Consider the following 144,179-nt stretch of genomic DNA (forward strand, 5'->3'; position numbering starts at 1 on the left):
AATGACTTTCCTCGCCTACACGAGAAGCCGGTTGAATGGTACAGGCAGGTAGACAGGTTTGTAAAATTATAAAAAGTACTATGGATTTATTTGAACAGTTTATTTGACATAATTGTGCCAGCAGACCTATGGACAGAATGTAAAATTACAATAGGTTGGACTACTCAAGAATACCCTAGAGATCCAAAAACAGGTGCTCCTGATCCAGAAGTAATGAGAAAATATGAACAGGTAGTTACCTTCCTGAAACACAAAGTGCCTCCTAAAGAAACTGATTGGGTAAAAATTGATAGAACTCATCAAGAAGTAAAAGAATCTGTACACGCTTACTATGAGAGATTGTTATTAGCGTTTAAACAATACAGTGGTGACGAAAATTTGAGTGAGAAAGATTTGAGTCATTTTGTATATCGATTTGTGTATGGGTTGCGTCCTGAAGTAAATGAAATGATTAAACAGCATACAGTGGATTGGCAAAATAAAAAGATAGATGAAGTACTGAGACATGCAAAATATTTTAGTGATGAGATTGAAGCAAAGCAGCGTAAATTAAAAGAAAAGGCCATGTGGGCTCAAGTAAAAGTGGCAGAGAGACAGGACGCTCAATTGATTGAACAAGCAAATGGTACGAGCATGAGACAAAAACCCAACATTGGGAAAGGGAAAGGACAGATTAGTCTAGAAGAAGCCAAAAAGAAGTGGCCATGTCATAATTGCGGAAGAATAGGGCATTGGAGAACCGAGTGTAAATTTCCCCCAAGTGCTAATGACGATAATGCATCATTGAATCCACAGGTGCAGAATGAGGTGAGTTGTCAACCGCAGCGACAGCAGCAGGTTGTTGCCCAACAGAGTCAGGTGCCAAAACCGCCTTTTCCACAGAGCGTAAATCCTCAGAAATTCAGTAATGAGACAGGATTCTACAACGAAGAACAGGTAATTAAGCTGCCGTGCGCTAGTGCTATTTCGCAGTATTGGCTACAACGCGATGAGAGTGAGTCAGAAGAAAGTTATTGACGGTGCCGAGGGGAGGAAGAAGAGTGCGTACTTGGGGCAACTCTAGAAGTAGACTAGACAGGCCCTTTTGTGGATGGAAAGGTAAATGATGAAAACATTACTTTCCTAGTAGATATTGGTGCTACTCGTTCAACTGTTAGGTCAGCTGATGTCAAAAATCTTCCTCTCTCGGATGAAACGATCCAAGTAGTTGGAGTATCCAACAGACAGATAAAAACGTATCTCACTGAACCAGTTAAAGTTAACATAGGGAACATTTCTGAAATGCACCGTATTGTAGTGTGCGATTCGAGCCCTGTAAATTTGTTAGGGAGAGACTTGCTGTGCAAAATGAACTGCACAATATTCTGTACTCCTCATGGTATAGCTTTTGAGACTCCTGATGAGGATGTGCTGTACAAGATGACTATAGCTAATATGGAGCCTTTAATGACTGAGGCATTTGCTGTATTTGACCCAGAGGAATTGCCTCAAGAATTGAAGAAAACAGTAAAAACGGAGGTATGGGAAGATGTGGGATTAATGAAAAATTTAGATCCCGTAAAAATTTCTGTAAAGGAAGGAGTAAGTTACCCAAATATTCCACAGTACAAATTGACACCCAAAATAATTGCAGGAGTTACTCCTACAATAGACAAAATGATCGAACAAGGTATTTTGAGGGAAATAATGAGTAGTCCATGTAATTCACCAATTATGGGTCTGAAAAAGCCTAATGGAACTTTCAGAATAGTGCAAGACCTGAGAAAAATAAATAAAATCGTTCTATCATGTTGTCCCATTGAACCAAATCCATCTGTGATTTTATATCAGATTCCTCATGATGCAGAATGGTATACAGTGATTGATTTGTGTCATGCTTTCTTTTCCATTCCATTGCACCCTGACAGCCAACAGATTTTTGCGTTCCGTTTTGGCGAACGTACTGTGCCATGGTGCCGAATCCCACAGGGGTACAGAGAGTCGCTCCATATTTAATCAGATCCTGAAAAAGTCCCTAGAAGATTTTAAAATGCCCGAAAGTTCGGTATTGGTCCAGTATATCGATGACCTACTTGTGGCATCGAGAACTCGAGAAGCTTGTGTAGTGGATATCGTTGCATTGTTGAATCATTTGGCAGATGGAGGACTTCAAGTATCCCCATCGAAATTGCAATTCTGTCAGAAAGAAATACAATATTTGGGCCATAAAATTACAAAAGGAATAAGAAAAGTAACAGCAGATAGAATCAGAATAATAAAAGGAATGAGACCCCCAATGACTCAGAGAGAAGTGAGAATGTTTCTTGGAATGGTTGGATATTGCCGTCAGTGGATTAGTAATTTTTCGTTGATTGCAAAACCCCTGGTACGCTTGACAAGAAGTGATGTAAAAGATCCCATTGAATTAAATAAAGAAGAGTTGAAGGCTTTTAAACATTTAAGAGATGGTTTGTGTGAAGCCCCAGCACTTGGTATGCCTGACTATGAGAAGGAATTTGAACTCTATTGCAGCGAAAGAAATGGATGTGCACTTTCTGTGTTAATACAGAAACACGGAAAATTGAGGAGACCAATTGCTTATTTTTCAGCTATGTTAGACCCTGTAGCTATAGCATTGCCTGGTTGTTTGAAAGCTGTAGCAGCTACTTGTAAGAGTCTGGAACAGAGTGAAGGAATTGTGATGGGATATCCTGTGAGAGTGTTTGTACCTCATGATGTGGCAATCCTTTTAACAAGAAGCCGCACTCAGTTCATGACGCATAGTCGTCTGACTAAATATGAGAAAGTCATCTTAGGTGCAACGAATGTGAGCCTTGTGAGATGTCTGAATGTGAACCCTTCAACATTGTTACCTGATACTGAAAATGTGGAAGTCAGAGATGATGTGGATCATGACTGTTTGGAAGTGCTTGATTTTTGTACCAAACCACGTCCTGATATAAAAGATGTACCTTTGACAGTAAGTGACTATGTGATGTTCGTGGATGGATCATGTCTGAGAATGGATGAGGGAATTTTGAGTGCAGCGTATGCAGTATGTACGGTAGCAGCTGTATTGGAAGTAAAATCAGCCCAGGTTGCTGAACTTTTTGCCTTAACAAGAGCATGCAAGTTGGGAAATAATGTGAGAGTGACTGTGATAACAGATAGTCAGTACGGCTTTGGTGTGGTGCATGACTTTGGCCAAATTTGGTCCCAGTGAGGGTTTTTGATATTGAGTGGAACTCCTATAAGGAATGCTGAAGTGGTCGGAAAATTGCTTGAGGCTATACAGCTGCCTAAGCAGTTAACAGTGGTGAAGTGTGTTGCGCATTCGAAGTCTGCTGATTACATTTCAGCTGGCAACCAGTTTGCAAACGACATGGCTCAGTATTGTGCACGTAATCAGAACTCTGTAAATCGGGGTCGAGAAAAAGAAATGAATTCATGTCCCTTGCTGTTTACTAACACTGTGAATACATGGGAAGAAGTGAGGCAGTTGCAGGAAGAAGCAGGAGATGAGGAAATGAGACAGTGGGTAAAAGGAGGATGTGCACCACGGGAAACAGATCATGTGTTTGTTTATCGGGATGGAAGACCAGTCATGCCTGATAGCATGGTTTCTACCATGGCACGGATGTATCATGGACAAGCACATGTAGGAAGAGATGCTATGATCAGACTTTTCAAACAGACAAGGTATAACGCAAAATTCTGACTTGTAGCTGAAAGCCTTTGTCACAGATGCCTTATATGTCAGCAATACAATCCTGGAAGAAAAACAGTGGTAAGTCTGGGAACAATAGGACGAGAAGGAGGGCCTTTCACAAGAATGCAGATTGACTTCATTGAAATGCCCCCCTGCAACAGGTTGAGGTATGTTCTAGTGATGGTTTGTCTGTTCTCTCGATGGGTGGAAGCATACCCAACTAGAAGGAGTGATGAAATCACAGTAGCAAAGCTACTATTGAGAGAGTTCATTCCTAGATTTGGTTTTCCAGTCACGATCGAGTCAGATAGAGGAAAACACTTCCATAATGAAATCATGAAATTAATTTGTGAAGCATTGAATGTACAACAGAAACTACATTGTGCCTATCGCCCAGAGGCTTCTGGTGTGGTGGAACAAGTAAATGGCACCATTAAAAACAGATTAGGAAAAATGTGTTTAGCCACAGGTTTGAAATGGCCTGATGTCTTGCCTCTGGTACTCATGACTATAAGATCTATTCCAGATAGGAATACTGGCTTGAGTCCTCATGAGATAGTGATGGGGAGGGCAATGAGACATGTTTAATACCCGTCAACAAGCTATTGCCTATATCTGATGACTTGGTGTTGGATTATTGCAAGGGGTTGGCTGATTCCGTTCATTGTGTGTTTCATCAGGTTGGATCGGATGCCACCACTCTTGAAAAGAAGCCAGCTTATGATCTGAGCCCAGGTGACTGGGTGAGAATAAAAGTACATAGAAGAAGAAATTGTTTGGTCCCAAGGTGGGTAAACCACGTCAGGTGATCCTGACCACGACGACAGCTGTAAAATGTGCAGGAGTGAAGAACTGGATTCATGCTAGTCATACCTTGCGAATTCCAAATCCAGTGGATAACAGAGAAGGAGAATACTTTGAAGAATCTGATACAAGTTCCGAATCAGATACAGAAGAAATAAGAGCAAGACCAGATTATTCTAGTATTAATTTCGAGATTAGGATGTTTATGTAGCAAAAGAAGGAAAATACGAAATAACATGAAAAGAGAAACTGTAAAGAAAAGAGAGAAAGAAAGAAAAGAAAGAGAATTTGAAGAGGTAGAATTAGAAGAATGGAAAGAGAATATGTATAAAAGGACAAGAGAAGAAGAAACCGGGGAAACAATCATGTAATCTAACAAAATTTAAGAGAACTGAATTCATTTCTATTTACAAATTTTATCAAAATTTTGGGGGATTTTTAGTGATATTAAAAATCACCAAAGGGGGAATTGATGGAGCAGGTAAAGTAAAATTTTGTATTCCGCCTCTATTTTGCATGAAAATACTAACTATATAACCTACTTATTATAATTTGACTAACGGTTTGCTGTGTTAAACTAAATTAACCATTTGCATACACCAATTACACGTGGGACTTATTGCTATTTGCATGGCAAAATAACTCTAATAACTAAATTATGTACGCATATTAATAGTAGTACATGTGGTTATAGGATATCGCATGATATTGTCACGGCTGCTGTCACCACTGACCCAAGATGGCGGATCGGCTCGAGACTGCGAATGTGCGAGTAAGTCAGGCAGGCACAAAAGCCTGACTTCCACCGGATATCGCGCTTTGCGTACGAGATTTCCTGAACTTCTGTTTCACGCCAATTCCCTGGCGTCTAGCGGCATTTCCTGTACTCGGCAAGCCTCACGACTTGGATTCCTACGGACTCGCTCCCTGTGAGGTCTCTCGGTGTTGAGACCTCGACCGCCGCTATCTGTGCTGCAGCCTTCCGATTTGCACTGCTAATATTTGTTGTGCCCGCCCGCACAATCCGCTTGCCGGTTTCCAGAGAGGGTGGGTTCCGCGGGTAGGCGGAGCGAGGGCTTTGGGTTCCGCCCGTCAGCCGAACTCTGCTGTTCCGCCGGCCGGCCGGACTACGGCTGACCGCTCTACCTGTCTGCCGGATTGCCCCTACTCTGTGGACCCGCTATTCTGCCCCCAATATCCCATATAGCCAACTGCTCTTTACTGTTGGTAGAAACTTGGATTACTTTTGGTTGGTTGCTTTTCGAGTGGACTACGTCTTGCTACAGTCCCACTATTCTACCTTAAAGACTCCCCCTCCAAACCTGTTGTATGGTACTACGAGCGGAGGCACAAACTACCAAGTGGACTTTTGAGTTACGGTAACAGCGTGTATTCGCTGCCTTTATATTTTTCCTTTATTTATGGGACTTCTTTTCATGACGACAGAAGATAGTATTCTCAAATGTTAAGAAGTGCAGATATAAGCCTATTGTTTTTCCTGAAGATGGTTAGGACCAATGAGTTCCTTCACCAAGCAGTAATGTAGCCAGAATGGTGAGCATGGTTATTGTTACTAAGTTTCTACTAGTATAACACCTAAGGAGTATAGTGATTGTACTACTTCCTTTACTTCTTTCCATAGCCCAGTGTTCTGGATTATTCTACCGCTTCCTCAGCTCTATTCAGAAGAAGGGAGGATTAAGGTATTAGTAAAGAGGATAATAGTGGTAGCATACAGTCAGAAAAATAAGCGGTTGCAGACATTGTCACTTAACCCACCCCTTCTTTTCTTTTAGTGTCTTTAGAAGAAGGTCTTCTGGAAGGTGAATTACGCTGAGGGATTTCTCCCCTTTTTTCCTTGTTTTGTCTCCCTTCTTCCCCTAATCACCATTGTGGCTTAGAGTTTGATAGGCGCAATAGGTGGTTGGGGGAGGTAGCGGATTTTGTCTTCAGTTCTTGGGCGCTTCTGCAGAAAATACAGGTGAGCTCCTGACAGCCTTGACAGATATATGTTGCTTCTGTGATGTTTGCGTTCCCGTTTTGGATCGTAAGGGTGAGTATTATTGTTTTAAATGTCGCTATAAGGTAGGAAAATACTAATACATAAAGGGATTAGTGAGGGTTTAACATTAGAATTTTCATTTCTTTGTATTAATTATTCTTTTGTGTTTGTTTCGCTTAAGTTGGCATTTGGGCCTACCATAATATGGCGTCCAAAATGGAGTTCGGAAGTGGTCACCGTCTTGTGAGCGCGATGTCTACTGCGCAGACTCGTATGGCTCCGTGAACTTCCAGGCCACCCCAAGTCACAGTGTTCCTGGTCAAGGATAGGAACATGGATGACTGCCAAACTTCCGTCAGTAAACTCTGGTCTAAATGAACAACTGAGACATACAAGCAAACCTTCTACATTTATGCATAAGGGCAACATGGACAGAGGAAATGAACCAGCAAAATCCATGAGAACATCCACTGATGTAAAATCAGACGTTTTCAATCAGCCAATCATTGGCCTTCTTTGCCTAAAAATGTTTCATGTTATCCCGAATTTTATTATAAAAAGGGTAGTAGAATAGGGAGAGGCATTCTCATTTATCCCATTTCCCATTTTTTCCGACATCTATGCTGCCTTCTTACTCGATGACCGCAAACCCCTATCAACCCCACAGACGATGACAGATGCTTGCACGATTTCTGGTCCTTTGGAGATCTTTGGGACTGCAACGTGCTGAGCAAAGAACTTTCGGACTTTGAGCTTTTGCCCGCTTTATTTGGACAATTTAACTGCTAAATTCGGTTATGCAGAGCCAAAAGAATTAGGAAAAATCCAGATAGCAAGAATAGGTAAATATAAATGTCATGCGATTTATGCTGATTGAACAAAACTTCTACATTTGATCGACCAAAAATGCTAATATTAATTGCAAACAATATTTAGATAAACAAATATTTGATTAACAGAAATTACGAGTTTGTAGTTTTTCAATGAAGAGAGTAGAGAATTCCGAGTCTTAAATGTATTTTAGCTGGTTCTAAATCACCATCAACCAGTCCAACTAATTGGTCCGTCAACCAGTCCAGCGCTTGATCATTATCATCCCTCCTGTGTGCAGACTCGTGAGTAGGAGACGTGTGAGTGTTGGTGTTATGGGCCCCACCAATGAATGCAAGTGTGAATGAGCTAGTGTGATGTTGAGTCTGCGACGCAGGAAGGGATAGTTGAAAATTTGCCTCCTTCTCTTTTTTTTTTCCCGGTCTCGTGCTGGATCACTTGTTATAACACAGTCATAAAAATATGCCATACAATGTGGCAGATATATTTAAATTGAAAAAAATCTAATACATCCAATTGTTTAAAAATATTTACGGACTAAAAACATGTTAAAATATTTATGACTAATCTCTTACAGCAGTATTTCTTAACCTGTAGTCCAGGGACCCCTGGAGGTGTGCGACACCTACTCAGTGGGTCTGCAACTGTTTAGAAAATAAAATAATATCAACTGCTTAATATAGTGTACATAAAAAAGTACAACTTAAAATTGAAATTTTCAACCATTCTGTGAATATGATTGGAGAATAAAAACTAAATTGATATGCTCAGATTAATTTGTTGGAGCAGTGCAAGTGCCTCAACTGCTCACTCTCCCTGTCCAACTCAGTTAATTCTCTTGGTATCTCCATCGACAATAGCCTGAATCTCAATGTCCACATCAAAAACTCGGCGAAAGGAGCCCTCTTCACTCTCCGTCATCTCAAGAAAATAAAACCCTTTATTCCAATTGATGACTTTAAATTAGTAGTCCAGTCACTTGTCCTTTCACGAATTGACTATGGTAACGCCTTCCTCACCGGAATCCCCAAGATCCACCTAGCTCCACTCAAATCTGTACTCAACCTTGCAGCAAGACTCATCACCGACTGCAAACGTTTCGACCACGTCTCCCCTGCCCTCAGAACTCTCAAATGGCTCCCCATCGAAGGCAGATCCGCATACAAAACAGTGTGCATTGCACACAAAGTCCTCTATCAAAACACACCACCATACCTCGCCAATAAACTCTGCAAAGCGGGCTGCTCACGACCTCTGAGAAGCACCAACGCTCTCCTCCTAGTCCCACCCCTGCTAAACAAGAAATCCACACAATCCCGCTCCTTCTCCGGAAATGCCCCTCACATCTGGAATGCCCTCCCCAAAGACCTACGATGTAACCCTTCTTACGTCAGCTTCAAAAGAGACCTCAAAATGCACCTCCTGAATAAATACTGGGGGTCTTAATCCTACGCCCTGCACCTGATTTCCAATTTCCCAGTCATATATGTATATAGCTATTGTAATGCTTATCTGTTTATTATTTATGTATTTTCATGCAGTTTCTCCTCTGTCTTATGTTGATATTCTATGTTCTTGATATATTGTTTTTGCCTTGTTGCTGTAATATTGCGTTTTAACCGTTACTGTCTTCTCACTGATGTAAAGCGTTCTGATACCTCTGGGTCTAGCCAGCGCTATATAAAACCTATAAAATAAAATAAATAAATATGAATATATTCATGTTCTACGTTCCAGAGTTTATTAATGTTCTAATTATAGTGTTTGTTGCTGCTGTGTTTGAGGACCAAGAAAGGTATACAGCATAATATAAGCTTCAGTGCCTTTATTAAATCATGATTTTCTACCCATTAAAACAGTGGAAAATCTGTATTTGCAAAGACTGACTGGCAATCATTCTGTTGGTTGTTATATTTTAGAGTTAAATTAAAACTAATGAGGTGCAACCAATGTCCTGACAGTGTTAACAAGTATAAAATTGGGAAAATAATGATACTATTTTCTCATAAAATGTGCTACACTGCCTCCCATTATTTGCCTTTTCTATACGCTTAATTTACTTAAAATAAAAAGGTTAAGAACCACTGTTTTACAATACTCAATGTGTTTTGGCACAACTCCTATTTGAAGAGTCCTTTCTTTGCAACCTCAAATTGAGCCAGGTGGCTCCACGAACTGCCCGTAGTAAGCGCTTCAATGAATCGCCAGGGACAGTAAGCGCTTTATTAAGTCAACTACTATACAATATAAAATGAGTTGAACGTTTGTTTACCCAGTAGCACTTTGTGCTTTCACACACTCCGTGAAGGACGTTTATTATTAATCGTATGATGATACCGCCGCTTGTACTCCATTAAAATATGTCAGACTCTTCTATGTCTTTATTACCTACGGATGTGCGTATTGGGTAATTATTTTGTAACCAATTGGAAATCTGCCGTCTCTTAACAGTACGGCGGTTTCGGATTGGTTGAGCCTGAGACGCAGGCTAGGGGCAAGATGGCGGCGACCCTGGTGGAGCATGTTGTTGCAGATGCAGGAGCATTTTTAAGAGGTGCCACGCTTCAGGTATGTGGGTTTCACTGAGGGGACACATTCGTTGCAATACTTATGACAATTACTGTCTTTTGTAGACTTTCAAGAGTCCTTTACCTGCGAGGAAGCTCAGCAATAATCAGGATGTCCTGTGCGGGCAGCACGATCTCAAACCTTCCTGTGAATGGAGAGCCCGCACATGTCACTGTCTTTGAGCTCTAATGTACTCTTCTAGAGCCCCTGCAGTTTGTGTGGATCCCTCCACCCTGCGTTCCCGCACAGCTAATTGCCCCTGCAGTCTGAGAATGGCTTCTCAGCCTCTGAAGAGCAGAGCGTTGTAGCATCTGGGTATTGCTCCAGCAATCTCCAGGCTCCCCACGGTCTCTTATTAATCGACCACCACACTGCCATCAGTCCCATACTCTCTGTAGTCTGCCATCAGTCCCATGGGTAGTCTGTTAGTACCTATAAGGTTATCAAGTGACTTCTACCTTCCGATTCGTCCTGTTACGGTCCTGGTTATTACAGTCACGTGCATTCTGTAAGTTTTAGCCCTTGTTCACATCAATTGCACTTATATGATTACAGTTATGAGCTGCAGTTTTGAATATGGTGGACTTGATGACAATTGCGTCATCCGGCACATTTACTGTGAAGATCCCCATGGCATTCTGTGGAAGCCCCTTTACCTAAGGTCTTGTCGTCGCTCGTCTGTCTTTGCCGCCCACCCTTTAAGGAGCCTCCAGCGTTCTTTTGGTGTTGCCCCTGCGTTTTATGATGATGACCTGCATTTTGTTACGAGTCCCTCCATCCGAACAGCATTTAACGAGAACCTATCCTGCAACCTGCGGGAGGGACCCCATGCATATTGTCAGTAGTGCCCCAGCAGTTTGAGGAGCATTTGTTTCCGGGTTCGTGACTCCTAGTAATGGGAAGATGGAAAGGTTTGGGCTGGAAGACAAAGTCTTAATGTTGTTAAACGTTGGATTAAGAGAGCTTTTAAGCCCACAACACCTTTTGCTTATTAATTAATTTGGTAATCGTTTTATAAGCTGAATATATTTGATGAATGTGTATAATTCATTACAGTTCTCAGGACTCCCTGTTCAGATCCGTTAGTAACTAAAACCATACATTGAAACGGTCCCTGTCGGGCCCTAGATGAATGTCTTTAACAGTACAGGGAACATTACTTATCGATTTTTGAATAATGATTGTTAAAAACATTAAGGCAATCCATGTCAGCAATTTAATTCCCGTTTGTATTTCACGTTAGTTGCTTGCATTAGGTTGTGTTTATGCATTTTTTTGTAGCATATTACTCTTCTATAGTGCATACTTTGAACTGAGTTGCCTTTATGTGTTCATAACGGGCCACGACTGAGCACTCTGTATTGTATGAAGGCAGTTCGAGTTTCCCAGTCTCTGTCAGGTATTCGGAATACATGCATATCCACTCCTCGGCCGCTCTCCAGAGCGCACAGAGAAGTGATCACGTATTTCATTTGCAGTTATGATTCTGTGCAGGATTCGGTGTGTGAAGGAGGTACATTGTTATCAAACTATTGTCAAGGCAAAAGTAAAAGAAAATGCAATGTGTAAAACGTGAGGGCGGTGTGTGTGTGAGGCTGGTGAAGTGAAGGAGATGCTAAGAAGTACATTCAGCAGAGAGTGAAAAAAGTTGGATGAATTGGAAAGAGACGAGGTGTAAGATATGCAGATGGTGATGTAGAGAGCTAAAGGATGCTTGTCTAACATAGCCTGAACATATCAGGATTGACTGAGATACTTTGAAGACCACTACCCCTTCCACATCCTCAATAGGGTTAAATTCACACTCATTTCAGAAATACATTTTTTTCAGTACTAATTATTTATAACAATATCCTTGTTAATCATTTATCTTAAACAGCTAACAACCATTGACAAAGTCAGTGGTTTAAGGTGTATGTCAGTAGTTGTGTTGTATATCTGGATGTAATAGCAGAATGCTCAGAAAGGCACCAAAATACCAGCAGTGTGGCACACTATGGAAATCACAGAAATTGTGTTTTGTGTTTAAGCCACATCCTTAATTACATAGGTCACACCCCTTTTAAAAACCCTCAACTATCTCCATCCCACTTGTGGCCCGAACAGTGCTGCAGTAAGATGGGGACATGGAGTAGCACCTACAGGGTGATGAGACACTTGGTAGCTACAGATGTGCGTACGCAGACTATATGTGATAGTCAAGCGCAATAACAAGTACTCAATATGTCATCATGCCGGGCTTGAAAAATCATAAAAATGTTACTAGACCTCCAGGTCTAGTAACTTTAATAATCTACTCGACCTAACTGTAATGTACTTGACCTGTAAACTGGTCTCAAATTGTGTGAACCTAGGCAAATATTTTGTCTTATGGAGCTGCCTTTTTCTTTATTATCACATAAGAGAGCACCTTCAAATATGCAAGTTTGCTATTTCTGCTGCACAAAAAAACTATTTTTATTTACTAGACTAAATGTATGCTCCCTGTATAACAAGTATCAAGACCATATATAGGGTGCACGTGATTCCTGGCTTGCCTCTTAGTTCATTTATAGCATTGTCATTTGGGCAAGAGCAGTATTAATTCCCAGATAGCATATTTTCCATTGAAATGGCCACAAAACGTTCCCACTAAAATGTAGTTTTACTGATAATAGCGCATAAACAATTTTTGGAAATTGGGTTTCAGCAAAAATATTTATAATGTGCACATCACCAAGTAAGGTGTTATAATTTGGTTTGATCCTATAAAAATATTTTTCACCACAGAATTACAACAAGCATTGGCATAGCCAATAGGTCTCGCCTTTGGGACCTTATAAGTGTTTAGCCTTGCAACAGTTGATGTTGTTGCACCAAGGATATTGTGCTGCACAACTAAATACTTATAAGGTCCCAAAAGAGAGACCTATTGGCTATGCCAATGCTTGTTACTGTGTTGTCAGTACTGTGCCTGAGACAGCTAAAGGGTCCGAATCTTTCTGGCCAATATCCCTAACAGATACATTCACATCCAGAGCCCAGCACTGGTTAAAGGCCTGCTTGAGAGCTCCATGTTCTCACAGGTGAAGGATCTCTTCTGGCAAGCACACCCAGCTGATATTGTAGAGACGATGACATTTAGAAATTTTGTTCGACCTTGAGCATTTTTTATTGTTGGGAAGCGAGGCAGATGAAACAAAAAAAAAACCCCTTGTTTAGGATATTTAATAAGGCCTATTATACAACACTGAGTAAAGCATTTATCTCAAGAATTTCTTCAATATCCAACAGTACAATAAACCATTAAAAACAAACGAAACTTGTGGAAATCAAACTAGAACAGTTTCACAATTACTTTACAGTATCGGGTTGTTGTGTTTGAGTTTTTGGATAATATGGGCTCTGCCCAAAAAAAAACCCAATAATAATAACACCAAGTTAAGCTCTACAAATTACAAAAATTCTAATATAAAAACAAAATCCACTGGGCACAAAAAGACACAAGTTCAAAGACAAACTTTATCCAATTCCACACCCATAATTTGGAACACCCTCCCAATCTGTTTAAGTAGAAGTGCCTGATGGTTTTATCTACTTCAGAAAATACAAAAGAAAAAAACTCAAAGCCTACCTATTCACAAGATACCTCAGCTAAGAACGTTCCAGAGAAGTTACTCCACCTCAAGGAACCAAGACCTCCCAAGACATTATATATACACATTACAACTGCCAAATTGGTGGGTATCCAAGGTGTAGTATGTCACAGTAGCAGATGTTACATTAGTGTTATAAGACCCACCATGTCTACCTCCCTTTCACAGCAGCCATCTCTGCTGATCTGTACATTTGGTAGATTTTATGTTGGAGCTGTTGTGAACTGACCATGCATGTATACACAGTTAAAGATACATGTAAAACAGCCCAAACACCAACTGGTGAAAGGATGCTGTAGAAAACCAGTGTAAACAAATAATACACTAATGACCAGGAAAAGGCCGTAATTGTAACCAACTGGGATTTTGGTCTCAGAACGTTGCGTGTCCACAATTCCAGATTTCCCTCACTGGATCAGGCTGAAACCCTGAGCAGTGAGCCAACTGAAACGCCCACACAGTAAGCTGCAACATAAAGACAAAAGACACACATAAGCATTTGAACTTCTACGACATGTTTTCAGGAGTCAGCAGTCAATTGAAAACACATTTATGCAAATATGCAAAGAAAACTTCCAATCCCGCATCTGACCTTCAGTAGCACGAACAGGAAGGAGAAGCCAGCGCCGGACAGGCCTCGTAGTGTTTAAGAAAGAAAAGTCTGAAAGGAATGGGGGGCCTGGAGAAAGTGAAAGGCCTGATCACCCATCGGAAGAAACAAAGAATTTGACATCAGTATGTAAGCTAGGGGTTCCTTTACGCGAGGCTGGCACAAAAGTGTCTGTCCACAGAGCAAGCAAACAGCCCTTCCGAGGAAGCCAAACTCAACAAATAAAACAACAATTATTCTGGAGAATTTCAGAAGGAAATGTTAATAAGAGAAGCACAGGATTTAGAGTAGACCAGTTATTACATTGTTGATCAAGCTAGAATATACAGTACGCACGTGAGACTGCCAACCTTGAAGAATCGTGATGTACAGCACCTTCTTTAAAACACTCACCGTTCAATTAAGAGCGGTTTTGAGGGAGAGCACGAGGCTGTCACCAAAGGGTTCTGGAGCTTCTGACCCCAGAGACTTACCCGCTGAGAACTCTGAGTTGACTGACGGAGTTTCATACTTTACAGGATTTTACATCCTGAGAAACAAAGCGGTGCTGTATAGGGTTCAATGCTGCACTTACCCTATGTGAGGGTTGATCCCACTCTGCTGTCCGCTTTACGTGTTCACCACACTTCAGCCTAACTACAGGCTTTGTCAATGCTCGCTTCCCACGTCTGAGGGGAGTCGAGCAGAGCGGTGCTCCGGAACTGTTTTCCCTCGACACAAATGAAATGCTTTTATTGCACCGAGTACGGCAGCTAATGCTGCTTTCCAGAAGCCTTCTGATAGCATCTTGTTAGGAGGCAACGAGCTGAACAGGCTGCAATGTTACATAAAGAGGAGTCATTAACGTTTATGGCCATGAAAGGTGAATACGGTTGTGCCAAAGTTATTATGCCCTACATATTAATATTTTATATAAAAAAATAAGTGGAATCGTGAAAACTCAGCACAGTTTTGTCAATACCTGTCATAACTACCTGTTGCAAATCAGTACCACACTTTTTTTTACATCCTAAAACACAATTCTTTCCTGCTGAAAACCATAAAGCCAACTTGATTTATTAAAAATCACTTGGAAGTGGTTAGATGGAATTTCCACAGTCCTGGCTAGTCAGTTTCGTATGGGTGATGCAACAAGCCTAGCGTCTGCCACAAAAAGAGAAAAAAAGAATACAAAAAAAGCATTGGACTGAAATCTTCGCCTATTTAGCGACCACAAAACCTTTCCTGGTTTCATACAGAAATGTGTTTTAGCTGCAAATAGTGACCACAGAAACAAGTGGGAGGGGTGGGGAGATTGCGTTTGAGAGCTGGGACACGCAGCGTTTACCTTAGGGGAGCGAGCGCGATAAATACAAACAGATGTTGCTAAAGCTGGCTCCCGCAAGGGAAAGCCAAACGTGCACGTGTTGCAATTGAAAGCAATGCAAAGCGTGCACGTTTTTGGGGAAAAAAGCTGATCGATTCCAAGAGGTACCCTCATAAGCAGCGCATGCGCGCTGCGTAGGCGAGACCTAAAAAATGGGTCTTCATAACTAGTGAAATATATTGTTTGAACAGTTCACTTAGCTTTTTCAGTGTTAGAAAAAAGCCTGACATCTTACAGCGTTTCATTCAACATGCTTTGCAGAGTTCAATCCTCACACAGTTCACTTTACAAAATCCTCTAACTTAAGTTAAAGAAAAATAAATGTAATAAGATAAGCTGACTTTTGACCTCTCTCTCTGAATGCCAGCAAATGTGACAAAATAATAGGATTTAATGGCATTTTTATTGCTCTTTTACTTTGTGAGCAATAAAGATTCCTTTAAATCTTGGTATCTTGTTACATTTGCTCTGCTTTCAGAGACCGAGGTCAAAAGTCAATTTGTCTTCCCTTAAGTTAGAGGATTTTCAACTCCCCAGAAAGGGTGAGTAGTCCCTAAAAATAGCTCCTCCTGAATAAATCGTGGGTAAGTGGATTTTTCGAGCGCTGTCATGTTCTATGCATTTCAATTATAATATGTAAAGTGCATGTTTTCTTTACCCTAGTAATCGAGTTCTGTCAACCAGGCCTAATAGCAGCAAGTTAGAGACAGTGTAAAAGCAATAGTGATCATCATCAAAATCATGAACCCAACTACTCTGCATCAATTACTGATCCAGGAGCCATATGGGACATCTTTTTTAAAACATTGCAACTCACATTGGAAGCTTTGACTTGCCAATCAAATAAGATGGATGTCCAAGTAGACCATATTAACATTATGGCAAAAGCAGTTTCAGTGATCGATAAGAAGCTTGCTGAACTAAACAATCTAATAATGCGAACACAAGCTCCTACATCTACATTGTACACGGAGGGTACTTGTTGCCCAATGATTAATAAATTAGGTACAATTCCGGACGTTTTGACCATCTTAATTGAGGATTTAAAAACAAATGTTGCTGCCGCCGGCTGCAAGAAAGTTCCTACTACATCCCCGGAAAAAATTGAGAAAATGGTTTGCAATTATAACTATAGAAATAAAAACGCAGTCCTGGGAACCAATAGCCAAGTGATGGACCAAAGCGAGGAGAGAGACTAGGGTGGTATGGGAGAAGCCATAGCTCAGATGCCCCCACATGCTGACTTGCAGCTCTCCTTTTCACCCCATACAATGACAAAAATTAGAAGAAAAAACAACGTATAGCCAGAAATAAATTGAAATATAGTGCACTAGTGCAGTAAATTATCCCGGTATAAACAACGACTGAGAAAATAAATAGAGAAATTAGCGTGGCGGGGAATGCTGAGACCTTGACATATAAGGAGATATTGGAAAAGAAGAAACCGTATCTCTTAGAAGATAAAAAGCTAGTGAAGAGCTTACCAAATAAGTCTATCCTGAAAAGAGAGATTCATTAACATATGAAATGGTCACAACAACCCATAGTCCACCTGGGAGGTTTAGACTGCTAAATCAAAACTACAATCAAATGGGAAATAATTGTAACCCTCAAATTACGGGGGAGAACAAAGTAAATAGCCCTTTATCAGAGCCAGTAATGGCTCATCCTCAACAGAGTGTTAAGCCAAAGGTGTTTTAAAAAACCTAGGAAAAAAGGAATTGAAAGTTAGGATAAATGATCAATACAATTCAGCTGAGGACTATAATAGGCCAAAACCAATAAATCAACTTGGTAATGCAACCATCTCTTTCGCTTCTGTGGATGAAACTGACCAAACAATTTTTGTTTCAAAATATCAATCTAGAGGGAGCAACGATATCCTTAATTATGGAAATATCTTAAGACGTCTCACAGCAATTCCATCACTTGAAAAAAATCTCCACAGAAGTTATTGAATCTATAAAGTTTTTACCCCAGCTTGATGTTAATATACAAGAACCTACCTTGGTGACTTGGTGTACGAAACACCTAGCTGCGAAAACGCTACAAGAAAAGGAGTCCTTTTTAGGTCTCGGCTGCGAAAGGCTGCGCTTGCGCAGTCTCGCTCCGAGATTTAATGAGTTGGAGTGACTTTGAGAAGAGGGGCTTGCACCCGCCCCTCTTCTCTCCTGTTCTCCATTGGCTGGCCTCTTAAATGCTGGCCAGCCACTGGAGAAGAGGTCCAGTCACTCCGTTGAAGCCCCGTCCTTTTCGGATCGGGGGGCGTGTTTTTTGCGAGAAGTCTCAGGGAGGAGACAACAGCAAAACACGCCCCCAAATCCGAAAAGGACGTGGCGTTTCTCCGAGGCATTTTCTGCTGTGCCTCGGAGAAAGGCGGTGGTGTCCCGGCGTTGCTCCCTCACCTGATCTCCTTCGTCATCAACGATTGCCAGCCCGGAGGCTGCATCGTCTCGCACCTGGACCCCATCCACGACTCCCCACCCTCCAGCTAGCTCTGGACATGCAAGATCTTTGCCCCATCTCCATCAGTCGAGGAGGCTGCTGTGCCCATGCTCCCCAAAACTCCACACTTCATTTCTTCAGCCCCTTAAATTCCCAAGCACAAGTTTCTCTTCTCGCTTCAGTAGCACCTTCATTTCCGTGCCCTCTACCCCCCCCCCCACGTTGCTTTCATTCTACCTCCACCGTGCCCACTTTCCTCTCGCCCCCCCCCCCCATTCTTCATGCCCCTTCTTCCAAGTCTTCATTCTCTCTCCCTGTTCCCGCCACTCGCCTTCTTCAAATTCCCGCCTCTGTTCTCTATCGACACACTACACTCTCCCCTTCTGTGCCCTTCCCTCACAGTCACACTCGTCTCCCGCCTCTGTTGTTCTCTCTCCGCGCTCATCTCTTCTGTGCCCTTCCCTCACAGCCGTACTCCTCTCCCAGCTCGCCCCTCACTTCCACTCTGGTCGTCGCAGTCCTCCCACCCGCCCCTCCCCATTCTTTCACTCCCCCCCCCCCCCCCCCCCCCCCCCCCCCATACTGGCTAGACGGGTCTGGCGTGTTTTCGCCAAAGTAAATAAACCACTTACATGAAAAGTTCTCAAAACAATGTAGTAATTCCGCCGTCCCCTTCCCTGTTCTCCACGTGAACGACCCCTCTTATTATTTTACTGACCGCCCCCTGCACCTCCACGACGCAGGGGCCCCCTCCACTAACGCCCCCCCCCCCACGGGCTCGACACGCAGAGACCACACTACCTCTTCCAGTCCAACCCCTCCGACCCCCGGCAGATGAGCGCGGGTTTGTACCTGAAGCGCTTTGGGGATCGCAAGGGGTAACAAAGCGCTATACAAATACCAATATATTACCTGCAGCTGCTGTTTTCCTAGACCCCCGGGGCGTCTGTGGCTTAAAAACTAGGTTCGGGTGCAAGGACTGATCCGGTCCCCCAGATCCCAAACTCGCCTGTTCCTCGTCTCTGAAGTGCGAGCTGCCCCCTCCTACTGCCATTCCGTCACTGGTGGCGGCGGGGAATGAGCTTTGCATAGGGCGGGGTTTACAAGGTGAGATCGAGGATAATTGATATGCAGTGGTCTAAAAAAATATAGGTCAGTGGAGATTTTTTGGGTGTGTACATTTATATAGCGAGAACTCGACCCAAAAATATTGGAGCGCTTTATATGAATGAGCATCATTTACGCTACGCAAGGACTCATTCATTTTTGGTAGGCAAGGGGAGAATAAGTGATTTGCCCACAATCACAGGATGCTGAGTCGACGTCAGATGCTGGTACCCCAGCTCCAAGGTCGGCAGCTCTGGCTGTTAGGCCACATCCTCTTGCTAATTAGGAGAACCTGATGACGATTATAGTGTATTTCTGTAAGCACATGCAAAAACATAATGCGCAACTAAGGGGATGTGATGTTCACCACTGGGTTTCATTGGCAACATGTGGAATTCTCTCAAGTTCTCTGCATTTACAGTGCACAGTTATTGTTAGATTTCTTCTTTTGGTAAACGGAGTTACGTTTACCTTGCTGCCAAGGTTGCTGCCAAGGTTTCAGATAGGTTGTGTGTGACATTTTCATAGTTTCAGTGTAATTATGAGTGACGTTGAACTACTGAGCATACATGCCAACATTTTAGAACAGGAAGGTGGGAGATAAAAAAATAAAATAATCTGGAGACTATGTCTCACATTGATTTCGATTGAAGCAGAGGCATTTTCAGGCGAGAGGCAGCCAAAATAAAGCCATTTTTTGCTCCAGAATTTGGGAATCTCCCGCCAGATTAGAGTCTGTTCAATCAATCAGATGTCTTATAAAGCGCAACTACTCACCCGTAAGGGTCTCCGGGCGCTTGGGGGGAGGGGGGGTAGTGCTGCCTGTTGCATGTATGTATGAGAGACACTTGCTCTAGGGCAATATCAAGCAATGACGATGGGGGGAACTTATAAATATCAGAAATTGCATCCATTTGAGCAACGAGAAACTCTAAGATCTTAAAACTGCTGCAAAGCATTAGAAATGGAAGGGCACTGTTAAAAGTGACTAGGGATATAATACAGGTGGAGTGCTACTGCACTGCATTAAAGCCCAAAGAGAGTATTTTGTTATCCAGAATCTCACATATTACCACAGTACACTCATATTTGCTCTAGTTATCAGATTTTGTAATAACAATGGTCTGAATGAAATAGACTGTAATTAGTGTGGTGTTACTCAAGCCAGTTTTAACTACAGCTTTCATGATAACAGGGTCCTGCGATGAAATGTTACATATTTGTCTAAAACAAAAACATGTCACTTAAAATGCTATACATAGATTATGTAGATCAAAATCAAATTCTCCTTTTGGTTTTATTGAGCATTGTATGAAGCGCCATACAGAGGAGGACGGAATTGTTTTTTTCATGTGAACAGGGAAACTGAAAACATGAGGTAGCAGAAGAGAAGGAGACGGTTAACAGTCTCTCTTCTGGGGCTTGATTTGAAAAGAAGTGATTGTAAAGGGCTCCCTGTCTTTGCTTTCAGTGGCTCTCTGTCCTTTCACTGCCTCCCCTCCCCTCCCCGCTTGCTAGTCAGATCCAGCACTTGTTTCCTTCTCTACCCCCATTCGCACCCCCCACCCCCATTCCACACACCTCCCATGCCTAAGTAGGCGCCTCATACATCAGCCGCGAGCCCCGGAGCACACAGGAGTCGTGGGGCGCGCCGGGATTTGCCAGTGCCTCTTCTACCCGGCTGTCTTTTATTCCAACCTTCAGACTAAACGTATCTCTGCAGTGGGCGCATTTACCCACTGAGCTGCTTTTACCAACTTTTCAGAAAGGCGCATGCAGTGAAATCCTAAACCTTTGCTTCGTTTATTTTTTATGGGGGGGATACCTCAAAATCAAGGGCTTGGTTATTCATTGTGCAACAGGTCGGTGGCACCGGGAACCAGAGATGTGAGCGGGACATGCTCCTCAGTTACAGCAGTGTTTTAACTACCAATCGAAGAGATGAGTGGTCCAAACACCTTACTTAATATATCCCGACATCGAAAGTGCCTTATTTACGATGGGAGTACCTGGGAACATCACATTGCTGTTGTGCGGCCCTGTGTGTGATACCTGCAGTCCTCCTTGAGCTGTTGTGTTCTAATTGCAACAGCAGAGTACATCGTTTTCCTTTTCATTCACGAGTGTATTTTGACAATGATGCATGTCGGCTTTCGGTGACCTGACTCCTCGCAAAAACAACATTTGCACCCAGGTACTCTTGCTGCATGTCCGTGTACGCTTGCATAACGCTGTAACCTGAAACACACATGGCTTCCCCGCAGGGGGATGGGTGCCGTGCGCGCTCTTTGCATTTTTTAGTTTCCTGTTTCAGGGTGGAAGCCTTGCCACTGTTACCATGCTTGACACCCCCATCTCAAATTGGCTTCGATCTAATTGCTGTCGGATCTGATTGCTATCCCGGCTCATTATTTATTTTCTTTTGAACCTTCCTAGTCGTTAAATTGCTCTTTACGACCTCATAAAGGTCTTTTGCAGATGGATAGAAGGTGTAAAACGTCCCCAGTTGATCCAGCAAAAAGTAAATATGTGTTAAATTTTGAGGTTACTGTGTGGCTCTGTGTGTGTGTGGGGGTGGCTCTGTGTGGGGGTGGCTCTGTGTGTGTGGGGGTGGCTCTGTGTGTGGGGGGTGGCTATTTGTGTGTATGTGTGGGTGGCTCTGTGTGTGGGTGGCTCTGTGTGTGTGGGGGAGGGTCTCTGTGTGTGTGGGTGGCTCTGTGTGTGGCTCTGTGTGTGTGGGTGGCTTTTTTTGTAGGTGGCTCTATGCGTGGTGGGTCTGTCTGTGTGTGGGTAACTCTGTGTGTGTAGGTGGCTCTGTGGGTGGCTCTATTTGTGTGTGGGTTGCTCTATGTGAGTGGCTCTGTGTGGGTGGCTCTGGGTGTGTGGCTCTGTGTGTGGGTGCAAATGCAATAGGTCTTGCATTTGAGAGGGATTAAGCTATTAACATTGTAAATAACAATGCCGTTTCTTAAAATGTTTTAACAACAAAAACAAACAAAAAGAATGTCATGAGCAATGCCAATAGCTCTAACTTTTACAATGCCGAGACCATTGCATTGTAAATGCTTGTTTAAATTGGGGAATTAATATCAGTAAGCCCCCAACATTCTCTTACCCAAGTCCTTTTGTTCTTCCAAAAAAGCCTAGTAGTAATAGCAACAATTTACAAGTATATTCGGTATTAAAACACCTAACTGGAAAAATTTTAAATCCAGCTGTGAATGCACGGTTAGAAACCAAAAAGCGTACCTCAACTTCATTTAGGCTGGTTAACAACAGCCTTACATGACGGCTCCTGTCCCTGATAAACAAAAGTACAGAATACTCAGGAGAAATAAGTAAATTATTTACAGAAAACTATAAAATTGTGTTCTTGGAACATCAATGATATGAAAGATAAGAAATATGACACAAATATGAATGCATTATTTAGAATATTTCAAATTATACTGTTACAAAAAAACTGGAAAATCGAGCCATTTGTGATGGAAGGCTTTACCGGTTACTTTAACCCAGCTATTAAAATAAGAAGATATGGTCGCCCATGGGGGCACTTGGCGACATTTCTAGCTATTGTTTTAATTATTACAAGTAAACAGGTGATAATGGACGACAATTACATCCTAATAGTAAAATTAAGGAACTGGCATAAAAACACCAGGAATACACTTGTTCTGATGAATACTGATATACATCCTGAATCAAAAGGCAGAAATTTGATGCCCCTTAAATTAGCAAGTATATTATCAGAACAAATTCAAGAGGAATTTTCATTGGAAATTTTGATATCCGGCAACTTTAATATGAATTTGATTTGACCATTTACCCAAGAAGATAATATAATACATCAAGATTATGTCTGGTCTATCCCGAATCAATACAGCATCCTTGATTCTAATGGTTCAAAAGGGTTGGAACTAGTAAACAATCTTGAATCCCTCAGCTTAAGGGTTCTGATTGGAAGGCACCAAAACAATGCTCCACCTGCATGGACATACCAGGCTGCAGGTTTGCCATCAAGAATTGATTTTACAGTAGCAACTCTACCTTTATTTCAAATAATAATCTCATTTCAGATTTATAAAACAGACAAAAGGAACCACGGCCAACAAAGCATCGAGATCCAGGCCCAACAAAAGTATCATGAAAAAGTAGAATCCCTTCCGGGCGAGATAGAAACAACAAATAATAGGATATTATGCTTGTCGAAGGATTACTAGATGCTGTTAAGTCCGATGGCTTCGCTTCTGGTCAAAAACTGTTTTTCAGTTGAGTCAGGATCCCTGATGGTCCAGTGGACAGAATTTATAGACAAGTTATTAAGTGTCTACCCCTTGGAAACTAAGCTGACTAATCTGCAATTTAAAACTCAGATACAGGATCTAACTGGGATTAAAACATCAGGGTCATGTGACATCTTGAACAGAAAACACAATAGAAATTTGCCCCAAGCAAGGAAGTATCCTTCGGAATCAGGAGCTTAAAATTAAGGCCAAGAAAATAAATAAAGATTACCTGAGGAAAATCTAGGAAGAGAAGATAAAAACAAAACAAACCCTCTGGTCTAAGGCTCCGTTCTTGAGTAAAGAAAAGGGCTTTTTGGAGAATGATTAATAATTTGAACCGGGTCCCTGTGACGATTTAAACTTTAACAATAACAGAATAGGCTTGGGTTCTTAATAAAGCATTTTAATACTTCTACGGAAATTAAACAACACCCTATTTGTGAGATAGAAAATAATACTGCAATCGTACAAATAGAGATCCAGGAGAACACGCAATTGTAATTTCAGAAGTGCAAGTCTGCAACCTAATTAAAATCAGTAGACATGACTGGGCACCTGTCCCGAATGGTATCCCGCAAGCCCTGTATAAAATAGATGCACCTTTGTGGGCAGAGTACTTATCAAAAGATTTTAACAATGTTCTTCAATCAGAAACAATTCCTGAATCATGGAAAGGCTCCATAATAACACCTATATTTAACAAAGGAGAGTGATCACAACCAGAAAATATCGACGTATCGCGCTTAAAGAAACAGAAGCAAAACGTCTTGCAAGGATACTTATGATAGAACTATTATACTGGGCAGAGGAGAAGCTGAACATTCCCCCAAACCCCTCTGGGTTTGTTAAAGGACCAGGCACTTCAACTAATATTTTAGCACTCTCAGTAATGGTAGATCAATATAAATTAAGCAAACAACCAATCTACCTTTGTTTTGTAGATTTTAAATCTGCATTTGATTGCGTTCAGCGCCATCTTCGTTGCAAAAGTTGGTTAAACTAAACATCCCTCCTTGTCTCGTAAAAGCAATTCAAATGCTATATTATGAATGATGCAAGGATGGGGGTAAAATAGATGATGGTTCACTTTTATCAGGAAAAATCAAAACCTCCCAGGGACTGGAGCAAGGCTGTTTTATTGAGGCATATTTATTTAATCTGATTTTGGCTGATTTCTCTCAAGTGCTGGATGAAGTTAACGCATATCCTCCAAGGTTAGGAGACCAATGTATATCAAACCTCCTATTCACCTACAACGTGATTTTACGGAGTCAAACAAAGGTCGGACTGCAGCGACTAATTAATAAATTATCTAATGATTCGTTACTTAACGGTATGATAATAAATGAAAAAAAGTGATGGAAGTAAGTAATAAGATTAAAAATATAAATGGTTCCTACAAGCACGGCAACTGGAACGGGTTAAAACAAATAGATAGCTAGGAGTAATATTTGATTAGAAGGGTTCCTACCAGCAACATAAGATGGAAACTCAAAGGAAAGGAAACGCCTAACTCTTGGCATTCCGCTCATTACAGAGGTCACTGGGCGATGCAAGCCATCTACCACTACTAAAAATATCTGTAAAACTCCAACCAACTATCTCATATGGAAGTGAGCCAATGCTGGAAAGATTAAGATAATTAAAAAAAAAAAAGGCACTTTTGCGCTGTTGCTTCAGATTTTTTGTTGTTGAAATCTACAGATCTAGCTCTGATTGATAAATGGGAAAAAAAAATCACTCGCGTCATTTTGTAGTTGTTTGTAATAAAGAATGCACGCACACGTTATCACACTTGCATGTGTTTCCAAAGAGACGGCCATCGCGCCTTTTGCTCTTTTTCCTTTCTTTTGATAATGCTACACAGCATCATGACTATGCTGTACAGCATTGCCAAAAGGCATTGCCGCCAGTGGGTCCCATAGGTGAGACCTATTGGCTTTGCCAATGCTTGTTCGAACTACTGCAGAGTCGAGGCCTGTAGGATCCACCACCACTTAAAGCCCCGGAGTTACACCTCCTGTGGGATGGGCCCTACTATAGGATTATTCATACTTTTCAATGAAGAGCCCCACATGGCTATAGTGCCTCGGCCAGGCGTGACTGAAGCCACTCGGGCCTGCTATATTTTAGCCCTTAAGTAGTTTGTTGGGAAAAAAATTGTAGGGTTCCTATGTTGTTTTTCAGAATCTGCTTTCAAAAGGCTGTTGTTGCCGGATGCCAACTATGCCAACTGTAGGCTATACCTCATGTCTTATTCTTCTTCCACTCTATATTTCCTGGCTCTCACTCTTGCAGGTACCTTTTGTAGGTCTCGGCTGGCGCTAGCAGCGCGCATGCGCTGTTCTCGCAATGCCAGGGCCTTTTGGAATTAATACGATTCCAGAAGGGACTTGAAACCCCGCTCCTCTTTCCCATTGGCTCACGTCATCGTTTATGTTAAACGATGGCGCATGATTGGAAACCGGGCTTTTTGGTAACCGCACTGTCCAATTTTAGTACGTCCCATCTGGACAGGCCAACGCCATCTTTGTTCCTGTGACGCTCCGAGTGACACTTCAGCTCTGTGCCAATTATGCTTGTCTCTATTGCCTCCCCTCGCGTTCTCCATGTTCCTTGGCGTGACGCCATCTTTGTTTCCCGTGACCTCGGAGGCAAATTAAAGGAGTTTGTTTTGTAAGCCTCGTATGCTGCCATTGTACTCGTCCAGATCTGGCCCGCTGTGCTGTGAAGGCTCAGATTTGTGTGCCCTAAGCCCCCAGGACCTGCAGACCCCGCCAGCTCATGCAAGCTTCCACATCCGAACAACCGAAGGGACCAGGAGGGACGCGCTCTGTATTCCGGTATCACACAACCCGCAGGACCCGGACCCAAGGCTTGAATCGACCAGCTGAAAGGTATCTTTCGTTATAAGTCATTTTAGGGCTTGCCTGGCGTTAGCAGCACGCATGCGCTGCTCTCGCTATGCGAGTGTCTTTTGGAAGCAATACAGATTCCAGATGTGCACGCGGATGGACAGAAGATGTGCACACGGAGACTGGATGCTTTACTCGCGGCGTGAGATGGACACACTATATTTTTCACACGTTTTGGTATGCAGGTTCTGGGGTCGTCTTGTTAGCTGTGCCAGTGTTTTGTCTTGAGACAGTGGCTCAAGCAGTGTATATGTATCTGTTTTAATGATGTGTGTTGGGTGACATCTAGTGGTAAAGGGAGGTTTTAACACTTTTATTGTTGCTACATACGGGTAATGCATTGATGTTAGTTGATGGGTTTTGAGGAATTTCATCCAGAGTTATCTGGCTTTCTTCAAATAAAACCAATAGATTCTGGGAACTCCTTGCCTTTAAAATGAACACTTATTAAAATGTGTGACGCAGTTGAACAATGCTCCCCCTTGCCTCTTTTGCCAGAGTCAGGCTAAACATCTTCTAATATACAGGTAAAGTATATGTAATGGCAGCCTCCGTTTGTAGTGTGATACTGTTGATCATGAAAGATTAATGACCGCATTTATTTAGTAAAACTGACATTTCGATCACAGTTGAAGCACCCCTGTCCTGCTATCTACTGAGGTGACCTTTTGCCACGATGAAAGGCCTTATCGCCTTAGGTTTTAAATTAAGTTTGGCTATGGTCAAAGGTTTACTAAATTGATCAATATAAGGGTATGATCATTGACCTTGAGATTGGGGCTTATGCGGCAGCTGCATCTCCCTCATATTTATGGATTTACCTCACACCCCATATTCTACCATTTGCTGCATAATTTTAAGAGTTAAACAAACAAAAAATGTTTCAAGTTCAACTGTACAAACGTTAATTAATGAAAAGCACATCTTATAGTGCAACACAGTAGCAGACAGTTTGTAAAATCTAAAGGGTCACCTTTTGTGGAATCCATTTTGATTCAGGTTCTGTGTTTTGACACTCGATGGGAGCGAGGATGCAGAAGGTGCATAGGCCTGTTGGCGGCTAAGGGAGCTTGAACTGTCTGGACTTTTGCTGTAACCACAAAGATAATGTCACAAGTGCTATGCTTCATTTTCCGATTTTAAAAATCAATGTATATGTATAGCCAAAGGTTTTATTTTGATTTATATTTCAATAAATCGGAGGACATCCCCACTGTTTTGCTGTGCAACTGGCTCTCATTGTCTGTGCATCATTGGCGCAATATGCATTGCAATCGAAGAAAAAAAAAAACATTTTAACTTCTGTAAATTGAGCAAGTCAACCGTGGTACTTGGTTCTCGCATCTGTTGACTGCTAAAGCTACATTTTGAATATTACTTCTTTGTGTCTGTATATTTTTTGGGCTTCTACTTGTTGATTGCTGTGTCGAGGTGTTAAACTGTTAATAATAAGGTGAAACTGTTGCCCAGACAGTATTAATGTCCCCATGTGGGGGATCGGGAAAACCTTTTTCTGTATCATGAAGATAATCGTTAAATATTTAAATGTAATTTTTTTAGAATAACATTTTTGTGTTTTATCGCTAAGGAGCATAATTTCCAGATACAGCTGATTCAATTATCAATATGGCCATAAAGAAAACCCAGTTTTAATATAGGCAGGTTGCAACCAGATACCAGCCACCCCCTTCTTTAACACCCACTCAATCCATATCCATCCCACCTCCAGTCCAGGGGGGAGTGTTGCAATCAGCACATTGTATATTAGGTTCTCCCCCCTTAAATGACCTACTTAATGGCTGCTGAAGCATGTAGGCACTGATGAGCCCATCTGCACCTGCACCGTGACCACTGCCCAGGAACCCTGGTTCCTCCTCTACCCTGAACTACTTTGCCACATTCCTCCGTGCTCTCAACCCTGGCTGCAGCTCTCAGCACGGCTGCCCCATCCCACCACACAGATCAGAAGGAGCATTCGCATGCAACTCCTGCATATTTTCATGCACTCTCCCACACTCACCACTGCTGCACCAATGGCACCCCACTCACTCCTATTCCCACAAACCAGCCAACCACTCGCACAGACCAAATACTACCCACACAACACACTTGCATGCATGTTCCTCAAAACTGCTTGCTCACCAAACCCCACAGATGTGGGACCTACTGCATGACCACGTTTCAGACCTGCTCTACCTCATGGAAACCTGGCTGAAACCAACTTCTATGCATGACATCGCTATAGTTATCCCCACTGGCTACAGGATCGCCAGGCACGACCATCAGCAAAAGCTGGGAGGTGGAGTTTCCATCATATTCAAAGATGCCATCAACTGCACCACCTACCCAGAGAGCCTCCACCAGCTACATAAAAAACCTCATGTTTGAGATATGCACCTCAGGCAACTTCTCCACTGGCAGAACCGTAGTCCATTGGCCACCAGGACCTCACATTAGTTTCGCTACCACAGACTTTTCTGCACTCCTCATTGTCCATGCCAGCACCTTCATCCTCCTAAGGGACCTTAATTTTTACCTAGAAGACGGCTCTAACCCAAACTCTACAGCACTTATCGAAAACCTCAGAAACCTTGGACTCACCCAGCACATTACTGAACCCACCCCCACTGCTGGACACCCTTGGACCCGATTTTCTCCTCAAACAGCAATATCACATTTGACAGGCCAGCAACTGTAACCTGGATAGACCACAGCCTCGCCAGCTTCAGCATACCCATCCACATTACCTCAGACCTTTCAACACTGGAACCGCCCGTGACAACTGGAAATGCATCACAGAAGAAGGGGTTTCTGCCCTCTTTGTGCACCAACTCGAGCACACCAGCAACTTGTCAAAAGCCATCAAGAACCCCAATAACCGATTACCGCATACACCAACACTCTGGTGCCCCTCAACTGCAACCTAATAGCAAGAACCCAGCCACAGGCCATGTGGTACACAGAAGAACTCAGGTTGATGAAACGACACTACAAGTGGAGCGCAATAGAGAACAAGTCAAGACACCACAGATAAAGATTCTTCAGATAAGTGCTAAGACGTTGCCACCAGCAGATACAGAAAACCAAGCTCAAAGCTCTTGCAGATCGCATGAACAGCGGCACTAACAGTAGCAGGAAAATCTTCGCAATTAACAAAGATTTCACCGTGCCTCCTGCAGCCTCTAAAAATGTTACCCCCTCAAAAGACTTTTCAACAAGCTCCCGGAATTCTTCTGTAACAAAATCAGCAACTTTGACTCCCAACTGGACCACACCACTGTCGCAGCACAACTTCACACCATGGCCAAAGAATGAACCCTGACTTTGTAGCCCACCATCACCATTGTCGAAACTGCTGTTACCATGAAGGCGATCTACTCAGGGCCCCATCTTACCCTTGCCCTTTCATGCCTTCACTAAAGGACTCCTCCTGATCAGTGAAGATCTACATCCACCCTCAATGCTTTCATCAACTCTGCCACATTCCCAGACACCTAGAAACAACCACTGCTCAGGAAACCATATGTTGACCCTGCAAAACTTTCTAACTACAAGCCCCTCTTCCTCTACCATACCTGGCAAAGGTATTAGCGAAATTAATCAGCTGATGCCTCACCAATCACCTCAGCACACACCAGCTCCTCCACACCATGCAGTCCCGATTGAGGGCCAACCACTGTACAGAAACAGCTCTCATCATCGCCACAGAAAACTTCCACATGTTCCTTGACAGAAGAGGCACAGCAGCCCTTATTCTCCTGGACCTTTCTGCAGCATTTAACATGGTCTCACACCCCATCCACATATGGTTCCTGCACAAGATTTGCATACAAGGGCCTGCTGTCCACTGGATCTGCTCCTTCTTGATGGATAGAACAGAAACTGGCAGCCTGGCACCTTACTCTAGGAAGCCCGCAAAGTCATCTGCGGAGTACCTCAAGGTTTATCATTCGACCACACCCTCTTCAACGTATACATGATCTCTCTGGCCAATGTCATCTGAGAACATGACATCAACATCCTCCCTTACGCTGATGACATGCAATTCATATGCCTCCTCTTGGAGAAGACCCCGCGCACAAGAAACAAGACAGCTAAAAGTCAACCCTTGCCGCCACCCTTCTCCCTCCGTTGTCACATTTGTACGTGCCGCTATAAAGTAGCAAAGTGATGTGTAACTGCTCATTTGCGGCGTAATTTCTACTCTCTCGCTTCATGCACTTCACTGTAAATCAATAGGGACACTGTGTCGCCCCAGTTCCTTCCCTAGAAATCAAACCGAGGTGTTCCCAAATGTTGACGCGTACGATTGAGGAGGCTGCCGGTTGCCGTGTTGTGCATAACCCGAGCCACTTATGACAGTTTGGAACTACGGGTGTGCGTCACGCATAAATGGCCTCTCCTCCAGGGGCCCTGTTACTGAAATCTTATCTCTGGGACTTCGGACTTTGAATCCCTTCAATCTGCGCAAAGCATTGTAGTGCAATTGCTTATATAACGCACACTTTCTCTGATGAGGCATTGAAGCGTAAGTTCATCAACAAGGTTCGGTTTTACTGGGTGTGGTGGACTCGATATAACGTGCTGCTTGTAAAAATGGGCTGCATTACTGCCGCTTGTATATTTAAGAATTAAAGCCTCTCTCTGCGCATTACTATTCCTTCCTATGTCATCAATGGGCTATCGGGGAGTAGCCTGCTCATGAGTGTGTATTGGGAGAGTGAAGGGACGGGGGTTGTTCGAGTGGCGGGAGGATGACGTTTGAGGAAAGGAGGAGGGGGGGTTGATATCGGGCCAGGGACAGGTATAACTCGTGCTCTGGGAAGTGTTTTTTTCTGGGTTTTTTTTTGCAGCGCCGCAGATGTTTTCCTTTCTCGAAAAGCACACTTTAGCTCACATCTCAGCTTCTGAGAAGAGCAGTCCTATGGCGTGTGTTAATGTACAGCTGTGTTGATGTGAAAAATGTCAGCATGCCTTGCGTATGTGCCAGCCTTAAGTTTGCCGGAAGAAGTCTCTGGGAGGTCATCGCTGTGCGTCATCCTACCCAGGTAAAGACAATTGAGGCCATGTTTGCAGTGTGTCCTGTGCAGGTTATCAGGCTGATAAGTAATTACATGTGTCTTCAGTGGGGCCTTTATATTGCCCTGGTTATATACTTGGTCTAGTGACTATCCCTTGCAAGTATGTGCTAGTATGTCAATGAGCCCACCCACATTGTTGCCAATATGCCACTGTGACCCTTCCTTCCTTGTAGCTAACATCTCACAGGGATCCAAAGCCCTTCATATTCTTATCAATAAGAGTTATTATCACGTCCGTGTTGGTAATATTGGGCAGTGTCATTTTTGCCACATCAGTGACAGAAATGATTTTAAACCATATTTGTGTCGGTATAACTTTCTCAAAGCTGTCAGTCTAACCAGTAACTATATTAGAACCAATATGATACAGATACCCGTGCATTCTAGCCAACCCATACATGTGCAAAAAGGCATACAGATTTGTTGCAAGGAATATCCTACTTTCTAAACTGGCTTTGTGAATGGCAAATATAGTAATTGTATAGCTATTCAATCACTGGCGGCACACCATCCAGGATTATATGCTGCATAGCTAAGCACTTATAAGGTCACAAAGGCAAGACCTATTAGCTATGCCAATGCTTGTTTTTCTTTTTTATTTAATAAATCTACTTCAAGCCTGCTCTGGCTATGTTTGCTTATTTGGGACACACTGAGCCTGTAAGCCAGGACCCAGACCCAAGTCTTTTTTTCTTTAAAAACATACTTCAGTCCTGCTCTGCTCTGGCTACGTTTGCTTATTTGGGACGCTCTGAGTCTGTAAGCCGCTTCACCCAAAGTTTGCGTACCTCACACTTAAATCAAGCATCCGTCACTGCCTTGTAGCAACATAACCTGTTTCTAATCTAGTACGTTTTCATAGTCCCACCTAATTTATACGTTTATCTGCATTTCTTTGTATTTATGTACTTAACGTATACACGTATAGCAGCGCTCTTACAAGCATTTAACCAATTTGTTCGGCCAAGCAAATGTAAAAGTATACTGCCCTCTTACAGTGAGACGCCAAAAACATTAGTCTAAGACAGGAAGTGGTCATCGTATTGGGGATATGCACAACTGGGCGCAAGTCCAATTCCATTGTACCTTTTATATGAGCAACTTAAATGTCTGGGTTACAACCAGAATAGGTATGTAGGCACCCCATTGTTTTCTTATTTGTTATTAAGAAAAAACAACACACAAAAAAAGGCACATGCTTTAATTAGTGTTTACATATTTTTCTGTATGCTCTGCCCTCATTAATCCTAGTTCAAGTCTTCCTGTTCCATCTCCCAGCCCTTGCCACCATTCCTGGTTTTGTTTATAGTGAGTGTTTTCTTGGCTGTGGAGCAGGTGAACTGCTCATATGTAAAAACTGCAATAGGTCTCACATTTACCCAAGTTTCAGCCATTCACATTACAAATAATAATGCCTTTTATTTTTGTTTTTGTTTTCAAAACATAAATAAAATGCATCATAGTATTCTACTCCTCACTATACTTCATTCACCCTCATGCTATTCTTCTAATCATTCTCCTTCCCAAATCTTAAACACTGCTCCTCTCCTACTAAATTATGCTTTAAACTACAACACAGCTAGCAAATACAATTCTAAGAACATAAAATCACAACATATCACAAACCTACACTAATTAATACAAAGCTAAAAAGCAATACCACTCGCAAAACAAATTGCTTAAACTTAAAGGCGAGACCTATTGCATTTCCAATGCTTGTTATCTCAGCTTTCTCCCTATGTTATGTCGGTCCTTTCCTATCTTTCTCCCCCGCCCCCCTTTTCTTGTGGCTTTTTCTGCTTTTCTCTTGTCAAAGTGTAATGATGACGAGTAAGCCCTAATCCTCAAACGTATGACCGTGCAGGCCACCTGCAACCTCCAGTACAAATTAAGTTCCATTTGCTCATGAGAAAAAGAGTAGACGGAAGAGGGCGAGACACATATGGCTATAGCAGTGAATAGACCAAAGCGAAAGAGGGTGGCAAAGAGAAACAAGCATTTGCCAGTAGTCCTTGCCTTTGAGAACTATCGGCTTTGGCAGTGTTTTTGACAGTTCTGTAAAGCATTGGTAAAAAAAAACTAAAACGAAATGCTTTTTGATAATTTTTCGCAGCATCTGCAAAAAAAAGATTAAAAGGTGCAATGACAAGGCTGCTGTTGTTGGTCACATGTTTCAACTTCATAATGCATGAATGCACCTACTGAATGAGAAGGGTGCCATTTTCTTTTTTTTCTTATTAACCAGTTTATGATGGCAGTTGCCATGTAGATAGGTTTTAAAATAAAAGTGTGTGAAAGTGCATTTTGTTTTAGTGCAGTGCCCAGCAGCTGATGGGATCCTCCATAAAAAATGCAACTTTCCTTTTTAGGTCTAGCCTGCCGTTAGCAGCGCGCATGCGGTGCTCTCGCCATGAGAGGGCCTTTTGGAATCAGATCAGTTTAGGAAGGGACTTGAAGGCCCGCCCTTGTTTTCAATTGGCACGCGTCATCGTTTATGTTAAACGCTGGCGCGAGATTGAAAACCGGGCTTTTGGGTTACTGCCTTGTCCACTTTTAGGACGTCCCATCTGGACAGGCCAACACCATCTTGTTTTTTTTTTCATTGTTGTGAATGTCTGGTCCTCTGCTCTTTCCCTCATCTTCCATGCTGTCCTTGATTTTCCTCTCTCTGCGGCCTCACCCTGCACCCGGGACACGCAATTACTGCTTTTGCAATAACTTTTTTTTTTTTTTTTTTTTTACAGACTTTATTGGGATTTTCCATGTGGAGGTACATCGTAATACACGTTACATTGAACATTTTAATTATTCAGAGAGCATAGGATACAGTTCAGGCATTGTGTGCAATCTGTACAAAATGTAGCAATGTCCACGATACATTTCAATAATGTCCCAAGACAGCTAGGAAGGCCACCAGTCCAGCACAATGTTGTGCATTACATTCCCAGCCTACGATCTATTGTATTCAAGGGGAGCGGTATCCGCACAACTGTCCCACACACAACTCCCACCCGCAACCCACCCTCCGTACCCAACCATGCCACAAAGAAAGCGTTCTTAGTCTGGGGGACGCAGAGCATACCCCTGGGGAGGGCCGGAGACTGCTTTTGCTATAACTTAATGGGAATTACTTTATAATTATAATAGGCAACGTCTATTATTTTTTTAAAGAAAAAATATTAAATAACGTTTTATTTACTGTGCTTAAATCGGGTCCGCAGTTTAAAGGATGGCTAAATTGTGCTTTGTGACCGTTTTCCTTGCTGCGTTAAAAAAACCTCTAACATCGCATGGAAAAGATAGTATAACTTTCGAGGGCACAGTTTAACTGGTAAAGATTACTGCGCCTTCTTTCTGAATTCCAATTGTAGCCGGCTCTTCCGGCTGTGGTCCATTAGCGACGCTCGGGGTCGTTCATCTCCCAGCCCACGTGACACGGGTAAAGTAAGGGGCACAGTTATTTGGTGCGTTACCTTGCAGCTGGGCAGGTGTGCTGTGCTCCTTGACTTGTGTCTTATCAATCTGTGTATGGACCACCTTATAAAAATAGGACATGGAATTGATTAATGAATAATAAAGAAAGTGCATCAAAGATGAACTTTGGTGTAAAAAAAATTGCAACTTTGTGCAGGTAAACTTGCAATAATGATTCACCGAATTGGAAATTGGTATTTTTTTATTGTTTTTACGTGTGCAAAGTGCGCATGTGAAATTCTATCAGTATGTTGACTTCTGTCAGAATTATAGCAGTTGAAAATCATGTATTCACTTTGGTCTGTCGGTATATTTGGCTGAACTTACCTGCAAACATAGCTAGAAGCCCACAGACCTAAAATTGTGCGAGTATTTCCCTGCCACTTGCATGTACCTTTCACCCTGAAACACAGATGCGCACGCATCTCTCTCTGTCTGTCTGTCTGTCTGTCTCTGTCTCTCTTGATCTCTCTCTCGAGCAATGCCAAGGTGAAAACTGCATGGAAGATTCCCACATTCACTGGAAGTGTAAGAAATAAAAGACTGTCCATGTCCATTTGCACGACATTGACACTTGAAGCATTTTCCACGTAGATGAAGATCTGATGCTCTAAATTTTATTTCCATATGTTAGGGCATCGCTGGCTCTGAAGTCTGGCCTCCTTCTTCCCCCCCTCTTATTGATATGCTAATTAGTAGAGTGATTTGAACTATGTCAAGTGATAGATAGAATTTAAGAAAGACTAAATGTGATTTTGTATTTCTGCTACAAATGTGAATTATATTATATTTGTCAATCTGGTTACAAGATCATGACGCATAAATCATACCTATGAAAGAAGTTATTATCTATGCAGAGATTTTTAATCTACAGGCGAGAACTAGAGCATTTCTTTCAGTATAGTTACTTTTGATATATATACCACCAGCGGTAAGCTGATTGAGCTGTAGTTTATTACTACATGAGGCATTCTGACCAGCCTTTCTTCAGACTACCATTAGGATGCATAATCAAAATGCTCTTTGACTTCTTCTGTCTTTTCCCACATGCAGAAAAGCATGGAAGCTCTTCTCATTATGGAATTGGCTCAGTAACACAACGTTGTGATTTCAAAAGCCACCCAGTTCTCTTCACGCCAAACGTTGGAAGCCTGCCCCCTCACTAATCCTATCCATTTTTGTTCTGTGTTCTGCATCTCTTCCAGTGCGGGCCACGTTTGCAGCTCCTGGCCTGCCCAGGGCCCTGCAGCAAGTGAACCGACTCAGCAATTTTAATGTTAATGGAGCACAGAGCTTTAAAAAAAAAACACAAAACCCTTCATTATTCCTGACACCCTAGTGGCTGGGCTCATCCCTTTGACAGCACTCTGCATATATATGTGGATTTCTTAAACCTAAATATTCCTCCACCATGTTGTATGGGGTGAATGGAAACAAAGGCCTAGCACCCGGTCTATTCATTCCCCTCTGTGGTTGGTGCAGATGTTTCTCTTTCCATATTCAAACCATGTGGAAACACAGTTTACTGAATGTTACCCGTTGGATTACATAAAGATCCCATTGCTGAATGATTATTGCAAAGTCAATGAGCTGCAGAGCAAGCCTTCGTTTGCTTCCAAAACTCTGTTGCAGGTTATTGTATTCTGTTTTTATTGTCAATAACTGTTTTTACAAGTGGAACTGAAAATGAAATCAATTTGAAGTGCATATGGAATCAAATGTTTCTTTGAATGACATGGATTATTGTCACACTCATTGCATACTTCTGATTTGTTGGTATCGCTTCCTCTTTTTGTGGTTGTCCCTCCCATAGAGCATAGCTTCTTTACCATTCTTTTGGTCGGCTGACTTGTATCCCTCTGCTGCTGGCTTTTAGGGAACTTTTTGGATCAAGCACTCCATGACAATGTATGTGTTTTTCAGCTCTCTTGAGTGCTTTACCTCCCCGCCACACTCCGTGTTTCTCTCTCCCGCCTCTTCCCCCACTCTGTGTTGCTTTCTCCATCACGTGGTGCATTTTCGTCCCCTCACTCTGCTTTATTTTAATTTTATTCCCCCATACCTGCTCCCTTACTCTGCTTCTCCACTGTCACCCCCACCGCCGCAGTATTGTGTTTTTTTTGTATTTTTTATTTACCATTTAAATTTTTGGGGAGGGCAAGGCGGCAAATTGATGCCAGGCACTCCAACTTAAAGAAAAGCTCTTTCACGCTACTTCAACTTAATACATTTATTATTACTGATCTATCTCAGATCAGTGAATAAAACAAGCATTTGCAATGCAATAGGTCTCGCATTTACGAGAGTTTGAGCTATTGGCATTGTAAATGACAATTCCTTTTATTTATGTGCTGATTTTTAAAACCAAAATAAAATGCATTGTCATTTACAATGCCAATAGCTTAAAATCTCGCGAGACCTATTGCATTGCAAATGCTTGTAATGATAAGTGTGGGTGGGAGGATTGTTAACGCATCATTAATAAAAGCATCTAAAGATCGCATGCAACGACGTGGACTTACTCATTATTTCACTTGATGTGCATACTCTAGAGTTTTTACCTTACATATATTTTCTCTCATACCCCTGTGGAATAATTCTATTAATGACTTTATTCTTGTGTTGCTTACAAATTTGGTGTTGATCCAATCTGAATGGTAGTCCATTAATACAAAGATGAATTTGTGATTAATCCCTGGAATGTTGGACCCTCTAGATCAAATCCCAACTTGTCCTATGGTTTACACTAGATTTTCACTGGAGTAAGTCGCGCTCTGCGTGTCACCTTTGCTTTTATCACTGAACCGACATGCATACCAATCTCTTACTTTGTTTCCACCATCCTATCCATGTACGGAAACCAGTACTCTGCCCTGATCTTCTTTTTCGTTAGGTTCCTCCCCAAATGTCCTGCCTGCGTTCCTGAAACTTTCAGGAGGTATAATTCTGTTAGCTTTTAAAACATACACTTCTTGAATAGATAACTAATTTCTCACTTTCCAGTATGGTTGTAATTGTTCTGGTAGTGATTTGCATTTTTAAGACCACCCTTGAAGGATTCTTTCTTTCACAGATAGTAGGGTAGCATCCTTGCTGGTATAACCTCCCATTGTTTTTGTAGTGTAATAGATAGGATAGTCGCATCAGGGAGTACGCGGTCATTCATTCGATCGGTAACCTAGATAGACAATCTGCTGCAAGATTCTTTGCTCCTGGTATGTATTCTGCTCTGAAATTATAGCCCTGTAGTCCTAGAATCTACTTGGCTATATGTGGGGTGATGTTTTTAGTACGTTTTGTAAACAGTACTGGTATAAAAGGTTTTTGATTCGTTCTCAACCGGAACGGTAAACCCCATAAGTAGAAGTTGAAATGAATGATGCCCCAGAATCATGCTAACGCTTCCTTTTCTACATTGGAGTAATTAATTTCTAGACATTTGAGTTGTCTGGAAACAAAGGCTGTTACGATTTCTGAGTCTACTACCACTTGAGATAGGTTAGCCCCCCAGGCCATGGTTACTGGTGTCAGATGTTAAAATGGTCTCCCAGTTAACATTACGTTTACCAATATTGGGAGCACTCACTATAGCCTCCTTAACGTTTGTGAAAGCTATGGTATGAGTATACTTCCATTCATATGATTTACCTTTTTTAAGAAGCAAGCTTAAAGGTTGTACAGTGTCAGAGAAATTTCTTACAGATATGTACATCTATTCCACAAGTCCCAAGAAAGACTTTAGTCCTTCTTTGTCAGATGGAGTAGGAGCACTTTTTATGAAATCATATAAGCTGATTTTGGGCTTAAAACCTTCACTGAGGATGGTGTGTCCTAAGTAATCAACTGCTGTTATCCCAATGTTGCCACTTTCTCTTTTAATGGTAAAGCCAGCTAGTTGGAGTTCCTTGTGTTGTTCTCTCGAAGAACTGTAAATCAAAATGTAGTCTTGGAAGTATAGTGTGCCTTTCAGTCTTTTAATGTGTTGCATCACCCTTTGGAACACCGCAGCAGCAGATACTTGCCCAAAGGGCATTCTGCGTTTGCGATATGCTCCAAAGGGTGTAATTAAAGGGTTTAATAAAGGAAGTAAGTGATTTAAATTGTTTAGTTCCACCTGATGGTAGGCCGCCGAAAGGTCCACTACACTAAAAAATGTAGCATTTTTTATCAAACGTAACATTTAGTTTTTCTGTCCACCCAAATGTTAAAATTTTGGTCACGAAGGTCTACACCTAATCTGATCTCATTGGAATTGTTTTTGTTGGCAATAACTCAAGGCGAGACACTATTTATGTGTCCAGTTGCAGGTCATTTGTGCAGATAGATTAGAGGGCAGGGATATTATGCCACAGGACAGGAAGTGCAGAATAAACAGAAGGACGACGATCTCTACATCTGCCAATGTCCTGGTAGAGATGCAATGCTGCTGAATTTGCAAGGAGGAAATTGAAAACCAGGCTGAATAGCCTAAATTGCCACCAATCTTCCTGAGTCAATGGCTGGCTGTCAGCTGGACAATGAGGAAGTGTAGTAGCGTCCTGGACAGCAACCACTGTCGATACCGAGGGGAACCAGCGCGGCCTGGCACCCGGGGAACTTGAAACAGCAGCAGGTAACACCCACCTCAGCAAGAAGGCTTTAGCGGCACCAGGAAGCGATAGAAACACCCAAACACCTCCGGCAGCTGCAACCTCCACCTCTGAACAGAAGGCACAGCAGACTAGGAAGCGTCCTAGTAATCGACAACTCCTCAAGATCTTCCATAACTCTAACTTCAGCGCAAAGAACACAGCTCACTTCAGCACAGGGGACTATGACTCGGCGCCGAGGTTTACAGTGGCAACCGGGAGCATATAGTTGGGCTCCTCATTCTCCTCCACTGCTTACTTCAGGGCAGAGGGTTACAGCTTCAGTCGAGCTTCTCAGACTCCGCACAGCAAAGCAACAATGCACCTGGAGATGTAGATAACGATCCTCTGCACAGCTACCCCCAGCTCTGCCAAATATTTTATGGTGCGACAAATAAACTCCGCTGGCGAACGAAGACTGAAGTTCCTCAGGGCGGCATACCGCTATGTAGATCAGCTGATTCCTGCAGTCCGAAGCTCTCCTCGACTACCCAGTTATCCAAAAAGAGGAAACCGTCATCAGGGAGATAAGACTGACTGTCACTGGGCCTCAACAAGGACAGAATTATTCTCAGAAATGTCAACATCATTGCATCATGAGTGGCGAGATACTCACACTCACAGGGCTGAAGACAATATGCTGTCCCCTCCACAGCATCCCGTGATAGTTGCCAAATTGATAAGAAGAGTCAATGAAGAAGAGGTACGACTCTTTATTAACTTGTATACGAGATGTCCTCAAACAGTGCCTCCAGTCTCACCACACAGGGCAGATCTGACAGACCATGAGCATTCCAAATCCACTCCCAATGAATGCAAGTGGTAAAAGGGGGGAAAGGAAGATACCAAGGGAAAGAAAGAGGGAAGGATAATAAATATAAGATAAGGCAATTGGTAATGCTTAAGGTAAATCACATCATCCCTCTACTTTTATTTTAACTAATTGAATATGGTTACTCACTGTCATTTGTTCTGCTATTGTAAACTCTGATATAAATATGTTGGGACTCTGAATAAATGTGTGACTATGTAGCTGTCACTTAATTGCAAGGTCAGGGCTTCTCCAGGAATTTCTTATTTTATTTCATGGCATTTTAAACTGCTTATTTCTTTCTCTGAATAATGCTCTCTGATCATGTTTGCCTTTTAGGAAATTGGTAAAAATATTTACACCATCAAGGATGTGGTCAGCGAAATACGTGACAAAGAAACTAAAAGACGTCTTGCTGTCTTGCCATATGAACTTCATTTTAAAGAGCCGCTGCCGGAGAATGTAAAATTAGGTGGATTCTTTTACTCTGATTTCTATTTTTCTTTCACCTTTTTGCGAGTCCTATCTTATCTTTGCTTTCTTATTTGTGATTTATCTTGTTTCGCGGATAAAATCCAATAGCAAAATACATTTTGATATTAATCCTAATTCCCTTCTAAAACGTTTTTACTAATTGTCCAGCAGGTAAATATGAGCAGGTTGTTGTACAGCCAACTAAGGTCTCAAGCCTTAAACACACAGTGTTGAGAGACCAAAAGTTTTAGTTATGCAGAGAGGCAAGAGTTGATTGGGTTGATGGGTTGGATAAAGTGTGAAAAAAGATGTGGAGGGTAAAGGAACATACGAGATAATATAGCAAGGCAGTAAATGGGATTGGGAAGGACACTGAAGATAGATAAAGATGTAACAAAGCTAGAGAGTACAAGGGAATGAAGGTGTGTGTATAGAGGAAGAGGACAGCTGATACGAACAGAAAACAGTAGGTGGAAAGTAAACTCAGAGCTTTGATATGAGGTACGGAGTAAAGGAAAATGAATAAGAGGTTGCAAGGACTTTAAAAGAATCGGAGTAGGTAAGTATAGAGCAAAGGGAAATATTTGTTAAAGGCAGTTAAAGAATAAAAGTCAAATTGGAAAAGGAACGTTGATAGTAAGAGTTTGAGAAAGAGACGATGTAAAAGCTATAAGAAGAGTTAAATAAATGGGGCAAGGAAGGTAGAGGATAATATGAAAAAGACGGTAGAGCTGCGGAAAACTGTAGACCAGGGTAGGTAGTGAAAGAAAATTGGTTATGGTGCAAAGTCCAGGAAGGTAGGCAGGAAAGATAGGTTGAGGGTAAAGGAAAGTAGGCAGTATCTAGGGGGTAAGGACCAAAGAGGAGGAGGCAGATGAAAAATAAGATGGAAAAAGGAAAGATAAAGTAATGTAGAGTGTGAAGGGAAATGAGTGGGAAAAAGTAGTGGGCCATGGGAAAAAGAAATGTATAAAAGAAAGTAATAGGATGAAGTAGATAGAGTGAAGAACACTGTAAGGAATTACATCAATTACAGAAGGGCTGTTATGTCACTTTTCTTAGTAGTGACATTTAAACAAATTGTGATTTATTTTATTTGGGGTGCATGTCTTTATGAAATAACCTTACCAACCGTACATTTCTTTGTATGCATCAGTTGTTAGACTTTCCATATCAAACATGAATCTCTTTGTTTCCCCATAGTGACAGAGTTTGCAAAGAAGACCGGTGACTATCCCAGCCTTTCAGCCACTGATCTGAAAGTGCTGGCCTTGGCTTACCAACTGGTGGCTGAACATATTGGTGTGGATCATCTGAGACTAGAACCAGAACAGAAGGTGAGGCAGTGGAGTAAAAAGCATCTCAGCAGAACATTTTCCCCTATATTCAGTATTTGGAATAGGATCTGTACACTAATTGCAGTTTCCAGCACAGCATATTCAGTTGCCTTGTAACAACACACACATTTTTGTTTGCAGATTACAGTGACTTCAACAGCTCAACATCCAGAGGCCCCTGTGAACCTGGCTGGCTTTCACCTCCCTTCCAAGGTAGCAACATTTAGATGTTTTTTTTGACATTTTTGTGTTTACTCACCCTTTTTTCCTTAATTTTTAGTCTTGTGTGAGGAGGCCTCCGATCTTCCAGTTTTGTGCCTGTGACTTTATCGTGAAAACAAAACTCTGTTGTTGGGTCAAACTGTCGGTCATATTTAAGTTTTGTATTTAGAGTTTATCCTTAAAACTAGTTTAGTTGCTTTTGGAATGAAAGCTGCAGGAATGAACAAAAATGCCCTCCTTTTCTCTTAACTTAGGTAAATGGGCTTTTCAGTGAGTGCTTGATGTTTTGGAAACAAAAAATAAACGTGTGTGGAGATCATTTATGCTCAGTGGACGTGATTCATGGCCAGATGTGTATACTCCCTCCCCGTGTGATGTACACTCTTAGCTGTAACTGCCACTGGGTGATGTCTGATGCAGGTGATGCTGAAAAGGAGGAGACCTGCCCTAGTGTTGTTCCCTTTCGAGCAGTGTGGGGGCGTGTTCATTTAAACTGTTTTACAGACAGCTAGGTTCCTTCATTGATGATGGGTTAGAACAAGTATCCCTTTTTGTCTTGACACCCTTTTCAATAATGTAATATTAGATCCAAGTAACACCCACCAGAGCAGTGCTTCCCAAACCTTTTACAACCACGACTGAATTTTTAAGAACTACAAACTTTCACGACCCACCTATCCCTAATGGATGAGACAGGTGATTTTTTCCCTTCTTTTTAATGTAACTAAAGCATCGTGTGGTAGCACACATTTACAGACCACATATTTTCCATTGAAATGGCTTCTGAATTTGCACGGATGTAGTTTTACTGCTAAAACTATATTGCACGCAGATGATCATTTGTGGTAATTGGGGTTTAGTGAATGTTTATAATTTGTGCATCTCAAGTAAAGTGTTGTGATTTGCTTTGATCCTATTAAAATCTTTGTTTCTAGAACACACTTCATAATTACAAAAACAATTGCTTCGTTTTTGATTTCCTACTTGTTGAATGTGTTCTGTTCATTTACAGGTATTTCCAATTAGCTGTGTTATTAAAAAAAAAAAAACATTGCATCCTACAGAGACTCCTTTCACATGCCCTGTACACCAGCAAGATAGATCGTCACATAATTCACTGTATTTCTCTTTCTCGGACTGCAAAGTGATTGGAGTTGGTAAATACCAGTCTCAACGCTAAAACAAAAAAAAATATTGTGAAGACCAAGCTTGAAATGTGATCTGTCTTTGAAGCTCAGCAAGTATGACAAGATGAACACCGAATTTAAATGCATCTTTGTTTATTATTTGTACTTTTACGACCCACCCAAAATTGGATCAAGACCCACAGTATGGGAAATGCTGCACTAGAGGAATATAATACCTTGGTGGAAGTAAGATGCTAACCCCACAACCCTTGTCTCTCACTGGTTGGAGCTGGACCTCCTCTGAGAGACTCAATCATTTTTCTGGAATATGCTCTTCATCCCTCAGAAGCCTTCTGTTGTGGTGTTCTGTGTTATGCATTTTTGTTTTCCTAAGTGGTGTTTGAGCCAAACAAAAACCTGAAGTGCTCCTTTCATTTCCTAGCCGAAAGCAGAATCTCCCTCATTGCTGGGAAAGGACCAGAAGTTTGGTGGACCAGAAAATCCTGAATTTGGATCTTTCATATTCTGGAGAGACCCTCTCCCCAGCATCGAAGAGGATCTACAGGAGTTGCTGGTATGAGTTGGAACTGAAATATGTTTTTTTTTCTTGTTCCTGTTTCAGGTCTTCAACTTATTTGCTGCTTTATTTCCATTCATTAGTTGTCCTACTCCAGTAGGAATGTATTGCCCTGACTGCAGCACTGGGAGTAGTGATAGTTGAGAATTGAACAAAAACCTTCTGAAGGCATTTACTTAAACAATGTTGATATTTTGTTCATGGCTGTCAAACCATTTCATTGTTTTTATGTATCACATTTGGATCCACTCTCCAGGGACTGCGGAAAATGATACTTTAACTTCCAGTGCTTTACAAATGTCAGCTGTGATTAGAGCCTCTGCTACACACCTCCCTAGACGTCTATGCAGTTTGTCTTTTCCTTCAGGCACTTTGCTTTGCACCATTGAAGCCAGTGTGAATACGACCAGTTAGGTTTGAAATTAAGCACATTGTTGTCTGTAGCAGGTATGCACAACAAAAGTAGAATGGGGCTGGATCAATTCCAGATTTTACATGGCAGCCAGTTGCCATGTACATACTTTTCATGGAATTTTATTGTTTATAAATTAACTTTACATCGATGTTCCGAAAATCTAGCAATGAACCTAGACACCCTTGGTCTGTTGGGTGATTTGTGGCAGCCGGAAACTGCTAACTCAGAACAGGCTTCTAAAGTATTCTAATTTGCTCCACCATGCAAGGCCATCAAAGGTAAATGACACACCTCACATATGGAAAGGAAATTATTTTACAGATAGAAGAATAGACTCACTACATCTGTACAGTAACCTGCTGGGGACAACATGAAGGGTATGTACTGGATTCCTTTTAACATTGTGCCAACAGGAACACAGATGTGTGAAAGAGAACTCTTACAACAGAACATCACACACCCTCCAAACACAGCTTGGATAGGACTTAGTAGCTGTCGTGAGCACAACATCACCCAACACTAGCACAACCTCCTGCATTTAGCATACATCTGTGCAAACAATGCGGTGTAGACATGCCATATAGTTTGGTGTCAATGTGCTTCCCTAAGCTTTCCACTAAGTATCGGACATGAACATCCAACACATCATCCTAATCAGGATAGATCTCAAACATAGCCATGACCAGGTTTAACCAACTGTGTCATCAACTCGCCGGTTAGATCTGTAGACGGGTCTATACCGAATGTGTTTGGTTCACCCAACACAGTCCAAATAAGGCAGGTGAAGGCTATCCAGACCTCAGTACTTGCATTTAGTTTGCACACAAACAAACCTGCCAGGCAGTGTGCAAGCCAGATATTTCCAGGATGGAAACATCCTGCAAGACCTATTGCTGTTCCTAACTAATTATAATCCAACTAAGATATCTTTACAGTGCTAGCTTCTTAACACAGCTCAGAAGAAACATCAGGCTTTGGTCAGCCATGGAATCTGTATGTGGTGTGAGAAGGTACCAAACCCGGTCCACGCTATGAAGCCATCTCAACGGCAGAAGATTTGCAATACAAATACATAGACCATGTCCTTTTCAGATGATGATGAAGAATAAAAACTGATGGAAGGTGTAGATTGGAGAGGAAACATGATCAATGCCTCTCTATGCATGAGTGCCTCTGGCATTTACCCTCTTTTCCGTCCATAAACAGAGCTCTCCAAGTGCAGCTGTGAGTGTGGCGATCCGCAGGGAGCCACAGGAACCAACCGATGACCTTGGCACAGTGCTGGATACAACAGGCACTAACAGCGAGGATGAAGACAATGAGGAGGAGGAAGAGGATGATGGGGGAGGATGGATCACTCCCAGTAACATTAAGCAGGTCCAGCAAGATATGAGATCTGGGGAACCACCCATAAATGTCAAGGTCGGCTGCCTCACCACTGACTTTGCTATGCAGGTAAAGGGACCTTTATTATGAATGTAATCTGGGGAGAATGCTGTTGAATGTGTTACCCCTGTTGGAAAGCCTTTTGGGAGCATGGTTGTTATTTGAACAAAACTTGGATATATTTTTTTATTGTCCCTCCCTTTTGTTGCACGTGATAATTGTGGACATCTATATTTTGCAGCCTTGCTCAGTTGAACTCAAAATAATAATGTTCTGTTGCTACCCCTAGTTTTACGTGTGAACTAGAAAGAAATGCTGCTTCTGCACAGGAAAGTACATAAACATTTCACCATTATACTACCTTTGTTTGTTGAAACGTGCCCGCAGAGAAGCCCAGTTATTACACATTTGCAGAATATTCATTCAGAAAAAAAGACTGCTCCTATTCAAGATCTTACTGATGCTATGTACATCAAATGAGGTAATACCTCACAGTTCTAGGCGTGTCATTACATCTCATAAGCTGGGTAACCCTTTCACTGTAATGGTTTCTCTGTGTTCCCATAAATAGTATGACAAACATTTTATAAGGGCAGTGAAAGGGCTACAAAATGGTAGCAAAATATAATAAATATTACCTACCCCGGGAACTATAATTTTCTCACAGAAATATATCTACCAGCACGTTTCAGGATACAGTTCACGTTGGTTACACTTCTCATTGTGTACAAGTACATTGTCTTGATAAGGAGCTTTGAATGGGTTGAGTGTAGTGGTTATGTAAATTAAATCTCGATTGTGAACAACTATCTGATTGTCTCATCATCCAACAAGGGTATTGTATTCTATTAATGTAGGTTTTATTACCCCACGTGGGGCTGCTGAAGCTCGAAAGCTAACTCAGATATCACTTTATACCATGCAGACTGTGTGGTTTGTAGAGTGTTGTCTTTGTTATGATCCTCTCTAGGAAGTGTTTTCATGTTGTGCGATATAACCACTGAGGTGTGGTTATCATGTTATGGGATATTGACCATGTGATGGAAGAAGTGTCGGAGAGCGAGCAAGAGGTAACTTATTGTCCTGCAGTACACGGTATGCTGGCAGCTTTGATCAGCTTTATAGTTCCATACAGTGATGTTTTGATTTTCTTTATGTTTGTTTTTTTATTCCAGTTTGCTGGTTTGGTCGTCCACTTTGAGGTCTTATGAACCTAGACCGGTACTGTTGGAGGCATAGCATTGGAGATCTGTCTGGTTGGATTGCATTAGTCAAATCTAATAGCCTGGTGATAAAAGTGTAGTAGATATATAACTGAGATCTGCAGGGTGGACTGTGTTTGTCCTTCGGTGGTTAGTGTGTAAAAGACCGTACCAGTTATTACATGTCTTCTAGTAAGTGTGAAATGGACAGTTGCTGTAGGCGGACAGGAGTATAACACTGGATGAAAATTATGTTAATAGTGGTTCTGACTTTAGTCCGTACATCCAGGTCCATATAATATAAATGTTCGTTATGCAGCCTTGCTTGAAGTATGTTTTACTGTGGGGCACTGGAGTGCAGGATGATAGTGTGGTAAAAGAGCGAAGGAGATCAGCGTCGGGGGCTGGACAGTAGGAGAGCATAATGTAATGTGCAGCAAGGGAGTACTATTTATTTACTCTAAGTGTTTTGTCTGCTGTTGCATTCTGAGTGGTATTCAGTTAGGACATTTCACATTGTGACACTAGAACAGATGTAAGTGAGGGTGGTGTTACAAGTGTAACCTCACAAGTACAGAATCTGCATTGTTCAGTCAGTTTAACACTCGCTGCTAAAACTTAGAAATTTGAATCTCGCTGGTTTTCACCTTGACAAGGAAGAATCTGCCTTCCCTTGTTCTCAGGTTAGTAAATTGAATACCATTCAATTGTGTAATATTAGCACCTGGTTTTACAGCACTGTAATTAACGGTGGTGTATGAAGAACTATGTAAAAATAAGTTGTTACTATTATTGCTTGTCTAATTCTCTTGTCACCTAGTAACAATGACAAGCACAATGTCTTTCATGCCCTGTAAAGTTACGCCACTACCTGTGACAGTCCCACCTCAACATTTGCAGCACAAGCTGTGGCATCGCTGTTGCTCATAGGGGAGGGCTGTGCACTAGAGACAGGCTGCCACCCTGACCGCAGTGCATTCAGAGACCTTGGAATATCCATGTTCATGGTGTTGAAAAGCGGGGTCAGAAGGAATGTGTGGCCCATTGACAAAACCATATTGTCCAGAATCCGTCTATAAGAGAGTGCACAGATGCGGTTCAGCAGACAGTACAATCATTACGATAGATAATGCAGTAATATATAGTTCTACTACTTAACCAACAAGAGGACATGCATCCAGTCAGGCGGGCCATCAGTAACGTCACCTTCATGTTGTGTCTGCGCACTTCAAGCTGCAGTTTTAAATCACCCAGGGGCTGATATGCCAAGAGATCTACTTTGGGTGTCACCAGCCCTGCTAGTCTACCCCTATGTGGGGCCAACAGCTTCCATTGTGGAGAGTGAGGCTATAGCCAGTGAAAGTGGTATATCTGTGACAGACTTAACAGCCAGAGGATACCCAGCAGGGATAGGGACACCTAGTTAAGGTGCTAGCCCACATAGGGAACAATCTGTGATTACCAGGAGAAGGAAAAAGTAATTAAATTTTTGGCACTCCACATATGAGCTTATTATGTTCTGTTTATGTTCTTTCTTACCTTTTTTCTTCTTTTGAACATAGTTTCTTCTTTACATACAATGATGTAGTACTGGAGGCCCAATTTTGCGTTTTAATTTGTATTGAGTTCCTACTAAATGTAGATGTTGATATTGTGTATTCAGTGAAGGTGTTATACTTCTCATAGTGCTGTGAACCCACGCTTGCTTATTTAAAAAAAAAACATTGGTCACTTAGCTTTTCCTTTGGTTCTCTTCCTCCACCATGTAACAAGAGTCACTGTCATCATATTCTGGGCCACCCGATCTCACGAGTAGACCCATTGATGGTTGCTGTGTTGTGCAAAATGGCTCAGGGTGCAATAGGTTTGCAGCTTGTTGTAGAGTCCTGCAGGAATTCTGCTCTGAAGAATCATGAGTCGAAGATTTCAAAGATCCTATCTGACAATAAGCTTCATTAAACATTCAAAATCTAGCACTGATGTGGTTAAAAAATGGTGCCCTAATACTTGGGCACAATGAAATCGTACCTAAATGAAAAACTCATCTGGTTAGTTTTGGCACCTGTCATTTTTTGTGTTGTACACATCCTGAGCCTGTTTTTTTTCCCCAGCACCTGCACATAATTGTACTTTTGTACGTAATGCCATAAATGACCACAGTAGTAAATGGATGCAGCTTTGTAATGAGTTACAATAACTGGGCCATGAACAGTGACAGCACTTGCATGTACAAATGCCTAGATGTTCATGCATAAGGGAGCATACCATTGAGATGTCTTTTATGGCTGCTTCCTTGAAGGCCTCTGCTTCTGAATCCAGTTAAAGGTGGACAGGCCGTTTGTGGACTGCTGGGACTTATGGGACTGTGCACAGGAGAAATTCAAATGATGATGTGGTGGCTCATACCATCAATTTAAATTTTCTTGCACCGAAAACGCACCCTGAGGAGGGAACAGAGGATAGGTTTCTAAGATTGGTAACCATTTATTGGAGGAGTGGATAGACTTGTTCTGTCTGTGGACGTTAAGATACTCAGCTTCTACTGTTTGGTACCGGTACCTAAAAACCGAAGATGCTTTAATTGTGGGGTAAAAAACATTGCTTTTAAAACACTTTTTGTTGGCACTGCTTGCTTAGTAAAGATATTGCCGTTTGTTTTTTAAGTTGGCATTCCCTTTAAATTATTTATGTAAGGCCAATAAGATTCAAGAACTTGAGAATACACTTGCCGTCACAGACATCTGGACATTGTATCTTTGATTATGGTTTGTATTTCTTATCCTCTATCACCTAAATGGGACTTTTTCCCTTCAGTGCGGTAGAGCCATATGTAAGTGCTGTTATTGGGTCTCATTGGAGCATCTTCCAGACTTACCTGTGGTACTCCAAAATATGATTTGGTTCATCCATTTGGGACAGCAAGAAATGTGAAGGGCTGGCTTAAAAATAACGTTGGGATGGTGAGGTGTGACCTTGGGTCACTCATTGAGTAGTGGTAGCGGTTCTGTGTGTTTAGTTTCTGTAGTATTGCGTGCAGTTCTGGAATATTTTTCAAGCACTGTGTACACCTCCTAAGAAAGTGAGGAAAATTCAGATTCACATAAAGGATTCAAAGTAAGATTTTTATTGTTACGCATGGAAAATCCACAGATAAGACCATTAAATGCAGAAAACATGTGGGCTATCATCTCTGGAAACTTCTTCCTTACAATCAAACAAGGACAGTATGGATCTAATCAGACAAATGATGAAACTGATATTGCGTTCTCTTGTGATGTAACAAATGTGTGCTGTTCGATGCCCCATGTGGTGAAATTACACAACACTGCAGATATGCTTTCTTTATATCATGAGGCAAACATTCTGATGAATTTCGTCATGTAATTGCTCTATTTCACATTTACCTAAATTTCAATGGAGTTTGCTACCTAAAGATAGTTGCTAAGTTCATGGGCAATAATGCTCCATATCAAAATACAAATCTAAGATTAGCACTTCCTTGAGAATTATCATGTATTCCAACGTACATAGTGGTGTTAAATTAAGTGTATCATAGTAATTTGGATGGTACAGAATTGAGAACATTTTGAAAATACCATCAGACTATGATACATCTCAATGTTGCATGTGGCCATCCAGCCGTTACCTCCCTCGACGCTACAATTATTCCAAACCAAGGAACATAGATATATGTGTGAAGCCCACAGAGGAGATTAATTTGCTAAGACCAAAGAGTTTCAGTCCTAAAACATTACTTGCAACATTACCTTATAGGCAGTTGAAATGAATATGGAGAAATGTATGTCATCAATAGCTGTTTCAAGAAATGAGACGAGAAAGTGTTGTATTTGTTTGACCATAGAAGCTGTTTGTAAGCAACTTCATGAAAGCCCAAGAACAGAGTGCAAATCAAAATCTTCAGCTCATCACATTGAATAGCAACATCAATATGTTCAGGTACAATATCCGATCTTTGAACAAATAGAACCTTCATTACAAGGTGGAGATTTAATCAGAAAACCTTGGCAGTATTTACTTTTTTGGTTTGAGCAACTTTAAACTATGAAACTGGTAAAGTTGAGCGATGTTGAAAATGTGGCATAGTTTCTTTAAGTGTGAATGGCGGTTAGGCCCAATCTACAAGGTGAAGCATACATTTTAATGAATTTGTAGATTAAGGAACGGAAAACCTTCTCTATAAAGACTCTTTAAATATTCCTATAATTGTTCTTTGTCTATATTGGTGTAACGTTTGTTCCTATATGTTTCCTTATTAGAGGACAAATAAATATGAAAGGTTCGAGAATTAATATTGGTGCAAGACTACATTTACCTTGAAACCCAGAGACCCATACGAAATACATTGGATCAAAACACCGGAAAAGTGTAGTGGTTTCTCCCTTTGACAATGGCTATTTTTATTGCAGTTTGCGAAGATTGTGTGCTATCCAGATTAAGCATTGTTATCGTAAAACTTTACCTTTTGCCTGTATGCTTTGCTCAAAATGATGACAAACGTTTCTTCTACAGAATTGTATGGATACCTTTTTTCCTCTGTTGAAGGATACCCTCCAGAAAGTCATAATAATTATCCACTCTATAAAATGAAGCGTTTTGTGTAACAAAAGAAGTACAGATACTATTGGAACTATAAGAAGGTGTCCATTAAAGTTTTATTTGTTGAACTAAAAGTCCTGATTTTCAGTTCTTGGTTTAAAACCTTTTTCTAATCTGGTGGAGCTCTGTGCACTGCTCAGAAAACATCCCAGCTTTACCTATTATTTATTACAAGTTAATATGTGTCAGGAGAGGTATAACAGGGTGGCACCCATCTTATTTTATGAAACATTACCGAGTGCAGATTGAGTAGAAGAATCTGGTTGGCTGAATTGGGGCCTATGTTTTTTCTCATTCACTGTTTTTTGGTAAAGGCCTCACCATTCACAGAGGAGTGGAATCATTTTCTTCTACTAGAACCCAAAAGGCAACACCTCAATCTCTGTTCTGTATTCCACTACTCTTGCATGCACTCATAGGAGCCCAAATGTTTCTGCTCTTTATCCAGTTGCTCCTATTAATACTGCTCTTCCATAATGGGCCCTTTGCAAGCTCTTTTCCTCTTCCAAAGAAACCTTGTTCCACGCCTTTAAAAACATTTCTTTTGTATTGTGGATTTATTTTTCTCTGTAGATATTTGTGGGCTTCTCGTGTGTTGTAGAAACCAGATTTTCCTCCACTTCAGGCATAGCCAAAAAATGTGAATTGGTAACCCTTTGTTGACTACTTAGTCCCTCAAGGTGTTGATCTGCTTTCGTAATCAACATGTCTGTGGTTTTTCACAAATTCCCATCTGTCTTGAAAATTGAGTGTGTTTAATTCCTGTTTCAGTCTATTATTTTTCTTGGTGTACCATCCTACCTTCAAGCTTTACAACTGCCTTATGTAACTTGTTGTTATTTATTATGGGCCTTCATGTACCATTCTGTGTTGTACGCCTCTCCTCTGGCATCCCATCTTTCTCTATTCGCTTTGGCCCTCTCTTCCCCCCAGCTCTGCTCTGAACAACATACATGATTCCATCAGTATTCTGAAGTGTTCTTCTTACCACTACTTCTCCTGTCTAAGTCTTTTATTGCAGAGTTGAGTCCCATCTTCCAGAGATTACTGTCTTTCTCCATCGCTCTCAGCCCTACCTGTGGTTTTTGGGTGTTCTCTGCGTCGCCATCCTTCTTCTCTCCTTTACTTGGTGGTATATTTAGTAAAAAAGAACCCTACTCTGTTCACGTTTTGAGAGGACTCTTGATCTATGCAACCGTTTGGAATACTTCCAAATCGGTCCACTCGGATGGCTATTCTTGGAGATTTCTGTCAAGGTAATGCCTTTGAGATTTTATATCTGGTTTAGGTTCTTTGTCATTAAAAACCATACATGCCATTCTATCCATTTCGCAACACTTTACACAAAATGGGAATGGAAAAACGATATTCAAAGACATTAATAAAATATCTGGCATATTTTATCGATATTTCAGTTTGTAATGAAAGTTCTTTGACATTAAGATGCTAGTGCAATATGTTACGGGAGAGTCACACTAAAAAGGTAAATTTTATAGCAAGGGGAGTGTATAATGTTATTATGTGTATTTGTATAGTGGTTTTCTACCATTTGCCTAGTCCCTGTTCACTTATGAAATCCATTTGTCTTTTATAGTTCTGCTTGTTACTACTATTAAGTCAGGGAGACTTGGGACTTTCTGGAATTTGAGAAGTTGGTTTCTGGTGTAGTTTTAACCACCTGGCGCAGTATAGGTATTGAAACCTTCGGAGATATGTTTGAGGCTCTTAAGCTCTTGTCATATGATGAGGATTTACGAGTTGTGGGGAAGATCCTAGTTGATTAATTCTTAACATATGGTACTGTTATTTGTGCAATAAAAGCCCTATAGAAGTGCAAAACAACCATCACATATTACATTACATGCCTGAATGATGACCTGACTGATAGCCCAAAAGAGAAGCGTTTCTCCGGCCCGGGCTATTAGCACGTAGCCCAGTAGACTGACTGCTAAATGGTAGATAGCCTGAGGAAGAAGCCTGCCTAGCGCCCACCCGGTTAAACAGCCCAGCAGGGTTTCCTTGCACCAAGGACCTCTGCCTTGTAATGAGCCTTCATTGTCCCTGGGCTGCCTCACTTTGTCAGTTTCTGACCTATGGAGGGCTAATAGAATTTTCACCTTGAGCCAAGGGCCTTGTGAGACAAGAGGATAGCGATGGGTGTCTTTGGCTGAGGCAGGCCGTCCTCATTCCAAAACTTGTTGAACCATTGCTCATGACCCTTGAGTTCCAGATAGAGAGAATCATAGTTCTGGTTGTCACTTAACCAACATTTCCCCAATTGCTATTGAGTCCAGTGGATTCCCCATGCTCCTTGCATTCTCCACACCACCAGAAAACCTAGTCTTCCCAGCCAATTACAAGCTGTGCCCCTGAAGTTGAAGTATCCCCCGGTAATACTCTTTGCTTGCTGCATTTGGTTCTCTGAACCAATGCTTTCCTGAACATTGACTTTTGATTAGTTTATACAGAGATTGGTCCCCTTGAATTGCTTCCTAATCCGTCCCATAACTGACATTCAGATTTTACCAATGATCTTGTTCAAAGGACTCCCAAGAGCTAGAAATGCTCTCTATTTTTGTATGAACCAGAAGCAGCCTTGACTCTGCCGATCGGGATCCAGTACAAGTTGGGGTCGCAGTTTAGGTTTTGGGCACAATTGTTGGGCAACTGGCACCCCCTTTTTTTTTTCTCTCTCAAAAGTTAGCATTTTATCACCCATTACAAAGCAAACTGGCAAACGGTACATCTGGATAAACTAAGAAGACTTGACAGTTTAAACAGACCCAAAGGTGATGCACGGCACTAGTTGTGTACCCCCGCCGTATCTCAGGCAACCTAAAGGAGTAAGCACAGTGTCTCCAAGAGCAAGGGTGGGAGTAGGTCTGCATTGCGGTAAAACATACCATTCGTCTGTCTTTCTTTTGCGACGGTGTTAACCCAAAACCTTCCAACAGGGAAGGTGCCCTTCAGAGGAAGCAAGTCTAAACAAATGACTCCTAGGAATTAGGAAGAACAAAGAACCCCCCCCCCCACCCCACCAAATAGTGGTAGCAGCTACCCTGGTGCAGCTAAGTTTCAAATCATGGTATCGTCGAGTAGGTTACAATTGAAAATATCCATATCTCTGACTGATGCAGGGCAAAAGGCTGATGGTATCGCTTTGTAAGGAAGGCCACCAATGGCCCCCATCTATGGCCCATGCCCTTTTGAGCTATCTCACTTCACCCTACACACTGAGCAAGTTTGGGGAATGATCAGACTCCCAAGATTTCAGCATGCCAAATCTGGTGCCGACTGGCCAAAATAAGTGTTTTTGATCTTAACATGGTAATTTCCATAGAAGACCTTAGTCTAGCCACACAAAACTGAAATACAAAAGCCTATATTAAATTATACTAAACTTGGCTGTCACATAATGTCTGGCTCAGTTTCTTGCCTTTTGTTGGTTTGGCGTATTTTGGTTCTGTGAGCTGTAGGCAAAAAAATAAATGTCCATTGAGCATGTGCAGGGTAATATATGTTTGCGCTGATGTTTGAATGTTGTCACTTGCCTGTTTTTTAAACTGATACCAAAGGGGATGATGGACGGAGCGTTTGAGCAAATCAAACACTCACCCCCAGTCAACTGATCTGGGTTTTATCCATCATCATTCTTTAGCTCACTCCACCACCCCAGTTCAGACATGGCCATATGCAAATCAGTCTGGCCCTGTGCCTCATGGGAACAGTCCAGCCCGAACTGCCAAGCCATGTCTTCCCTGGACCAGAAACCAGCATCCTGGGACCGGTTTCGGGTTCATAACCCTCGTCAGCCAGGCTATCTTGAATCCAGTGGCAAAGTGAGCAAGGGACCCACGTCTGGGCATGCATTCATTCTGTCCATCAATAGTTCTTTTTGCTTTTGTCACCCCGAGTGGGACGGGTATGCTCAGACGTGAGTCCCGTGCTCTCCATGCCACTGGAATCACGCTATCATGGCTGAAGAGGGGTGAAACCCCGAAACCGGTCCTAGGATGCTTGTTTCCAGTCCAGGGAGGACCTGGTCTGGCAGTTCAGGCTGGACTGTGCCCATTGGGCACAGGGTCAAGACTGATTTGCATATGGCTGGGTCCAAACTGGAATGGCATGGTGAGCAAAAAAACGATGGATTTAGGCCCAGATCTCTGTACTGGGGTGAATGTATGACATTGTTCTGCATTCTGTCCATCAATAGTTCTTTTTGCATTTGTTTTTTAAACTGGGCATCCTCATGCCCGTTATCCACAAAGTACACAGGAAAAATTTCTTCAAGGAAAAAATATGGTGCAATTATGTAACAAATTATGCTTTTAATTTGCAACTACATTAAGATTTCATTCTGTTGACATGTTTATCATTAATTCAGTTAGTTGTACGAATGTATAAATGGCCTACAAGTGGAAATGTTGAAATACTTTACCATATCATGATTTAATTGTGCTTAAATTCAATCACCACATTCGTTGTATTTTGCTTTTTAAATACCTAAAAATGTTGTGAGTCCATAAATCCTTGAGAGAGTAACTACATTATCTGCTACACTTTTGAGCTCACAAGTCTGTCGAGGCAGAAGTCCTTTCAAATCCAAACAATACATGTTGTTTGTTTGCTTGAAAACCATAGAACTTGTCTTTATTCATTTGTATTACCTGTGAAAATGCTTCTTCAACTTGTTGATTTAAAGATTTTCCACACAAGGACTTTCGAGTAATCCAATATTTTGAATCATGAACTCAGTTTTTGTAAAAAGTGGAAGTTCATGACTTGTTGTACAGCTGATTTTTATACATTGACCTCAACAAAATCATACATGAATTTCAACTTGCATATTGTCCATAACATCGCTTGTAATACCTGTGCATTAAAATATATGCTGTTAATATTATTGGGCCTATGTAGTGCTCCGTGTCCACAGGATATTCTCTATGAGGTAGAAAGCCTTCGCAGGGATGGGGCACAGATGATACTCTATTTCGCTGTTTTTTCTTAATGGTGCCCATATTTTTAAAACAATAATTTCTTTGATCTAACTGCTAGGGGCACTTTCCAGCTTGGTGCAGCTAATTAATGCAGTACTCCGTGTCTCTGTCCCTATGTTATGGCAACATAGCTCAATCATTTGACACAAAACCTAACTATAGACGCACAACAAAACATTTCTCAAGACATTTGAGAATGACCTGCTCAACATCAATCTTATAACTCTAACCCACGTGTGCCAAATTTGTGTAGAATTTGACTATCCCTGTTAGAGTTACAAAGGAGGTGACTTTAGAAGTGCATCACAAAGGGGTAATCTAGAGCCTCATACCGTCAAGCTTAAACGTCTTTACTGTTAATGGCTCTAAATAATGGGCGACTTTTATACTGAGCAATTCCCCAGGCACGGCAATTAAAAAATGAAAACCTTAAACTAGGTTACGTTTATTTGCAATCAAGCTCATAGGTCTAGATGAGTAAGAAAGCACCATTATCTTGTGTGTAGTGTCTTATGCCCACACCTGGTTTTGTGTGTGTTTTACTGTTAATTACCTGGGGCACTCGGATTGTCTCTAGTTGATGTGGGTCCAGAACTACCAAACATCATAGAGGGTTACCACTCCCGAAAACAAAGGATAAAATCAGACACGGGTTGTTTGTAGTATTCGGAATACGGTGTAACTGGGGCCCTAAAATTGCTGTATTAACTTATGTGGTTTCATATCCTTGTAGATGGCAGCACATACAACTGCTTCTCTGGATAGTCTCTACAGAGCAGTGGGAGCTCCTGAGAGAGGAGAATTCAGTGTATGCCTTGGAACTCCATCGGTGCTGCAAAATGGTGAAAAGAGAATGCTGGGAAAAGACTGTGCCATGTTAGAAAGTGCTTTATGTACAGTTCTAAAAAGAACCAATGATGGACGGAATGCTGATCAAATCAAACATTCACCCCCCCAGTCACAGATCTGGGGCCATCCTCTGTTCTGTTTGCCTATGTACAATTCAAGGACGCCTTATTCAAGTGGGGGCAGAAAGCATCTGTGAGAAGTTGGCCTGGCATATGCTGTTCCTATTATAGGGACACCTTGCACCAGTCCAATTCGACTCTTATTGATGATCGGTTTAAGACAACCTTTAAAGAAAGCTATCCTAGTGGTAGCTGTGGAGAGCAGCCTTCAGGCTAAGTCTTGAAGGAGTGTTAAGCTTATTGTTTTACCATAATAACCTCTTGAATGACCAAATGAAAGAGTAGCCCACACAGGTGTATATATAAAATATATGTATTTATTGTAGACAGAATCCCACAGTCACTTTATGTGGCTAGTGGCAAAGTTACACTTCAAACAAGCATTTATAAACACAATAAATAGCACAGAAATCAATGGGCCCCAGGGGGGGACCAAACCATATACTAAAATAGTGGTATAAGAACCACGACAATTCTACAGGCAATGCCTAGGGCATTCAGGATCGCTTGCCCCTTCAGAATCCACCCACAGTTAAGAGGAAGGGGACCCACGGGAGACACGTGCAGTGCAAAGAGCTGCTATCGGGATCGCAATGTTAGCCTATGGAGAATGTCGCGGTTGAATATTTAAAGTTTAAAGACCCTTCTAGCAGTAGTACAAAGTTAAGGCTTGAGACTTAAGGCTTTGGAGAGCCCACCACCACGGGAGTACCGAAGTACCACTGTTACCTGCCCCAGGGAAGCCGGGTGCATAGGTCGATTCTGGTGTCGGGTCGCGGGCTGATTCTCAATGGAAAAGTAGTCCAAACTGCTGCTAGCTGAAAGCGCCGATGAAGTCGTGAAGATCTAAGATGTAGAAAATGTAGAGAAGAACCTGAAAGCAGAGGGGACAGAGTCTGGGTCACGGCACAGTGACCAGGGGGCTCACAGCAAGGAGCCCTTCGATGCCGGGTGCTTCAGGTGAGGTAGGTGCAGCTGGGCTCTGCAGTCACGGGCTCCGGGAGGCTTCAAGGAAGGCCAGCTTCTGGAGGGCGACTGTCCCACGTCGGATGAGGGTCGCTGCGGTGTTAGTGTCCCGATTGGATCCACTAAGCCTTGGCAACTGCAACCCACGCAAGACGGACAAAGCAGCTGCTGGTGCAGACCTACGAGGTCTGAGGGTGCTCTCCTTTGCAGGGAGCGCAGAGCAGGCCTGGAGCAACCAGGGGAACTCTTGGAAAGGTAGATTGTCCTCCGTCAGGGCCCACAGGTCGAGAGATAAGGGACCGCGGAAGGCAGCAAAATGGAGTGCGTAAAAGGGCTCCCACAGGCCACCGGAGCGGACTAGGGAGCTGAGCTTTGGCACGGATGCTGCTTGAAGGTTGGCTCAGAAATGGGCCAAAGCACAACTTCCCCACTGGTCGGGGTCGTGTGCTATGCAAGAGGTGGCCGGGGCCTCGGGGTATGCAGGGATCTCGGCACTCACGTGGTCCACGGTGCTCAGACTTGCTGGGCACGCTCACAGGACTCTGGGATGCACTGGAGACCCACCTCAAGGTTGATGGAAGGCGTCGAAGTTCGTGATAGCAGCGAAGTTCCAACCGGGTATCTTGCAGTCTTTTAGGTGCCTGCCAAGCAGGGGGATAACTCCTTTATCCCAAGGGAGATTTCTTCAGTCAGCTGGGCAGCAGCTCGTCGAAGGTCAGTTCTGTTAAGTTCTGGACGAATCTGAGGCTCTGGGGCCAAGTTATTCACATATATCCCCAAGATTAGGGGATGGTCCCAACTAGAGCCTACCAATCAGAGTAGAGGCGGGAAAGGGTGGCTACACCCACTCCCCTTTGTGTGTTTCCCGCCTGGGCGAGGGGCAGGATGCCCCTGAACCTGTTCCAGGCGGTGTATGCAGAATTGGGGCTCTGTAGCTGCCTACGTGCAACTCTGAAAGGACATTTGGTGCACCCACCCTGTTCCAATCCACATATCCTGTCTGGGGAGGTGCTGGCACCTCCCTGCCACAGGAGCCCTATTGTCCAGATGGCGAGGCTGGGGTTTTCCCCAGCAACAGCCAGCCAGAGTCGTGTAGGTGGCGGACAGTAGCCATTTTGTCGTACATGTGCACTTTTAAATTGGTGTCTAAATTCTACCGCTTTTCCCATATCGCCCTTCTAGCAAGGGGGAATCGTACCCTCATGCCCATGGCTGGACTGGGGGTATGATTCCTTCATGTTTGACACCAAACACGATATGGTTCTGTGTAGCCATTCTCAAGTTATTGCGATGACGCGATTCACTTATAATGCGGTTAAGAGTATATGGTATGGCTACACTACAAACAACCCAGTAACGATTTTACACAGGTTGCAGAGAGGTCCTACTCACGTAGGGGTCCCCCCCCCTCACACATACCTCAGCACCCAGCCCTGTAGGATTACCAGGGCCTGCCATAGGGGTGACCTATGAGAGTATATGTGTTGTAATGGTATGGGATATAGTGTACCTACATCCCTGTAAGGGGTGCTAGCACCACCTTACCCAGACTACAGTAGTGGTCTGGTGGTGTCAGTTTGTGTGGCTGTCCCAGGGTGGCACAATAAGTGCTGCAGCCCTGGTAGGCCTACTGGGGGACCCATGCCCTGGGTACCTAGGGTACCATCTACAAGGGACTGGTAGGGTATGCCCAGCGTCCAATTGGGTTTGTACCTAGAGTACTCACATCAGTTTTAGGGAGAAAGCAGATAGGCTGGGGTCCTGGATAGCAGGATCCCAGCCAGACTAGTCAAAAACCACTCAAATACCAGGCAAAAAGTTGGGGGCAACCATTAGTCAGATTCCACTCTCCTACAGCATCCTAATAAATGAAAGAAAATTGGCTTGTAAATTAGTACCTTGAGATATCACCCACATCCCAGCCTGATTAGGATGTAAAGCTCATGCTTTGGTGAACCTAATGATTCATTGTAAGAAATTTGATTTCTGGTTGGCTAGGGCTTGCGCCTAAGCCAGGCAGAAATCACCACTCTAGTCCAGGCAAGGGAGTTACACGCTGAAGATAACTCCTGCTCACCCCCTTGGTAGCTTGGCACGAGCAGTCACGCTTATCCCAGAGGCAATGTGTAAAGCGTTTGTGCAACACGCACACACAGCAGCAACACACTAGGCACACCACAAAAGGAACTCCACACAAGGTTATATATAAAATAGCCTTTGTATTATCATAAACACATTAGAATAGTAATCACACAATATACACTGTGTCAACTGGCACTAGACAATATTTACAGGGGATTATATACACCTGACAGGGCCAATTGGGCCACTGTCAGAACCATTACAAGTAAAAATAGTAAATATAGAACACAACCAGTAACTACTGGCAAAACACTGTACTCTGCATTATATCCTGCAACATAAATCATATTATGCAATCAGTATCACATCAGGTGTAAAATACATTAGGCGCCAACCTCATAACCCTAAACACATTAGGTAATAATATCCTCACCAGCATAAACACATTATGTAATAACCTCACAAGCATAATCACAGTATGCAATAACCTCACAAGCAGAAATCACATTGGGCAATAACCTCATAAGCCTGAACCACATTAGAGAATAACCTCCTAAACATAAACATCAGAGGCATAAATCAGGGTGCATAAATCACATTTCCTGGGCACCACATGGATCACATTAGGGCCTTGCACCCTACCCACCTGTAACTGACCCCCTCGCCAACTAGCCTTCTCGGAGGGCTCCAAATGCCCTATGACATAGGGCATTTGGAGCCCTCCGAGAAGGCTATGTCCAAAATGTCAGGGCTTTGGGCTGCCAATGCAGTAACATCAAAAGTGCACAATTGCGCTAGGGCAGGAGTGTACCTAACTCCTTTCTCATAAAAATGCCCCCGAAGAAATAATGGCGGTACTACTGTGCCTCCTGGATCCCCACTGTGACTTTGTCAACAAATGGCCTAAACGGTGCAGCTGCCGCTAATAGCTGTGCAGCTGTAAAGCACAAGATGTACTGGCATGGCTGTGCCCTCTGGACCTCGAAGAGAAATGCCCCCAAGTCCCACTCCACGACTTCTAAGCAGGATGCAGCCCAAAATGTTGCAGCTGCCGCTAGGGCGGTACAGCTGTGAAAACCAACAGCCTTTGGCACTACTGTGCCCTTGGAGTAGCCCCTCTCCGAGACTCCTACATATTGAAATGCCCCCAACAACGAATGTAGCACTGGCAATCTGCCAAACAGCAGGTCCCAGGCACCGACAAGGTGCCTTGGCGGGGCGGCGCTCACCCGGACCTCTCTGCTCCTCTCTGCAGTGGGCGGAGGGGGCGGAAATGGAGCACTCGAGGCTCCGGCTCCATTACGCAAGCAGGCCCCGCCCACAGTCGGGCATGAAGGTTGCCTGGCTTCCGTGTCGCACCTGAGGTGCTGCGCTCCTCCTCTCCTGGTGGTGCAATGCAGGGTGGCCACTCGCGAGCATTAACGGCATAGAGCGGGGTGGGCACCCGCTGTCATTATCACAAAAAACGCGGGGTGGGCACCCGCTGCTTTGAATATCCAGCACCATAACGCGAGGTGGGCTCCCGCTAGAACGCGGCAAATGCGGAGTAATCCCCACGTCGGGATTCCCTCTGACAAGGCTGCAGCTCCGTGCTGCGAAGCCCACTCGCTCCTCTTCTGGAAAAATTTAAATATAGCGCTCACGAGGCGCTAAGTCCTGGAAAACACAAGGCAAAGCTTCTAGGGGCATAGCTTGGCCCAGGGAAGCCAGCACACAGGGCCCTCCAGCAGGCAGGCAGGCAGGCAGGCAAGGGACTGCCAAGTAAATTAAATAGGCCAAACAGGTGTAGACCAAACTACCCAGGCTTTACTAATAGCTGGGAAGTTTGGTAGCAAACCTCTCAGCACATTAATCCCACACTCATGCCAGTGTGGAATTTAAGGCAAAATGCACTCATAGGGCGTCTTAGAGATGCCCCCTGAAAAACGACCAGCCCTGGTGTGATTCCGGAGTGGCTGCCTGTCATTTGCCACCACCAGACAGGTTTCTAGACACCTGGGTAGAGGGCCTCCGCTCTCTGGGTCCATAAACAAAGCCCATCCTGGGCAGAGGTGTCATGCCTCCTCCCCCAGGATGGAGTTGTGAAGTTCGTAAACACCAACTCTCAGATCATATAGTCTTTATGGCGTTACAACACTTACAATGTCTAAGAATGAGCTTAGACAATGTAGGGGTAAAGGGCTCATGCCATTGTACCCTCACTTGAGGGCTAGTGCACCCTTCTAGAGGGGTGGCTTACCTAGGCCTCAGGCAGTGGGTTGTCGGCATGGCACACAGGGATGTGTGTCCTGTCGACTCCTCACTTTTTTTCTGCACCAGAACATGCAGCCTGCAATGGCAGTGTGTGAGTGTTATGGTACAGGGCCTCTAAGGATGGCACAATAGGTGCTGCAGCCCTTAGAGACCTTCCCTGGTCACAGTGCCCTTGGTAGCCATGGTATCTTTTACAAGGGGCTTACCTGTAGCCAGAGATGTGCCAGTTGTGGGTACCAAGATACATTTTTGGGAAAGAACAGAGGCCCTGAGAGCCTGATTGGCAGGGACCCAGGGCACATCAAGTCCGGTTGCATCAGAGGTCAGGCAAAAATTGGGGAGTAACCATGCATAAAGGGGCACTTTCCTACAAATGACATTTGTTTTTTCAGATTGCAATAAAGTAATTTACAATAATGAATACAAGTAATGCAATACAAGGAAATTACAGACATGATTAATGCGAGATCAAATGGAACTGTTTCACCAAATCATGCACCTGTACTACAAGTTGCCATTCTTCTGAGGTGGGGCTGCTCTCGGCTGTACAGATCGGTGAGATTTGATCCGTTAACTACATATCAAATCAACTGTAACTGGTGCATAGCACGTTAGAAGGATTCTAGATAATGGTGAAGGAACGGAGATAGTACCATAATCCAAGTTTGTTCCAAGCTAGATGCTTTTCACATAGGTACCTTTACACCTTTACTAGGTATCAGTGAGTATATTATAACCAGGAACAAGAAAGGGGGACTTGATCATATATTCCAGCTTACATGCTGTTGTGAAGTGGGGGGCGAGAGCGTCTGTCCATGCCTTTAGTGCATTGTAGTTGCGGTATCCTGGTATCCCACTGTGTCTGGGAGGTGCTACCATCTTGTTTCCTCTGCTGGGATTTAATAGCTGCCCCTCTGCCCATTTATCTAATTTGATTTTCCATCGTTCATAGGTGAGGGGATTTCCAAATCTGGGCGTTAAAGGTGTTTTCCCAACAATAGCAGGTCTACTATCCTGTTCTGCTATTTACATGTATTTGAACCTGGCATCCAACCCAGAAGGAGTAAGGCAGGATTTAGGTCAATTTTGTTTCGTTGAACTGTATAACTTTGAAGCCTATGTTTCGAGACACTACCCCAGGGTAGGCCAAGATTTGAGCCCCTTGTTTGTCTATGAAGAGATGTTATAAGCCCCTTTCCCAGGCTTCTCTCAGGGTCCCAAACTCCGTGTTTGTCATTGGCATCAATGCCGCATAGAGGCTTGTCACTGCCTTTCTGGAATTTCCCATGGTAAGCAATGTGTTCATTACCCGGTGTGTAATAGTTGAGTAAGATGGTTAAGGATTTATGGGCCATACGAGTGATGAATGACCTACTTGTTAAAGATTTTTTTCAAATACGTATAAATTGTATTGCACAGTGGTAGTCACCACGGTGTAGTTATACTCCAGTCAGAGTTTCCATAGGAAGAATGTTTTCTGTTTTGCTAGTATCTTTACCACTGTTTATCGAATCTTTATGAAACTATCCCAAAAATAAAAACTTCATCCACCTCTGCTCCTCCCTCGAACATTTTATGGTGATCCATCAAGCGGGGTCTGGGGGAAAAAAGTGAGGGTGGGAGCTCTTTTTTCTCCATGTAATTTCCATAATGAAATTTAGACAACAATACAGAGAAAACAGCTGACCAGACTTAACACCAAATTCGTCAGAAACTAGATCTTTACCCTGAAAGTGTGCTTTTTGTGATTTGGTGTTCTAGAGAAATAAAGGTTAAAAAATGATATCTAGCGCTGCAGGTATCTCGCGGTACCATAAGTCCAAATAAAGCATTCTTATTTACTTGACCAGAGACTGAGAGTTGTGATGGGCTGACAGCAGCAGAAAGAGAACTGTTGTCGCTGCCATTAGATGACTCAAAGATGCTGTCCTCCAGTCCTAAAAAATAATTAAACATTTTTTAAAAAGGAGATGCTGTAGGGATACCCTGACCCCCTAGTTCTTGTGTGCGGTGTCCCAGAGGTCCCCCACCCCCCTCCACGGCAAAAAAAAAATGCATTTCTGGGCATTGTCACAGTCTACTGTAATCATCCTCTGTGTAGTCCCAGGGGACCCTTAAAAGGCTAATACGTTGTACTGTTCTGTGGGGGCATTGTCACCCTGAGGGGTTGGTTGGCCGCAGATATAAGTAAAGATCATACTTTACGTTAAACATAGAAGTGCACTGAAAAACAACGGTTAAAGTGGTGTTATACGTAGGTCTTCTAATAATATAAAAAATACTGTTTTTTCTACCCAAACAAACACTGAAGTTTACTAGTTATACATAACTGACCTAAGTAGAATTTGCACCACTGTGATGCACGGATTATTACTTCACATGTTACATCACTGGTGACATAAAAAATGTAAGACTGAGCAGCTGCCACACCTATAATGACCATTGATTTCAGAAAACCCAAAGTGCAGTCAGGGTCTGGCTTTTGCAGGGAATGTCTCCTTTGGTCCATGAAGCCTCTGCTTCTACCTCTTCTGAAAGAAGCCAGAGAAACAGAGGTGTTGTAAAACCTTACTGTTGTAAACTTCTCCAATGATTTCTGACTGAATTATGAATTTGATTGGAACATCAACTACAGATGGTTAATTAAGCTTGTCAATGGAGTGTCTAGCATTTTTCTTTTAGATATTTATAAGCTCTCTCTTGCGGTATACCATGCTCTCTTGAGAGCATACCTCACCAATTATTTTGGGTAGCCTTTATCACAAGTTTATTTCATAGATTAGCATTTCTAAAGTACAACATTGAAAACAGATTTTAATGAAAGTGTTAACAAAAATCGAACACTGGCATTCGCTTATAACTTCAGGGGGTTTACTGATATTCACACTGTGACAAGGATCCCTATGAGGGATTGCAACAAAACACATTGTACAATGTGCTGTAATACAACATCGGGCGCCTTAATGGGGCTGCCTTATGCGTAAGTGGGCAGACCTTCGACCCACTGTGTAAGGCAGTCAGGGTGTCTACATTTATTCACATCGTGACAAGGATCACAATGAGGGATTCCAGTACATCAGATTGTGAAATTAGCTAGAATACATCATTGGGCAACTTGATGCTGCTGCTTTATGCAAAAGTGGGTAGACCTCGGACCTACCCCGTTAGGCAGATCTTTGTTGGGCTTGGCATGGTTTGCCCTAAATTCTTAGGGCATATTTGCTTATTTACTGCTACCAAATGAAATATAAAGCAATTCTTCAGCCTATTTTCAAATAAATAATCTATTTAACTGAAAGCTACATCTCATGCTGGGATGACAAACGTTAAGAAAATGGTGTGTGCAGTATTAGTTAATCCGTTGCATTGAACAGACTTCATTGAGCAATTGTGAGTCACATGAGGGCTTTAATGGAATAGTAGACCTCTGCTACCTTTCAGGTAGAAGTAGCAGCCAATTTGAAAAGGCCATTAAATGACCATAATGGTCAGTAGCTAGTTAAACCTCTTACTGTTCAGGCTACAGATGTTTGAGCTTTATTTGAAGTTGAATCTGTGTTCTTTTATATAGTGATAGTGTACTTTCAACATAGAAGTAGGTGCCGCATGTTTTTCAATTAAATACAAGTGCCTGGATAACTAAAAATTAGATACCCATTTTGCCCACCATCTTCATAAATATTCACAAATTTCATAAAATGCGTCCTGCTAAATGTTATTGGCCTGTGAAACAAGTTTGAGCGGAGAGCTCTAAAAATTGCTTACCAACGTGAGACCTAGATTTTTAATTAAACCCCTTTGTTATATAGAACGCTTTGAATTTAATGTTTCATTTATATATAGTTTAAAACCACAGTAAGGAGGAATGAACATTTTTTTCAGGAGGAAAGCATGCTTGGCCATAACCCTCTCTCGTATGGCGCCCTTTTAAACAAATGAGCATCATTGAATTGACTGAAATGTTCTGAACCCTGCCAGCCTGAATCCACTGGTCTGATTCACTGTTTTCAACTTTTCTTGTTGAATCTCTGTATTTTTCAGAATGTGCTTATTCAGATGGGCATCCACGTGCTAGCTGTGAGTGGCATGCTGATCCGGCAAACAAGGAATTATATCCTGCGCTGCCATGGCTGTTTCAGGTAAGGGTGCCATTGGTAAAAGTCCTCCTTTCTTATAAGGAGATTCAGTGCAGATGTGGAATGGCTGGCTGCAAATGCTGGCCTGCTGCTGACCAATTCGTTGTATACCAAAGTGTTGGAAGGAGAATCTTCTTGTTGTGTATTTACATTTACAACCAGTTTTCTGATCTATAATTTTGTTTATTCAAATCTATGTTTTTTACATGGTGGGTTTGGCGAGAGGGAGGAAGAGACATTGAGGTATTTTTTTCTTGCCGGTTGTGGGACTGAAGTGATAATGTCATTATCCAAACAAGTTAATGTGATCTGTTCTTCCAGGACAACGGCCAATATGACCAAAGTGTTCTGCCCCAGCTGCGGGAACAGAACACTGAAAAAGGTAGCAGTAACCGTGAACAAGGACGGCAGTACACAGATGCATTTATCACGAAATCCCAAGGTGTTGAACACGCGAGGACTCCGGGTAGGATTGCTCCTGACTTCAGGTTTCATGTTGTGCTAGTTAAATCTAACCCCTCGGCCTGGTAATTTGCAGTGTTGGATTGCATTGTTGTGTGCTCCAGTGCTTACAACAGCTTTTTATTAATTACATGAAGTGATGCTAAGTCATGATATCACACAACTGCTTATGATGGAGTAGGACCTGTGGCTTGCCTCTGAGAAGCAAACCATGACTGACGTATTTCACCACAAAAATGAGTATAAGGATCGACCTGCTGCCAACCAAGGAACAGAAGTCGGCAGGCGGAATTTGGAATTGGAGTAATGTATTTTCCCATGCAGTTGTTAACTTTTCAAGCCATATATTTTTATAAAGTTTTGTCAATTCAACAATTATGGTGCCTACCGCCTTCAACATATTGGTTTAGGCATGGTAATAAGACATTGCCAGCAAAATCATAACATTTGGGTAATTTGTTTGCTTGAAGTCTTGTGCATTTGTAGTAGAGTCGGAAGGCTGAAAGCTTGTTTAAAACAGCTAGATTTGTAAATTTTAACATACAAGGGCCCCCAAGAAGCCTTACGCATTCCTTTATACTTACAGGTATGATGCCATTTAATTTAACTGTTTTTTTTATTGGTAGATATACATCAAGCCAATACAGTCACATAAATACTCCACTCCCCACGAATCCTTGGGCCTCGAATCATTCACAAAAAAGACCTCTAGTACCCAGTCCAGTAGGCGCACCTTTAGTATCCAAACATGTGGATGCCTTTCGTCAGAATAAATGATGGGAATGAGGAATAAATTGGAAAGAGAAGAGGGAAATAAACAGATTGGGGGTACACCAGAAGGAATGAAGAGGTTCAGATACTCCGTAAACATTGACCTATATTCAAGACAGCAGCCTTAATCCCCATGTCCGCAAGTTTCTTACATATTGACTGGAGTTGTCTCCACTGTGTTTGCTTGCTCAGGAAGCAGGAGCACCCCAGTTCCGTTCACCTGAAGTTCGCCTTCCAGGGAAGCCGCTGTCATCAACCCAACCTCCGAGGTCTGGGGTTCGAAGCGCCATTACTTTGGTACCACATTTGCTGTTCTTGCTGAGGATGATGTTGGAAATCTTTAGGCCTTGCATACCGCCTCACTAATATCCCCTTTTGGAAGGGCCAACTGTTCACAAAAAAAAGCTTGCATTACCGCCTGTGTTAACCTTTTATCCTGGATAAATATCTGTTGTTCAGCCCCCAGTTACCTTTAGCGGTGAACAAGCGCTTTACAAATACACATGTTTACAAATACACGTTATAGAGGGAAAACCTAGGCCATGTATGTTAACTGCTCTAAGGAGACTGACCTGTTTAGCTAAGTTACTGAATGAAGCCAGGCTCCCTGAATTGATGGATTACTTGCAAGAGTACTGGAATCAACTGATATTGAGGATATTAAGTGGGTGATACATTGGGAACCGGGAAGACCCCTGGGGAGTGATGGGTTGAAATTTAGCATACGTGGAATAGTTAGTGTACCCTCAGTTAGCAATTGCTAAACATAAGCTGCCGTATTACCTACCAGATGCAACAATTGTGGTACTCTTCAAATTAGACCTTCTTGGGTTTGATTCTTATGACCTTTGTTGATGATTTATGTTGATAGCAAGATATTTAGGAAAAACCTGTATGGGTCCAAGATCATGGGTCATCTAGAGAGGGTGGAGCACAAACTACCACATTCAATAACAGATGTATGTTTTTTGATAATGGAACATTTATGGGGTATCCCAACACTATATTTAATAGCCAGTTTGAAAACCCACAAAGTGTTCAACATTGTTCATTTACATTTTTGCAAAAGTTACTTCACCGGTTTGAATTAGGTGATACCTTCATATAGCGAGCCTTCTTGCTGTATAACCAGGTAGTGGCAAGAGTCTGGATGCACAGGTTGATTTCAGAGGAAAGAGGTATGACCAATACAGCATCAGATGAGATGAGTTTGCTTGCTATCTGTATTATTATTTTTGATTGTTTTAGAGCAATTGGCTCAAGTGGTGCGGCAGAGAGACCCAGTGTGTTGCAGTCCTCTTAACAACACACATGAGTTCTCTACACATGGACGATGTACTTCTGTATGTCAAGAATGCAGAAACAGCTAGCCTGCATTTGTGTCTGATTATACAGGCGATAAGCTGAGTATCTGAATTCAGAATGAAGTGGCCTAAACTAATTTTATATCCATTCCTGGTTAAGAATAGTACTACAGTAACCACATTGTCCTATAACAACTGGGCAAAATGCTTTAAACACGAGTTTCCATACGTAAGTCAGGATGCTATTCATGTATAGGAAAATGTATTCTCTCTCTTAGACTGGAAGGCTCCGTCACACAGTTGCTTCAATTCCCGTTGTCCCTGATGGGTCACGTTCAATTATCAAAAATAATTATAGACCTGAGATTGATTTATAAAGTACAAAGTAAGCTCATGGAGATTCCTGGTGATTGTTTACAATGATTAGACTCAGCCATTGAAGCAATTTCTTAAAGACTGGGAACAAAAGAAAAGTCCTAGCTACTTTGAGGTTGCTTTGGATAAGGATTGTGTGGGCACAGAGATTTTGGAAATACTCTGTATGACTGAGATACAGCTTATGGTGCTTTGTTTCAACACAGCAGAGCCCCACTTCTTAAACAATCTACTTAAAGGTGTAATAGACTTGATTCAGTTGATATCTGTACCCCTGCTACCAAAAGCTTAGATTAAAGGACTGCCTCGGCATGGTGATACAATAACTATCATCTACACAAAGGCTGCAAGACTAAAGGACCTCTGATGCACGCGCATGCCTCAGTTATTGCACACTATTTTACACTTAACTGAGGCCAGATTTGTGTTTTGGAGGCCCATGAGGAAATCTCTCCCTCTATACTCAACACAGAGGTTCTTAACCTGTGGTTCATGGACCGCTGAGGGTCTGCTAAGGCTAGTCAGGAAGTCTGCAACTGCTTAGAAAATTAAATGATTTTCACAGCAAGTGTATATAAATATAGAAGGAAAATGTAAAGATGAAGGTCTCTGGTCATCTTAACAACAGAGGTTTCACATCAACTACCTTGAGCATCTTGTGATCCACCTGGCCCTTGAAGCATTTTTTTTCAGAACATTCAGGGCAAGGTCATATTGAGAAAAACTGACCCCATGACCTCCATGTATTACTTACAGAAACGTGTCGGAACTTACTTTGCCATAGCTGTCCGCACTAGCACAGAATGTTTGGCAGTAGACCATTCACCATCAAATACATCTCCTAGCAGAGTACTTTCCAGAGGTATAAAATGACATTGCTTACCTGCTCAGCAGGATGCATCAACAAGTTCATGAGTCGGAACTCCACTCACAAGTTGTGTTTTACCGCAGATGGACCTATGCATCACCCATGAAATTGCAAAGTGCCTAAACTTCACCTCCAGGTTTCCACAGATCATGGGCAGTGCACTGTGGATGAACCGGTCAGAGATGTTTGCCAATGCTTCTCCTCCTCTCCCTTCGTACGTGGTAAGGAAGCTATGGCAAATGTCCCTTACCCTCATCCTGATAGCCCCCGCATAGGTCAGGCAACCATGGTTCTCAAACCTCCTAGGGATGTCTTTTACCCCACACAAGGGACTCTCCTGCAGACCGGACCTACTAACTTAGGAACAGACCAAAATCAGGTTTCCAGACAACTCAATCTAACAATTTGGCACCTGGAGTCTTAGACTTTGGTTACCCTGTTCTCCCACAATAATGCATGGACATTTTCCAGGACGCTCACAGACCTACTACTCTGGCTTACTATTCAGTGAAGTGGGAAAGATTTGTCAACTATTGTAACTCCAAGAATATAGATCCTTAAACCAGCAGTCCAAGGCATTGTCTGCTGTTTGCTTCACCTACAGCAATCGGGACTAGCATATATATCCATATGACTACATCTTACAGCCAATGCTGCTTATATGCAAAATAGAGAGCACTCCTCTTGCTTCAGATTCCTGTCTTTAAAGCCTTTATGAAAGTCCTTAAAAGAGTGATGCCACTTGTTCCTTCCTGGAACCTCAATATAGTACTCGCAACACTCCTGGGTCCCACATCCGAGCCATTGCATTCCTGTCCGTTGCTATGTCTCTCTTGGAAAATGGCTTTCCCCAGAGCCGTCACATAACTAATGCGCATATGTGAGGTTCACGTCCTCATTTTGCTGGATCATATGCTTGAAATAGACCCCAATTACCTTCTCCTTTGCACCTCAATAAAACAATTGAGCTACCAGTCTTTTTCCCTCTCACTCAGACTGCAAAAGTCCTTCATACTCTAGATGTTTAGAGCCTTAATGTACTACATAGAGAGACAAGTCTTTTCAGAAAACTCAACAGCTGTTAGTCACTTTGGCTAAACCCTCTTAAAGGTTACCCAGTATCAAAAGCTGGCATAGCTAGATGAATTGTTCATTGTTACCAAACATGTTACTTTAAAGCCAAAAGGTTCCGTCCCTCTCTCCCCCTAGGCCACACTCTACTAGGAAGAAAGGAGCAACCATGGCATTTCTGAGGAATATTCCCATAGCGGACATCTGCAAAGGAACTACATGGTTCACTCCATACACTTTTTACCAAACACTATAGTGTGGATTTTTTTGCCTGCCAACAGGATAATGTAGCAAAATGGCTCTTTATTAATGGAAACGAGGTACACTGTGTAAAGAGTCCAGGCTACCCTTCTTGGTTTACAGAGGCAAAAATGATAACACTATGGGAGTCCCGCCTTATTTATGTCATCAATTGAAGATTCTCCATGACGGGACCTATGCTAGAGTCCGCTACGGAAACGTTGGAAATCTGACTGGCCCTTTCCCTGTTGTTAAGGGAGTTCGACAGGGCTGTGTACTTGCCCCAACCTTGTTTTCCCTCTTCCTCAATGGCCTTATTGCCGATCTTTTAGATGCCATTGACATTGGTGCACCGAAATTGGCCTCCAGAAAATTCCCTGCCCTCATGTTTGCTGACGACACCCTGCTGCTGTCCAAATCCCCAATGGGCATGCAGAGGGTGTTGGACCAGTTCACAAGCTTTTGCAAACAAAGGAATTTGGTGGTCAATATTGGCAAAACAAAGTATATGGCTTTCAATGTAAAATCCTCTAATTACCCACATCCTAAAATGGAAGGAGTCGCTTTGGATCGAGTTTCTATCTTTGAGTATTTAGGCTTGACCCTAAATGACAAGATGGGTTGGTCCCCACAAATTTCTAAAGCCAACTTAAAACTCAATCAGGCGGTGGGGGGCATCCTTAAAGTTCATAAGAACTGTTGCTCAAAAATTATAAGTGCCCCTCTAGAAATTTACTGTGTCCAATCTAGATCCTCTACACTGTACGGGGCTGAGCTATGGGGTTTTAGTAGCACAAATGATCTGACTATCACTGAAAATAATTTCCTGCGGAAACTATTATCACTTCCAATCAATACTCCGCTCATGCCATTGAGGTTGGATCTTAATATCCGTCCTATTTCTGAGGTCATTGCCATACGTCCGGTGATGTATTGGAAAAGGCTTTGGAGCACACCAGAGTTGGCATGTTACAGAGACGAATTGAAGGTAATCTTGGGTTTACTTGGGGCTGATAAGATTCCCTGGCTCCAGTATGTTAGGCAGTCACTATCCAACATTGGCCTTGCCCATCTCTGGACTAATCCAGAGAATTGTTTAGGCATCACCAAAAAAAGTCTTGCCCTTACACTCAAAGACTACTTTCTCACTAAAGCTTACCGTCTAGTTAGGCCTTCTAGCCTGACTGATCAGTTCTTGGACGTTAAGTGTAATTACGCCTTTGTACCTGACCTCGACGTTATCCAGCCCACTTTAGCAAAGAAGCTGTTTCTACAGTTCAGATATGGGACCCTTCCTTTATATTCATTTACTGATAAATGGGTGGGTGTCCTTGAGCACAATTGTCCGGGGTGCTCATCTGAACAGGAAACTATGATTCATGTTATGCTTTTTTGCCCAGCATACGCCAGAATTCGGAAGAAATGGATTATTCAGCTTTGCTTGAATCTGGGTATTAGGAGCTACCTTGATTTTTTCAGGGTCCTGCGAAGTGATTTAAATCCACTTGTCGTGGTAAGTTTCCAGGTTTCTACTTGCAATGTGGCTAATCCGTAGGAAACTGATATGTAACAATACAGATTGATCGATTGCTATAAATTAAATGGGGGGTTTTATTTGTTGATAAAATAGTAAGTCACCTTTATTTCTATTATGGGTATTGTACTGATTGAATACATTACTATAAATTGTTTTATTTATGTACTTTTATGATTTTAAACAATCGAAATAAAGGTTTTTTGAATTGAATTGAATTGATAACACTAAATGCTCTCTTTTTGTGGTAGTGTGTGCGAGCAGTTTAAGCTTGTCAGAGGGTAGTTCTAAGCATTTGTTGTACGCAGAGGCAATAAATGAGACAAACACTCCAGAATAAATTCAAGACCAATTTAGACAAATAACTTGTGTCTTTTATATAAATTTTGACACTAAGAACTCCGTTATCAAGTTGGTACTTTTTTAAATATGAGGAAGAGGACAAAGAAGAGCTACGAGAAAAGCGAGAACTGAAGACTGCTGTGGACTTTTGGTGCCAAACCCTGCCTGCCTGCACCAGCCTCAACAATCATGACCAGCAACTCGTCTTGCAGCTAAACAGCTTCCAAGAACCCTGGGACCTGTCAGCAATCTCCCTTGGAGTGGAGGAGCTACTCCCCGCATGCACTGAAACACAAAGTCCGGTTTACCAAGTTGCCGCTCCCCGGCTAGCCCAATGCAGCAGCCTACCAGGAAGGGGATGCTATGCTCCTGAAGGTCTGATCTATCCCCCTACCAAGTGAGAGAACACCAGGACCAACAGCAAACCGAGCCAGTGAGAACCCAATCCGGATTCCCACTGCACCAAGACCGAGCAGCCGGCGAGAGACGTCGGCACAGCGGAGACCTTCTTCCAGAGTGGCCCAGCTGTCCTGATTTTGTACTCTCAACCGGTGAAGACTGACAACTGAACTAGGATGCGCAGAGTCCAAACAACCTTTTCACTCTGCACCCAGGCGGGGTACTGATTAACCAGCTGTGCCCAATTGTTCCCAGGACCCTTGTGACCCGAGGCTCCCATTGAGAGCTCCCGGACTTGTCCTCAAGCTCCCCTCAGCAGTTTGTTTCCAGGTGCCCCCCTTCTTTTCATCGGTGTAGCGCACACAGCTACCAACTCCACTAGCACCTCTGCACCAGCAAGCCCCAGGGCAGGTAACTAGTAACTGCTAGTGGTACTTTGGACCCCTATGATCCTAGGTCCCAAAGGAGACCCCTAGAAACCGATTGCAAATAACTGTATGCAACATATTGCTTTTCTCCCACATGGAAGCATTGCTGGGTAAAGACTCCTTTAAGAGAACTATTCACTTACCTTTAAAAATGTATATTTAAAATAAAGTACTTATTTGATAATCAAGCTCTTGGTATCCAAATTTATATAAAGATACAAATTATTTTTCTAAATTGGTCTCGGATTTATTCTTGAGTGTCTCATTTATTGCCTCTGTGAGCAACAAATGCTTAGCACTGCCCTCTGATGAGCCTAAACTGCTCACTTACACTACCACAAAAGGGAGCATTCAGTGTTCTAATTTTTGCCTCTGTAAACCAAAAAGGGTTACCTGGACCCTTTACACAGTGTACCTCATTTTGGTCCACTATATAAAGAGCCAGCTTCCTACATCAGTGTCCAGCACATGTAGCCGAAATGGCTTCCCTGTAAAGTTGTAAGCTCTAAGAATCGACTTAGACTTCACAGGGGCATATCTGCTCATGCAGGTGTGTCTACACATGTAGTAAGTATAGTGCACCCTGCCTTAGGGCTGTAAGGCCTGCTGTAAGGGTGGCTTACCTAACCTGTATGCAGTGCCTGTAGGCATGGCACACAGGTTGTGTGCCATGTCGTGTTTTCACTTTTGTCTGCACCATGGCACACAGCCTGCAATGGCAGTTAGCATGTTGGTGCTGAGGGGTCCCTTAGGGTGGTACAGTTCATGCTCCTGCCCTTAATGACCCTTTTTAGCCTCCTTGCCCTAGATACCAGGGGTACCATTTACTAGGGACTTACAGGGGATGCTAAAGGTATTGCCAATTGGGGGAACAATTGTACAGTTTTAGAGAAAGAGATCTGGCACTGGGGACCTGGATAGCAGACACCCAGTGCACTTCTGTCAAACTTGCATCAGATACCTGGCACCATGTCAAAAAGGGGCACTTTCCTACAGCTAGAGTAATCAAAACCGTATTAAGATCGCTGTTTCAGATATCTGCAGCATTTACTGACTAGCCACTGCTTTGTGGGGTCCTACTGTAAAGTCTATGCAAAGCATGTGTATCTACAGTCACGCATACTGCGAACGGAATATGTTACCCTGTAATCCTCTGTTCCTAGCTTGTAGTGCTTTTGATTCACATGTGCCCACCTTCCTATCCGAAGTCAGTGTTTGTTTACCTTCTCTTGCACTGTTTGCATGGTCACCATATTTCTCACTACTAACCGTTCTATGCCTACGCCCGTCGGCCTTGCGGTAAACAATCTAACAATAGAGTCTGTGCCTATGGGCATTCCCTACTAAGGGAGGAATCACTGGATACCTTGAGAGACTACTTCAAACAAAAACAACTTGCAATGTGAGAGCACATCACTAGATGGCAGGAGTATGCAAAGCACATGCATCTACAGTACTGCAAACTACAATTAGATGCTTACAGGATATGTAACATATTCCGTGTATCTTCTTCGATTTATGCTTATGGATTAAAATGGTTGACATGACTGTAGTCCTTCGACTCGAGAGCGACCACAATCCACTGGTCCTACATTTAAGTGTTTTCCTAATTTAGGATTTGTCTGGCCAAACTGTCCAAGTGCCGACACTTTAATAGTCACGAACAGTAGAAAGAATGATAAATGGAAGTACATCTGTTGTCGGCCAACTTCCATTAAAAGTTATATAAAACACTAATTATTCCAGACTTTTTCAGTATCCGCTCAGGTTGTGATGTAGCAATAACAGAAACACACAATTTATTTACTTTGTTATTCGGCATATGAAAAATAGCATAAAAGTGACAGTATATCAATAGAGGTTACAGTACAAACTTTTTTTTTTTTTTAAAGCAAAGAAGCAATTCATCAATCTAAAATCTACATGGTACAATTTAAGTATATAGATAAAAAAAAAAATCACATATAATATATCTCTTATCGGTCCACCCCATCTAAAGGCTTAGTTGACGCTACCCCTTGTGGTCCTTAGTCTAAATGCAGTCCTTAAAAAATTAATAATACAAAAGTGTAAAAGCATCTGGGGCCAATTTTAAAAATAAAAGTGCCACCAGTGCTTGTTTAAATCTGGCTTTTTTTAAAAATACCCCTCAGAAAAAGTCTTCTGGGATGAAGATAAAATGGGCAAAATAAAACAAAGTGAAGGGTGTCCTGTGGAGACCTGTGGTCGCAGCCACAGGGCCCCTTCATCTCTGAGTGCAGTGTAAACCCTGCCGGCTCTGCTAAAACGTGATGCAAAAGATTTAGCCTGAACCGAGTCATTAAAAATCTATCGTGGGCACTACTTATACAGGAGAGGTATGGTTCAGTGCCCTTGGTGGACCTGGCTACTAAGTGTTCTCTCACTGACGGTTTGGACAACTCTCTGTCTTCCCGGTGCATCAATGCATACTTAAAGAACCGGTCCTTAACCAGTGCCTTATCCTGCGTGCTTATTTTCGAGGGTTATCAAATAAGTTTGCACATCCAATTTTCACAAAGGACTCCTTTACATATTTTAGCCAGGGAATTTTAAGTCCATGGTCCAGGGGGAGACATTCTTCTATAACCTGCCTGCTTAGTGCAGCCTCTTCATTTAACCAGATCTTTACCCAACAAACTAGAGAGTTGACAGCCCACCTATCCATAATGTAACGGGCACCCAGTTCTTCATGTACAATGTGGGCTGGCGTGCTCTGAGGGACTTTTAGCAGGTGCCTGAAGTACTTGTTCTCCTCTATTTGTAATTGATTCACCTCAATGAATCCCCACACCTCACTGCCAGACAGCACTTTGGTACAACACATGGAGCTGTACAATGTTCGAGGCATGTGGGCTGCTGAATTCATATCTGTGCATAGATCGCCGCCTAGTGTTGGGTCCGGATGTTTGCACGTTGTTGTCCTGGAAGAGTCTTCGAAGTATCCTTGGATAGGTGACTCCTCCCCTGGACTACAGTGCGCATGGGCATCCTCTCCATCCTCAGATTGTTTTTTTCCGCCATTGGGTTCGGATGTGCTATCTTAGCTCAAGTTAGGAAAATATTTTTTCGAGGCCAAAAGGCCTTTAGTTCGCGTCGGTACTGTTTATCGATCGGGTTTCGATAGAATTTGTTAGTTTACTAACTTTCAGCACCGACTGCTTTCGCATTTACCTGTCCATCGACGACTTCGACGATGGAATCCAGGACGCCGTTCAAAAGGTGTCCGGTATGCAATGCGAAGTACCCACACATCGACGTCCATCCGGTGTGCAACAAATGCCTTTCGCCGGACCACGACGAATCAACATGCATGGCCTGTGCCCGGTTCCGCTCGAAGAAGACTCTGCGGAATCGACGAGCGGCGAGACTCGAGGCGCAGCACGCGGCACCGGCCCCGACAGACATCTTCGGCGAGGCCGAGGACGTCGAGGAATTGGAAGTCTTGCCCTCCAGTCCCGTTTCCGAACACGAACCCGGATCGGACGAGGGAGACGAGTCACTCTTCCACAGAGGTGAAGACGACACCGAGGTAGGAGACGACGAGGAGGCCTTCGGGGCCGAAGAAAGTAGCTCCAATGATGAACAAGGCCTACCTGTTCAAACCGTTCAAACACCAGTGCCACAGCCTATGGCTCCGGTCGAGGGATCGCCTTCGGGCCTTACCCGAGACCCATCCCGCAGTTCTTCGGCCCCGCCCTCGGGCCCGGCCTCGGACGTTCAGCGGCAGCCATTACTACATAAACAGGCTGGTTTCCCTATCACAAAACCGAAACCGAAAGCTGCTCAGGTTCCACCGAAACCGAAACTGAAAGTAGCGCTGGTCCGATCGAGGCCTTCGACGCCAGCGCACCGCGTCGGCACCGACCGCACCAAGAGGGACTTCGGTGCCGAACTTGAGGCGGGCGACGTTGGAGTCGACAAACGGAAAAAAGCCATCGGCACCGACAAACCTGCTCGGCTACCGGCACCGACGACACCAAGGGCCGTACCGCCTGCTGTGTCTCACATCGCTCCCTCGACGACACCTAAGCCTCAGGTATCGAAGACTTCGACGGTGATCTCTTCACCCCGACTCGATGACCCTCCGGCACCGAAAAAATCTACGGCCGCCTCTACGAGCCTGGCCGGTGCCAAAGCCTCGAAGGCGCCCCAAGTACGACCTGGTGTGACGCAAGGCAGCAAAACCACACCTGTCCTCCAGGACACGTCGGGCTCCGGTTCGGTCGGAGCTCCCGCAGCCTCTTCGGTGCCGACCAACATTACCTTCGGCTTGCCTCCGTCAACAATCCCAAAAATGTTCCAACTCAGGACACGGGTCACCCAACCTACGGTCACACCTGCTGAGACGTCTCCAGCACGTATCATCGACGCCGGCACTGGCAGAATGATTCTCCAGGACCGAAGGATAACTTCGGAGCCGCCATTGGACCCTTTCGGGATCCCACTAAAAAGGAAGTTGCCTGCAGAATCGGAACCTCTCCTTTATGAACCCTTCCATTCATCCTACCAGGATCCACACCGGTTCTCCCCCACACGCTCCGATACAGACGCATTGGAGGACTACATGGCTGACCAAGTCCCCTACCATGTAGACACGGACCCTGATGACCAGCAGGACCCTGATCAAACTTGGGGCGACCCTGCAGACCCCAGTGCACCTCTCGATGCACAGGATCCACAACTCTATGGGGCAAAGACATCTCCTACGGAGGATACTGCAGCGTTCAATGCTCTTATCGAACGTGCTGCCAATAACCATGGGGTGCAGCTTCACTCTGATACCATCGAAGATGACTTTCTAATGGACACCTTTGCATCCTCAGAAAGACATGTAAAGACTCTGCCAATGTTGAAGGGGGTCCTCAAACCAGCCAAGGACATTTTCAAAGAACCCACCAGGGCACGAGTGATAAACCCCAGGATTGATAAAAAATACAGATCAGCACCTGGGGATCCTACTTACATCAGAGGACAATTACCACTCGACTCCATCGTCGTAGCGAATGCACGCAAGAGGGCACACTCGCAAACAACAGGTGACGCTCCTCCCCCGGACAAAGAGTCCAAGGTGTTAGAAACCTCTGGCAAGCGAGTTGCCGCCCAAGCTGCCAACATATGGCGCATAGCCAACACTCAGGCGCTCCTTGCTCGCTATGATAGAGCGCACTATGACACACTTGAGCAAATATTCCAACATCTCCCTGACCAGTTCAAGGAAGGCGCAGAAATGCTCATCAGAGAAGGACAGCTACTAACGAACGCTTCCATCAAATGCGCACTAGATGTTGCAGACACGGCTGCCAGAGCCATAAACACAAGCGTCATGTTGCGACGACATGCCTGGCTACGGATCTCAGGATTCAAGCCTGAGGTACAAAACAATATACTGAACCAGCCCGTCAACCCCGACTATTTATTCGGGCCAGAGGTTGACACCACCCTCGAAAAGATAAAAAAGGATACGGACACTGCAAAGTCCATGGGCGCACTACAAACTCAGTCCTTTCGGAGCGGCTCCTTTCGTCGCCCCGGAAACAAGGGAGCAGGTAGAGGACAGGGGTCACAACAAACATATAACAAAGGCAATACACAGACCACCTATGATAAAAACACCCGAGGTGGATATCGTGGCTCCAGCACAAAGGGCAGAGGACGCGGCTACGGCAACACCAGGTCCTCCCCCAAGAACAAGCAGTGACGCCCTCTCCCTTCCTCCCGACCACATAACACCTGTCGGGGGAAGGCTACAAAGGTTCCTGTCCACGTGGAATTCCATCACCACGGACAGGTGGGTCAAAGATATTATAAAATACGGTTACTGTCTGGAGTTAACCTCCACTCCACCCACAATACCACCAAGAAGCCGTCCTATGTCCTCAGAGCACTTAACGCTCTTACAGCAAGAAGTGCAAAGTATGCTTCTAAAAGGCGCTATAGAGGTCGTACCCATCCACGAGCAGGGTGCGGGAGTGTACTCCCTCTACTTCTTAATTCCAAAAAAGGACGGGTCGCTCAGACCTATATTGGACCTGAGACCCCTGAACCAGTACATTCTTTCAGAGCACTTTCATATGCTCACTCTACAGCAAGTCCTTCCGCTTCTCAAGCAGGGAGACTTCCTAGCCACACTGGACCTCAAGGATGCGTACTTTCACATACCCATCCACCCCTCACACAAAAAATACCTCAGGTTCACTGTTCAGGGGCAGCACTATCAGTTCAAAGTCCTTCCCTTCGGCGTGACAACAGCGCCCAGGGTTTTCACGAAGTGCCTCGCTACGGTGGCAGCACATCTACGGAGGCAGCATATACACGTCTACCCCTACCTAGACGACTGGCTCGTTCAAGCGAAGTCAGCCCAGCAATATGCAAGCCACATGTCCCGCACCATTCACCTTCTTCACAGTCTGGGATTCTCACTGAATTATCCAAAGTCCCATCTCCAGCCCGCACACGTACAACAGTACCTAGGTGCGACTATAGACACTCTGGCGGCCACAGCTCAGCCAAATTTAGTGAGGATCGACAGCATACAACTGCTGATCTCCAAATTCAAACCCAATCACTCACTTCCAGCGCGAGTGTTCATGCAGTTGATAGGCATGATGGCCTCCTGCATCTTCATAGTCCCGCACGCGAGATTACATATGCGCCCACTTCAGGAGTGCCTAGCACGTCAGTGGAATCAGGCTCAAGGACAGTTAAAGGACCTAGTGTTGGTGAGCGGTCGGGCATACAACTCTCTGCATTGGTGGAATCCACAAAACCTTTGCAAGGGCCGACCGTTCCAAGAGCCTGTCCCACAAATAGTACTGACAGCGGACGCGTCTCTCCAGGGATGGGGAGCTCATGTACTCCACTACACAGTGCAAGGACTATGGACAACACAACAAAAGAAGTTGCACATCAACCTTCTGGAATTGATGGCAATCTTCCTAGCCATGAAGGCGTTCAAAGTACATCTATGCAACAAGGTCCTGTTGATCCGGACGGACAACATGACCGCAATGTACTACATACAGAAACAGGGAGGCACACACTCTCCACAGTTGTCTCATCTGGCTCAGAGCATGTGGAAGTGGGCCATTCAAAGGAACATGTTCCTCATGGCGGAACACCTCCCTGGCAAGGACAACCAGATGGCGGATCTGCTCAGCAGACACAGCCACCAAATGCACGAGTGGGAGTTACACCCATCAGTACTCCAACCGTACTTTCAGCAGTGGGGTCATCCGGAGATAGACCTATTCGCGACAAGCGAAAACGCAAAATGCCCAAGCTTCGCCGCCAGATTCCCACATCCGCAGTCGCAGGGCAATGCGATATGGATGAACTGGTCCGGCAGATTTGCGTACGCTTTTCCCCCAGCGCCATTGATACCGCTAGTGGCCCGCAAACTCCGACAACACTCCCTGACACTCGTCCTAGTTGCCCCCACGTGGGCACGCCAGCCGTGGTACACCACCTTCCTCGAACTTTCCGTGGTGCCGCATCAAAGGCTGCGGATCAAACCCGCGCATTTGACGCAGAACCATGGAGAGGTTCAGCACCCAGATCCGCAACAGCTGAATCTGGCGATCTGGCTCCTGAAGTCCTAGAGTTTGGCTATCTCAAACTGCCACCTGACTGTATGGACATCATCAAGGAGGCCAGGAGACCCACTACCAGAGCTTGCTATGCAGCCAAATGGAAAAGGTTCGTCATTTATTGCGGAAATAATGACATCAACCCGCTGGACGCATCCATCCAAAACATCATCTGTTATCTCTTACACCTATATCGATGCAATCTGGCGTACACCTCTATACGTGTCCATTTGACCGCAATATCAGCCTATCTGCAAACCAGGCAGCACCTCTCTCTATTCAGAGTGCCTGCCATCAAAGCATTCTTGGAGGGGCTCAAACGAGTCATTCCACCTAGTCACCCACCGGCTCCAATGTGGAACCTCAACTTGGTCCTCACACGCCTGATGGGTCCACCCTTTGAACCTCTACACTCATGCGAGATTCAATTCCTTACCTGGAAAGTGGCCTTCCTAGTAGCGATCACTTCCCTCAGAAGAGTTAGTGAACTCCAGGCACTAACCGTTCAAGAGCCATTTATTCAGGTTCACGCTAACAGGGTCGTACTACGTACCAACCCCAAGTTCATGCCCAAGGTAATATCACAGTTCCACATGAACCAGACTATTGAACTGCCCGTTTTCTTCCAAAACCCACAAACTGTTGCAGAAAGGGCACTACATACACTAGATGTACGGAGGGCCCTCATGTACTACATCGACAGGACTAAACCATTCAGGAAGACAAAACAACTGTTCGTTGCCTTTGCCCCACACCACAAAGGTAACGCCATCTCCAAAGCAGGGATAGCCAGATGGATAGTTAAGTGTATTCAAATCTGTTATCAAAAGGCAAAACGCACATTAACTATTCCACCACGAGCCCACTCAACACGTAAGTTGGGGGCTTCCATGGCCTTCCTAGGAAATATTCCCCTGCATGATATATGCAGAGCAGCCACATGGTCCACTACACACACATTTACAAAACACTATTGCGTAGATGTGCAGTCAAAACAGCAGGCAGCTGTAGGACAGGCTGTTCTCAAAACACTTTTTCAGACCGCTGCAGCTGGCACGGGTAGCCGCCGCTAATAGAGGGCACTGCTATGTATTCTATGCACAGATATGAATTCAGCAGCCCACATGCCTCGAACTGAATATGCTACTTACCAGTATGCATCTGTTCTTGGCATGTAGGGCTGCTGACATTCATATCGCCCTCCCTCCTCCCCGGCGCCTGTCGCAGCTGCAGCTCTCAGAATTACTGCAAGCATGGTCATCACTTTCTGTATCTACTCCATCACTGCCACAATGGCGAAAAACAATCTGAGGATGGAGAGGATGCCCATGCGCACTGTAGTCCAGGGGAGGAGTCACCTATCCAAGGATACTTCGAAGACTCTTCCAGGACAACAACGTGCAAACATCCGGACCCAACACTAGGCGGCGATCTATGCACAGATATGAATGTCAGCAGCCCTACATGCCAAGAACAGATGCATACTGGTAAGTAGCATATTCATTCAGGATCTGCTCTGGGGACCTCCGTCCTAGCCTCTGTGCCAAGTTCATTATTGATCCGTTACATTTGGCCATAGTTCGGCACTTCTCTTCTAGTAAATATTTCAAATTTAATCACCCATCAAATAAAATCCCCAGATACGAAAAGGACTGTACCTTACCTAAACAATAAGAACCAATTCTGTAATTATAAGATTTACCTGGCTTTTTGCCCACTTCCATGATGTAAGATTTTGCCAAATTGGGAGACAAATCCAGGTTCTCCATAAAAGATACAAACCCATCTATTAGGATCTGCAGACCTTTGGGGGGGGATGCAAGGAGTACCGCGTTGTCTGCATAAAGCAGAACTCGAATTCCACGGGTACCTATCCTTGGGGTGTCTGCCTGGAAAGTGCTTAATGCGCGATCAAGACCATTTATATATATAGCGTAAACAGGAAGGGAGCTAATATGCAGGCATGTCTGACACCACTAGAGCATGTAAAGGGTTCTGTATTATTTCCAGCCTGACTGTATCTGACCGTAGCAGTGGTATTCAAATGCAAAGTTTTTAAGATGTTGTTATTAAGCCCGGGATCCACGCCAAGCCCGCCCATTAGTGCCCACAGTTTCCCTCTATTGACTGTCGAAAGCGGCATTAGGTCCATAAATGCCAAATACATCGTCCCTGGACTGACTACTGTGTATTTGACTGAAATAAGGTACAGGTTGAGGCATTGGTCGGTGATAGATTTCCCTGGCCTAAAACCAAATTGAACATCAGTTATAACTTGATGCTTCTCATCCTAGTCAATCAGCCTACTTAAAACCACCCCCCCCCCCTAGTACCTTCGCTGACACATTAATGAAAGAAATTGGGCGGTACCATTGTGGGTTATCCTTATTACCCTTTCTAAAAAAGGGGGTACAATCGTGGCTGTGGACCAGGATTCTGGCATTACTGTATCCACTGCTGCATTAATCAGCCTGGTCAGGATTGGAGCCCAGAGATTTATAAAAAGGTCAGGTGGGATCCCGTCTTGGCCAGGCGCCTTATTCCTAGTTAGACCCTCAATTCCCGTTTTGACCTCGCTCAGTGAGAATCTCAGTGGAGATATACGCTGTTCCCCATTACACACCTGAAGTTGATCCGCACTTGGATTGTAATTATACAGCCCTTGAAAGTGCTCATACCATTGCTCCGGCAGGATGTTATTACTCAGCCCAGGTTTGTTCGAATCTTGAAAACAAGAATTATTTATGGCTCTCCAAAAAGCGGTGGAGTCTTTTAGTGTTATTGCCTCTGTCAGGTCATCCCAAGCTTGCTTTTTTAATTGACATTTACGTCCCTTGACAGCTAACTTATAATTTTTTCGGCAAACGGACACCCAATCCCTGTCTCTTGGGGAGGTCTTTAAGGCATCTTTCAACTCTCTGAGAGTGCGGGAACATTGTGGATCAAACCATCTCGCATTAACTCTTTTAACACTAAGCACAGGGGCTCTCAGCAGGGTATCAACTATTTGGGCAACCTGTTTGAAAACCTCAACTAAGTCTGCCCCTTCCACATCAAGGTCTAAACACCTTAAAATGACATGTTCACCTTCTTTTAGAAGTGATTTATAAAAGGCCTCTCTGTTAACCTGTGTCCAACGCAGCCTCCTGCCCTGACCCCTAGCCTCCCTCCCTCCCATTCCAGGCGGATCATAGCGGTGGCAGACATCCACCAAGGATAAGTCGAGGGGGTTATGGTCGCTAAAAGCACTGTGACTGATACTAAACCTGGACACACAATTTCTAAGTGAGGAAGAGACAAAAATATAATCAATAAAAGAAGCACATCCTCTGCCTTTGAATGTAGGGGGAACCAATTTGTCCTGTTTGACATTGATCATGGGCATCGTGTGCGTTAGCGCGTGCATGTTTAATAAACCGCATAACTCCCTACCCTCCTTTTGTGTGTTCCAAGTGAGGGCCATCCTCAAACATACAGGTTGACCAATCCCCACAAAATGCTCTTAAGTTTGGGCACAGATGGCAGTTAAAATCACCTGCTGAGACTAACTGAAGCCCCTTCTGCCCTCGCTCCTGCGTCTGTGTGAGTCTAGCATCCAAATCATGCAGGCTTCTGAGATCCTGACCATGTGACATGGAGTTATAAAAATTTATTAAAAAATAACCTGTAACCTTTAGTGAGAAAAATGAGCCCCTGCGCAGCCTCAGAGTCCCAGGCCAAATCTGTCCATCTACCCTGTAATGTGAGATCGACATAAATAACCAACCCTCCCATGGCTCTTCCTGACGTTGCCTTTCGCACCGGACAAAAGAAGTTATTATTGACAGGTTCCCATGTTTCTTGCAGACAGATAATCTGTAAATCCCGTATATAAAGTAGCCATTCTGCATCATTAAACTTAGTAGATAGGCCTGCTATGTTCCTTGAGAGGATTTTAATTTCTCTCCCATTTGGTCTTACTTCGCTATTATTTGCCTGGATACTATTTGACATGGGAACATTCGTGTTTGAGCCACTGTCCGCATGGGCGTTTACAGCCTGTAGACCATAAATGGTGTCGCCTTCCACTGTCCCTGCGGTAGTCACTTTTCCCCTTCTCCCTCGATCTGAGTTAGTTACGGGAGTACCAACGATTCTGTCACCTTCCCTCGAAGGACCTAGTCAATCAATATCATTTAGGTTATTGAGGTCTCTAAGTGGTGCAAAGGCATTATTTTGCAATGGTGCATTGGCCCATCCAAATGCACCCTCTTGTCGGCATACCTCTCAATGATGTTGATTCGGGAAGGGCGAGGGTCTATAGAGAAAGCCCAACGGGAGCAGTTTAACACATGAGTCTATCTCAGCTTGATTAGACCTATCACTCTGGAAAAGGGTCTTGCGCACGAGATCGGGATGCCTAAGTGTCACTGTCACACAGTCCCCTGGGAAGGCTTTCCAGAATCTGCCGATCCAGGACACCATCTTCGCCATAAAGATTTCTGTAGTCTCTAATATTGAACCCCGCATTCCAACACATCCAATGCGCCACCTTGATAATCAGTTGTTTGGGTACCTCCTTTTGGCTTGTGTGCTGGGACACCAGTTAAAACAACTGTATATGGGAAGATTCTGGCAGTAGGTCTAAAACTGGAAGGCCTGGTGTACTCTGCGCACATAAGGAGGACATCTCTGTTGGTTGTGCCGCACATTGTCTCCCCTTGCCCCCCCTTTCTGGCCTTGCATTGTCTGTTAGACATGTTGAGGGATTGCCTGTGGACCCCGTCATTGATTCCCTCACCCCCCCTAGCAACAGTGGTAACATTGGGTCTAGTTACTTCCGCATGTACCTGTGGGACTCTAGTGCACGTGACATTTCTCACGGTGGCCTGCTCAATATCCCCATTTCTTTCTCCCCTCATTCACGTTTACAGGTAATGGGACTAGAGTCACAGATTCCCCCCGAGCCACACATGCACACCTACATGCCCCTTGATTTATTGCAGTGCTCCCGAGGTTCCCAAATGGAAGCAGTTTTTCTTCAATTGAGCTGAGTCTGCATACAGTGGGCTCCATGAGAGCAGTTATCAGAGTCTCCAATCACTCCCATTGGTCAGGGTCATCCCCTAACTCCACACCGGTGTGATTATCATTGCTACCACAGTTATGAGTCTGATTCACGGCCAATCCTTTATTCAGTTCTGGAGCGGGTTTGTAAGGGGGCCTAGCTGCTTGAAATTTTAATCTGGGTTTTTGTTTTTGCTTGTGTGTAGCTCCTCCCCTTGGGCGCTTCGCAGGTGGTTCTCCATTACCAGCAGTTGAGGACTCTGAGAGATTATTCGTTCTTTCCCTGGCAACCCTTTTGGATCGGGTGATGACCTCCTCACGGCACACGCCAGATGTAATTGCGTTGTGTCCCGTAGTACGGGACAGTGGATCTTCGACCAAAATGTGTGACAGGTCGGGCTCATTGACCCCTGCACTGTCTACTGCAGTAATAATGGAATTGATCTGCACGAGCGTAGTCGCCTCAGATGCCCCTAACGGGGAGTCAGGGGGGGTCGCTTTAAATCTCCATTTTTACTGGGGCCAGGGATGGTATGATGCAGATGATCCACAGAATGCTGTGCACCCTCGGGGGATTTAGCCGTAACTATGCCTTCCATCGAAGACCGTTTCTGGGCCGCAAAGGTATGCAGTGAGAGTCTCTCTTCAGTGAGCTGGATCTGATAAGTCAGAACTGAGTCGGCTCTTGTCAAAAAGGCGTCCAGTGTCCCCACAACCCGTCTCCCCCCCCCTTGCCAGTAGACCAGTGACCTTACGTTTATTCATGCTTGTCGGCTAGCTGTTACTCAAAATTGAAGGCCCACAAAATGCCCCAAAACACGTAAGTACCTTTTTCTAGTAGCAAAGATCCTCCTTGGTGTTCGCGTTGGTGTAGAAAATCACAGGGGAATGGCCCAGCCCTGCCTCTTCCTGTCTCTGACGGGCTTAGACGGGCCCGCCCTTGGCCCGGGCTTCGCCCATGCGTGTCCCGCGGTGCGGGAGGCAGTGGCGGCCTTTAAGCGCCGGCCGGCGCGCAAATGAGGCGCGGCTCCTGCCGCGAGGCCCCTGCCGCGAGGCCCCCTGGGCCTGGTAGTCCTCCTGCATTGTTGCGAAAGTCTGGCAAGGTCTGGTACGACACACAATTTATTTGCCACCAGGAAAGAATTCTGCAGCTTAGTAACTTTCCTAATGGATATTTAAGCTCTGCAGTTTCTCTGATTTTAGGGTTGCGAAGAACCATCTTATTTCTGCTCTCAAACAAGGCAACAGAGAGAAACAAATGAAATGTAGAGCTGACTATAAGAATATTGTTAGAACATCTAAAATGAATTTGGGAATTAAAATGAGAGGAACTCTTAGAATCAGCCAAATCAAAAAATACCAATATGTTTTGGCATGTAGTAACTCAAGTAAGCTACAACAGAACATACGACCTGAAGTCCACATCCAGTCGAGTGACTAGGTTGCTAATTTCAGTGCTCTTTATACTGTCCCCCCCCCCCCCCCCCCCCCCCCCAAAAAAATCAGCAGCATTGCTGTCCCGATAGGCACAAGTTATAATTTGTGTATACTGAGCAGTAACTGCCCTATTAATATTATTTTGACTGATACCCAATGCTATTTACGTCAAACGACCACAGTAGGCCCTGGGACTAGATAAAATCCCAGTGGATCTTTTTCGATCCGAACCTTTGATCTGGGAGCTGTATATAAATACCTTGCCCAGGGCTGCAGCAGTAGGTGCAACAATTTCGATCTTCGATTTTGGTTCCTAGAATAAAGCTCTGTAAAGTGCTTTTTACGACTGAAGTACGCTCATTATTGTTGGCAGATGAAACCCTATTAATTTTGAAAGCTCTGAGGGGTCTCCACATTTATAGGAGAGGTTTTCCTCATTTTGTGTATTACATGGCTTAGAAATTAACACCATAATTCCAAAATGTATTGCCTTTAATCCCACAAAAGGTTCAGGGGTAAGATTCTTTTACAAAAACTGTCCTGGAGAGGATTTTTTATTTTGATTTATCTTGATCACACTTTCTGATTCCCATACATGGTCAGCACAAATTATTAAAAAAAATCTCAGCTGTGCTGAATCTTAGCCAGTCAGCAATTCTCAAGTTCGAAAAGTGTACAACCTGATACCCTGTATCTCATGTTATTGAAATTTGTAGGGGGGCAGGCTGGCAGTGCTGTCTGGTATGGTTCTGATCTCTGGGGTACCTGAAAAGCAGATGCCCTTGGAAAAAGTGAGAACAACTTTGTAAGATCTTTGTTGGAACCTATCTGGAATACTCTGCTGCTCCCACTGTGGCTCAGTCTTGCCTTGGAGCCAATTGTCCAGGTTGTGAAACTGAAGCAGATCTTGTACTACACTCGAACATCCATAAGAGTTGTAACCATACACATGTCATTTGCAGACCCAAGGCACTTGAGATCCCACTGGTCAAATACTTTGTCAATTCCTTCTAATGCTTCTAGCACTGTGAAGATAAGGTTTTGGCAATACATTCTGGAGGAATGGCAATCTGCACCTTCCTTGGGCAGTCGCTGAAATTGCTTCCTATACTTAGAATTTGAATTCACATTTGAAGAGTGACCTGCATTATGTTGACCCCTCCACCACTCTTCAACCAGAACTCTGTGTATAAAATATAGATTTGGAACCCTTCCACTTGCCACTTTTACTGGTTAATGGTCCACCTCTACATCTGGAACTAAGTAGTTCCCTTTACGTTCCAATGCGCATGAAAGTGAGTAACCTATTCTTTTCTTTTGTATGGCTTATATATGAGAGATGACAGGATGGATTTCACCACTATGCCAGTCTGTTTCACCAGTATTGAACAGCTCCAATAATATGTCAGTCTGATACCAGTATTTATGCATTATTCATTGTATAGAAGTTGTTCCAATCAATCTTGTATTTAAGATCTCCAATAAAAAAAAATTAGCTAGTTCTGCTTGGATAAGTGGCTATACTTTAAGAACCTGTGCAGTCTTATTTGCTGAGCAAATGCTTTTGCAATTGAACTGTAAAATATTGATGAATTGACTGGACTGTTTTCATGTTGATTTATGTAAACTTTCACAAACTGCAAGGAGATATTTTACATGTTTTCATGTTGATGGATTTTTTAGTAATCAATGTAACATCGTAATTGAATGTTCGAGGCATATGAGCTGCAGATCACACACTTAGGATAGTAGATCGCCATCTGGTGTTGGGCTCGGATGCTTGCAGGTTGTTGTCTTCGGAAGAAGCCTTTGGTCACGAGATAGGTGACTCCTCACTTGGACTACAGTGCGCATGGGCATCCACTCCATCCTCAGATTGTTTTTTTCTGCCATTGGGTTCGGATGTAACTTTTCCACTCCGGTTGAAAATCTCAAATACAAGCTTTTTGAAGCGAAAAAACTTCTAACAACTACATCGAAGCACCTTCACTCGACATCGAATTTATCAGCTCGATTCCGGACGTCGACGCTGGCTGTTGGGCCTATCCACGCCGTGAGGCCTACGGCTCATGGAAAGGACACCGTTTAAAAAATGCCCCCAGTGTGGAACAAAATTTCCGCACAGTGACCATCACAAAGTCTGCAACCTGTGCCTATCACCGGAACACGACGAAGCCAGCTGTCCAGCCTGCGCAGCATTTCGATCCAAAAAGGCCATTCGGGATCGAAGAGCTCAACGCCATATCATGGCACACAAACCAGCCCCGGGACCAGAAAACATCTTTGAGGAGGGTCCCGATGTCCCGGAAGAAGATTTCGAGGAACTTCAAATCATCTCAGAAGCAGATGACTCAGACGACCCCATTACTCCTGGGCAATGCGTGAGTACCACTGCCCCTGCCCCAACCCCTCCAAAACCAAAGGCATTGGTCAAGACTTTGCCAGCTGGCCTCAGTCGAGACTGAAAATACCCTTCAGAAGCCCCGCCTCTGGGCTCGGCTCTGAATAAACATAAGCCTTCCGGTGGCTCGGACCCGAGCAAGCCGCATGTAATTGTACCCCCGGCACCTTCGGCGCCGAAGACGGATCCGACCCCCTTGGCACCGAAATCATCGAGGCCCATAGATAAACCGGCACCGAAACTTCCCAAGCCGAAAGACTTAACTTCGGCACCGAAACCTTCATCGGCACCGAAACCTTCATCGGCACCGAAACCTTCATCGGCACCGAAACCTTCATCGGCACCGAAACCTTCATCGGCACCGAAACCTTCATCGGCACCGAAACCTTCATCGGCACCGAAACCTTCATCGGCACCGAAACCTTCATCGGCACCGAAACCTTCATCGGCACCGAAACCACCGGCTAAGGACTATAATACACCTCCTAAAGCCAAAGACTCAACCGATCAACCAAAACCTCGATCGGAACCGAAAAAATCGGCGCCAAAATCTGTTCCTGAAGAACAAGAACTTTTCCATCCAGATCCAACACAAAAAAGGATCTATATTAATCCAAAGACTGGACATGTCACTGCAGTGCCATGTAAGAAACGGAAACTGGACACAACACCTGCCCAAGTTCCTATAAGAAAGAAGGACTCTGCAACATCACCTATTCCTCCTTCCTCTCCCATACGACCTTCTACCCCACCCCCTCTGCCTACACCACCCTTACCTCTACCATCTCCATCACATACACCACCTCCACAGGATGATGATGATGACCTAGGGGGAGGGGGGGATCCTGGTGATCCTAATGATCCGTTCACAAATCCAGATACCGCACCATTGGATGATTGGGCATACCCTCTACCAGATATGCCTGACCCTACACCATATCCCTCCAAACCATCACCTCCAGATGACCACCTGGGGTTTGGACAACTAGTAAACAGGGCAGCACTTTACCATGGCGTCACCATTCACTCCGATGCACCCGAGGAAGATTTTCTCTTAGACACGTTTGAACAGTCTCAGAAAACAGTACAAATTCTATCTATGATTAAAGGTGTCACAAAACACGCCACAGAAGTATTTAAAGACCCCGTCCGTGCCAGGGTGCTTAACCCAAGAACTGAGAAAAAAGAAGATCCTTGTTACATCAAAGGACAGCTCCCTCTGGAATCTTTGGTCGTTTCCAACGCAAGGAAACGCGCCAACTCTCAAACCACGGGAGATACACCACCCCCTGACAAAAAATCTAAACTATTAGAAGCCTCAGGCAAACGAGTAGCAGCACAAGATGCTAATCATTGACGTATTGCCACACCCAAGCCCTACTAGCACGCTATGATAGGGCTCACTACGATCAGTTGGAGAATCTGCTACAACACCTGCCAGACCAATACAAGACCCAGGCAAATGACCTTATACAAGAGGGAAAACTCATCTCCAATGCGTCAATTAAATGCGCACTTGATGCCGCAGACACCGCCTCTAGAGCAGTAAACACAAGTGTACTCCTCAGACGCCATGCCTGGCTACGCATTTCAAGCTTTAAGCCAGAAGTAGAAAGTACCATACTCAGCCAACCATTTAACCAAGAACAGCTATTTGGGCCAGCAGTAGACACTGCACTCGAAAAAATGAAAAAAGACACAGAGACTGCTAAGTCCATGGGAGAATTGCAGTCTCCACAACCACGCGGCTCCTTTCGCCGCTCCTTCTACAGAGGAGCCTCCAAGAATATGGGAGCAGACACCTCCTCTACCTTCAAAACCTCTCAACAAACATCCCCCAATAGAGGATATTTTAGAGGAGGATATAGAGGAAATAACACCAAGGGGCGAGGTCGAGGCAATACCAACACTCGTACCTCCGCCGCCACAAAACAGTGACTTTCCTCCTCCACTCCCCCCAGACCATTCCACTCCAGTCGGGGGAAGACTCAAACAGTTCCTACCTGTCTGGAACTCCATCACAACATACAAGTGGGTAAGACAAATTATCCAGTATGGTTACTGCCTGGAACTCACCACTACCCCCCCCCCCCCACACATACCACCCAAGCAGCGTTCCATGTCACCAGACCATCTTGCGCTCCTCAAACAAGAGGTTCTCTCATTGCTTCAAAAACACGCAATAGAACCAGTTCCCTTACAACATCAGGGTACAGGGGTATACTCACTGTACTTCCTAATCCCCAAAGTGGATGGGACTCTAAGACCAATACTCGACCTCAGACCCCTAAATCTGTATATAAAATCAGATCATTTCCATATGATCACCCTTCAACAAGTGCTCCCACTACTACAACAATGCGATTTCCTTGCCACACTAGATCTAAAGGATGCTTATTTTCACATTCCCATACATCCTGCTCACAGGAAGTACCTAAGGTTTGTGGTGGATGGACAACACTATCAGTTTACAGTCCTTCCATTCGGGGTAACAACTGCGCCCAGAGTATTCACCAAATGTCTAGCAGTTTAGCAGCGCATCTCAGAAGACAACAAATTCATGTCTTCCCGTATCTAGACGACTGGCTAATAAAAGCCAACTCATTCAACAAATGCGTTCTACACACTCACCAAACTATTCAACTCTTACACAGCTTGGGATTCACAATAAACTATCCCAAATCTCATCTCCAACCCTCCCACATACATCAATATCTGGGAGCCACCATAAATACCTCCAAAGCCCTAGCATATCCCAGCCCAGCCAGGATAGCCAATATACAAGCTCTGATCGCAAAATTTCAAACCCAACACTCTCTTCCAGCAAGAGTGTTTATGCAACTCATAGGCATGATGGCGTCATGCATCTTCATTGTGCCTTATGCAAGTCTACAAATGCGTCCCTTGCAAGAGTGTCTAGCACGTCAGTGGAATCAGGCTCACGGACAACTAACAGATCTGGTGTTGGTGGACAGCCGCTCACATTGCTCTCTAAAATGGTGGAACACAATAAACCTGTCCAAAGGGCGGCTGTTCCTCGAGCCTCCTCCACAAATAGTGCTAACAACGGACGCATCACTCACAGGATGGGGAGCCCATCGCCTAGGACACCACTCAGGGCAAATGGACCACTCAACAGAAAGTGCTCCATATCAATTACCTGGAACTACTGGCAATATTCCTAGCACTAAAATCCTTCCAAATACATATCCAGAACAAAACTGTCCTCATCCGTACGGACAACATGACAGCCAAGTATGATATACAAAAACAAGGAGGCACACATTCTCTCCAGCTGTCCCAGCTCGCACAGAACATTTGGAGATAGGCCGTTCCCCAGAACATATACCTACTTGCAGAACACCTTCCAGGGGTTCACAATCAGATTGCCGACCTGTTAAGTCGACAGACTCAACAGATCCACGAATGGGAATTACATCCACAAGTCCTACTCCCCTTTTTCCAACAATGGGGCCAACCAGACATAGATCTATTCGCCACACACGAAAACGCAAAATGCCCAACCTTCGCCGCCAGGTTTCCCCACCCACAGTCGAAGGGCAATGCGATATGGATGAACTGGTCAGGCAGATTTACGTACGCTTTTCTGCCTCTCCCACTCATTCCATTCGTGGTACGCAAGCTCCGGCAACAGTCTCTCAAACTGATCCTAGTAGCTCCCACATGGGCACGCCAGCCCTGGTTCACAACACTGCTGGAACTCTCTCTAGTTCCACACCAAAAACTGCGCCTCTCCCCGTCCTTATTAACTCAGAACCATGGAGAAATCAGACACCCAGATCCAGGTCAACTGAATCTAGCGATCTGGCTCCTGAAGTCCTAGATTTCGGTTACCTCAACCTACCACCAGACTGCATGAATATTATAAAAGAGGCCAGACGACCTACCACTAGAGCCTGCTACGCTGCAAAATGGAAAAGATTTGCCATTTACTGCACTAACAATGATATACGCCCACTGGATGCATCCATCCAGAACATCATTTGCTACTTACTACACTTGCAAAGATGTAATTTAGCGTACTCATCCATACGTCTCCACCTAGCAGCATTAGCAGCCTACTTACAAAATCGACAACACTTGTCACTATTTAGAGTACCTGCGAGTAAAGCCTTCATGGAAGGCCTTAAGAGGATTATTCCGCCCAGATTACCACCCTCTCCAGTGTGGAATCTAAACATTGTTCTTACAAAGCTCATGGGACCCCCATTTGAACCTATGCATAAATGCGAACTGCAGTTCCTCACATTATTGCTATCACATCCCTTAGAAGGGTAAGTAAAATCCAGGCTTTAACCATACAAGAACCATTCCTACAATTACACCGCAGCAAAGTGGTTCTTAGAACAAATCCGAAATTCCTGCCAAAAGTCATATCTCCGTTCCATCTTAACCAATCAGTGGAGCTACCAGTGTTCTTCCCAAATCCGGACTTGGTAGCTGAAAGAACTCTTCATACCTTAGACGTTAAAAGAGCCCTGCTTTACTACATTGACAGAACCAAATCATTCCGCAAAACCAAACAATTGTTTGTTGCTTTCTCTCCGCCACATAAAGGCAACCCCATTTCCAAATCCGGGATAGCCAGGTGGATAGTTAAATGTATCCAAATATGCTACCACAAGGCTAAACGCACACTATCAGTTCCCCCTAGAGCGCATTCCACACGCAAAATAGGGGCTTCCATGGCATTCTTAGGAAACATTCCATTAGAAGATATTTGTAAGGCAGCCACATGGTCTACAACACACACCTTCACTAAACACTACTGTGTTGACGTGCAAGCAAAACAACAAGCTTCTGTAGGTCAGGCTGTCCTTAAAACCTTATTCCAAACTGCTGCAACTGATACAGGTGACCACCGCTAGGGGAGACACTGCTATATAGTCTATCCTAAGTGTGTGATCTGCAGCTCATATGCCTCGAACGGAATATGCTACTTACCAGTATGCATCTGTTCTTGGCATGTAGAGCTGCAGAGCCACACACGCCCACCCACCTCCCCGGGACCTGTATCTGTTCCAGCATCGTCTTACTTAGACATTACACATGGACATCTCTCTCTTTTTACAAACTCCATCATTTCCCATCATGGCGAAAAACAATCTGAGGATGGAGTGGATGCCCATGCGCATTGTAGTCCAAGGGAGGAGTCACCTATCTCGTGACCAAAGACTTCTTCCGAAGGCAACAACCTGCAAGCATCCGAGCTCAACACCAGATGGCGATCTACTATCCTAAGTGTGTGGCTCTGCAGCTCTACATGCCAAGAACAGATGCATACTGGTAAGTAGCATATTCCTTTTATAGTGCTCACTACCCCTGATGAAGCATTGATGCACACTACTTCTGAACCCAAGGTTCTCTTGTCCTGGCCAACCCCTACAAACTTGCCATCGTGAATGTTTATTCACGGCCGACAAGTGTGTCAAATGAGTCCAAAACAATTGAAGAGTTGTCATCCTTCCTTGGTTCCCTTAGCAGGGATATACATTATTTGGTCGCAGGGGACCTAAACTGTCACTATGAGCAACTTCGTGGCTTAAATGAGGGAGTTCTGACGGGCGAGGACGAACACCGGGGAATCCCGCCATTCCAGTCCCCATATCCGAAGTCCTGGTCCCCACTGGCCATCCAGATCACGACCCTAACTTTGAACAACTCTATCGGGGCCTGTAATGGTCGGACGCCATCTGATACCCCGTCAAGGTGTACCTTCAATAAGAGGGGTCACGAATCAAGACTAGACTATATTATGGTGGAGACATGCTTATGGTCGAAGGTTGTTGACTTTGAGGTAATGCCTAGAGTGGACAGCGACCATAACGCACTAAGCCTGAGGATAGAGTGCCCACGGCCTAGAGCAAATGAAAAGGAATCTGGCCCGGACGTGGTCGAAGGGCTGACCATAACGAATAATAGACGCAGAGTCAAGTGGGAGAGACTGGTGGTATTACTAGACGCACTGCCTAAATTATATAGCGCAATTTTACCCTATTTTACGAAGGTGGGCTCTCTGATCTCCCAACCTCTGGCACTAGATTTTAATGATAACATGCAGTGTGTGCATCAGGACTTAGTAGCCTGTTTAGCGGAATTTTTTAACCCCCCTGGGTTTAATAGGAGGCGCAGGGTGCCTGTATCCACATGGTATAATGCCTCATGCAGGAAGGTAAAATCAGAGCTTATTGTGGCCCTTAAAGATGGGAGAGACAAACCAAAAATTCGCACCCTAAGATCACAATACAAAGAAAACATGAACCTCGCTAGGGAGGAGTGGTATATGGAGAAATGGTCCAACCTTTCCTCCTCATTGGACATGAGAGATGCACGCAGATTTTGGGCAATAGTTAGCACGGGGTCAGGAGAGCCTAGATCTGCAATAGAACCCAATATTGAGGCGGGGGTCTGGGAGCTCCATTTCAAGACCTAATATGCGGCAGTCCCAGGTCTAGAAAGTCCACTGGTACACACACCTAGTTTGGGGGTACAAGATGACCATGAGTGTACAGTGGAGGAGGTCTACACTGCCATAGGGAAGTTGGCCATGGGTAAGGCTCCTGGCTTAGATAGACTCCCCGGTGATTTATTTAGGGATCAACCGGTGATCTGGGCCCCTTACCTATGTGCCCTTTTCAACGCAATTCTGCGAGGTATGGAGGTACCTGGTACTTGGCTGGGAGCAGAGATTGTCCCAATCTTCAAGAAGGGCTCTCTCCTTCTTCCAACCAACTACAGGCCTATTAGCCTCATTGACGTTCCCCCAAAAAATCTTCTCCCGTCTAATCCTGGACCGCTTACAGGAGTGGATCGAGGAGTATGTTATCCTCAGTCCTTATCAGGCCGGATTTAGGAGGAACACATCGACCATGGACCAGATTTTCCGTCTTATAATGTTATTCTGGAAGACGGTAACTCTAGAGGGTAGCAGCCTCTACATGGTCTTTGTGGACCTCCGGTCCGCGTTCGATTTAGTACCCAGGGCCAAACTGTGGGCGGTGCTTTTGGAAATGGGAGTTCCCAACGCAATACTGACTGTGCTGATTAGGCTACATGCACAAAACTATGCACAGGTCAGATGTGGGAGGGAGGGGGTGCTGTCGTCCCGGTTTCCAGTTTGCAGGGGGGGTCAGGCAGGGGTGCGTTTTGGCACCAACCCTGTTCTGCCTCTATGTGAATGGCGTTATATCGCATCTGGACGCGGTTCCCAGTAACGATGCACCCAGATTGGCAGGCAGGAGGGTGCCGGCGATAATGTTTGCCGACGACACCCTTCTGCTTTCCAAGTCCCCTATGGGGACCCAACGAGTGTTGGACGGCTTTACAGACTTTTGCCGATGCCGCGGACTGGAAATCAATGCTGATGAGACTAAATTTATGATTTTCAGCCCCCCGGCATCGACCCGCCCAACACCGATTCTGGGTTCGGTTAGACTGGAGAGGGTACAGACTTTTCAATAACTAGGGGTAACGATCAACGAAAATCTTTCCTGGGGCCCCCAACAGGCGAAATCACAACTTAAACTCTCCCAATTAGTGGGCGGTATCCTCAAAATGTCTAATACATCTACAATCAAGCCAGTGAGCCCCGCACTGGAGATTTACAAAGTGAAGGCGAGGGCATCGGCTCTTTATGGTGGGGAACTCTGGGGGTACACCTGTAGGCCCGAAATTCTTAATGTAGAGAACAAGTTTATGAGGCAGCTACTTGCACTCCCCCAAAGTACACCCCTCCTTCCGCTGAGATTGGACTTAGGACTAAGTTGTATCCAGGATGAGCTAGCTCTGAAACCTCTTAGGTTTTGGCGCAGGCTAGGGATAACTCCAGAACTGTCCAATTATAGGCTTGAATTAAAGGATGTGTTGAACCATGGTAGTGCAGCGAAAATCCCCTGGCTTGCATTTGTGAAAAAGGAACTGGGGAAAATGGGACTATCGGACCTCTGGTATGAGCCAGAACAGGCATGCAGGGGGGTTTCATGCAAAACGCTTGCGAAGTCCTTCATGGACTGCAAACAAAACATATGGTTGCATGACTCCAAAGCTGGCCCTCTGACAACAACTTTTTTAACACTTAAACACTCATATGCTTTCAAGGAGTTTTTGAATTTCATTTACCCAGTTGGAGCTAGGAAGTTATACATCCAATGGAGATTCGCAACACTACCACTAAGGGCATTCACAAGTAAGTGGTCTGCACCAACGAGCAACTCTTGCCCTGGATGTGGTGCGATTAGGGAGGATGAACTACACATGCTCTTTTTTTGCCTTGCCTACAGAAAAGCCAGAAAGTACTGGTTGGTACCCTTGTGCAGGAACATGGGCTTTGATAAATGTTTTGTTGCAATGAGAGTCCTTAAAACTGACACTTACCGCACATAGTTTTCGCACTCTCAAAGTTCCTGGTAGCTATGTGGTCCAAGAGATGTTCTCTCATCACAGCGACACCCAGGGGTGATTGTATATCATGATTGCATACCCTGCTTGTTAATCTGATTTTATGAAATGTTTATTTTATCTCTTGTGGTTTTACAATTTTTTTTACCGTTTTAACTGTAATCTTTTATGACTGAAAAAATGTCGAAATAAAGATCAAATGATGATGTTAAACTTAGGTGGGTTTGATCTTTCGCTCCCCTCGCCGCCCCAAGAGGATGAACAGACAGACTCATCAGTCTGTAGGAAGACCATTTTTATCTGTACCAGCATTGACTCTGCAGAAAAAGCATTCTTTTAATGTTAAGATCGCTCCTAGGGTTGACCACGTTCTGCCCGGATCTCTGGGTGCCCTGTAGGCTACATGTTGGAATCCCAGGAGATATAATGAAGTAAAGACTTGTTCCATCTGAAATGAGACAAGTTATAGTTGAGGCGAGTTTATATTTGTTGATTTGTGATAAGTAGTGCTAAAACAGAAATATAAAAAGGTTATAGAAAATCCCTAATTTGGGAACATGCTATTACTACTGCTGTGTTACTGACTTAAAAAGATTTGCCTGTTAGACAGTGGTGGGTCATTATTCGTAAAGTCTTTCTGATGGCTAAGAATTCCTGCAAACTTCTCACCTTTTGAATGTTAGCGGCAAGACTAAATACAGAAAACTTTACAGCAGTATCTTCCAGCGTCGCCAGGTTTTGCCATGTAGCCAATTCACAGTTGTGTCCCATTCTGGGTTTGGTATTGTGCCATATTTATTCTATTGTTTGAACTTTGAATTAAGAATGTTTGAGTTTAATCCCTGCAACTCCTGCTGTAATCAGATATCGATCTCTGATCCCCTTACCATCTCATTGTGGTGCTTGGGCCTTTAACCAGGCCCTCTTAACTTGCAGTAAATGGGCCCTGAAGGCGATCAGGCAATGATAGGCCACGCTGTGACTGGCTGAGGATCACCATGGTGCACTGTGCACCTTCCGTTGCTGGCCTCTGGTAAGTCTCCATAATAGAGCTTGCCGTGAAAGGTTCCTGCCACCATTACAAAAACAAGACGTTTTATCCTCTGTGTTAATCTAAGAAAAGGTCCTGTTTGCAGAATAGGTCAGGTTTTAAAGTACTGTTCAGACACAGGGATCTTCCTCTAAACCAGTTCTGGATTTTTAAAAAGTGCACCTGGAATTCTCTTTGCTGTCAGCTTTTGCCTCAGAGCTGCCAGCCTTCAGGCAGACCATATTTGATCACTTTAAGTTGCCCTCGCTTCTTTGGGGTTGCATTCAACTCCCTGCAAGGCCTCTAACTCTGTCACTTCTGACAGAGATGCCTCTGGTGCCAGTTGGCCACATGTAACGCTGCGCTGCTGCAGTGGCGCCGTCTCCCACCTTGAGGATTCCAGTGGGAGAAATTTAGATAAATGACTTTGATGCGTTGTTGCTAATAGATGTACAGAATGCCAGTGACATGGGTAGGTCACCAGAGATGGACCAACCCAGTGATGCCTATCTCAGAAGTCCGCTCCTTCCCGTCAGTTGTTAGGAAGGTAGAAAAGCTGTTTGAATCGTCATTATTACCTTTGAGACCATGGCTAATTTATTGATTGGTATCTTTTAGGTTAAGGCAGCTGCTTCAAGCAATTCTTGCTCTTTAATGAGGCTTTACTGGGTTGTGTGACGGTGTCCTGTGAGCAGGCCTTTTCGGTGCCAAAGATTAGCAGGCAAGTAGCTAGATGCAATAGACCTACTCTGCTGACCCTTATTTGGTCTTGGCACAGCCGTCACCAGAAATCTCTGTGCTGCAGGTGCATCTTCTTCGAACCTAACCTCAGTGCTTGCTCCACACCTCCTCCATATCGAGAGCTGAAGTATTTATGCATCACAAGTGCCAGTGCTTCTGCTTCCAGCAGTCTCTTCCTCCACAGGGCTAATACCAGTTGCTTACCAGCACATTATACGCATCTTTTGCGAAATGACTCCCTGTGCCAGGAGTAAATTACCTGAGCACATTCAAAAGCCAATTAGTTAAGGACGGCAAGTTATTAATTCTGTTTTGAGTGAGAGATTTCCATGTCTGGATGCAGCAAATGAGAAAAGTTCCTCAGCTAAGGGGGCGCCAAGAGGCACAGGAAGGGGCTTTGGGACAGCATCTAGGGCATCCCCAAGCCTGCCATTCACCACCTAGCGCGCTGTGGAGGAGTCGAGCACATCTCTGGCTTCATCTGTGAGGAGACCCGCGGTGTGCTCTAGGGTTTTCTGTAGAATATGATAATGGACGCTGTCACCTACACCGAGCACGCCAGGAGAAAGGCTGCCGCATCGATGTGGCTCACGCCCTGTAGTGCCAGGGGTGCGCACTCTATGGATTTGGTGGATACATTCTCTGCTTACTCCCAAAGTCTCTACTTACTCAGGACCTAGCCAAGCAAATCCTCAAATACACGTTCTTAACATGTGATCATCGGATCTGTGTCTACCGTCGGGTGTTCTTTTTTCATGCCTGCATGCTCTCCTCAGGCTTTTACCACAGTGTGCAATGGCCCCTATGGCAAAACTTCTTTAGTTTGTCCTCCATGGAAGGATGCTCTTCCCTTTTTGGATTAGCCATCTTCTATACCACCAGTCAAATCTACAGTAGTGATGTGCAAAACCCACATATTTTCCTTTTGTGTAATTACGTGAAATCTCAGGAAAAATTACACAAAAATTACATGAAACTCAAAACTAATTTTGGTCTGAAGTGCCTCTCGCATTGCAAAATTGATGCAGGGACGAACTCTGCACAAAACAAATAGTGCAAAAAAGCGCTGATGATGCACATAAGTGCTGCTTGCGTCCTGTCTGTTTACTCCTCTGAGTTTTGAGTATTATTCTGGTTTTCTAAATAGGATCCCGGAGGTGTTACTTTTTCATTTGGATGTGACTGTTAATTTTCCGTGATGGCGTCTGTTATTACATTCTTTCTTGATGCAAAAAGTTTGTGGAACTTTGATGCCACTATGGAACATGTCGTGAGATAGAGGGCACATCATGTCTTGACCAGTATGGAACCCTGGCATGATGAACCTTGTGGCACTGGAAGATATTGAAATATATTGCCCTGAATTTTCTGTATTCAGCTGGGCCCCAGAAAATATTGAAAACTTGAGAGAACTCCTGAAAGATCAGATCGATTTTCCATCAGAAATAGTATTACTGGAGGTATGTAACTTAATCTTTTGTTCCACACTAACAAGCCAGTTTTGGAATCTCCTATGTGAGGGCACATATCACATACTCACCACCTCCAAATGCAAATTACTTTATTTAACGGTGAAAACGTAGCAGATTAAATTTGCGGTAGTTTTGTTCAGTTTGGGTTTGTAAAGAAAAGCAATGTATCCTTTAAGGAAACTTTTAAAATTCATGTGCCATTTGAGAATTCCAACTCTAAAAGCCCTTTGCATCTGAGAGACCCTCAGCCTTAAAATAAATACACTGCTTCAACAGTACTATACACAAAATGATAAAGCTGTAGCTTGTGGCCTGGTTTAAAGAAAACTTCGCCCCCGCCATTTCATTTCATAATAAACCTTGGGGTTTGGTTGTACTTATGTGTCCTGTGCCGGGTAAACAACCTGTAGAACATGTATTTCAGCTGAGTGTGTGTTGCAGAATGATGTACGTTTTTTTGTTACAGGGAAGATGCAGTTCAACAGAGTCTGACGGTGCATGGTTTTAAATAATATGATCATGTTTTAAATAATGGCTATATGAATGGGTGTTTTTTTTTGAGCGGGGCAGGTTAAATTCCTCACTTAATGCCTACTATCAAATTACAGATGGTAGGTTAAATATTTCTAATGGGAAGGCTTGCTATAGTTTGAAGGCATCAATTTGAAAGCAATATAGACTATGTGAAGAAGGGTGATCCCTGGGGTTCTGGTAATGTTCCATGGCAAATTACAAAGCAGAATTAAAGATTGTAACTAAATTGGTTTAGGTGAAAGGTGGGTGCGAATTAATTCCTCACATAATCGCAACTCTGAGCAATTGAAATATTTTGTTAGAGCGACATACGCAACCACACAAATTTTAAATCCGATAAATGGCTTGAGGGATAATGGTTGATTCTTTATGAAAAGGTTGCCATTGGTATTTTTATTTTGGGCCTTATTTGAGAGTATGGCGGTCCAGGGACTGCTGTACTGGCGGTGGCGGTCCGACCACAACCACTGTGGGTCCGCCCGCAGTTTTTAAAGTGTGGTGGTCGGATCGCCACAGGACAGTCGCGTCCGTTAGGATCCCGCCGTGGTCATGCAGCAGCGGCAGTGCCGCTGTGGCGCCGCCGCTGCTGCATGACCATATTCAGAGTTTCTTTTCCACCGCCATGAAAAGTGTGGCAGAGATTGAACTATGGGGGCCCTAACATAGCCCCCTGCCGCTTCTGGCCCTGGGTGTACGAGTGGGGGAAGGGGTGCGCTCATGTGCACCCCTGGAATTGCACTCCTATTCCTGCATGGTGTGGCCGGCACGACTTGGTGCATGCCACACCATGCAGGAACGTGCTACAGGTGCTGTCATGGCGGTGGTCTGCTGTTCAGGCTCTCCTTTGAGCCTAACACAGCCGCCACCATGAAACCGCTGCAGCCCCGCCCGACCTGAATTAAACTCATAATCCGGCGAGTGGGTGCACCACTGGCTTGGCGATTTCTCCTGCAAGCGCAGCAGTGGCAGTGTTGCAGGAGGACTGCCAAACTCGAAATAAGGCCCTTGGTCTTTTAGGTAGCTTGTGTGTCATGGTCACTCAGAAACAAGCTCTTGTCCGGTTTGAAAATCTGTAATTTGAGTACATTAAACCTGTGCTAAACACACCAAACTAATACAGACCTTGACCATTGCTGTGCCACTGAATACTAGGGATGGGAGATATTTATTTAAAGTTTTTCTTTTCTCTTCTACATGGGAATAATCTACCTTTGTGATTTTGGAGCACTTCAGAGCGGACACTATTTTACCAGAGGTGACTCTCAGGCATACATATAAACTGTCAAAGTAACATTTCAGAAAATTGAAAGTTCAATTAATAAGACATTCAGTCGTTTAGGGAGGGGATAGAAGACTATAAACTACTTATTGGTTTTACCAACCTTTCCGGTTATGTTGGTCAAGATCATTTTTTTATACCTATAAGTGCAATATTTGGTGTTCTGCTCAAACTTCCTGTTTTAGACAATATGTATCCTATAATTTTCAGTCGAGGGTCGCCCTTTATAAAGAAACTGTTTGTTCGAGGCATATGAGCTGCAGATTGTACACTTAGCATAGGTCGCCATCTGGTGTTGGGCCCGGATGTTTGCAGTTTGTTTTTCTTTTTGGACAGTCTTTGGAAGTCACGAGTTTGGTGACTCCTCCTTCGGTCCGTACTGCGCATGGGCTTCGGCTCCATCCTCAGATTGTTTTTTTCCGCCATCGGGCTCGGATGTGATACTTCGTGCTCCGGCTTCGAACTTCTACGGTTCCAGCCTCGACGGAAAATCCTCGATTCTTCGAGTTCCTTCATCATCTTCATCTCTCGAAGCGGCACTTTTCTCCATCCCGTACATCGACACCGGCCTTCGGGCCCTCCGCGACTCCGGTCCCGGCCGATGGAAAGGACTCCGTTCAAAAAGTGCCCAAAATGTGGGTCTAAATTTCCCCACACCGACCTCCATCAGGTGTGTAACCTTTGCCTCTCTCCGGAACACGAGGCTAGAGACTGCCCCGCCTGCAAGTCTTTTCGATCGAAGAAGACCATCCGAGATCGAAGAGCTCGACGCACCATGGCGCACTCATCCTCGGCAGCTCCACTGGACATCTTCGGAGACGACGCCGAAGCTTCGGGGCAAACACACACCGAGCAGGAGGAAGACGTCGTCAGCGCTTCCGAGGCCGACGACTCAGACGTGGAGGACGTTACACCAGCGCAGCGGGCCGTGAGTACTATGCCCCCTCCCACCCCCGCGCCGAAAACCAAAGAGACTCAGGTTACTCCCTCGCCTGCCGGCCTGGGCAAAACCAAAACTTCGATCACCCCACCTTCGGGCCCGGTGTCGAAGCACCCAAAGTCTCATGGCAGCTCGGGATCGAGCCAGCCGACACCCGGTGCCGAAAAACAGCATCCGGCACCGAAGACTGCAAAATCCAGCTCGACTCCGAAACCACCGGTGCCGAAGCCTGGACACTCGGTGCCGACCAAACACAAACACAAATCTGTCGGCACCGACGCTCCGGCGCCGAAACATCATTCGACGCCGAAACACCCGGAGACCTCAAAAAAGCATGGCGCACACAGACCATCGAAACCCCCGGTTCCGAAATCACCGGTGCCGACAGACGACTCGACACCGTTGGCTCTGTTTACACCAGACCCTTTACAAAAGACTTTGTCCAAAGATCCAAAGACTGGGCTTTTGACTTTAACTACCAAGAAAAGACGCCTTGATGCTCCGGCTCCTCCTCCTCCACCCAAAAGGAAGGACTCTGCTACTTCTCCCCTCAGAGTGCCCTCCCCACCACCGCCTCCCCTACCCACTCCACCTCCTCCACCGCCTCCACCTCACAGGTCTCCGCCACCTTTACCTCACTACGATCCGGCCCCATCCCCAGATCCGGATGATGGGGATCCGGACAATTACCCGGCGGACGCCCCAATGGATCCCACTCCACCAGGGACCCCAGATCCATGGGAGGATTACAATAACCCTGATATACCCAATGTACCTCAGGACGACCTATACCCATCAAGGCCGTCTCCTCCAGAGGACTCCTTAGGGTTTCATCATTTAGTGCAGAGAGCAGCACACTACCATGGGGTGGACATGCACAGTGAACCAGTAGAAGAAGACTTCCTACTGGATACATTTGATATACAAGACAAATCTACTTCCATTTTACCCATGCTTAAGGGTGTCACCAAGCACGCTACAGAGGTGTTCAAAGACCCTGTCAGAGCCAGAGTACTGAACCCTAGAATAGAGAAGAAGTACAAGGCGGCACCCACAGACCCTGCTTACATCAAGGGCCCTGCTCCCCTAGATTCCCTAGTTGTCTCCACAGCTAGAAAGCGGGCTAACTCCCAATCCTCAGGAGATGCCCCACCGCCAGACAAAGAATCTAAACTTCTGGACGCGTCTGGTAAACGCACCGCCTCCCAAGCTGCAAACATGTGGCGCATTGCAAACACACAAGCACTGCTTGCGCGATATGATAGAGCACACTATGACAAACTAGAGGCTCTTATGCAGCACCTTCCAGAAAAATACAAGCACAAGGCTCATGACCTCATACAGGAGGGTAAACTAATCACAAACACCTCCATTAAGTGTGCCCTCGATGCAGCCGACACTGCTTCTAGGGCCATAAATACCAGTGTCCTGCTTCGTCGCCACGCCTGGCTCAGGATCTCAGGGTTCAAACCTGAAGTCCAGGCATCCATACTCAATCAACCCTTTGACCAGGAAACACTCTTTGGGCCAAAGGTAGACGAAGCGCTCGAAAAGATGAAGAAAGACACAGACACAGCAAAGTCTATGGGGGCACTCCAAACACAAGCCTCCAAACGTTCCTTTCGACGCTCGTCCTTTCGTGGCACAGGTAGAGGCTCCTCCACCGATAACGCCTCTACCTCCTACAAGTCCCCTCCTCAAAATACCTTTTCAAAGGGCAATCAGAGAGGTGGTTACAGGGGTAACAACAATAAGGGCAGGGGCAAAACCAACAACACCCGTTCTGCCACCCCCCCCGCACAATGACTCCCCTCCGCTCCCCCCAGACAATTCCACTCCGGTCGGGGGCAGACTACAAAACTTTATCCACGTATGGGAGTCCATAACATCGGACAAATGGGTGACCCAAATTATTCGGTCAGGGTACTGTCTAGAGCTAACATCTACCCCACCCAATATCCCACCAAGGCACCGTCCAATGTCTCAAGAACATTCCACACTGCTCAAACAAGAGGTACTTTCACTCCTGCAAAAACATGCTATAGAGCAGGTCCCCGTCAACCAACGAAATCTAGGGGTCTACTCTCTATATTTCTTAATACCAAAGAGAGACGAGACCCTCAGACCCATTCTGGACCTCCGGCCTCTAAATGCCTACATACACTCAGACCATTTTCACATGGTCACTCTACAACAAGTCCTCCCACTCCTCTGCCAGGGAGACTTTCTCACAACCTTGGATCTGAAAGACGCATACTTTCACATTCCAATACACCCCTCTCACAGGAAATACCTCAGGTTCGTGGTGGACGGGCAACATTACCAATTCACGGTTCTCCCCTTCGGGGTCACCACCGCACCACGGGTGTTTACCAAATGCCTAGCAGTAGTAGCAGCACACCTCAGACGTCAACATATTCACGTCTTCCCTTACCTAGACGACTGGCTGATAAAAGCCGCGTCCTACCACCAATGTGTGCAGCATACAAACAGCACCATCCAACTGCTCCACCAGCTAGGCTTCACGGTGAACTACCAAAAGTCCCACCTCATACCATCTCACACAAAGCAATACCTCGGGGCCACTATAGACACCTCCAAGGGTATTGCCTATCCAAACTCAGCCAGAATCACAAGCATTCAAGCCTTACGCAAAACATTCCTTCCTCAGCACTCTCTTCCAGCAAGAGTGTTTATGAAGCTCATAGGAATGATGGCGTCTTGCATTTTCATAGTGCCCCATGCAAGACTCCACATGCGTCCACTTCAAGAGTGCCTAGCACAACAGTGGAACCAGGCCCAGGGTCAGCTGACGGATCTGGTGTTGGTGGACGGCCGCACACATCACTCTCTGCAGTGGTGGAACACCACAAACCTTTCCAAAGGGCGGCCGTTCCTGGACCCGGTTCCTCAAGTGACTCTAACAGCGGACGCATCGCTCTCCGGCTGGGGAGCGCACCTTCTACACCTCACCATGCAAGGTCTATGGACGCCACAGCAAAAATCGCTCCACATCAACCATCTGGAGCTCTTGGCGATCTTTCTAGCCCTAAAATCTTTCCAAAAACAGATTTCGGGCAAAGCAGTCCTCATTCGCACAGACAATATGACTGCAATGTATTATATCCAAAAACAGGGGGGGACACACTCTCCCCAGCTCTCCCGCTTAGCCCAGAGCATATGGAGATGGGCAATTCCTCAAAACATCTTTCTCCTGGCACAGCACGTTCCAGGCGTACAAAACACCATGGCAGATCTGCTCAGCAGACAAACGCAACAAATACACGAATGGGAACTGCATCCACAAGTTCTTCACCCATTCTTCCAACAGTGGGGGCATCCTCAGATAGACCTCTTCGCCACCCACGAAAACAAAAAATGCCCAAGCTTCGCCGCCAGATACCCACACCCATTGTCCAAGGGCAATGCGATATGGATGAACTGGTCAGGCAGATTTGCATACGCCTTTCCACCTCTCCCACTAATTCCATTAGTGGTCAGGAAGCTACAACAGCACTCCCTCACACTCATTCTGGTAGCTCCGACGTGGGCCAGGCAGCCGTGGTACACCACGCTACTACAACTGTCAGTGGTACCACATCAAAAACTGCATCTATCCCCATGCCTCCTAACCCAGAACCATGGAGAAATCAGGCACCCGGACCCAGCTCAGCTCAACCTGGCGATCTGGCTCCTGAAATCCTAGAATTCGGATACCTTAACCTTTCCCCCTGATTGTATGAACATCATCATGGAAGCCAGACGTCCTACCACTAGAGCATGCTATGCCGCAAAGTGGAAAAGATTTGTAATTTACTGCCGTAACAATACAATCAACCCTCTAGATGCATCCATACAGCACATCATATGCTATCTGCTCCATCTTCACAGGTGTAACCTGGCATATTCATCCATACGCCTACACCTAGCAGCGATCGCTGCTTATCTACAAAACAGGCAGCATTTATCACTCTTCAGAGTGCCCGCTATTAAAGCCTTCATGGAAGGCCTTAAACGAGTAATTCCTCCCAGGGCACCACCTTCCCCTGTATGGAATCTAAATTTAGTTCTTACACGACTAATGGGTCCGCCCTTCGAACCAATGCACAAATGTGAGCTACAGTTTCTCACCTGGAAAACAGCTTTCCTTGTAGCTATCACTTCCCTTAGAAGGGTTGGTGAAATACAAGCGTTCACCATACAGGAACCCTACATACAAATGCATCACAGCAAGGTCATACTTCGCACAAATCCGAAGTTTCTGCCCAAAGTCATTTCCCCCTTCCACCTCAATCAATCAGTGGAATTACCTGTCTTCTTCTCGCAACCCCAATCTGTTCCAGAAAGGGCCTTACACACACTTGATGTAAAAAGGGCGTTACTATACTACATACAAAGAACGCAACCCTTCAGGAAGACTAAACAATTGTTCGTTTCCTTCTCTCCACCACATAAAGGCAACCCCATTTCAAAATCAGGGATAGCTAGGTGGATTGTAAAATGCATACAAATTTGCTATCAAAAGGCAAAGAGAACATTATCTGTTCCCCCTAAAGCCCACTCTACAAGAAAGTTAGGGGCTTCTATGGCTTTTCTAGGGAATATACCCTTAGATGACATCTGCAAGGCAGCCACATGGTCTACACCGCACACCTTCACAAAACACTACTGTGTAGATGTGCATTCCAAGCAGCAAGCTAGGGTGGGCCAGGCTGTACTAAAGACACTTTTTCAAACAGCTGCAACGGATACCGGTGGTCGCCGCTAAGGTTGGGTACTGCTATATAATCTATGCTAAGTGTACAATCTGCAGCTCATATGCCTCGAACGGAATATGCTACTTACCAGTATGCATCTGTTCTTGGCATGTAGAGCTGCAGAGTTGTACACGCCCACCCGCCTCCCCGGCTACCTGTATCCGTTCCAGTACATCTTATTTAGATACAACACATGGGTTTCTCACTGTTATTACTACGCTCCATCATTTCCCTGTTGGCGAAAAACAATCTGAGGATGGAGCCGAAGCCCATGCGCAGTACGGACCGAAGGAGGAGTCACCAAACTCGTGACTTCCAAAGACTGTCCAAAAAGAAAAACAAACTGCAAACATCCGGGCCCAACACCAGATGGCGACCTATGCTAAGTGTACAACTCTGCAGCTCTACATGCCAAGAACAGATGCATACTGGTAAGTAGCATATTCCTTCTGCTCTGTTTAAATTGAGTAAGGATTTTGGACCAAGTCTCTTAAATCAATGACATCTCACCCTTTCCACAGAAGCGGTCATCAAAAGGTCATGGAAACCAAAGCTCCTTTAGCATAATATATCCACTCTCATGGCCTGTTTTTTTCTTTTTACGAGGACCACTTATGGACTTTCAGTTCCAATGCATGTTTTTGTCTTTGTATGAAAGTGAACTTTTAAAAGACTGGCCACAATCTACTTGGACTAACAGGCTTTTGATTCCAGCTTTTTTTGTGTAAGGACTCTGCATGAAATATTCTTTGAGCATGATATGTGCATATATATTTATATATCAATATACTCTTGCTGAATATGAAATTCTGTATTTTAAATTGCTTCTCATCTCTTTTGGACACTGAGATTGGTTGATAATATTGATGCTTAAATGCCTGATCTAATCAAAAGGTGCAATAATGTCAAACCTTCAATCCCCCTTGTATTGAACATTATCTGACATAATATATAATTTTATCCTGATTGTATTGTATGTTTTTTCAGGGAACATTTTCTAACTGAAATGACTTTTGTAATGTTATATTCATTATCCTTTCCGAGACTAGCATTTGTGTGAACAGAGAAATACAGCTGCTAAAACAATTGATTGATTCAGCGAATACACAGTTATAAGGCCATTTATCATACAATATAAATTTACCATAATATTAGTCTAGACTCTGAATTATGATTTTCCACAACTTATTCAAAAAGATAAGCGCAGGGTGCTGAGCTGCAGCAGGTGTGAGCGTTTGATTTCTGTCACTTCATATTTTTGATATTTCGAAACTATGCTCCCATAGGTTCTGGGCTGTTAATCAATAGACTTGATGATCGCTATGGACTAATTGTTATTTTAAGTTGGGTTTATCACGGTTGTGATTCAACTAGGATTTGGTGGCTAGGATCAAATGTGCAACCATTGACCCTTAATAGTTATTTAATCTATTAAATGTATCCAATTGAGTAATAGCCACCAATGGACCCAAATTGCTCTCTTCACCCACATTACCTCTAACAACTGGATATATCTGCTTTATTTTGGTTCACATGAATTAAGATTGTCTGGTTATATTAAAGTTTGCGTATCTGTTTAGAGTGATTAGTGTAACACGGACTCTTCTTGTCCACATAGTTTGTTGATCTCAATGTTGTCCTTATTCCAGGTGAGGAGGTGTGTTTTTTCTCATTTCTGGTTCAGTCAAGCTCTCAAGTGCCTCATAAGATTGTACTTGTGCTACTAGCATGAAATGTCATGTTGCAAATGTTGTATTTCAAGGTCTCCCTCCTAATGCTCGGAGCCGTCCGATAGTGCCCAATTTAAATTTTTGCAGCCTTTCGGTTCAGACCGTTCAATAGTGTAGATACTACTCTGCTGTGTTGTACTGATATTTAATTTCTACTGGCCACTTAGTGAGACTTGAAACTCTGTGCAGCAGATGCCTGCCACAGGGATTGTAGAGACTGTTTCAGATAGATCTCATATAAAATCTTCATAACTTGTTTGCTGAATGGAATAAGCTGATATGATCCACTGTTGCAAAATTAGTATATGTACAAATATATGGCTGCGTGCTGCTTGTAGTACACACTGCGTGACGCAATTGATTTAAGGGACACACAGCATGAAAAGACATGTTCTTCGTGCTCAATCTTCTCTTTCTGTCTTTCTCGTAGTATTCCTTACCCATCCCAAAGGGTGGTAAGCATGCACACAACCCACAGCTGGTTGATGACCAGCACTTCCCACAGCAAAGACTCTCCAAAAAAGCCAAACAGAAGACTGATGCTCTCGACCCAGACTACATTGCAAGCGTTTCTCCTTTTGCTGAAAATGATATTTATAGCCGTGCAGCGAACCTACAGATTCGAGATGGTGCTCTGGGTGCGGGAAGACGGCGGGTGAACCCAAACTCAGCCAAGAAGAAGTTTGTAAAGAAAAGATGATAAAAGAAAATGAGAAATTTGCGAACTTTCAGCCTCACTTCTGTGTGATTACTTATTGACCAAGCAGAAGAGTACACTTGAATGCTACTGTGCCACATTCAAGTGCTAATATAAGCAATGTTGTGCTGTCACAAAGTTGTTGAAACACATCAAAAAAGAAATTCTTCCTCAGTGGTATGTTAATTATTATAGTATACCCAACACCCTGTTATTCAGAGAAGAGCACCACCCATTCAAGCCCAAAATTAGGAATTTGGTGTCCTTGCTGTGTCATTGAGAGGCCAGTTTTCTCTTCGATATCAAATTTGCATAAACACAAAGTGAATGGAATCCTCTATGGGCTACATTAGCACAAACCTTCTTCTTGGGCAGGGGTCCGATAGAAAAGTGCCTGGCCAGCACTAGTTCCTCCCTTTTTTAGCTTCTCTAACATGATGATTGTTTAGATGTTGGAGCTTTGTAAGCAATAACGTGGGCTTTTCATTTTACCTACTGATTTCCCCTTCACAGACTCTTCCAAGATAGCCTCTGACTACGATGTTTTTCACTGGGCAGCAATTAGTTTCTCTCTAATGCGCTAAGTTGTGTTATCTACACAAGATCATTGTATTAATTTCCTACAAAGTTAACCTTATCTTTCAGGGGGGAATAACAGCATTGACCATGAAGTCGTGGAGATATATATATATATATATATATATATATATATCTCTCAAAAAGGAAGGGTGAAAGACTGGGAATTTACTCAGCGCTCAAGTGGTAATTTAAAACATTATATCAAGATCGAGAGAAATTCGGGTGGTGCACATAGGGGAGGAATATTCACCCGAAATTCACAATTTGGAACCAAAAGAGCTTCCAGTACAAAATGTGCACGTTCCCAATGGCGCACACCGTATATAATAAGTATTTGATTTGGAGTAATAATGCAATCCACAGTTCATATGTTCCTTCAGTTCTTGGACTCCATACGTTATATATTCAAGTTTGGGTCTTCAAAATAGTCAAAGTAGGCAGCACGTGTGTCGGCCAGAATATCGACTTCATCAGGGCTGCTAATCTCAAACAAATCTAATCAGCAGCAAAGCCATGCTGTTAGCTAGACGACACATCACAGATCCACCTTAGTATATGGGAGAAGTGATTAGCCAACCAGGTAATCACTATATGAAGGGTCCTATGAAAAAAAACCCTGCATTTAAGAATGCGACCAATCAGCCAAGTAAGTAATGGGGGTTGTGAGCAAGGTCCAATAAAACTAAAGAAGAAACGAGAGGCAGATCAACGGTCTTTAAATATACAACGGATACAATATTATTAATGCCGTAGTGGGCCCATCCAGTGCCTAATCTACTCGGTATCTGAGATGGCTGTGAGTGAGAAGGCAGTGAACATGTGTACCCCTAGTAGACCTGCAGTAACAACCCTCTACAGGGCAATTCCGGCACAATAAGTCTGAAGGTTTGCGACCGTGGCATAGACTTAACAGACAAAGAGTGCCTAATGGCTCTTCAACATAATGCTAAGGTCTCCAGAAGCCTTATATTTAAATTGTTGCAATTTAACTGTATTAAATTCATGTACCTCACCCCAGCGTGCCTCACCAAAATGTACCCCGAAATCCCACATGCATCCCATAGATGTCACAAGGCATATTCCTTTTTCTACCCTATTGTGTGGGCATGCCCAATGCTGCATGCGTTCCAGACACAGATGACAGACTTGATGAGTAAATTGACACAAAGGGTGAACCTGTATAACCATAAGACATGCCTGTTGGGGTTGCTTTTTAGGCCTAAAACTAACAAATTGACATGTAAATGCATTTATTTGGCTATATTGCTAGCTAGAATAGCCATGTTACTTAGTTGGAAAGCAGCGCAGACACTGGCTGTCAGTCTGAAGAGTGAAACTTTACAAATGGCCACACCCAAAGGATGCTGCAGTAAGATACCTGAGATATAAGGCGGGCAAAGAAAGAAGTGTGACTTATAGTCAGGAACTCCCTACTATTGGAAATACAACAAAGTCTGTCTACAGCCCACTGTGAACATGCTGGGTCTTATCTCCATATCACAGTGGGCGGGTGTACGGGCCAGTGGAGGGAAACATATGGGCTTTTCGAAGTCTGAATTCCCCTGTGATTTTATTCGCAACACGTTGTCATGTGTACACTGAAGAGAACACTGTATTCAAGATAGTATGTACAAAATATTAAATATCTAACATTTAGTGGACATACTCTTCAATTTGACTGATGGATTGCCACATTTTGCCAATTAACAATGACTTTTCTTTCAGGACCTGGGTGTTTTATGAAGACAGAACCTATGTAATATTCTTACAGATAATCAAGCCTAATGTGCACTTTTCAGTGTTACCTGTTATTTACATATACAAAGGTTTAATTTAAAAAATGTGTACCCCTACTTGGATGAGGAGGGATGGTAAAGGCAAGGTCTGTAGGGAAGTACAAAGACTGTATACAGACATTATTATAAACTTTAAATAAATAGAGTATCTCTTTAGAGATGGAAAAATCGTCAACCCTTCCTGAGAAAGAAAAAAATCTTTCTAGGGGCAGCTCTGAACTCAAACAGGAGGAGGGCCTACCCTATGCAGAAGAGAGTTTTTACATTGAGAGAGCAAGCTTGTCTTTATCGAAGGATCAGTTTCTAACCATGAGCACTAGGATGAAAGTTTTGGGGGATGAAGCACACTGATGTCTTTTGCTAGACTCCAGAGAAAACTATTGCAAGAATGGCTGCAAAACCAATGGACGTACCTAACTATCTATTTAGTCACCAACAAAGTGCAAAGGGAGATGCAATAGTGAATGTACAAAATATCACAGTAGACGGGCTTTTCAGTCAGCTGTCTCCATACGTGACCATCACAGCTGTTGCATCTCAACGTGGCTGTTCCGCATGCAAGAGAAAACTAAACATCAGGGTGCATTGGAATACTTAGAAAGCTGCCAAACACATAAGTGTGTTATAACTGAAGACTGTGTTCCTGCCCCTAAACACTTTGTCAGACGGGGAACATGACAGATGGGGAACATGACAGATCCAAATAAACAACACAATAACAATGTTTTACCTTAACAAGGACCAGGTCCTCTGTCCTGTCAAATCTAGCACAAGAGATATGGAAATACTCAATCCAAAGAGATACAACATTAAAAGCCACACCGCTGTCAGTCATACAAATTGTTGAAGCAGACAGGCTGAGCATACGAGAAAGCTCATCATGAGTGGGAGCTCAGCCAAGGGGTAGTGAAACACATTTTTAGGTCGCATGGCGTTGCAGCACAAAACACTGCTCGCCTCTGCTAGATTGATTGTGAATGAGGTGTTTCAGCAGAGGGCTTGAAGCTCCGCCCCTCATTTCCATTGGCTGACATCACCGTTTATGCTAAACGGTGGCATGCCATTGGATGTTGGGGTTTTTGGTTGATGCCCTTTGGCCTCCGAGCCAGACTGGGTCGCCTGCTTTGCTGCTGTCGCAAAGCACTTTCTTATCTTTTATGGGGCCATGTGTTTCTAATTAGAAACACATAGCCCCATAAAGACAAGAGATCCCCATGCTCCGGCTGCAGCGCGGTCCTCTTTCACTTTCGGGACCGCGCTCGTTTTAAATGGTTGCTCTGCGCTCGTCAATGCTTACGCCCACCCTTCAAGACAAATATACCAGTACAAACATCAAATATATATTTGCGTGTGACGCGGTCCTCTTGAACTTTCGGGACCGCGCTTGTTTTAAATGGTTTCTCTGCGCTCGTCAATGCTTACACCCACCCTTCAAGACAAATACACCAGTACAAACATCAAACATATATTTGCGTGTGAGGCCGCGCTTCACGTGCGATGTTCCTCCATCACAATGTAGACTTGCCCGCATTCCATGCTTTCCAGAAAACAAAATTATCCAATTTTGTCCAAGCTCTGCAGAAACCTGTGAAAGGCGAGCAGCGGATGGCTGGACTATGGTGCTGTTTATTGTGACTTTATTTTAAAATGGTGGCGCCCGTAGCTGCTAACGCCTTCCGACACAAATACAGCGTTTCCTTTAAACCGAAGCCGTGCCCGTCGAGGCTTCTGCCCAACCTTCACCATAAACACAGCAACTGAAAACATCAAGGTACGCCTGGATTTAACAATGGCATACTGCCTATCCTGTCATCTTTTTCCTTTTATTCACTCTCCGTTCTATTTTTGCTAATTATTTTTAATTAAATTTGCATTCATGTGCGGCCGCGGTCCTTAAATGTTCTTAATGGCACAAACGTCACAAACGCGCAATGTTCACATATCACAGTGTCGTAGATGTGCTTGCATCTTATAAAACCTCACCTGTGGTCTACTTTCATTTAAAATAAACTTGCGTCCTGTCTCTCGACCTTTGCAGTCTCTGGTTTTCATTCTTCTGCTTGGGTCACCTCCCGGAAGTAAAATGCAGAGCAAAACACACACACAATTCCGACCTCACATACAATCCAGCTATACACAACTTAAGCAAACAGATTTTTTGCAAATACCACATCTGCCTTCAGTCAATACACAAAGAAGGGAAATTCGACCCCGCCAATCAGACATGGTTCCAAGTTTTCATTTTTTAATGCATATTCATTAATGATTTTTCTAAAATCTGCATTGGACTTCCTGAAGAACAGGTGAAACAAGGCGGGACACAAAGGTATTCTTCTTCACACTCGAACACCCAAAACTAACAGGCTAGTTTTTCTCTCAGGCGTACTAGCAGAAAGCTCACTGGGTTGATGTGCCGGCTGGAGAGATTAGTATGTTAGTGTAGATCACGTATAGGACATCTCGGTGAATTTGTGCACTTGCTACAGGTGTGTGCGCTTATGTGTAATCCACAGGTTACAAAACCAATAATAGCTCAGCGAGTTTGCACACCTGCTGCAGTTTGTGTGTTTGTAATAGTAATTTAAGCTCATTTAGTTTGCCACACCTGCTAAAAACATATCATTTGTTTCTTTCTGTACGTGTGAGATTGGTGCTTTTTCCACTTTTATATTACCAGATGTATTAATGCCTATTAATAACTCCGTCAACAAATGATAAATTGACTGCCTTAACGGAATTTGAACATGTAGGCGAACAATCACCCACTGATCCCTTCAGCAGTCATGGAATTCACTCAGAAGTGAGTGAACCTTTAATGTTAATCTAATAGCGCCTGATAAGGTGCACCAACACCAAGGCTCTTATGTCACCTTTTTGGTAGGTCTCCCTAAGCACTACCACCCTCATCACCCACATCATGCAGATCGCAGAGTTGTATTTATATGGATTGCTCAGTGGGTTACTGCTTTTGACAGAGATATCCTTTTGTTACTTGCAATTCTTAAGCTGCAGCCCTCACAATATAGCACAGTGAGCTATTAACCGGCAGCAAGGATCTGCATGCAAACTGCAACGTATGGCTTTAGAACCATATTGCTCTTCTTTGCTCAATCCATTATTATCTTAAGATTACTAAAAACATTCATTTGGGATCTAATAAAGTCTTATTTGTACAATCACTGGGTTGCATTTCTGGTCTCTCAACCATACACCCTTAACATATAATGCCTTCCAGAATCCACAATATTTGACTCCTAGACCATAACAAGGGCCACTGGACTTATCAGTTTCTAAGGCTGTGGCGTTTTTCAGGGCGTTTTTCACATAATTTTAGATTTGCAGCATTTGCCACATGATCCATCATCTGCTACATAATTTGCAAATTTTAACAAAAATATTGTTTCTACCTCAAATGGTTTAAAAGTTACTAAAACACAGCAACACGTGTTGCTGCGCAGTGGAAGGCCCTTCTTAAAGCCTGACTGGTCACCTATCTGTTGCTTGTTGCTATATTTGGGTGTTAAATTGGTACTAATGAGGGGCAACCAATGCCCAGACAGGGTTAACAAGTGTAACAAGCATTTGCAATGCAATAGGTCTCGCATGTTTTAGAGATAGAGGTATTGGCATTGTAATGTAAATGTTTTCTACTTATGTGTTTTGGGGTGAAGTGGATGTATCTGATGGCTATTGCGTGTGTTACAATGCATCTAAAAGGAAGGAATCTGGGAAATTGAATGGGTCAAATGTGCCAGGCTCAGATTGCAGCTCTCCGAGGCACATTTGATAAACACCTTCTGTCTTTTATAATGACTTTCTCTGGGAAACAAAGAACGAATTCCAGGGGCGTGGCCAAGCGGTGAATTGTGATGGCCATAGGTTAGTCGCTCCGCAACTGACTCTTCCTTCCTGCACTAGCCATCATAATAATACGTGCCCGTGGTGGGCATCTGCTGGCATTCGCACACCGGAGCAGATTGAGCCCAAACTTGAGTCGCTAGGACCCAGGAATCCAAAGATGCGGCGAGCGGCGGCCTACAAGGCCATTGAAGCCGGGACCTCGAGTGGCGAGGAGGCCTGCGGAGGCACAGCGGTGGGCGGACTACACATAATAATTATCCGAAATTTTCTCCAACTGCCAAAACGGGGCCAAGGCATCAGTCGAAGCAACGACTCGGTGAAAACAACCTGCCGAGACATAGCCAGTGGGCGGAACCCAACTTAGCATCTCGGAGGGCGGCCTGGACGCAGCAGACCTCAGGCCTGAGGGGTATAACGACTGGAGTACACCCTGCGAGTGCAGACGAGCCAGGAGCTGCCTAGTAAGATCGACCGGGGATCAGAGACCCACGAGAGCGTGGAACCGCGCTACTTTTAAAATTAAAAAAGAAAAGGGACCTGTGGTGGAGCGAACTACCCCAGGAGATTTACGGCTATCTGCCAGGCGGCTCCCTGATGCCAGAAGGTAGAGCCTAGCCACAACACACAGAGACCTATACCCCCTTGAGAGGTGCCCCCTGCATCACTCTGCATTACAGCAGAGAAAGGGCCTGCTTCGAGGGTAACTGTCACACGGAGTCTGTCACTGACGTGCGCGCGACGCAGTGGTGAGGCCTCTGAGGCTGGGCGTGTGGTCCCCGGACAGGTAGGCCCGAATAACAGCAAACCCCCCGACAACTACAAGACAGGGAATAGTGGTAGAGCAGGGTCCGTAAAGAACCCTCCCAACGACATACGAGGCCCCAGTGGTGCAGCCCAGAAGAAGGGGGTGGCTGCCATTTTGGATCCACTATCCTCCAGCGGAGCCCGGAGAGATCAAGTCGGTGGAACCAGATTTGCCAATATGTCAAACGCCAGGGGCCCCAAGTCCACTCAATCCAACAAATTGGACAAATACACCTGCCCGAAGGGATCACTGATCGAACAACACACACCCAGAGACAAGTCGACGGGAGGACCTGAAGGTAGTCCACCAGAACATACACTGAAAGACATCATGGCCGCCCTTGGTGAAATTCGTACATCGCTGGAGCAGAGATTAGACACAATCTCCTCTGAAGTCAAATTAATTAGGGCGGACCTTGCTACGAACAGGGAAAAGGTCAAACCGCTTGAAATCACCACAACAAGCCTAGTAGACGACACCAACCAGCTCCAACTCGAAATCAGGGAGCTGCAAGCATTCCGTAAGTTCGCCGAAGGCAAACTGGATGACTATGAAGGTCGCTCTAGGCGCAACAATGTGTGCATCCTTGGAGTACCGGAAAAAACGGAGGGACAATCAATGGATCTCTTTGTCGAGAAGCTCATCATGACCCAACTACAGCAGAAAGGTCTCCCAACATCTTTGTGGTGGAATGAGCCCATAGAGTACCCCCCCCCCCCGCCCCCCCACGCCCTATATTGGCCAGACTCTTGAAATACCGTGATAGGGATGTCATCCTCCAAACGGCCAGAGTAGCACCCCTGATCCGGATAGAAAACATTATCATCATCTTCTTTCCAGACTTCACCCAGGCAGTTCAAAAACCGGGCAGATCGTTTTTGGCCATCAAGAAGAGATTGAGAGACAAAGGCCTGAAGTACGCTATGTTGTTCCCGGCGCGGCTTCGAGTGGAGGCCGGGAGAAAAACCAGATTCTTCGATGTCCCGGAGGAGGCGGCCGACTGGCTGGACGGATGGAGTGAATCGAAGGGAAGTAACTCTCGATCTGAATAAGAGGTATGGTGGCGCCTGGAGATCTTTGAACTGACACTAAAGTCCTGGCAACCCCACTGACTAGTATTTGCTCGATATTGATGGACAATGATGGCGTGGCTGGGGATAACCGTCCCGGTGGCTTACTCGGAACACCATGTACCAATACAAAGCCAGCCAAACCCAGGGTGCATAGATAAATGTGTATTTGGGGAGGGAGGGGAAGGGCGGAGAAGGCTCATTTACCCCCAAATGTTCTTCTTTTAGTGTAACTATAGGGCGACAGGCACTCTGCATCGTTAAAGACATGGGCAGTTCCAAGCCCAGAGTGCAGGGGAGCTGGGAGGCGGGCGTTGGGAGTGGTTCATGGGTTATGGTATGTTTGTTCCATGTAATCAACAAGGTTTTGTGGTTCCGCAGCGCAGGACAACTGGTAACTATTCATGATGACGCACTGGTATAAGAGCTTTAAATTGATGAGCTGGAATGTGAATGGTTTGGGGGATAAAGTAAAGCGTACGGTTGTACTGCAGAATATTAGGCACCACGCCCCGGACGTGGTATTGCTTCAAAAACACATCTGGTGGGAAACCCGTGTAGAGCCCTTAATCTGTGGGGATATAAGCTAGTTGCACATTTGGGGTTCACCTCGGGATTGAGGGGTACAGGTATACTAATGAACTACTAATGAAAAACTCCTTCCCTATGGAGGTGAGGACCACTTGGGTGGATACATGGGGAAGATACATAGGCATCATGGGGCAATGGGAGGGAAACACGCTGACTCTTATTTCGGTATATGTGCCACCAGGCCTCCAGAGACTTGCATTTAAAGACCTGAGCTCCATCCTACTGACGGTACCAGATGGTCTCCTGGTCGTGGGGGTGGATTTGAACTCTGTGGTCTCCGGTACCCTGGATAGACACCCTCCGCTCATCGAGCCGATGGCTCCCGGATTTTCTGGAGGCACTGGGCTTGCTAGACACATGGAGAGCGTATCACCCTGATACTATACAACACACTTTTCACTCAGGCGCTCATAATAGCCAGTCGAGAATCGACTATTTGCTGACCCCACCAGACCAGCTTGCACACATTAGCGAAATCCGACACATGGCAAGGGGGATATCTGACCATTCTCCACTATGGGCCCAATTCGTTGTCGGCGAACACAGGGTGGGAAGGATCGCACCAATCAACCCCTGGTATCTACGAAATCAAGGAATATGTAAAGCATTACATTCCTCTAATGAGCAATACTTGCAAGACAATGAAGGATTGGTACGCTCCCACCAAACATTGTGGGAAGCGTTCAAAACAGTAATAATGGGACAGGCACTTTCTCAAATGGCAGGAGCTAAGAAAGAAAAAGCGAAAGAGGAGGTAGCACTAGAGGAGGAGATCCTCCGCCTGGAGGAAGAAATAGCAGAGAATCCCACATCGGAGGGGGCCCGCATCCTACAATTGAAAAAAGAGAAATACAAAGCCCTAGTGACGAACAAAGCCAAGGAAATGGGGAGAGAAACTCAGCTTAGAATCTATGACCAAGGGGACAAAGCAGGGAAACTAATCGCGTGGGTAGATAAAAAAATAACTAGCAAGCAGACTGGTGCCTGAGTTGACCGACAGGGAGGGACACACGATCACAGATCCCCAATAGATTGCCAACACATTCGCAACACACGTCGAGGGGATATACTCCTCGCGTGCACCTTATGCGAGATAAGACTCCCAGGGTCTTTTGCAAGATATTACGTTGCCAAAACTCTCAGCCCCAGAGCTAGAATATCTGGAGGGCGCTCTCACGACAGATGAGATAGCACAGGCAATTAGAGGCCTAAACTCTGGGAAAGCATCGGGTCCCAACGGCTTGCCGATAGAACTCTACAAACTTAGGCCCGATATACTTGCCCCGCACTTGCGAGACATGTTCGAAGAGAGCAAAGAGGAGGGGAAATTGTCACGGGATCAAAGGATAGTGACGTTAGTGTTGATCCATAAGGAGGGTAAGGCCCGGACGGAGTATACTTCATATAGACCAATCTCACTCCTGAATGCAGAACCGAAAATCTTAGCTAAGCTACTAGCCACACGACTGGTCAAAGTAATCAGCAAATTGGTACATGCAGACCAATCACGCTTTATGCCCCAGCGTAACACAGCTCTGAACTTGCGCAGAGTACACGGGGTATTGGGGAGAGCAGCCACCCTTCAAGAAGAGGCGATACTTGTGTCATTAGATGCCACAATGGCATTTGATATGCTCGAATGGCCTTACCTCTTTGCGGTCCTTGACAAAATGGGATTTGGCCCCCGATTTATCCAATGGGTACCACTCCTCTATTCGCAGCCCCTAGCTCAAGTTGTAGTAAACAACAAATAATCGGATATTTTCACCCTGAGCAAGGGAACTCGGCAAGGATGCCCTCTTCCCCTCCTCTGTTTGCTCTGGCCCTAGAGCCCCTGGCTTCCTGGATAAGGAAGGACCCGGTAATACGAGGACTAAGGTGGGCAGATACATGGGAAGACTGCATCTCCTTATATGCTGACAATGTCCTCCTCTATTTAGCCTCTCCAAGGAAATGCCTCATAGCTGTATTGGACATCTTTGCAATTTTTGGTAGATATTCCGGGTATTCGATCAACTGGAATACATCCATACATCCCCAGGGGCTGCCCGGTGCAAATCACCGCAGAAGGCTTTAAATACCTCGGTATTTATGTCACAACAGACACCACAATAAAATTTGCCTATAACCTCCTCCCACCCCTACAGAGACTAAAGAGGGACACGGAGCGATGGAAGACACTTCCGCTTTCATTGCTGGGTAGAGCATCCCTATTTAAAATTATGTCCATGCCCCGTTTTCTTTACGTATTACAGAAACCCTCGGACTTAGTCCCTGCCAGTTATTTTAAAGAGATTGAAAGTTTGCAGAGGAGCCTGCTTTGGAGTGGGAAGCCTCGTATAGCACTTTTCAAGCTCAATCTCACCTGGTACGACGGCGGGATTGGTCTCCCTGACATTAAAAAGTATTACTGGGCTGCACATCTAGCTGCCATAAATCATTGCACATACAGGTGAGCTGACGATCCAGGCTAAGCAATGGACAGATGGCTTCTTCCAGGGGGGAACTATAACAGAGCCCTCTACACAAAAGCAGGGAAACGATATCTGACAGGGCCAACTAAACACTCTGTGCAAGTTTGGCAAGCAGCCACCACAAGCTTGGGATGGGAAAGTAGAGTGACACTGGCTGTGACACTGGTTACCCCACTGTGGGACTCCGATTTGCTGGGCAACCTGTGGAAATCGAAGGGGTTTGACAAATGGGACCCCATCGGCATATCCAAGATAGGGGACCTTTGGGTTAAGGGGGAAATTAGATAATTTTCCTCTCTACAACATGATCACGAATTGGCCAACACTGAACACTTCAGATATATGCAGGTGCGACATACAGTACAGACATGCCTACAGAAGGGTGATACCCCTCCGGAATCCTCCCCGCTAGGGACAGACATTTGGATGGGTACTTACCAACAAAAGCTATCTCCCTCACGTATAAAAAGTTAGTAAACAATTCCGGTAAACCTCTCCAACAGCTAAGAGAAAAATGGGAAAGGGATCGAATTGTTATTGATGACGAAGATTGGGTAGTTGCAGTTACCTCCCCGCGGGAGGTGGCGATATAAGCTAGGCTGGTACAACTCAAAATACTGCACCGCATCTACATAACTGGGCCATGCCTAGTACGAATGGGGAGAGCTGAAAATGGCACATGCAGGAGGAACTGTGGAAGTGAAGGGACATTCCTGCACATACTCTGGGAGTGCACACACCTAGAGATACTGGAACACAAATACATGAGGTAATGGGTGAGGTACTTGAACAGACTATCCCATTGGAGGCTTAACGATGTCTCCTTAATGTGTGGGAACCTACAGGCTTAAACAACAAAAGAATAGCATGAGTCACACTGGGGTTAATGGTGGCGAAACGCAATATTGCCCAAATGTGGGGAGCAACTCAGGCCCAGACTCTGTCAGCTTGGAAGAGGGATATGGATTGGTGCATGTTCCGGGGAAAAAAACGTATATGTAGCAAGGGGAAGCCCGAAAATGTGGTCCCTCATATGGAACAACTGGAATGTATAAAGAGGTGAAATCTGTACCCACGTGTCCCCCCCCTCGCCCCCCCCCCCCACCCCAGCTGTTGATGATCAAGTAATGTAATGTGAACAAGTACCTGGTAAAATGTAACAATTCTTATGTATTTGGAAGCAGTGATATCGCGCCAGGGAATATTATTAAAACATGAATATGCACCTTGTAATGTTGATTATATTGTTTAATAAAAAGAATTAAAAAATAATAAATTCTAAAAGAGAGGCATGTCAACTGTAACAGACTGGTTTACTGTGCCACTTTTATTTTACTATTTAAGATGTATGTTGCACTAACCTGTGAGTATATTGTAGTAATTCCTGTGTACTGTGGAAGCTTTTCACGTGTAAATATATATTTGGAGCCTTAAACACTGCTTTTGTGTAGCATGTCTCTTGATTGGCTTGCACCACATGCTGATTATCCTTTTTGTTATATCCCTGGCACTTTTAAAGGTTAGACCTAATCTGACAAACACCACTTACTTTAAAACCATGAAAATGTTCACACATAGTGATCACATAGGAGACAAGTCAGTTACATGTCATCTGAATGGTGCATTTTTATTTTTTTGTTTGTGTCACCTAAAGTAGATCTAGAAATCATCAACAATTCATACACAGCAGGACCTCAATGTCAACAACTGTTGCTTGATCGGTAAGCCTCTGTAAAGCACTGGCAGTGGGAGCGGTGTCCACACATTGTAATGAAAGCTGTAACTGCTTGGGTAAGGGGTCTAGTCATGAAGACCTGGGAGCTTTCATTTGCCCTTTGGGTGTGGTAAAGATCTTTGGCTTACGTTCAATTATGCACAAGTTTCAGACTGTTCACTCCATCTGCTCATACTTTGCAAAGTGATGCTAAGCAGTCTGATCCTTGCTAGGCTAGCACTTTCTAAATTCTCCCTATCCTGCTTGCAGCTCGTTAATAATATAGTTTCAAATTCAGCCATGCTAAATCGCTGCTTCAGAAAATTCATGGGCTCGCGATCCTGGCTAGAGTCCCTTTCAAAACATTTTTTTGGTAATGCTGGTAGATTCCTGAATCAATGCTTGCAGTTTTGGTCACTGGACAATCCGCTAACCTCTAAATAATTGCCTTAATTAAGCCTGGAGGCATGAGTTTCTTGGCTCTTGGTGTGCCACTCCCTGTAAGTCAATGCCAGCCACGCTTAGGCATATTTCTTACTTTGATGGATCTCACAAACCTCATAAAAGGTAGTTAACATCTGCGATTGTGTAAGGCAAGGGCTTTCTTATTGCTTTACTCCCCAAATGTTAATGTTTGTTAGATTTCTTTGTTTGTTAAAAAAATATCCCAGCAGTAACATAAGTAATAAAATAAAATTCACAAAGCAAGAAAAGGATGCCATACCACAGGCTGTTACTAAGTGTCCCTGTGGATTGAAAATGGACCTCTATTGGTCACATAAGGTTCTGCACCCATACTTATGCGACTGCTGGGATATTTGTTTGCAAAAATAAAACTAATAAACATTATTCTTTGCAACACCATTAGCTCAAACTTTCAGTAATGCGAGACCTTTGCATTGCAAATGCTTGTTAAACAATGGGACATACCACAAGTAGACTTGTTCGTGACACACGCAGGCTCAAAATGCCAAAACTTTGCATCCAGGAAATAACCAATTAATAGATTGGTCAAGGAGTTTTCATAAGCTTTTCCACCAATACCACTGTTACCTGTAGTCATGCAGACACGCATCACTGGGATATTAATACCCCTGCAGTGTGCCAAACAAGCATGGTCCTCAGATCTGGTGGAGATTGCACAAGACAGAGTATAGAATTACTTGTTTGTTAATGATACAGGATGGGTACGTATGCCACTCAGAACCAAACGGCCTCAGCCTAGTGGCATAGCTTCAAAAGACTTGGAGTTTTCCACCTAGACCTACCCCAAAGATGCATAGAGGCAGGAGACCATCAACACAAAAATGCTACACAGCCAAGTGGAACCGGTCCATCCACTGGTGTAGAAAGGAGTATCTAACACACCACCTGTCAAGAGATACCTGTAATCTAGTACCTTGCCAACCTCTTAGATGAGCAGCTTTCGCACATGTTCAACAGGGTATGCCCTTCATCCATAGTAGCATGCACCAGAGGCACTAAAGGATAATGCTAGTTTACGAACCTAATCATTAAAAGGTTCCTGGAAGAAGTAAAAAAGAATTGTGCCTCCCACGCCAATGTGGAACCTTAACTTAGATCTGACATAACTAATGAAGGCACCCTTTGAGCCAATGTTGAGCCAACATTTATCTAGGATTCCTAAAAATCTTCATTTCCGATTTCAGTCACATCACTTTGCAGTGTAAGCGAACTGCAGGCACTTACTGTACAAGAGCCAGAAATAAAATCGACAAGTGTAGGGTGGTCACTAAGACAAATCCACATTTCTTACCCAAGGCGATATCCCATTTCCATGTTAATTAAACTACTGCTGCTGGCTTACTTCCAGAATTCAAGAACACGGAGTCCTACACACACTGAACATCAGGAGGGGAGAGATGTATTATTTACAAGATATACCTAGAAGCAGGGGCTGCTCCTCCGCAATGGCTGAGGAGCGTCGCCCCACTGGCTCAGAGTCAGCAGCTAGAAAATGTAACTATATTTTGTCATAGTTTTAGATTTCAGCTTCTGGTTGAGCCAGTGCTGTAGGGAGGGGAGGGCCCAGGGCCTTGGAAGGAGGACGGAGGAGGACTGGTTGTGTACTTATAAGTGTGCATGTGTGTTTGGACGGCCGTCTTAGGCCAATCAAATACACATGCGCACTTAGGTTTCTTCAACCCGGCTGTATTGTACATCCGGACTGGAGAAACAGCATAGACTCCCTGTCCTGAACGAAGTGCCATAGCAGCCTGCTCAGGCCCATCCCCACGCTGCTCTCATAGTATGAGAGCAGCGCGGGGATTGCACAGGGACTCGGTGATGCTGCCTCAGTGCCTGCTGGGACAAGGAAGCCCGAGGCGCGACACGGGATGCGGCTAGCATCTCCAGGTAAGTCTCACTACTGTTTGTTATTGGCGGCCGTCACTGCCTAGAAGCATGTTTCCCTTAGAAACTAGCATTGTATATATTTACTGACAAAGCAATAAAAACATTTCATCTAGATAATCAATCACTTTAAACACCAAAAACATGCAACATGAAAGGAATTTGACTGGTCAGGCCAAAGATTTAAACTGTTACAGATATTGTATTCAGTTTCTATTCCACTTAAGCTTCCATCAAAAATGTACTCATTAAAATAATATGGGGGTGCTCCAAACATGAAGTGAAGTCTGCGCAATACTTGTGAAAATCACACATGCTTGAAAGTGAAATGGAAAACGTATGTGAATCAACATAAATATGATTGCTTATAATTAGCAGAAGGATGTTGCCAATTATAACTGTTTCCTCTAATTGTTCTGTGTTTTAACCATCGTAAAGGACTGAAAAGAGAAGACAGCGAAGCAAGCAACTCTAATCCAGGGGAAAACATCTATCCGGAAGATGGCATAAAGTGCTGCAGAGAAAGGTCAACCGAGTCAAAGATTGCTAGTAGGTGCTAATGGTGTATGACGGGTCCTTGGACAAAATGAAAAAGCCTCTTGTGGGTTTAATAAACAAAGTGTAAATTGGGCATGTGAATTGTAGTGGCCTGGTGGGACAGCATCACAGACTATGGAGCACTTGCTGTGTCTACTGAAAAGAATGACAGGCTTAGTATAGTAGCATCCTGGCTCAGCAGAGCTCTTGTGCAGTGGAGGCAAGCCAGAGTGCACCAAATGCAAAAGTCCTCTGGGTTACCAAACATGTATATTTACAAGAGACCAAGCAGTGTAGAAAAGGAAACCGGGGCGTGGCTTAGCCGGCTGCAAGATGGCCGCACCTTGAGTGGGCTCTGCCGGCCAAGCTTAAAATCCGCCATTATCCTGCAGACTGTACATCGTCGATTGCAACCCCACCATCGCAGCTCACTTACCTTTGGGGCACCCTCTGAGCCGTCATTGGTGCTATTGTGATGTGGCTGCATGGAGATTCGTCGCTGTGGGCGTCCTGAGCCTGGGCCTTGATTCCTGACTTCCCGGCTGGTCCCGGCCTGTGCTGCCTGCTCCGGTCCGCCTGAGAGTCGAACATTCTTCACTTGATGCCGCAGCTCTGCCTCAGCCATATGATTCGGTGAGTCCTGCTGCCACGGGGTGTCCTGCGGCGGGGTTGGGGGCGCGCTCGTTGCACTGCCTGGCCCGGCCGGCCCTTGTGCGGACACCTTGTATTGTTTCCAAGCCTTCCTCCATAGGGCCGGGTGACGTGGACGGTGCGCTCCCCGCGACTCCCCGCTGCGGGCCGCCCCACCTCCTCTGGCATCCTTCTCACTCTCTGCTCTACCGTTACTGCTGCCGCTGTCCTGCCAACGCTCCGGCCTCCACCCTGCCCGCCTGGACGTCGGCCGGCGACCGGTGATGCCCCGCTGAGCTACCCGCGACCAGGGTTTGCACCAGCTTGTGCCTTCCAGCCTGCCTCCTCTCTCGGCTCCTTATTGCCGCCAGCGTGACCTTGGCTGCTCGCTCCTCTGGCTGAGCCCTCTGGCCCCCCTGCTGCGGCTGAGGCCTCGCGCGCACCGCCACTGTGGGCTTCCTCTTCCTCTGCTGAGCCCTCCTGCACATTTGGCGCCGTCTCTGTGAGGCCGTCGTCCTGGTACATTTCTCCACTCCTCCCTGTACACCGGGAGCTGCTCCCCGCCATGGCTTACTGCTGTGTTGCGGGCCCGTGAATGCCACATTGCCTGGGACCGGCTCACTGCTTCGGCCTGCCACTTACTGAGGCCTGGGTGAAACGTCTGCTTGGCTGGTAATTGTCTGCCTGTCCCGCTGAGACTCCACCTGCCTCCTGCACATCGCTCTGGTCAATGTCCGGGTCTGGGGATTGTACACTGCCTGGGGGGGGCACTGCGGCGCGGTTGGGGGCTTGCGCGCCACTCATGACGCTTTGCTCCATTTTTCCCTCATTTTGCACACACGGCCCTGGCCTAGTGCCTGCTGGGCTTTTGCCTCGTGGGGGGGTTGTCTAACTCCCCCCTCGCATCCTCGCTGCTCCTGCCCTGTCTGGTCGCACTTCCCGCCCTGACCATCCTGGTGTGATGAACGGCTCTGCCGCAGTTCCTTTCTGCGGACATTATCTCTCGAGGCGGTGAATCTCTGTTTGTGCTGCTGCTGGACCTTACGCTATTCCTCTGGCCCCCGCTGGGCACTAATTTGCCACCTCTTTCCTCTCGCCATCGCCATGGGTAAAGCTGACCCTAAACAGCCGCTGCTCACATTTTAACAATGTAAACAGACGCGCCAGGAGGGTGCCACCGCCGACGGGAGCGACCAGCCTGCTCCTGTGGAAATGGCAGCCGCACGTGAAGATGACCTCAAAGCCATCATGTTGGAGGTCAGGTCTGCGGTATCCGGGGTTACCACACAGCTAGAACAGCTTACCTCCCGTCTGGACGTGGTTAAGTATAGGGTTGACTCCCACGACAATTGCGTGCTGCACGTCGAGACGAGAGTATCCGACGTGGAGGACGCCGCCACTCAGGACCGTCAGAAGCTATTACAAATGGATAAAATCCTTGAACTGATCCGCTCCAAGAATGAAGATTTGGAGGCTCGCTCTTGCAGGAGCAACCTCCGCATTACTGGTGTGCCGGAGTCCACCAATATATCGCTGAAGGAGGACTTCGTGGAACAGCTGTTGCGGGACCTGTTTGGGGACGTTCTATCTCAGGTCTTCATTGTGGAGAGGGCTCATCACTCCCTTGGCCCTCGCCCTGCCCCTGGACTCCCTGTCCGTCCGATTATTGTAAAAATCCTAAATTTACGGGATCGAGACGCAGTTCTTCGGGCAGCCAAGAGAAAAGGGTGAGATCCGGCACCAGGGTAATTCGCTGTCATTCTACCCTGACTACACCCTGGCTGTGCAAGCTGCCCGCCGTGAATTCCTACCCGCAAAGCGAAAACTGCAAAAACATGAAGTATCCTACTCCCTGGCCTATCCGGCCAAGCTGCGGGTCTGGCAGGGATCCAAAACTCTGGTCTTCCCGGACCCCAAGGGTGCTCTTGCCTTTGCCAAGACCCTGGATCGCACCCATCGTACCACCCCAGCTCACTCCCAGGATTCCAATGCCGTTAACCTTGGTGACAATGACTGAAAAGTTCTTCTTGATTGTTTTTTGGCCAAGTGTCCCCATTTATGTGGCTGTGTATCACACTGTTTGATATGGTTATATTGCTGCCCCTTGGTTGTCGGTTTGTATGCCTCTTGCCAATGCTCCAGTAGGCCTGGCTCACACGCTCTTCTCCCTCCAGGCTGCGATGCTTCCCTTTAAGTCTGCAGCCATGTTTGGCTTGGCCACCCTGCCTTTACTGGCAGGGGTGTGTGCTGGGTGTGGCCATGCCTCCATGGGATGATTCCCACCTCTGCTATTGACTTTCCCTCTCCCAGTTGTGGGTTCCCTGGGTGGCTGTGGGTGGTTGCTCAACCTGTTTGGGGGGGTTGGTGTGGGTGGTGGGTGGGAGGGTAATTGGCTGATGCGCCCTCCTTTTGTGGCGCTTCTGTATCTAATTGCAAGTTTGCTGTTTATTCTCGGTATGACCTACAGTATCATACCTCAGTTTGTTTGGTGGGTTTGCATGGGTGGGGGTGGGAGGGTTTTTGTGTTGCCTTGATTTGGGTCGCAAAGGTGGGGTGGTTGGGTGTTTTTTGGGAATGCTGTTACCTGCATTCTGTCTGTTATTTATCTGCCAAAACCTGGTTTCCAGATCGCATTTTGTTCGGCAGGTAGGGTTGGGGTGAAGTGGGGGGTGTTGTGGGTTTTCCCATCAGTTTGCGGGGATTCTTTTGTTCTGTTGTCCTTATCTTCCGCTTCTAATCACTTCACCGCTAGACTTGCTCAATGCAGCAGGACTGTACACAACATCCTACTCTTCCTGACTGGCACTGCTTCTCCTCCCCTTTTTGTCCTTAGCGTACTGGAGTTTTCCCCCATGATTGGGGCTTCTGGTGTTGCAGGTTACCAGCTAGTTCCTTTATCTGCTCTAGGCGACTGTCCTGCTCTCCCTTTGGTCCGGTCCTGCTTGCCACAGCGCACTCACTGGCTTTCTCCAATGTCTGGCCTACTGCTCTATGTCCCATTTCACCTAATTATAGAATACTATGACTGACACAATATAGTGGACCTGGAATATCCGTGGTCTTAATGATCACCGTAAAGCCAGGCTCATTCACCTTCACTTGCACCGGCACAAGGTTGATATTTGCCTCCTGCAGGTGATCCACCTGTTGCCTCCGACCTCCTCCAGGCTCCAGTCGCACTACTGGGGTGAATCGCATTCTTCTTTTTATTCCTCCTATTCTAGGGGAGTGTCTATTCTGATACGAAGGGGGCTCCCCTGGCAAACTGCTCAGGTGCTTACGGACCCTGATGGATGGTATGTGATTCTGCATGGTTCCCTACTGTCCCAACCTAGACACTTGCTGCTGTGTACGGCCCTAACTCGGGGGGACCCCGATCTCTTCACTCATACATGGCACCTCATTTCTTCCCAGAGCCCGGTGGCCCTTCTTTGGGGGGGGATTTTAACGTTCCCCTTTCTGCTACCTTGGACCGCTCTGGCCCCCACTCCTCCCACCCTCGCTCTACTGCTCTACTTCGGTCCATACTCACCGACAACTCGTTGTATGATGCCTGGCGTCACATGTGGCCTGAGGCCCATGAGGGCACTTGCGTCACTGGTGCTCATGGCTGCTGGTTCCGTATTGATTTATGGATTACCTCACCGGATGTCCTAACTTGGCTTACCTCCGCTAATCATATGGCACGCACTTTCCCGGATCACGCGCCAGTCCAGATTTGTCTTCGTCTTCCTCACTTCCCACAGCGCGCTTTCACATGGCGGCTTCCTCTGAATGCTCTCTGTGATTCCGTCTTCTGTGACGAGATCCAAAAAGCGATTACCAACTATTTTCATTTAAATGTCGCCTCTGTGGACTCTGCGTCCATCCTGTGGGAAGGCTTTAAAACAGTGATACGTGGCGAGTGTATTTCCAAACAAGCTGGTGTCCTTAGTTTTATCCGCGCCACCTTGGACAAGCTAGAATGGGAGATTAAGGCTTTGGATGCCGCCCATGAGGCCCATCCCGGGTCTGAGACCCTTGTGCGCTTGCGTGAAAAGCATATTGAATTTGCTGAGGAGGCCGACGGGGAACTTGCCTTTCTTGGCAGAGAGGCCCGAGCCTGTCGCTTCGGAGAGGGCGATAGGACAGGTAAGACCTTGGCCAACCTCCTACGCCCTCACCGCGCTGCGTCGTATACGTATGTTGCGGCTCTTCGAGGTGGTGGCCCCACTAGAACCACCTCCCCAGACAAAGTCAAGGCTCGTTTTATGGACTATTATTCGCAACTTTACACCAGCGGCCCCCCACCCTCGCGTGAGGCCGTTGAACAATATTTTGACACCATTGCGTTGATTTGGCTAGAGGAGTACCATCGTAAATTTTAAAATGAGCCCTTCACTAAGGAAGAGATACTTGCTGCCATAAATAGTTTACCTAGTGATAAGGCCCCAGGTCTGGACGGCCTACCCGGCTCGTTTTATAAGACTTTCGCTTCGCTCCTAGAGCCACATCTGGCTGCCATGTATAACGATTCCTTTGATAACTGCCTTTTCCCGCAGTCTCTCCGTGAGGCGATGATAACGCTACTACTCAAGCCGGACAAACCACCTGACTGCCGCGATTCCTACCGCCCCCTCTCACTTATTAATATTGATAATAAGATCTTTGCAAAGTTACTGCCCAATCTTCTCCTCATAATGCCCCTCGTCGCCCTCCCCGATCAGTCTGGTTTCATCCCTGGCCGGGCCACCTCGCATAACCTTCGGACTATTTTCTCGGTCTTTACTCAAATCAACCCTAGCCTCCCCGCTGTGGCCACTCTACTCGATGCCACCAAAGCATTCGATACAAAGTGGCCTTTATTTTTTCTTCTACCACGCCTTGGCTTCAGTAACATTTTCATCCGTAAAATATCTCTCCTCTACACACGCCCCTCCACTCGTCTTCGAATCAATGGTCAGATATCAGATCCCATTCTGATAGAACGCGGCACTCGGCAAGGATGCCCACTATCCCCTATGTTCTTTGCCATTGCGATGGAGCCTCTCGCGGCCAGACTCCGGCAACACCAAACTCAGAAGGGTATCAGCTTTTTGGCCCGCTCCCGCCTGGTCTCCATGTATGCTGACGACATTACATTGTATGTACGCCACCCCCAAGACAACCTCAGCCCTCTTGTGCGAGAGATAATACGATTCGGTGGACTGTCCGGCATACAGGTGAACTGGAGCAAGTCAGTGTTGTTCCCTCTTACTGATGCCACCAAGCCATTCACGCCGGATTTTCCCTTTGTTTGGGCCTCTGGTCCCACCCGTTACCTAGGTATTTGGCTGAGCAGGGACTTGGATGACCTCTGGAGAGCCAACTTTGGGCGTGCGGTGGACTGGCTGGAGTCTAGAATACCCCACTGGAACCAACTCCCATTGTCCCTGGCTGGCCGCATAGCCATCGCCAAGATGGTGGTCCTCCCGAAATTCCTTTATCTCTTTTTGAATATCCCTATTCCTCTCACCGCCCATTTCTTTCTTAAAATTCATTCCTTGATCATTTCTCTGGTCTGGGCCGGCAAACATCCCAGGATTGATATGACATCCTCACTCTCCCCATGTCGGTAGGCAGCATGGGCGCTCCTAATTTCAAGCTTTACGCCTTAAGTGCCCAGGCCAGTTTTTTACATTTCAGGATTCACCCCTCTCCTTATCAGCCCACGTGCCGAGGTCAACGCGGTCGAGACCCTGCGCTGGGCCTGGTCTAGACTTCGCCGTCACTCCAGTGCCCCGACGTTATTGGCCGATTGTATGTCATCCTGCTTTCCCTCCTCTCCAACCAACCGGTGTGTCTAAACATGCCACCCCCTTGGGGCTGACGACATTGGCGGATCTTTACCCCGGAAACACGTTTTATTCTCTTCCTACTTCTCTGGTCTGATGGACACATTGCTTTTTTTATCAGCTGCGAGCTATCTGTAAGGAGTTGCACCCAACATTCCCCCAACCTCCACCTTCGATGCCTGCTCTTGACTTTATATATCCATCCCCCACTCCCCGCAAGTTGGTTACTAAACTATACGCCCTCATGCAGTCGACCACCTCCATCGACCGCGCACACGCGGCATGGGGCGTAGACTTGGGCATGGACATTGCTCAAGCCGATTGGCTTTATTGCTGCAACCAGATGAAGAAACGCTCTCCCAATTATTGACTTCGTCTCCTACATTTCAAATATCTGCATAGCCTATACCATACCCTGGTTCAGCTCCATAAACTGGGACTCATACCTAACGATAGTTGCATGCGTTGCGCTGCTCCAGCCGCTGAGTTTACTCATCTTGCGTGGTTGTGTCCTAAGGTGTCGGATTTCTGGCTGGCGGTTTGTGCCGTCATCTCTGAGATTACCTCTGCACAGGTTCAGCCCGACCTGCTGTTGTGCCTGCTGGGCTTTGTCAAATTTTGCCCGGATTCTTCTAGCCGCCTGATCGCAATGCTGCTCGTCCTTTCTAGTCGTAGGGTGGCCATGTGCTGGGGTCGTAGAGCGGTGCCCAAGTTCGCTCACTGGCTTGAAGATGCTTCTAGACGCCAGACCTTGTTATCTGAATTCTGGGACCTACTGCCTGCGAGATCCCGCCCACTTGACATATGGGGTCCCCTAGTGACATACCTTCATTACCGACCACATCTGAGCCGTGCTGCCTCTCCCGCGCTCCCCACCGACCCATCGCCCGCGGCGGCCGCCGGCGCTGGTCATTAATTGCCTCCTTCCATGTCCCCACCTCCCCCTCTGACTGTGCTTGCTCCTATCCCTACAGTGGTGTCACCACCTCCTTTAGCCATGTGTTGCTTATAATGCCATATCCGTGTTGTACAGACTAAGGCTTTTGTCTGATTGTATTTTCACTATGTTTATGATATTCCGCAAATAATCTGCTGTGTACGATGTTCTGATCTGATGCAAAAGTGTATTTTGATTATGCTACATTTGTCAATAAAGGTTTTGGTAAAATTGAAGGAAAAAAAAGGAAACCAATTCGCACCCCCACTCATAGGCTTCCCATTCACCCAAAGAACCATTGCAAGGGAGATAGTGCAGACAATCCACACAAGCTACAATCCGGGGTGGGCACCTTTGAAAGAAGAACTAAGAGTAGACGCCACTAGGAAAAAAGACCGTAACCTTACGCTTCATAGCATAGGACATGAATAAGTGACATTTGCATGATAGAAAAAGGTAATCAGTCCACACATTCACACAAAAATCAATGCGTAGACATGCAAGTTTACAAAGTAGCTCAAGCGGGACAGTAGGTCTTCAAGTATCTGTTCCCAAACATTCACTCACTTCAACCTAGCATACCAAGTAGAAGTACTAATACAAAATGAATGCCCAGTATGTGAATCCAGAAAAGATTCATGCTGCAAAATGTACCATTACTTACCCGTAATACCCTGATTAAGGTCCTCTTCATCCCAGTCATAACAATATGGCGCTTGAAAGGGGCTCTTCCATATTTTAGTTTTGCCTGAAAAGTGCTGGGAAATGAGAAAATAAGTGAATTATTGTGGGGGAATTGAGGTTACTTGCTGCTAAACTGTTTTTAGGTGACGTTTGTTTTAATTATATATAACTCCGGAGATATAGTTTTAAAAAAAAAAAAAATCCTTTTTATCTGAATTTTTAACTCTGCTGCTATTCCTTGGTGTGTACTGGATTCGTCCCTGGCGGCCATTTTGGAGGTGCCACGCGCTAACGGAGGTTAGCACTCCACTCGCACGCCGCCCGTTCCCTGCCTGTATTTAAAAGCCATGGGCTGGTCGCGCAGCGGGCGCGCCAATGCCGCGACAAAGGCAAGACCGTCTGAGACCGTCCGTGACCGACCGGGACCAGGGGTCACGACTAATGCCCAAATAGCCTCGACCTACTCGCTTCGGATATGTTATTCCGCCGAACAACTACTCGACCTGCGTGGCAAGTTAGGTATTGACTGCAACATACTTTGTCCTTCAGAGGTGAACACTGTTTATGCGTGTTGCAAGCACTGTCTTAGTACTAAGGAGCAGAGGAGTTACAGTAGCTCTACTAATGATTGTTCCAATCTTCATCATAAAGCTGACCACGCCTCAAGTAAAACTAAAAGGTATCATTTTTGGAATATCAATTGTCGTTCCCTCCCGAAACATAAGGAGGATATATTTGACTTTCTGAACTGTCAAAAGCCGGATGCAATATTCTTAACAGAAACTTGGCTAAATGATAGCTCTGGGCCTGATGTAGCTACTGCCCTACCTGAGAATTATGCTGTAATTAGAAAGGATAGAACTAATAGGAAAGGAGGAGGAATAGCTATAATTTAAAAAAAAAGCTATTTCTGCAAATTTGAGGATTTTCCGTTGGTTGATTGTGAAGCTGCGCTCTTCAAACTTACTTTAACAGCCCAGTTCACTTTTTCTGGGGTATTTATTTATCGACCCCCGGGACCAGCTGGTCCATGGGTGTCCTTACTCCCGGATTTGATTGCTCCCTTCTTACTAAAGATGGTTAACTTTACTGTATTGGGTGATTTAAATCTCCACCTAGAAAATGATGATTGCAATGCAAGCAAGACTCTGATTGCAGACTTTTCTGCAATGAATTTACCTCTTTGTAATAAGGGCCCTACTCATACAGCTGGGCATTTATTGGACCCCATTTTTACGAATGTATCTCTCATTAACTGCCCTCCTGCACTCCCCTTATGTTGGTCAGACCATTTTGCTGTTAAATTTGAATTTACAAATTTAGTGAGCTCGAACTTATTTCTAACGGGCACATATGGCCAATTTAGGAACTGGGGAAAACTGAACATTGAAGAATTAAATTTAATACTGTCTAATAGCGCCCCTCACTCTGATTCTATATCACTCGCCTTTGTGGAAAATGTTTATAATTGGATTACAGAGGCAGCTAATACCTGCCTGCCTCTGTCTGTAAAAAAAATGAAAAACCACCGTTCCCCGGCCCCTTGGTTTACTGAGCTATTGAAAACGGAAAAAAGTAAGTGCAAGGTTTTGGAAAGACAGTGGAGGAAGAATTATTCCATGGCATCTAAAGGCACTTATAAAACTGCATTAAAAACATATCAAACTCTATGCAAAACTGCTCGTGCAGAGTATGTTGCCTCCTCCATTGCGAGGGCACAGCATTGCCCTCGCACTTTGTTCTCTATGGTTAAGAAGTTAGCAGGCTCTGAAACGCAACCTTGCGCTCCTGTTTTGGATGAATTGCAACAGTCTTGCTAACTTCTTCATTAACAAAGTGGAACAAATTTACCTGACTCTAGAGGAAACTAAGCCTACGTCACTCTTTCAGGACAGCTCTGTCGCGGGTCCCTTTGTTGAGGATGTTCCCGACATAATTCTAGAAAAATGGGCGCCTCTTAATATAAATTCTTTTAAAAGCATTTTAGCCAATATTAAGTCGGGCTCCCCTCATGATCCTTTTCCGGCTGCAGTGCTTATGCAAAGCGAACAGCCTTCTTTGTATCTTATTATGGAACTACTTAATACCTCACTTGATGAGGCATTGATGCCTTCAATATGGAAACCTGCAATGGTCTTTCCCCGGCTAAAAAAGGCTAATGCAGATCCCTCCCAGCCTATTAATTTTAGGCCTATTTCTCTTCTTCCTGTATTCTCTAAAGTTCTGGAAAAACATGTAAACACACAATTGTCGCAGATCGTTGAAACATCAAAGTTTTTACACCCCTCTCAGTCTGGTTTCAGAGCAGGGTTTTCAACTGAGACAACGCTTCTAGGCGTAACGGAAATGCTGAGGCAACGTCTGGATGCAGGTAATACAGTGGCACTGATTTTGCTTGACCTAAGTGCCGCTTTTGACACGGTTTCCCATACCGTATTAATTAAGTCCTTACGGTCCCTAGGTATCTCGGGACTGGCACTTGGCTGGTTATCTTCTTTCTTAGACAACCGCACTTTTCAAGTATTTTCTTCTAGGGCTGCCTCTAAGATTTACCCTTCACCTTATGGGGTACCACAAGGTTCATTCTTAAACTCATTTCTCTTCAACATCTACGTACAACCCCTGGCAGTGATTGCGGAAGAAGCGGGGCTGTCGCTATTTTCTTAAGCCGATGACTCGCAGATCATCTTTTCCTTATCGGCTGAAAAGAGATCTGGACCGTCAACCCTGCAAGTGGGCCTGCGCAATATTGCATCTTGGATGAAATCGAATCTGCTCAAACTCAATGGGGAAAAAACGGAGGTCCTCATTTTGGGGACAAATGCAGATCTATGGGGCTCGCAACATTGGCCTGTTGAAATGGGACCTTTACCTGTGCCATCTGCTCAGGTACGCAATCTAGGCTTCATTATAGATGACCAGTTGTCAATGAGACAACATGCAGTAAAAACTGCAGCCACCTGTTTTACTATCCTCCGTTGGCTAAGGAAAATCAACTGGATGCTCCCTGCAGGTTCCCAAAAGACTGTGGTCCAGGCATTGGAAACTTCACGACTGGACTACGGAAACATTCTTTTCTTGGGTATCAACAAGGACATGTTGCGTAAGCTTCAGATGGTACAGAACTCTGCAGCTAGGCTTCTTTGTAGTACTCCCAGAATGTCTTCTATCTCTAATGCCGTGAGAGATCTGCATTGGCTCAGGGTGGAAAATCGAACAAAGTTCAAGGCCCTGAGCTACATGTTTAAAATCAAAACTGGTACGGCTCCTGAATATCTGCAAAATCTGGTAAGTCTTTATCAACCCACTCGTGCATTGCGCTCATCCACTCAGGAGATTTTTGAGATCCCTAGAATCAGATTGGTAAGAATGGGTGGCCGTTCTTTCTCCTATCTTGGCCCACAACTGTGGAATTCTCTCCCCCTTTCGATGCGAAAGGAATCTGTGTATTTAAACTTTCGGAAACAACTAAAAACTTGGTTATTTAATCAATAACATTTCTCACTTCGTTATGTTTCTCTTTAGAGTCTCCTTTTAGCCCTGCGCCGGGAAACCCTTTTTGGGTAGCTGTGCGCATTATAAAAATAAATTAACATAACATATGAGGTGGTCCCGCCTCCCCACAGGCACTTTATTACGCTAGATAGTTTTTTTAACTCTACTGAATAAAGGCCCCTCCCACCTGTCACCATACCTGCAAGTAACAAAACCAGACAACCAAAAGAGGGGGAAGCGGGGGCAGAGGGAACATGGCTGGGATGAGGAGGACCTTAATCCGGTAATGAAGATTACCAGTAAGTAATGGTTCATTACCCCTTCCTAGGACTTCCTTGTCCCAGTCATAACAATATCAGGATTCCACAAGCCCAACAAACCTAGCTTCACTCAGGAAAAAGCAATACTTTAATAAATCAAGCTTACATATTTGCTGCCTTGACAACACCAACAGCAAAATTATCCACAGAAGAATGCAACACATCGAGACGATAGTGCATTGCAAAAGTATGATGAGACTGCCAGGTGGCAGCCCAACATATCTCTTGAACAGAAACCCCAGCAGCCTAAGCCCATCAAGCTGAAGCAGACCTGGTAGAATTACACCTGAACGGGAGGAGCTGGATCCAAGGGCCGATAAGCGTGACAAATTGCCTTCCGCACCCACCTACTGAGAGTGACGGTAGCAACCTTCTTTCCTTTATGAACACTGCCAAAGGACATCAATAAAGCAGTGGAAAAAATAGTCTTTAGTGTGTTGCAAATATATCTGGAGAGCCCTCTGTACATCCAAAGCAGATGGAACCTGATCCTCACCGCCTGCAGGAAAAAGTGAGGAAATAATCTCTTGCTGCATATGGAACCTGGAAGATACCTTTGGAACAAAAGCTGGATCCAACCTGAGAACAACCTTATCAGGCAGGAATTAAAACAGGGATAGGTCATCAGTAAAGTCCTTAATGGCCGGGACGAAGTAGTAGCCAAAAGAATAGCGATTTTAGCTGGCAAACAAATCAAATCTGCTTCAAGAATAGGCTCAAACTGGGACATGTGTAGACCCTGAAGAACAGTAGGCAAGTCACATGAAGCAACAATCACTGGAGAAACTGGGTGCGAGAGCTGAAAACTCTTCAACAGATGCACCACTAAAGGAGCAATGCATTCCAGATCTTCCCCAGTACCCCTACATGCCTTAATTGCCGCCTACTGAACAGCCAAAGTAGAGGGCGGGGGGGGGGGCAAATTCTTTGAAAAACATCCCTCAGAATCTCAAGAATCTGACTGGATCTCCCTTCACCAGGTCCACCCTATGAATCACACACCACTTAACAAAGGTGCTGCAGTTTTTATTATAGTACGTAAGAGTAGATTCTTTACAGTACTTTTCAATATCCACTGCCACCAAAGAACACCCCATAGTTTCCAGTGCTAATCTCTCAACAGCCAAGCCATCTATTTTAGCTGATTGAGATGGGGTAATGAAAGAACTAGATACTGAAGTGGGGACGGAATCACTGGCAACCTGACAAAGGTTCCCTGGGACAAACTAAGTAAAAGCATGAACCAAAGGCGACGAGGCCAAAAGGGGGAAATCAATATCACTGACACCCTCTCCACTTGAATCTTCTGCAGCATCCTGGGGAGAATGGGAATCACGGGGAATGCATACAGGAGACCCGTGGGCCAAGGAATCGAGAGGGCATCCACTGCCGAAGCCTGCTGCAAATTACCTCTGAACAAAACCTCTGAAGGAGGGCATCGTGGGGAGAGGCAAAAGGTTGATCCTTGGTCCCCCACACAGGGGACAAGTGTCTAGGAAGAGAGAACATGACAGATGGTAAAGGACTGAGGAGAGCAGATTGCTTCTGAAGCTGGTGGCGTGATAATTGAGCTGACTCTGAATGTAAATGGTCCCCATGTCAATGTGATGAATCCCTCCCCCCCCCCCCTCCCCTAGAACGAATCAGAATGGCTAGTTGATTGAGAGGGGTGCTCCGTGTACCCCCCCTGTCGATTCAGATAGCAACATAGCCACCTGAGTGATTGGTGTGAATCAGCAGATTCGCACCCAGCAACTGGAACGGAAACACCTGAACTGCTACCCAGATCGCAGCTAACCCCCTCCAATTGGAGGAGTGAACACTGTCCCTCTGAGACCACTGACCCTTTGCCTCCAGAGTGGCCCCCAAACCCCACAGACTAGCATCTGTTGTTAATAACAAAGGAGGGGGGAGTTTAAAACTGACACCCCTCTCTAAGTTGAGTTCAACTACAAACTCAAGGTCTGAGCCAAAACAGGAGAAGGAGGAACCAGGAAGTTGTAATCTGCAAGAGAAGGATCCAGCGGAAGCAGCAGGTGATTGACAAGGGGCTTTAGATGCAGACCAGCAGAAGGAACTACTGCATTGGCGAATGCCAGCAGTCCCTGGCCGGATCAGCCGGCCGGGACAAGAGAACCCTCCGGTGTCTTTGCAGAGTCTGTATTTGAGAAGAAGGCAGAAAAACTACCCCCCAATTAAACTGCAACCATTGGACTGGGGACAGGTGTGACTTCCCAAAGTTCAGTCTGAATTCCTACAGTAGCCCAATTGTTGCCTTCATCGCCGACAAAGCCTTAGTGCCAGAGGAAGCACAAATTAAACAGACTTCAAGGTAAGGTATGGAATATTGAGAACCACTGAAGCTGTAAAGCAGCCACAGCCAGGACCTTGGTGAAGGTCCGTGGAGCAGTCGACAGACTGAAGAGCAACACCTGGAATTGAAAGTGAACCCCATTCACAGCAAATCATAGAAACCTCTGGCTTGCTGTATGGGTCAGGATGTGGAAATATGCCTCATCTAAGTTCAAGATTACCAGATAATTGCCCTTCTAGATCAGAGGAATGATAGACTGCAAGGTGTTGATGCGAATGGTTCGACCATCACCAACTTGAGTTTTTTTTAAATCCAGGATTACCGGAAGGAACCATCTGGCTTGTGAACCAAAAAAAGAATGGAGCAACACCCCAGACCCTCTTCTGCAGACTGTAGTTGGACAATCTCCTTTTTGACTAAAAGTTTCTCCACTCTTGACAACATTGCATCTCGTTTTTGAGGGTTTAGTGACCTTGGAGTAGCATGAAACTGACCCACTGAAGGAAGGCCCACAAAGGGAATGTGATAACTTCTGTTGATGATTGAAAGAACCCACTGGTTCAAAATCAGCTGAAGTCACTGATCCAGGAAAAACTGAAGCCTGGCCACAACTTAATGATTATTACTTATGACCAGCCCCTTAGGACTGTTGATTCTGGGATCAGGATTTACTGGCAAACGCAATTCCCCGACCCCGGCCATGAAAGGTATATGAAGTGGCCATGGTATTTTGGACATTTTGTTTGTGAAAGAAAGACGACGACTTCTGGACAGATTGAAAATGTTTTAGAATGTTCTCCACAGCTGACCTCTGAACCATAGTGTTCAAATAGTCCCCAAATAACTTAAGACCTTCACAAGGCAATTTATGAATCAATGACTTCTGTGCCGCTTCCAGATGCCAGTTTAGTCCACAGGGATCTGCGGCCTGCCACAGCAGCCCTGGAAGAGGAGGAAAAGCCCACAGGGTATCGAAAGTGGCATCAGAAATGCACTGTGCCAACACCTCCATATGAGCCAGGATATTTGTAGGATCCTCTTGGTCCTGAAGGCAATCAAGCAAACGCTCAAAGTTTTTAATGAGAACCTGCGATGCATATGCTGAACACCTACTGCCCCTTATACCAAAATTAGAGGCTGCGTAAGTTCTCTTTAGGGCCACCTCAACCTTCGTCTCAACTGGATCCGAAAGGAGCAGCTCCTGAGAGGACAAAGAGGAGGAAGTTGCCATGGAAGACTAAATGAGGTTGACCGTTGGTATTTGTGGGAACTGATCCTCATACTGAGCCCGGA

General features: G+C 44.7%; 1 protein-coding gene across 1 annotated transcript; it reads left to right on the forward strand.

Moving 5' to 3' along the window:
* The first annotated feature begins 9,774 nt into the window (after positions 1–9,774).
* On the forward strand, positions 9,775–113,137 carry NOB1 (NIN1 (RPN12) binding protein 1 homolog). The gene is made up of 9 exons (XM_085638513.1): positions 9,775–9,893; positions 40,591–40,723; positions 41,929–42,062; positions 42,204–42,275; positions 43,854–43,985; positions 45,610–45,858; positions 66,916–67,013; positions 67,332–67,476; positions 112,627–113,137. The coding sequence occupies exons 1-9, from the start codon at positions 9,825–9,827 to the stop codon at positions 112,894–112,896; spliced, it is 1,302 nt and encodes a 433-aa protein (XP_085494639.1). The 5' UTR covers positions 9,775–9,824; the 3' UTR covers positions 112,897–113,137.
* Positions 113,138–144,179: the final 31,042 nt, after the last annotated feature.

This window comes from Triturus cristatus, chromosome 12 (genome assembly GCF_964204655.1).
Source record: "Triturus cristatus chromosome 12, aTriCri1.1, whole genome shotgun sequence".
In the NCBI taxonomy this organism is placed as follows: domain Eukaryota; kingdom Metazoa; phylum Chordata; class Amphibia; order Caudata; family Salamandridae; genus Triturus; species Triturus cristatus.

Coding starts and splice junctions, on each gene's coding strand:
- NOB1 (XM_085638513.1), top strand. CDS start 9,825: ATGGCGGCGACCCTGGTGGAGCATGTTGTTGCAGATGCAGGAGCATTT. Junction 42,276..43,853: donor GCTTTCACCTCCCTTCCAAG/GTAGCAACATTT, acceptor TTCATTTCCTAG/CCGAAAGCAGAATCTCCCTC. Junction 43,986..45,609: donor AGGATCTACAGGAGTTGCTG/GTATGAGTTGGA, acceptor GTCCATAAACAG/AGCTCTCCAAGTGCAGCTGT.